Source organism: Eptatretus burgeri, chromosome 14 (genome assembly GCF_056783735.1).
Source record: "Eptatretus burgeri isolate ZD-2024b chromosome 14, Ebu_testis_v1, whole genome shotgun sequence".
NCBI lineage: Eukaryota > Metazoa > Chordata > Myxini > Myxiniformes > Myxinidae > Eptatretus > Eptatretus burgeri.
Genome location: NC_140974.1, coordinates 75,659,286 through 75,791,785, shown reverse-complemented (window position 1 = coordinate 75,791,785; position 132,500 = coordinate 75,659,286). Strand labels below are relative to the sequence as shown.

Sequence of the window (132,500 nt, the reverse complement as noted above, 5' to 3'; positions counted from 1 at the left end):
GTCTTTCAATCCAGACAAATCTCACACTCTCACTATGTCTCTTCGAAAGGACCGTTTACAAAACCCCCCCATCCACTTTCTCAACAATCCTCTGGAAGAAGTCTTTTCTTTCAAGCTTCTAGGTCTCACTATCTGCCATGACCTTTCCTGGGAAAGTCACATTTCCAACCTCGCCTCAAAAGCCAGTCGCCGACTGGGAATCCTCCGTCGTGCTAAGTCCTTCCTCGGCCCTCTTGAGCTCCTGACCACTTACAAAGCTTTTGTCCGTAGCCTGATGGAGTACTGCTCTCCCCTCTGGGCTGGTGCTCCTGCCTCCCACCTTTCTCGGCTTAACGCTGTCGAAACCAGGGCATTTAAGATCATCGGCATCTCCCGCAATGAAGCTGAGTCTTTGGGCCTCTCACTCAATCACCGCAGGTTGGTCGGTGGTCTTTCTGTCTTCTACCGACTCCTCTCCAGCCTTGCCCCCCCTGCTCTCTCTGCGATTTGTCCCCACCACATTTCCACAGGGCGCTCAAGGTCCGCCAACAACCCCCTTCTGGTAAAACTACCAAAATCACGAATCACTGCTCATCTTCACTCTTTCATTCCTCTTTTTTCCCGCCTTTGGAATAAACTTCCTCACTCTATTCTTTCCCATTCTTCCCTCCAGGCTTTCAAAACAGCTGTTCACCACCACCTCTTATCTTCCCCCATACAAATCCTCGATCTTTTCTACACCCGATAATCCACCCAAGCCCATTTCCTTCATTTCTCCTGCTTTCCTTCCTGAAAGTCCCTGAAATGTCCATCTTCTCTTCGCCATGTTCCCCGTCCCATCCCCATCCCTCTCCCTTCCACAGTTCACCTAATGTGTCTGTTCCCCACTGTTTTGTCCCTTCCACTCCCGCCCCTCTTGTCTCATGCCTCCTTGCTGTGAGTTGTGTGTTTGCTCTCATACGAGCCTCGACCAAGGTATACAAAAAAAAAAAAAAAAAAATACCTCAGGCAGATGCCTGGCACATCCCCATCTCTGTGAGATGCTGATCAACCTGCTGCAATAAGGCACATGGTCGGCCCATTGGCCTCCACCACTCACGAGGCTCCCTCGCTGAGAGAATCTGGTGAGCAGGATCAGTGCCAGGAAAACGACCCAAATGTCCATACAGCCGCAGCTGACGCTCACGGACTATGCAGGTAACAAATCTCATTTGAGTCTCTCTCAGGAACCGCTCGTTGGACACAAAGTCAGCCCAGTGACAGCCAAGGAGTCTCTGAAGACACGTGGTTCCAAAGGAATTAAGTCTCCATCTCAGATCCCTGGTCAGAGTCCAAGTCTCACATCCATAGAGCAAAACTGGAAGCACCAAGGACCTGAAGGCTCAGACTTTCGTCCTCCTGCACAGGTATCGGCAGCATCACACCCCATGATCCATTGAATCCATGACTCCCCAGGCCAGACCCAAATGTCTGTTGACCTCTGGCTCACAGCCAGCAGAGACATGAATATCACTGCCAAGTGAATCTCTCCGTGACCTCAACATCGTCACCACAAACAGGTACAGACAGGACAGCAGCATCCAAGATGTCAATGAAAGCCTGGATCTTAGTTTTGACCCAGGAAACCCGTAATCCCAGTGGCTCCAACTCCTCATTCAGCACCTCAAGGGCCCCCAAAAGGATATCCAGTCTCCATAAAGATGACTGCATAAAAGGTCAGAGATCTTGACATTCCCAAACGATGCACCGCAGCTTCATCTCTCCGACATCCTCCCCATAATCCAGTTAACACAAGTGCTGAAAAGTGTGGGGGCCAGTACACACCCCTGTCGAACTCCAGTAACAACTAGAAATAAGTCAGAGATTGTACCAACACATCTCACAGCACTCTCAGTACCAGAGTATAGTTCAGACATCAGATCGATCAGTTTTGGTGGCACCACACGAAGACCAAGAATCCTCCAGAGGGCATCCAGATTCACTGATTCAAACTCTTTACAGAGATCAACATAGGCTGCAAGCAGCCCCTGCCAAAACTCTCGTCTGCGTTCGGTGAGGACCCGAAGAGCAAGGTTACGGTCAATCATTGACCTCTTTGGTGTAAAGCCTGACTGCTCTAGACGCTGGTGCTCAAGCAGATGGTGGCGAACCCGATCAAGAATTATCCGAATAAAGACCTTGCCCAGCGCTGAGAGCAGCGTCACTCCTCGGGAGTTGTTGCAGTCTTGGCGATCACCCCTTCCTTTCCAGCGAGGGACAACAAGGCCCCTCTTCCAGTCAGTTGAGATGATGCCTGTGTTCCAGGCAGAGCACAGAAGGGGCATTCCATGTCATGTGTACACACCCTCCCGATACAACACTAATACCTCACTTTCTCCCCATATGTTGGTCATTTATTCACTTGGGTGAAAAAACTCAAAATACAAACTTTTAGACCTGTGGGCCCATTGGGGCTCATTTTTGGGGCCCCCCAAATTTGGGCGCCCCCAGCTGCCCCACAATCTTCCAGTGGCCATATCACAGGTTGTAGTGGTCCGATTTGGCTGATCTTGGTATCAAAATGCTCGTAAAAGCGAGCTCTTTCGAATCGCATAAAGTAAAATCACTCCGAAACAGTAATTCAAAAAGTTATAGTTTGGGGCGCCCTTTGACCTTGGGCCCCCGCTCCCAAGCCAAACCGATGGTCCGAATTTTTTCATGTGAGAATACCCCTTCATATACTCCAACACGTCAGCATAAATGAAAATGGGATCTCAATGGGTTCAAGTGTGATGATGGTTTTATTGTTCGGGGACTCCGGTGCTGGACACACAATACGCCACAATACATAGCACAATATTTGAACACAAGATTTCCAATGCACTATATCAGTATATTGTACATAAATTTTCCACATGCACATGCAGGAACTGGAAGCGATACTAGTACGAGTAAGAGTTTTTCCTTGCATATTATAGTCAAGATCTTTTGCCAACCAATGTTTTATTTGACAGCTGTTTTTCTTTTTTACTGATTGTATAGGTTCTACCTGTAGCAGTTTTTGGTTCGACGGAAAGAAGTATATCAGAAATGTCTGAAATGCAGTGATCTTCAATGTCAGGAAAAAAGAAACTATTTGCAGGCCCGTTTGGATGAAGAAAATTCACTTTCACTTCATGAGTGTCCTGAAAGGCTTCCATGATGCAGGCAAGCCACCATTTTCCATCACAGTGCACTGTGACATAACCTGAGAATTTCCCGTTAAAAGTTGGTGTGGATTTTGAAATAGCTGACTCGATACGGTGTTCCTCGCTAAGGCTAAATTCGTGTACTTGAAGAGCAGTTTCAGAAATAGGGATGAAAGCATGAAGTTTTTTAGTTCCAGCTATGGTTTTGGCCGTTTTTAACCTTTCTTCCAGATTTCGTTCTTCCTCGTCATACGCCTCTTGGATCCCGTAACCGAACTTCATTTCATTCAAACCATTTTCAGCAAAGGCGAAAAGATCTTTTGGAGAAATAATTTGACTGTCGTGAGGTTCTCACCTTTTTCGCAGTTCTCAAGGTTCTCACCGTCGTAAAGTTTGCAGGCCCTCACGTGTTGCTTCTCGTTTGACTGTACCTCCCACGCCATCTAAAGGGCCCTTGCCATGACTTGTGGCAAAAAAATGCCATTCTGCATCAATACCATACTCTGATTTGTGACGACAAAGGTTTATGAAGGCTTTGCAATTCGTATATTGGCCAGCACAACTGTCCGAGAAATAGTAAAGTTTCTTTACATTTCCAAAGCTACATTTCAAGTGTTCAATGAGCATTCGTTTGAAGAGGTGGACTGAGACAACGTCGTGAGTATTGCATTCTGACATAATCATGAACGAATCGTGGTTTAATTTGCCATCGTCCGAATTGAAATAGTAAACCCAGGGGTGAATTGTCGCTTGAGAGAAGTTTCAATGGAATCCTTGGGCCGCATCCTGTACGACAAACCAATAGTTCTCTGAGAAGTCTCCAATAATGACAAATTCTCCTTCACCGATTTCCTCTCTTATTTTTCAGAAACTGAGATGGGGCCTTGGCAATGAAGTCGTGTATCACTAATTTCACCGCGCGTTCACAGAATTGATTAATGAATTCTTCCAAAGGCAGGACCATGGAGCTCAGTTCAGATCTGTCGGTGGATGTCCACCGTTTAAAATGAATTTCATCAATATCCTCTAGTTCAAAAGCACTCAGTAACACGTTTTGAAGTCTTCAATTGATGGGCAACTTTCACAAGTTCTAAAATAGCATTCCAGTTGTGCTGGGTTACAAACTATGCATGCTATCACATGATGATAGCCAGGAAGTTCGGCCATTTGTGGCATTTTGGAACCAAATATCATGAGTTTCACATTTTGATGTATCGTACATACACTGTGTGTACCGCCTGAACCGGCCAGAACACACTCCGAGGGACGGAGCATGGCGAACTTCACGAATCCAACTTTCAAGCCAGGGTTCTTCTCTTTGAATTTCTGAAACAGTTCCTGGAGATTGTTTAGTACCAGGCACTTTTGAATTTTGCCTTTTCCATGTTCATTCCTGACCACCACACAGTCCTTTTTTCCCGGCATTATTCGGCTGACTTCATCACTTCGGTAAAATTCGGTTACGGCGGATTTCACTTCATCAGGCAATATTTTACCCTGTTTGGGATTTGGAGAAAGTAGCATAGCATTTTCTTTCTCTAAATTTTTGGCTTGCACAGCCATTTTTTGGGAGCAACTGAATTCACTCATCATCCCTCTGATGCTCATATTCCTTCCAAATATTGTCAGGATACGTATTTGCAATGAACGGCTCGAAACAACGTATTTTTCTTTCAGGCTTTTGATCACCTCTGGCATGCAGTTTTCATCACATTTTGACGCTGTATTTTGTGTTTTCTCCGCAGTGCTTGGTCCAGCAACTAGTTCTAATTTCTTTCGCACAGAATCTTCCACTTTACTTCGCTTTTCAGGAACGTACCCTGGGTTCCTTTCCGCCTTTCATTTGTTGAATGGGCTTTCGCCTATCATCGATAACGACTGGTTTAATAGGTCAACTTCTGCTTCTCACTCAAAAAACCTCCTTGTCCTCATCTGTCGAAATAGATTCTGCAATGCCTTCGATAGTACCTTCTGATGATAATTTCGAACTGGTCGAAGATGATTCTTCAATACGCTCTGGTGACAACTGAGAACATTTTTTTCTGCACGAAGTACAAAGTCTGTCATCTTTTTCACCGTTGAAGAAAATTTCATCAACATATCATTTGACACATTGCGAAGATCTTTTCGTTGATTCGTTTTATGGCAGCTGAACAGATCGCAACAGTATTTTCGGAACTCCTTTCGATCATCAGTCGCCATGCTTACTGCAAAATATGCAAAAATTGAGATTAGCCCATTTATAACTTAGTTTGATGATGGTTATACAAAAAAATGGTTATATAAAAAACAAAAAATGATGATCGACGCGTAGGCGAAACCACAACAATATATATATATATATATATATATATATATATATATATATATATATATATATATATATATATATATATATATATATATATATATATATATATATATTGTTGCGGATTGGGAAAGCTATCGCACTCAACATTCAGGTCCTTTAGCTCAGTTATATTACAGAGTACATGTTGCCAGTTAGGGTCCCGACCCTAGTATAATGGGTAATTAAATGTTCCTACGCTGTGAAGTTGTTTTAATAGTCAAGTTTTCTTTCCGTTATTTTTACACCACCGACTGCACCGCCCACGACGCTGCCGACCACACCGCATCGCTTCCTTCACCTCGCCCTGGCCGACGTCAGGGGTGGGCGGAGCCCTGCAGAGACATGTTGCTCAACTTCCTGTGCCAGGGGCGGGTCCAAGTGATGTCACCACGCCACCGTGGCCAATCGGCGGGGAGCCGGTGTCTTCCGCACTCAGCCTCCAACCCAGCAGCGTCTCCATTGGACACACGGTCTGAGGTGAAGCCGTAGGCGGAGCCACAAACGCCCCCTGCTGGAGACTCGGCCCAAGGGATGGAGTGCCCCGCCCACCGCGCGCCTGTCCAATTGGGAGTGGACGAAGAGTCACATGGTGCCTCCCGTCCAATGGGAGGGCGAGTGGGGAGGACAGAGCGTTCGTTGAGCGGGAGGGGGCCGGTATAAAGTGTGTTCTGAGGAGATTTCATCGTCGTTCGTTTCCTGCTGGTCTTCTCCCGCTTCTTCTCTGCCCAGCTCATCACCTTGGCTTCTGCAACGACCTCGTCCCGGCTCCAGAGCTTCGGGTCGTCGCCTTCCGCCTGGCTGGTACGGCGACACCAATCTCAAGACCAGGGGACGTCCAGCCGTACGCTCGTGGCCAGGTAGCCAGCTACCCTGACCCTCAGCCCGACTGTCCTCTGGGCTGGAGGTCCCATTAGAGACCCAGGGGGTCCATTAATGCATTGGCTGGGTGTGTAGTGCGTGCGGGAAAGTGAGCAGTCATTTTCGCTGTAACGGAGTAACAGGATAATCGGTCCGGCGGAATTTGGCCATTATAAAAACGCTTGGCATCGCACACGGAACGGGCTCGCTTCCGTACGAGTTCCGCTGAAGGTGAAGTACCTCAGTAGCTGGATCACGTGGGTAATGAGGTAAGTTGAAGTTGGCAATTAACCCCACCACACGTGATCTACCCATTTGCGTATTTCGGTCAATAACCAGGACCCGCCGACCTCGGACTTCTCCGGGCCGGCGATCTGTAATTCCGGGCAATCGAGCCGAGACGGCCCCCACTGCTCCATCGAGGGTCGTGCTCGTGTCGACGTGCAGGCGAAACCACAACAATATATACATATATATACATATATATACATATATATACATATATATACATATATATACATATATATACAGGGTGTCCCAAAAAAAAATACAACTTTTCATCTGCAAAGAGGATGGTCAGAACATATATTTTTTTAAAGATATATGGCTGGATAGAAAGCTGAAAGGTTGAAGTTTATTGCACCAATGTCAAAATTGCCACGAAAGTTTAAATTTTGGTATAGAATCATCGTTTTCTTTTCGACCACATGTTCGACATAGGCTCCACATTGTCCGATCACTGCCTGCAGACGCGTTGTCATGTTCTCCATCACTTTGGGAAACGTTTCCTGAGGAATGTTCTGGATTTCTCGGTGGATGTTTTCCTTCAACTGATCAAGAGTCTGAGGCCGAGGGTTTCCATAGATCCTGTCCTTGAGATACCTCCACAAGAACAAGTCTGGAGGAGTAAGGTCAGGGGAATACGGTGGCCACTCAACATCTTCGTAGATGGAGATAAAGCGGCCCTCAAAATGTTGGTTGAGAAATCGCCTTGTTTCCCTGGCTGTATGGGATAGTGACCCATCCTGCTGGAACCACTGGGTTCTCATCTGGATCAGGTTGTTTCTCCTACGGGCCTGAGTACGTAGCTCAGGCAGATAGAATTCCTGAATCATTTCGCGATAGTTCCTCTGGTTTACCGTGCAAGTGCGTCCCTGGTCATCTTCAAAGAAGTACGAACAAATTACCCCAGACCCTTGTGAAGTTCACAGATGGTTCCCACATTAGTAACCTTTGCAATGGTGCACTTTATTGTCCGAAAGTTTGGTGCATGGCACAAGTGGATACCGAAATGTCTCGAGTAAAGACGTTGCACCTGTATGACACTTTTCGTCTGGTGCCAAAGTTCAACAATTTTCGTCCGTTGTTGTACGGTCAGTCTTGGCATTTTTCTGGCGCTTGCTTGGTATCGAAATAAACATCAGGGTCTCTGCAACAAGGAATGAAACATTAGTGACAAAATTACTGCTTTTTTAGGATCAAACGAAGCATTTTAAAAGTTGTATATTTTTTTTGGGACACTATATGTATACATATCAGTAATCCCCCGCTATATCGCGGTTCACATACCGCGCACCCGGTTCATCGCGGGTTTTCCCTTGGAACCTAACTAATATGAACTAAATTCCGATGAACAAAGCCTCTCTCAACACGAACCAAGAACTCCGAGCCGAGCAACCAGCTCAACTCTCTTCCGATGAACAAAGCAGACTCTCTTCGACGAACCAAGCCAGAGCCAAAAACGCGAACCGAGCCAAGCATAACGCGAACGTCTGCTGAAAAGCCAAGCCGAAGCAAAAAGCTCTCCAAAAAGCCTCCAAAGCAGAAAGCTTAATAAAAGCCAACCCAAAGCAGAAAGCCTTCAAAAAGCCTTCAAAAAGCCTTCAAAAAGCCTCCTCCCTAACCCAAGCCAAGCCAAAGTAGAAGCCGAAGCTCAACTGAAAAGCCCGCCCGAACAAAGCAGAGTATCCCTTTTTTATTCCTATCCACCCCCTCCCCCGCTCCCGTCATGACTCATGCCCTCGTGCTCCACCTCCCGCTCACCACGGGTGGGAGGGAGTTGTTGACGTCATGAATCACGGGACGGGAGGGCTCTTCTTCCTCTTCGCAGAAGAGGGGGAGGGCGTCTCATTTGTGTTATGATCGCTCCCTAACTATTAAATTGAATCGCGCAGTGCACTTAATCGATTTCTGCCCATTAAACTATGTAGGGAACAAGCACTTATCAACATAACTGACTAAAGGAACCTGAATGTTGTGTGCAATTGAATTCCCAAATTCGTAATAATATAATGGTCCAGAGATGATGATTGTCAATTTCAGACATGAAGTCGCCTGCCAGCAGGTGACATCATTGGAACGATGACGGCAAACATCGCCCAATGTCAAATCAAGAATTAGTGATATGTGGACCCCGAACAATAAAACCATCATCACACTTGAACCCATTGAGATCCCATGTTCATTTATGCTGAGGTGTTGGAGTATATGAAGGGGTATTTTCACACGAAAAAATTGGGATCATCGGTTTGACTGGGGGGCGGGGGCCCAAGGTCAAAGGACGCCCCAAACTAAAACTTTTTGAATTACTGTTTCGGAGTGATTTTACTTTAAGCGATTCGAAAGATCTCACTTTTACGAGCATTTTAATACGAAGATCATCCAAATCGGGCCACAACATCCTGTGATATGGCCAGTGGAAGATTGTGGGTCAACCGGGGGCACACAAATTTGGGGGGGGGCTAAAATGGGCCCCGATGGGCCCCCAGGTCTGAAAATTGACACAATGTTTTAACGTGGATACAAACACTTGCACAACAAAAAAGTGAAATCTGAAACGATGTGTCAAAATTTCGCTGAAAATGTGTACACTTGACATGGATCGACAAGAACTGCATGCAACGACACGAGACAGCATTTCCACCAGCCTTGAAAAGTTCAGCATGGATGCCACAGATCCCTGGAGCTTTACACCATTTCAACCGATTCACCGCAGCCTGTGTTTCCACAAACGAAGGTGGACCACAGTTGATTGGAGGGTCAGCAATAGAGAAAAGAACACCCCTGACATCCAACTCGACAGCTGGTGGATCAGCCTGGTACAACCGCTCAAAGTAACCGGCCCAGCAGGCCTTCACTTCGGACTCCTCTGTCAAGAGCCCACCACCCTCTGCTCTAACTGCAGTACACCGAGGGATGGGCTTAGACGAACGCAATGCATGAATTCCTCTGTAAGCAGGATGAGAATCCCTTGACTAAAGGTGATGCTCTACCCCCTCACAGATTCCTCGCACAAAGACCTCCTTGTCCACACTTGGCGCATGTACAGTTTTATGCCTCAGCTCCCTGAACAGCTCAGCTCTGCCATTCAGCCTGGCACTATGATTCTGGTCAATGGTATCCAGTGTCCCTTGAGAGACAAAATTCTTCTTCGCCCTACGGTGAGTTCCAAGACATCAGGTCAGGTCAGGTATGGGAGCATGTGCCAGAACAGCGCGTCGCTGCGTCCACTTTCCGCCGGTACTTCAGGGGCCTCCGTCTGGCCAACCCCCAAGCAGATGCCAGGCCCATCCCCATCTCCTTGAGATGATGGTAAACCTGCTGCAACCATGAGGCACGTAGTCGGCCCACTGGCCTCCTCCACTCATGAGACTCCCTCGCTGAGAGAATCTGGTGAGCAGGATCAGCATCAGGAAAACGAGCCACATGTCCATACAGCCGCAACTGACGCTCACGGACCATGCAGGTAACAAATCTCATCCGAGTCTCTCTCAGCAACCGCTCGTTGGACACAAAATCCGACCAGCGATAGCCAAGGATTCACTGAAGAGACCTGGTACCAAAGGAATCAAGTCTCCGTCTCAGATCCTTGGTCAGAGTCCAAGTCTAACATCCATAGAGCAAGACTGGAAGTACCAAGGACCTGAAGACTCGGACTTTCGTCCTCCCGCACAGGTACCGACAGTGCCACACCCCATAATCCAGTGAATCCATGACTCCCCAGGCCCGACCCAGACGTCTATTGACCTCTGACTCACAGCCAGCAGAGACATGAATATCACTGCCAAGGTAAGTGAATCTCTCCACGACCTCAACATCCTCACCACAAACAGACACAGACAGGACAGCAGCATCCAAGATGTCACCGAAAGCCTGGATCTTTGTTTTGACCCAAGAAACCCGTAATCCCAGCGGCTCCGACTCCTCATTCAGCACCTCGAGGGCCCCCAAATGGATATCTAAAGTCTCCGCAAAGATGACTGCATCATCTGCAAAATCAAGGTCCGAGATCTTGACATTCCCAAACGATGCACCGCAGCTTGATCTCTCTGATATCCTCCCTAATATCCGGTCCATACAAAAGCTGAAAAGTGTGGGGGCCAGTACACACCCCTGAGGAACTTCAGTAACAACTGGAAATAAGTCAGAGATGGTACCACCACACTTCACAGCACTCTCAGTACCAGAGTAGAGTTCAGACATCAGATCGATCAGTTTTGGTGGCACCCCACGAAGACCAAGAATCCTCCAGAGGACATCCCGATTCACTGAATTGAACGCTTAACAGAGATCAACATAGGCTGCAAGAAGCCCATGCCGAAACCCTCGTCTGCGTTCGGTAAGGACACAAAGAGCAAGGATACAGTCAATCGTTGACCTCTTTGGTGTAAAGCCTGACTGCTCTGGACGCTGGTGCTCAAGCAGATGGTGGCGAACCCTATCAAGAATTAGCCGAGCAAAGACCTTGCCCGGCACTGAGAGCAGCGTCGGTAGTTGTTGCAGTCTTGGCGATCACCCTTCCCTTTCCAGAGAGGAACAACAAGGCCCCTCTTCCAATCAGTTGGGATGATGCCTGTGTTCCAGGCAGAGCACAAAACTGCATGCAACGACACGAGTGCAGCATTTCCACCAGCCTTGAGAAGTTCAGCATGGATGCCACAGATCCCTGGAGCTTTTCCCCGTTTCAACCGGTTCACCGCAGCCCGTGTTTCCACAAGCGAAGGTGGACCACAGTTGATTTGAGGGTCAGCAACAGGGATTGTAACACCCTTGATGTCCAACTCGACAGCTGGGGGATCAGCCCGGTATAACCGCTCAATGTAACCGGCCCAGCGGGCCGTCACTTCAGACTCCTCTGTCAAGAGCCTACCACTCTCTGCTCTAACTGCAGTGCTCCGAGGGATGGGCTGGGATGAACGCAATGCGCGAATTCCCCTGCAAGCGGGACGAGAATCACCTGTCCACAGGTGATGCTCTACCCCCTCACAGATTCCTCGCACATAGGCCTCCTTGTCCACCCTCAGTGCACGTACAGTTTTACGCCTCAGCTCCCTGAACAGCTCAGCTCTGCCATTCAGCCTGGCCCTGCGACTCTGGTCAATGGTATCCAGTGTCCCTTGAGAGACAAAATTCTTCTTTGCCCTGCGGTGAGTTCCAACACATCCACCGGCAACATCAAGGACGGTGGTCTTGAAGGCACTCCACAACTCTTCAGGACCCCCCAAAGCACCCAGACCCCCCAAGTGTCCACTCAGCCTGCTCGCAAACTCCTCAGCTACTCTCTCATCCCTGAGCTTGCCAACATCCAGCCTCGGCTGGGATGGTACCATTCTCCAGGATTTAAGGTGCAGCTTTAGAGTTGCTACAACAAGCCTGTCGTCAGTATTGAGGAACTGAGCACTCCGGTAGACCCTGCAGTTCTGGATCATCCTCCAGCGATCGTCAATGAGGACATGGTCAATCTCCTTTGCCGCACCACCAGCGTTGGAATACCAAGTCCAGCAATGAGCTTGTGGGCACTGAAACCATGAACCAGCCACCCTAAGTCCATGACTTCTTGTAAAGTCAAGGAACTTAATGCTATTCTGGTTCATAGTTCCTGACCCATGGGGACCAACACACATCTCATAACCATCCTTATCAGTTCCAGTCGATGCATTGAAATCCCCCAAGACTGGAAGTGTATCTCGTCTGGGGCACTGATCAACCACAGACTCGAGCGTGGCGTAGAATGCATCCTTCACGGTGAGATCACTCGGCTCAGTCGGAGCATAAACAGAGACCAGGGAAATGACACCCAAGTAGTGACGAATCCTTAGTCCCATAATACGCTCGTTGACTGGTGTTACCTCAATTATTATTGGGGTCAGCTTATTGGACACAGCGACAGCAACTCCTTGGGTATGGTAACCATCAGAGCGACCAGACCAATAGTAGGTGTAACCACCCACCATTATCTCGCCGCAATCCAATCTCTGAACCTCAGAGAGAGCTGCAATCCCGATGTCCAAACGCTTGTGCTCAGATGATAACAGAGACAGGTGATCATCCTCTCTTAGGGATAGGACATTCCAGGCACCCACCCGAAGGGACCGCCCAGGTTAACCCAAGGAGACCGCCGTCTGGTGGACGACACCTCAGCACCACTCCGACACACTCTCCCGCAATCTGACCCAGGGATGTTACCCCATGGTTTCACTCCTATCATCAAAGATTGGGGGTTCTGAAGGCTTTGCCCCAATCCCGTCATCCGGTGAGCTGCCCTGCGAAGGGAAGCTGCACAGGAGGTACTCCCATGGAGTGGGTTTTCAGATTTTTTTGCGTTTTTGTGTTTTGCGGAATGAAGGGATTTACGGTGGCCGGAGTGCAAATCCTGCCACCAACCTGCGAATAAAAAAGTAACCCAACTGCAGGAGGACGTCCGCAGACACAGTTGGGCACGAGATATGGATGGCTGTTGGCTCACAAGGAGCTCCTCCGCCCTTTGACAGGTTTTCTTTTTAATCCTGCTGGGTGTCCATATCCAAACACTCTCCTCACCAGAAAACCTGGTGGGGGGGACGGTTTAGTCGCCGACAACCCGACCATGGAACAGGTTAGTACAGGTTTACATGGTACCTGGAGCAGGTCACAGATCTAACCTGACCTGACTGATATCGACATCGACATCCAAGACATCGACCGACAACATCAAGGATGGTAATCTTGAAGGCACTCCACAACTCTTCAGGATATCCCAAAGCACCCAGACCCTCCAGATCTCCACTCAACCTGTTCACAAACTCCTCAGCTGCCATCTCATCTTTGAGCTTGCCAACATCCAGCCTAGGCTGGAATGGTACCATTCTCCTGGATTTAAGGTGCAACTTAAGAGTTGCTACAACAAGCCAGTGGTCAGTATTGAGCAACTGAGCACTCCGGTCGACCCTGCAGTTCTGGATCATCCTCCAGCGACCATCAACGAGGACATGGTCAATCTCTTTTGACACACCACCAGCGTTGGAATACCAAGTCCAGCGATGAGCTTGTGGGTGCTGAAACCATGAACCAGCCACCCTAATCCATGACTTCTTGCAAAGGCAAGGATCTTAATGCTATTCTGGTTCACAGTTCCAGACCCATGTGGACCAAGCACATGGTTGGTAAGAATTCCCCTGTAAGCAGGACGAGAATCGCGACCACACGGTGATGCTGTACCCCCTCGCAGATCCCTCGCACATAGGCCTCCTTGTCCACCCTAATTGCATGCACAGTTTTACGCCTCAACTCCCTGAACTGCTCAGCTCCGCCAGTAAGCCTGGCACTGCCACTCTGGTCAATGGTATCCAGTGTTCCTTGAGACAAAATTCTTCTTCGCCCTCTGGTGAGTTCCAAGACATCCACAGGCAAAATCAATGATGGTGGTCTTGAAGGTTCTCCACAACTCTTCAGATATTAATTAATACTATTAATAGTGACAAAAATCAGAATCGGAGTATCATATGGCAACTATAAGGGCACTCGGTAGAGCACAAACCTTTGCCAGGCTGATTAGTTTGTGTTTTGTATCCCACTGAGATCTGGATTCGGACCTGAACTAAAATTTTAAATCGGCTTGTTCTTGTCATCTAACCAACTCAGCCACCAATTTTCATCCAAATCCATCCATAACTTTTTGAAATATCGTGCTATACGTCAGTTCGCCCTGTTACTCAGTGGTGAAGAATCGCTGAAAAAATTCTTTGATCCAGATCCGGATTCGGATCTTCACCAAAATTAAATCAATTTTTCCTTGTTACACACCCAAGCTTTCCACAAAATTTCGTCCAAATCTGTCACCAACTTTTTGAGATATTTTGTTCTCAAACAATCAAACAAGAAAAAGACGTCGTGCAAATCACGACACTTGCAAAATCCAGCCCCTCTCCAAAGGTTGCCATGGATACATCAAATTGTCCATTTCATTAAGATTAAAATTGACAATCTTAATGAAAGCTCAGGTCAATGGGATGAAAATTATTTTTCAGAATGAAATTGATGATTTTCAAGGTTTGACCTTGAGTTGACATTTGACCTTTTGACCTCAAATAGTTGGTTTCCCAATTCAGTGATGCAATATGCAAATCTTCTTCCACTTTCAAGTAAATTGGATGAAAAATGATGATTTTAGAAACTTGAATTATAAAAATTCAACCTTTGACCTCAAAATCAAAAGGGTTCTCAGTTGAGACTACCTCAACAACTTGGTAAAGCTTCATGATGATTGGTTTGAAATTGTGACAATTGTGACGTGTAGGTGATTGACAAACAGAGACAGAATAACAAAATCGACTGACCAATCAATAAATTTGAAAAATTCTCAATATTCACACATCGCTAACAAAGCACAGACAGACAAACAGACAGATAGACAGACATGAAAACAAACCTCTGTGCACCTTCGGTGGCAGAGGTAATAATTATAACGAACATACAAGTCTGAAGACGACGATGGTTCACGAGCGGTATTTGACAATGTAGATTTTTTCAGAAGTCAAGGATGAGACAATGAGATAATGTTTGACCAAGTTATAAAAAATAATTAACATGATGTGGTACGAGTGACAGGTTATTAACTACAAAATGTCGAAAACCCGGTTTCGTTCAACAACTTGAAAAATTTGACCTTTGCATAACCTTTAAAGGTCACAAAACAATGTTTTGGACATTAAAATAAGGAAACAGGATACGTGCTATAGCTTACTGGAGTTAGTTCGTCGAAGAAGGTCGAAAACCCGGTCGATTCCCACAACTTTGAAAATTTCACCTTTGTGAATTTTAAAGGTCAAGGATTATGACCTTTGCTGCAAAACTTCCTCTGGAACATTCCAGGAACAATATAACGTCATATAGGCTATATAGCATTTCGCACTCCTCGGATTATCCATACTTTGATGAAATCAGCATAAAAACGAAATTGAAGGTGGCGCCACGGGCAAGGTGTTCGAGATAGAGCAAAATGGTTTCAAGACCTTAGGTGGGGAATGACCTCAAGATTATGCATAAAAAATATTGTCATCCTAGCTCTCAAAGTTTTGGCGGTCGTATGATTTTTGTCAAAATTCTAAATTTTCTAAGTTCATGACCTTGTGAACTTGACCTTGTGAACTTGACCTTGTGACGAAAATGAAAAATCAAGCTCTGTGGTGCTATGCAGGTGCCATTGGGCTAACCAAATACTGAAACCCCTGTCAGATTCGACAAACCCCCTAGGAGAAGATGCAAATTGAAATCGGCTACCCCCTAAAAACACGTGTTTTTTTGGGTGTAGCTTCACCCATAATGGGCGGACCACGCCCATTTTCAGGAAAACACAACGAGATCATGATATAAACCTCCCACCAAAATTTCATCAGGATCGGATCAAAACCCACGGAGCTATGCTCGGGACAGACAGACAGACAGACAGACATACACACAACAATAACGAATATAGTGGTCACATATTTTTCGTGAAAATATTTTCTCGTGAACCAATAATCCCCGCGGTGGCCCAAGCACATCTGGGCTTGGTGAAAGACAAGGTCATGCTCAAGTAGTACAGCAGGCAGGTATGCAACAAGGCTGTGAAGAAAATTCTAATTTGGTCCATTGGACCAACGCCCCCCCCCGCCCCCGTCTCAAAAATGAAGTCAAAAGATCCTGGAAGCTAAAGAACCCTGAAATAATACCAGTGATGATTATTGAAGCAACAGGAATGATAAAGAACCTCGCGGAGATCGTGATAACCATCCCCGGCAATATAGTTCCTGTCCCAAGCTTTATGCTCGGAACCTCGTCCCCCCCCCCCCACCATCTCCATGCACTTGGTAGAAGTGACCCCCTCCCTCTATCTCTATGTACTTGGTAGAAGTGACCCCCTCCCTCTCTATCTCTATGTACTTGGTGGAAGTGACCCCCCCCTCTCCCCCCTCTCTATCTCTATGTACTCGGTGGAGTGAATGAATGTAATGGTGATAAAAGGCATAATGAGGGTACAGATCGGGCCTTGTCATGTGCAGTTCCGTGTCCATGGATGAACCACAAAAGTGCCAAAAACAGCCCGTCGTTCCTTCACTATTGGAGTGTTCATGGAAATGGACATTTTACAACGTGCAGGGATTCTCCAAAACAAATTCATTACACAGGAAGCGGTCATTTCTGAAGCAGCATGAAATAAGAGGCAGGAACGATCAAAGAACCGTGAGCAGCAGAAATACGGTACACACCTGTGACTGTGCTTGTGAAGGAAATACGGTACACACCTGTGACTGTGCTTGTGAAGGAAATACGGTACACACCTGTGACTGTGCTTGTGAAGGAAATACGGTACACACCTGTGACTGTGCTTGTGAAGGAAATACGGTACACACCTGTGACTGTGCTTGTGAAGGAAATACGGTACACACCTGTGACTGTGCTTGTGAAGGAAATACGGTACACACCTGTGACTGTGCTTGTGAAGGAAATACGGTACACACCTGTGACTGTGCTTGTGAAGGAAATACGCTACACACCTGTGACTGTGCATGTGAAGGAAATACGGTACACACCTGTGACTGTGCTTGTGAAGGAAATACGGTACACACCTGTGACTGTGCTTGTGAAGGAAATACGGTACACACCTGTGACTGTGCTTGTGAAGGAAATACGGTACACACCTGTGACTGTGCTTGTGAAGGAAATACGGTACACACCTGTGACTGTGCTTGTGAAGGAAATACGGTACACACCTGTGACTGTGCTTGTGAAGGAAATACGCTACACAGCTGTGACTGTGCTTGTGAAGGAAATACGGTACACACCTGTGACTGTGCTTGTGAAGGAAATACGCTACACAGCTGTGGCTGCTTGTGAAGGAAATACGGTACACACCTGTGACTGTGCTTGTGAAGGAAATACGGTACACACCTGTGACTGTGCTTGTGAAGGAAATACGCTACACACCTGTGACTGTGCTTGTGAAGGAAATACGCTACACAGCTGTGGCTGCTTGTGAAGGAAATACGCTACACAGCTGTGACTGTGCTTGTGAAGGAAATACGGTACACACCTGTGACTGTGCATGTGAAGGAAATACGCGACACACCTGTGACTGTGCTTGTGAAGGAAATACGCGACACACCTGTGACTGTGCATGTGAAGGAAATACGCTACACACCTGTGACTGTGCTTGTGAAGGAAATACGCTACACAGCTGTGACTGCTTGTGAAGGAAATACGGTACACACCTGTGACTGTGCTTGTGAAGGAAATACGGTACACACCTGTGACTGTGCTTGTGAAGGAAATACGGTACACCTGTGACTGTGCTTGTGAAGGAAATACGGTACACCTGTGACTGTGCTTGTGAAGGAAATACGGTACACCTGTGACTGTGCTTGTGAAGGAAATACGGTACACAGCTGTGACTGTACTTGTGAAGGAAATACGGTACACAGCTGTGACTGTGCTTGTGAAGGAAATACAAACACATATGGATCCCCAATGTCGTTTTTCATATTGACCGTGCGTTATTAACGCATCATCGTCTCGTCCACACTCTCCACAACAATCGGATTCCTTCATCGCACTTTTTCTTTTCCCAATCATCCACTCACCTCCTCAAGCACAACAGCTCAAACTCCAAGTGCAAGTCTCCGTCGGGACGTGCTAGGCCACAACGCGCATGCGCACAGGCCGTTCATTCCCGCGGCCCCAAGTGGTCACATCATGCAAAACAAATCGCGGGACTCGTCACACAACGTCGTTAACATGTTGAGGATTTGTTTTCCCACAAGTATGATCACGTGTTTTTTGTTTTTTTTTGCATAATTAAAGATCAAAGCGGAAATGTAATCCGGATAAATGCAAAAAAAACCACCGACATCAACTATAAATCGCCTTGCTGCAAATAGGTGTCGGAAATGACGTCACTCGTAGTGCCGCGCGTGCTGGAAATGACGCAAACAGGATGACAACCAAATGCCAACATTTTGTATTATGCAGATTGGTCGAAATATTTTGGAGCATGTCACAAAGTAGAAGAATCTGGGGTGGTAATAGACGCGGGAAGGGGGGAGAGGTGATCTTTTTATTTATAACCACGAGATACTATAGCGCACTACTCCATCACGTCGTAGCAAAACCAAACAAAGCTCGCAACTCCCAACTACTCTTCGATGCAATCGATCAACGGACCAAATAAAACAATGAATTGCCTCCGCAATCGATGGTGGATGGAGGTTATGTTTTCAGCCCTGTCTATTTTCAACGTGAACCAGCGATGAAATCCCAGTATACGCCATAGATAGATGGCAAGTGACCTGGATTTCACGGGCTTGACCCATTTTAGGATCGTCGTCACCCGTATTGGATGGAAAGTTCGATCCATTTTAAAAACATTTCCCTTCAATTCCACTCGCAAGGATTGACACACAGACTGCTCGACCTGGGATGCGTTAAGTTACGAAGTTTCTTGTCGAGCGCTCACCAAGCGGCTTAAGCACTCAAGCAAGCATTCCACCATTCGACACTGTTGAGAAGGAACGGCTGGCTGGCTTGGCATGCGATGGCAAGCTTATTGATAATGGAACAAACCTGGGGTCTGCTCAGTTATCAAGCAGTCAGAGTTTTGTTGGGGTGCTTGCTTGATTGCTTAAGCCACTTGGTGAGCGCTCGACAAGCTGATTGGTAATGGAACACACACACACACACACACACACACACACACACACACACACACACACACACACACACACAAACACACAAACACACACACCCTGGAGCGACCTGCAGCCAATACGCAATGTATCCCTCGAGTCAATTGGCTCTGTGACGTCATGAGCTTTCTCACCCAAAAACACGTCACCATCCTCCAGGATTCCACACGTGGTATCACTTCTGATCACGTGTCATAAATAAATAACCCGTTTTTTGTCACCCTCAACTTGCCATGTCTGGTGTACGGTATAAAATGGAGGAATCATGTGCTGAAGGATTCGCACCAGCACTTACAATCTATACATCTATATATTAATACTGAAGGACCAATTTTGTGCTCCTCCTCGCGGTCGCGTCATGTTTTTCTCGGTACTGTGACCTGGACTGAAAGAAACTTCGTAACTGTAAGAGTGCATCGCACATAGTGGCAAGAGTCAACTTTCAACTCTGAAGCAGAATAAATACTTTTCGTTGAGACGGGGGCGAAGAGTGAAGAGGCGGTGCGGGGGATGAGGGGAGGGGGGGGGGAGTGAAGAGGGGGAGTGAAAAGGCGGGGGCGGGGCGGGGTAATTAAATTTTTGGGCGGGGGTAAGCAAATTGTAGGCGGAGGGAATGGGGCGGGGCGGGGATGAGTAGGCGGGGGCGAGGGGCGAAGAGGTGGGCGAGGAGTGAAGAGGCGGGGGCGAGGAGTGAAGAGGCGGTGGCAGGGGATGAAGAGACGGGGACAGGGAGTGAAGAGGCAGGGGCAAGGGAAGCAAATTTTTGGGCGGGGGTAAGCAAATTGAAAGTGGGACATGGGGAAATGGGGTGGGGGTGAGTGGGCGGGGGCTGGGGTGAATTAGGCGGGGTTGAGTGTGAGGGGGTGGACAGAGGGGCAGGGGCCCGGGGCGAGTGGGGTGGGGAATCAAGAGACGGGGGGGGGCGGGGCCGGGGTAATTAAATTTTTGGGTGGGGGTAAGCAAATTGTAGGCGGGGGGAATGGGGCAGGGGCGGGGGATGAGTAGGCGGGGGCAAGCACACCCTGCCCAGTCCATGTCCCTCGAGTGTGGGTGAGCTGGTAAGGGTGGTTCAATGAACGGAATCCGTCTGTGACGGGGTTTTGGCGAGTCAGGGAATATCAAGGAAGGGGAACTCCCAGCACATTGGTTAACTCGTAACATTGGACCTTGTCTTTAAAAACAGAAACCCGTCACTCCCTGCCAACTACACACAGATCTCACTCACATCAGTCTCCTGTTTAAAAAAAAACAAAACAAAAAACAACTTGAACAAATCCACATCCGATCCCATCATATGATTGGGGAATATGGCATGGCGGCCTTGTTGGGGAACATGGCATGGCGGCCTTGTTGGGGAACATGGCGGCCATGTTGGGGAACAAGGCGGCCTTGTTGGGGAACATGGCATGGCGGCCTTGTTGGGGAACATGGCGGCCTTGTTGGGGAACATGGCATGGCAGCCTTGTTGGGGAACATGGCGGCCTTGTTGGGGAACATGGCGGCCTTGTTGGGGAACATGGCGGCCTTGTTGGGGAACATGGTGGCCTTGTTGAGGAACATGGCATGGCGGCCTTGTTGGGGAACATGGCATGGCAGCCTTGTTGGGGAACATGGCGGCCTTGTTGGGGAACATGGCGGCCTTGTTGGGGAACATGGCGGCCTTGTTGGGGAACATGGTGGCCTTGTTGAGGAACATGGCATGGCGGCCTTGTTTGGGAACATGGCATGGTGGCCTTGTTGGGGAACATGGCGGCCATGTTGGGGAACAAGGCGGCCTTGTTGGGGAACATGGCATGGCGGCCTTGTTGGGGAACATGGCGGCCTTGTTGGGGAACATGGCATGGCAGCCTTGTTGGGGAACATGGCGGCCTTGTTGGGGAACATGGCGGCCTTGTTGGGGAACATGGCGGCCTTGTTGGGGAACATGGTGGCCTTGTTGAGGAACATGGCATGGCGGCCTTGTTGGGGAACATGGCATGGCAGCCTTGTTGGGGAACATGGCGGCCTTGTTGGGGAACATGGCGGCCTTGTTGGGGAACATGGCGGCCTTGTTGGGGAACATGGTGGCCTTGTTGAGGAACATGGCATGGCGGCCTTGTTTGGGAACATGGCATGGTGGCCTTGTTGGGGAACATGGCATTGGGGCCTTGTTGGGGAACATGGCATGGCGGCCTTGTTGGGGAACATGGCATGGCGGCCTTGTTGGGGAACATGGCATGGCGGCCTTGTTGGGGAACATGGCATGGCGGCCTTGTTGGGGAACATGGCATGGCGGCCTTGTTGGGGAACATGGCATGGCGGCCTTGTTGGGGAACATGGCATGGCGGCCTTGTTGGGGAACATGGCATGGCGGCCTTGTTGGGGAACATGGCATGGCGGCCTTGTTGGGGAACATGGCATGGCGGCCTTGTTGGGGAACATGGCATGGCGGCCTTGTTGGGGAACATGGCATGGTGGCCTTGTTGTAGGAACATGGCATGGCGGCCTTGTTGGGGAACATGGCATGGCGGCCTTGTTGGGGAACATGGCATGGCGGCCTTGTTGGGGAACATGGCATGGCGGCCTTGTTGGGTGTGGTGTCTGAGGCGCAGCGGAACATGGAGAGCGAGAGAGTAGCAGTAACTCCGCTTTATTGCCTGACCGGATGTACATCAACGCCACCCCTAGCGGGCGAGTCATGATACACGAAAACCCAATCACGTGATACAGCACACTCCTCCCCTCGTAAAATGACAATTCAAATGATGAAATGACAATTATAACATGACCAAACGAAACGAATCAACAGTCAAAATCCTCCAAGTACCGCGCCCGTCTCCTGACCCGCCTCGGGCGGGCAGCAACGCCAGACGGCCCAGGTTCAGACACCTCCCGGCTAGGTCGAGGTGACACCCTCGCCGGACTTGTCCCATCCGCAACAACAACCGCCTCCGGCCGACAAGCTTGCTCGTCGTCCTCGAGCAGGACTGAATCAGGTGAACACCCCGCGGGCGTCGAGACATCGGCCCTGGCGATACAACGTCTGGCCATGGCGACATCACAGGTGAGGGTCCCACATCGCTCGGAACAGGGGGGGGGTGACGCTGAACAGCGATCATGCATTTGGTCCACGTGCCGCTTCCACACCTCCCCACCATCAGTCCGCACCATTCAATTCGCCGGCCTCAGTACCACAGAGACCACAGCCGGCACCCATTTGGAATCGTGGAAATAATCGCGCACCATTACCCGCTGTCCCACATCAAAACCGCGCAGCAGCATTGGGTGCGACACTGCCCCACTCACCGACCCTCCAGATCGCAGCAAATCCAGTCTGGACCGCAATGCCCGTCCATAGAGACGAATGGCAGGCGAATCACCCGTGACAGGATGAATCGCGTTCCTGTAATGGAGCAAAAAGACATCGACCACCGTCTGCACGGGTGCAACACTCCCCCCCTGCGCAAAGCCCGTTTCAACATCTTAACAAATGACTCAGCCTGCCCATTCGTCTCAGGATGATACGGTGCGGACCTCAGATGTGGAATACCATTTTGACGCATAAACTCATCAAATACACCTGCGATGAACTGCGAACCGTTATCCGAGACCAGGATCTCAGGTATCCCTTTATTAGCAAAGATCGTCCGCAGTTTCTCTACTGTAATGTTTGCTGATGTATGCTGCAATACTACAACCTCCGTCCATTTAGAGAATGCATCGATCACAATCAAAAACATTTTGCCATTAACCGGCCCCACAAAATCTACATGGACCCTCTGCCAGGCTCTGTCTGGGGTAGGCCATAGTCCTGAAGCTCGACGCGGGTTATCAGCATCTGTCTGGCACTTGGCGCAACGCTTAACCAACTGCTCAATGTCTTTGTCCAACCCCGGCCACCACAAGAGGCTACGAGCAAGACTCTTGGTCTTCACGACGCCAAGGTGACTGACATGTAGTTCTTCCAAACAACGCTGCCTGAACTTCGGTGGAATCACCGTCCTCATTCCCCACATAACGCACTGTTGGACCAACGACAGCTCCGATGTGCGCGACGTGAAAGGTTGAAATGCCGGTGTCGAAGGCAGATCGCTCCAATTCCGCGTAGAAATCGCCTGGACGACACGGGCAAGCACCGGATCACGAGCCGATTCCACAACGACCTGTTTGGCCGTGATCGGCCCGCTTTGGACCTGGCCCAGCGCGAACACATCGACCTGGTAGGCCGACTTAGACGCAGCTGGACCCTCCGCGCAAGGCAAGTGCAAGAGCCCGTCGCAGTTTACATGCTTTTCGGTACTCTGGAACTGAATATCATAATCGTAAGCAGCAAGAAACAGACACCACCGCTGTATCCGCGCGGCCACGACCACCGGTACCCCGCGTTCGGGTTTCAGGATGAATTGAAGTGGTTTGTGATCCATCTGCAAAGTGAAATGCCGCCCCAGCAGGTATTGATGAAACCTCCGCACACCCCAGACGAGGCTGAGAGCCTCGCGCTCGATCTGGGCATATTCCCACTCTGCTGCGGACAGGGTCCGGGATGCAAAACAAACAGGCCGCTCGGAACCATCGTCCATCCTGTGGGAGAGCACTGCCCCGATGCCATATGCAGAGCTGTCGCATGCCAATAGGAGCGGACGCGCAGGCTCGTAGTGCACGAGGACAGTATCCTCTGTGAGCAGCCGCTTGACGCGATCGAACGTCACCTGGTGTGCATGCCCCCAGGCCCAGCGCTCGTCCTTCCTGAGCAACCGCGTTAACGGCGCAAGCTGTCAGCTGAGCCCTCGCACGAACCTTTGGTAATACTGGGCAATACCAATGAACGAGCGCAGCTGCGTCTTGTTGCGAGGCGGTGGCATGTGCTGAATCGCTTCCACCTTCCGAGGACCTTTCAACAGCCCCTCTGGCGTGATGATGTGCCCGAGGTATTCCAAGCGCTGCTTGAAGAACGCGCACTTGTCCCTGTTCAAGCGCAGGCCGCACGCTTCTAGCTTCGTCAGCACTTGGGCAATGTTCGCCAGATGCTCGTCCGCCGTTTTCCCCGCAATGAGCACATCGTCCAGGTAGGTTTGAGCAGGCAGGCCAATGCAAACCTGATCCATGGCTTTCTGCCACAAGGCGGGGGCCGAAGCAATCCCAAAACAGAGTCGGGTATATCGATAGAGCCCTTGACACGAGTTGATTGTCAAAAGGTCGCTACTCCCTGGATCCATCGGCAGGTGAAAATATGCATCACGCAGATCAAGCTTCGTGAAGTATTGACTCCCCGCCAATCGCGCATATATCTCATCGATTGACGGCAATGGATATTGCTCCACGCTGAGCCCTGGGTTAACCGTGGACTTGAAGTCCCCGCACAATCGGACGTCTCCACTCCGTTTCAGCACAGTGACGACCGGGGTGGCCCAATCTGAGTACGACACCCGTTCGATCACTCCACAGGCCTCCAGCCTATCCAGTTCACCCTTGACCTTGTCCCGCAGGGCATACGGCACCGGTCATGGCTTACAAAAACGAGGAACCACCCCCACCTTCAGGAAGAGCTTTGCCTCCACGCCCTTGAGTTTCCCAAGGTCGTCGCAAAACAAACCTTGATGTCTTTGAAGAATCTTCTCCAACTGATCCTCCCATCGGCTCGGCATGGGTTGCACAAGGTGAATGGCGGCCCAGTCTAGCCTGATGCGGGTCAGCCAGTCCCGGCCGAGGAGAGACGGACCCCTCCCCCGCATGACGTACAACGGAAGCACGGCGACCTGGCCTTGGTACCACACAGACACGTCTGCCATCCCGACTGGCGTTATCTTCTCGCAGGTGTACGTGAACAGTGTGAGGTTGGACCTGATAAGCTTCAGGTCGTTGAGTCTACGCGCGGTCTGTTCGCCGATGATCGACACCGCCGCTCCCTGAAACGTGATCGGCGTGTTGTTCACTTCGACTTCCACCGTCATCGGGCGCGCCGCCGCAGGACCAATTTAAAACAGGCCCATCAACCGGTGCCGGTTTCGGCCCGGTTCGCCGAGGTCGCCTCGCACATCGCCCTCCATGACCTTAACGGTGGCCAACGCACCTCGGCACACATGCTTCAGATGACCCACCTTGTGACAACATAAACACATGGTGCGTTTAAACGGGCACACACGGTGCAGGTGTCGACCTCCGCATCTCAAACACATCCGCGGGGTCACCTCGCCGCTCGTGCGGCCGCGCGGCGACGTCTGGCCCCGACCCGCACCAAAGGTCGTGCGTGCATCCCGGGGCGCTCACGACACCGCGTGGGCCCCTGGGCCATCCGGCATGCGGCGGCCGGTGATGGGCCGAACATCTTTGAGTCTGCTCGACAGCTGTAGCAGTGTCGACCACCGAGGTGAATGTAATGGCTTCACCCTTCAGCCGTAGAACCGCCAAAACCATTTTTCGCATCTCGCAAACCAGAAATAAAACGATCTCTGAGCCGAGCTGGACGCTCCTCTGCCGTGAACTTGCAGGCCACGGAAGAATGCTTCACTCGCACCACGAAATCAGCGACGCGCTCCCCTGTACCTTTTGCGAGGCGATCGAACTGGTACCGAGCCAGCTGTAATGACTTCTCTGGCGCCATGTGTGCTTTCATCTCCTGCACAATGTCCCGAAACGACAGCGTGTCCCCACTGGGCTTGTCTGGCGCCACCAAATCAATCAGCAGTCGATAATGTTCCGCCGATAGCGAGGCGAGCAAGATCGACTTCTGTTTGCTCTCGTCGACCACATCATTTGCGTGGCAATAGCACCCCAACTGTTCTGAAAACAATTTGAAGTCGTCTCCGAAGAAAACGGGCACCTGTCCGTGCGCCGTGACTCATCGATTATCCCATCCTCATCGCCAAATGTGGTGTCCGAGGCGCAGCGGAACATGGAGAGCGAGAGCGTAGCAGTAACTCCGCTTTATTGCCTGAGCGGATGTACATCAACGCCACCCCTTGCGGGCGAGTCATGAAACACGAAAACCCAATCACGTGATACAGCACACTCCTCCCCTCGTAAAATGACAATTCAAATGATGAAATGACAATTATAACATGACCAAACGAAACCAATCAACAGTCAAAATCCTCCAAGTACCGCGCCCGTCTCCTGACCCGCCTCGGCATGGCGGCCTTGTTGGGGAACATGGCGGCCTTCTTGGGGAACATGAACGTGGCATGGCGGCCTTGTTGGGGAACATGGCGGCCTTCTTGGGGAACATGGAATGGCGGCCTTCTTGGGGAACATGGCGGCCTTGTTGGGGAACATGGCATGGCAGCCTTGTTGGGGAACATGGTATGGCGGCCTTGTTGGGGAACATGGTATAGCGGCCTTGTTGGGGAACATGGCGGCCTTGTTGGGGAACATTGCGGCCTTGTTGGGGAACAGAAATCCTGAAAACCTATCAGCATGGCTTTTTGAATTGTAAGTCACAATTTGTGAACATTGTGGAAGTCATGACGTATTACCATGACGAATAACCCAGAACACAAATTGATATGCTGTGATTTAGCGTGGAAGGTAAAGATGTCCGGATGTATTCACAATCCGTGTCAATCCTGATTCACTCACGTGACCAACCAAAGCCCCACTCGTCCCTTCCTGTTCTACCAGTAGTCCAGGCAATCTAGCCCATTTTTTCACTCGATCGGGAACAAATTGCAACAGAATTTTTTTTTAGCGCAATGCATTTCTATGAGGTCCCCACAACACCATACTAAAAGTCGTAAGAAATCCCTGTTGCGGAAATGCGTCTAATTTGCATAAATCCAATATGGCGGCCAATTATCAATATTGTGCCATATCTTTGCTCACAGATGACATATTTGAGTGATTTCAACTTCTAGAATGGGTATTTTGTATCTAAGGATGCATTTAGCAAACTTTTAAACTTCCCTGGAACAAAATCCCATTTGTATAAATCCAATATGGCCGCCAAATATCAATATCTTGCCAAATCTTTGTTCTCAGACGATGTATTTTAGTGATTTAAATTTCTATAATGAGATCTTTGGATCTAAGGATGCATTTGTAAATACTTAAAAATTTCATTGGATGCATCTAGGACACACGCTATTTGCAAAGTCTGCATATGTACACCTGCAAATGATGCTTAATCTGCCAGAAAGTCATCCAGATGTCCATCAGCAATTTAAGAAAGGATACCATGTGGTGAGGCGCAGTGATCGGTACTGGGCAGGACTATCCACAGATCTCACAATTGAGCAAGTGCTGATGAGAAGTATAAAGACACATGGAGGCCTGACAAGAGGAAAAGGAATGACAGAAACTCAGCGTTTGGTGTGGGTCCTTTCCATGCCAGCATGTGCAAATATCAACGAGGCCATGCAGAAGCTCAGTGGCATCTCATTTAAAACCAGTGACCAGCACAAAGACCTGTCAAAAGCAAGACAAGCGAGCGATGTCAATGACACCCTTGATCTTATCAGCTATCTCAGGGAGAGAGATCCATTCGCACGGGATCCGTCCCTGTTTAACATTGCAAATGGCATGACAGCCCAGGAAGGAGTCAACGTTGAAAGATCAAGAACAGTTGGAGAAAAGATTCCAGCATCCATGGTTGGGAAATCTGTAGAAGAGTTCACCTTCCGGAAATGTGATCGAGCAGTGACACTTAATTCAAGATCAACTGTCAAGATCAAAGGAGAATCTGTGAAGGTAGATCCACAGTTGATCTTCCAGAGACTGGTAACCATTGGGGAGCGCTGTGAACATCTACAGTCACTCTTCAAATATGAACTGTGTAGTTACCCCCCAGCATGGTTTGAATCTTCCTTCCTTCCCCTGCAGGCCAATAAGGCTGTCCTTGCCGATGTTCTCTGGAAGACCATGCAAGGGGAGCAACGAGAACCAATTGGAAATGTCCAGTATATTCTCGATGGTGGTGCGCTACGTCATCATCTTCCATGGCCAAGAGGTTCCACATATGAGAGTGTCAGTCAGCTTTATGTCACATATGTTACACATAAATATGGGGCTGCTACCATTACCTTTGATGGATACCATGACGGTCCAACAACAAAAGATGAGAAGATGCCACGCACATGAGAAGGACAGGGGCTTGTTCAGGCATGACAGTAAACTTCACTGCTGGAATGGTTATACAGTCCAAGAAGGAGGAATTCTTGAAAAATGTGACAAACAAACAGCGATTTATTGTTTATCTTCGTGATAAACTAGAGCGGGCTGGGTGTAATATAGATCATGCAAAGCATGATGCTGATGTGCTCATTGTCCAAACAGCTATTGTATCTGCTAGAATCAAAGGCACTGTCCTGATAGGGGATGACACGGACTTGCTCATCCTCCTACTGCATCATGCTGAACTGGATGCACATGACTTGTTCCTGGCCCCAGAGCCCATACCAGGCAATCAGCCAAAAAGACCAGGATATGGTGCATAAAGCAGTCTAAGGAATTTCTTGGTCCTGCTGTTTGTGACCATGTGCTATTTATCCATGCAATCCTTGGCTGCGATACAACTTCTCACCTGTTTGGATTGGGAAAGAGTTTAGCAGTTAGGAAGATCAAGAGCGTTGCCCTGTTCCTTCAGCAAGCTAAGGTGTTCAGCCAAGAAGGACAAGTGGCAAAACAGGACATTATTGCAGCAGGAGAAAAAGCACTTATGTCATTATATGGTGGTGCCAAAGAACAAGGACTGGACACTTTACGATACAAGCGATTTTGTGAGAAGGTTTCCAAGAGCACATCTCATGTAGAACCTCAAACTCTACACCCAACCTCAGCAACTGCAAAGTATCACAGCCTCCGTGTATATTATCAGATGATGGAGTGGAAAGGAAGAAGCATCAATATGAAGCCGGAAGAGTGGGGATGGCACATGGTGGATGGACAATGTTTGCCAATACAAACTGACCAGCTTGCAGCCCCATCAAAACTACTGGTTGTCATCTGCTGTAACTGTAAAACAGACTGTAATACAAAGAGGTGCACATGCAGAAATCATAGTCTGCATTGCAGTGCTGTTTGTGGACAATGCCGTGGGACAAGTTGTGCCAACTCACAGTTACCAGATTTCACTGATGTCTATAATGATGACCTCGATGGGCATCTTCAGTAGGGTATCAATGTGCCTGCAATGAAACACTAGCCAAAAGAAGTGACTGTCATAAATTTGATCACAAAATATCCATATTTGGTGGCCATATTGGATTTATGCAAATGAGATTTTGTTCCAGGGAAGTTTAAAAGTATTCTAAATGCGTCCTTGTATACAAAATACGGATTCTAGAAGTTGAAATCACCCAAATATGTCATCTATGAGCAAAGATATGGCACAATATTGATAATTGGCCGCCATATTGGATTTATGCAAATGAGACGTATTTCCGCAACAGGGATTTCTTAGGACTTTTAGTATGGTGTTGTGGGGACCTCATAGAAATGCATTGTGATAAAAAAAAATTGTTGCATTTTGTTCCCGATCAAACCTTATTTTGCCTGGACTACAGGGTCTACAGGTACTGAACCCGAGATCAAGCGGATATTCACATAAACTGGCAGAGTACCCAACCTACGGGCGATCTTGTTCCAAGCATGCAACATGTTGTTCTGATGCACACCTTTATTTGGGCGGTGTATCGGCAAGTGATAGCTGTTTTCGCAAAATTTTATAACCCATGAAGTTACGTGCATGAAACAAAAACATACCTACTGCTTATAATTCAAAACACCTCGCTGCACTGGAAAACGTGGGGTTAAGAATGCTGCACTGTAAATGGTGGAGACCTGTAATACCCTCTCCTACCTCGAGGTGGCGCTACACGATACACATTTACATTTACATAGAAAATTTGCGGCGCCTCCCTCACCCCCCACCCCTCCCCCACCAGACAACGAGCAAAGATTTAAGGAGCAGGTTGCGGGTCACCAAACATGTTCTGAAAATTTATCAGTATGATTATATGTGCATTAAATAGTTCGATGCAAACTATTGTGGTTGCCTAACTATTGGGAAAATTAATGAAATTTAACTCCGAAGTTATTTCTCAAGGCTGTTGAAAAAAACAGCCACGTGCCCATATATGGATGGTGATGTCACGTTCTCCAAAACAAAGCGGATGCTCATTGAAGAAGTGTCCAGTTGAGCAGGCCGTTCTTTCGCTTTTTTGAGCTTGCAACTGTCTATATTATCCTTTTTTATTTTGAATTGTTGTAGAAGAAAGTTATTTGGATATTTGTACATCATGCCTCGTACGTGTGTCGTCATGTTTTGTGAAAATGGCTGGAAAACGGGTAATCGCTCGCACCGATTCCCTAAGGAATCAAACATTCGCCGGCAGTGGATAAGATTTGTGCAAACAAAACGGGCGAATTTTCCCCCAAAGAAAACGGGTAAAGAGGACCCTTTGGATAGACTTGTCATTTGTGGTGACCATTTCACAGCCGAGGATTACGAAGGCAACGCAATGAGTGAGCTCGGTTTCAAAACAAGCGTGACGCTGTGCCCACCATTCAGCCTTCTCCTCCTCAGCTGGCTCCTGCTTCATCTTCTCACACTGTGTCACCTCTCAAGGATTGGGGCATTGTGTTTATCTATAAATGCGCATAAGAAATTGAGAAATTATTAAAATAGAGTAAGTCATCACTATCCGGAAGTGCGTACGTTGTAACCCGTAATGGGGAACGCGGCCGAGGATCTCTTCCCCATCGGCCACGCCATCATCACTGTCGCTGGGGTCAAGCTCGGCTGTCAGAAAGACTTCAACACCAAGGGTCCATTATATTTGGGTCCATTGTTGATTCATTCTATTTCTGACTCTTGAGTGACTAGAGGGTTGGTGGTGGTCGTATGGCAGCTATCATTTCTTGAAGTGCAACTGTGTCGCTGATGCTGTGCCCCTCTACTAGCACACACACTGGAAGTGGTACTCATTTCGCCGACCTCGGAAGGATGACAGGTTGTGTCAACCCCCTGGTGTATTCATTCAGCGGCCGACGGGGCTTGAACTCAGGACCCTAGGATCCCAAGCCACCACCCTAACCACTGAGCCAACACCAGGCTACTAGAGGGTTAAAAAAATAAATTATTACATCAAGTCACAGACGAATCAAACTTTACATTATTTTATGCATTGAACAAGAAAATGAAAATCTACAACCCAATCAGCTGTCTGGTGGAGTCTGTCAGTGTGAACTGCCGAGCAGTCAGTCTTGCCACTTGTACACGAAATAGGCCGTTTTCTGGCACTTGCGAGTGGCTCAAATTTATATGGCTGAGGGCCAGAAACTCCATAGTATAAATTCCCATCATCCTCCGACTCGTCCTCGGCAATATCGGAATTAAAACACTCAATTTCATCGCCGCTGAAATCACTCTCTGATTCGCATCTCGCCATTGTTTACACGCTGTTTCCGAATGTTCACGAAGTTTTTGGAGAACGTGACGTCATAGCATCTTCGGTAACTTCCGGTCTGTTTTTCGATCACCGAGAAAAGTTTTGACTCAAAAGTTAATTTTAGCATATTTTGAGTTTCAAATGTAAGAAAATAAATACCCCACGTTTATTAATGTGCTTACAACCTTCGAATCACGCGATATCATCAGCGACCCAAAACCTGCTCTTTAAAAAATGAAAAAATACCCCGAAACATTAATTTGGGTCATCCTAAAACCTACGTAGCAAGTCTGAATGTAATCATTCCAGAACTGTAGAAGGAGGAGAAGCGTGACAAACACACAAATGAAAAATCAATCAGTGACACTTAGCGAAGCGGATGGTACTCAGTTGAGTGATACTCAACCCACCAGGCTGAACAGTTTACATTTTGTATCTCACCGATAGGTCGAATCTGAATCCGGACCTCAACCAAAATCAAATCGGCTTATTGTTACCTAACCAACTCATCCACCTCGTTGTGCACAAATCCATCCATCACCTTTTGAGATATTGTGCTAAAAATCGTTTTTGACCCTAACTCTCAATGGTGAAGAATCTTGAAAATTTTTCAGATCCGGATCCGGATTCGGCTCTTCACCAAATTTTAGCGTTGCTTTTCTTGGCCGGTCACCAACACACACAAAAAAATTCAGAATGATTGCTTGAAAACTGGCCAAAAGTCGTGACAAACAGACAGACAGACAGACAGATCAATATACTTGGGAAAAATTTTTTCACCAAGTAACAAAAAACACACACAAACACCGGTCTGTGAATTATAGTAAGGACAAGTCTGAAGACGACGATGGTTCACGAGCGGTATTTGACGATGTAGATTTTTTCAGAAGTCAAGAATGAGACAATGTGATAATGTTTGACCAAGTTATAAAAATGATTAACATGATGTGGTACTAGTGACAGTTTATGAGCTGCAATATGTCGAAAACCCGGTTTCGTTCAACAACTTTAAAAATTTGACCTTTGTATATCCTTTAAAGGTCACAAAACAATGTTGTGGACATTAAAATAAGGAAACAGGATAGGTGCTATGGTTTATTGGAGTTAGTTAGCCGAAGAAGGTCGAAAACCCGTTTCGATTCCCACAACTTTGAAAATTTGACCTCTGTGAACTTGAAAGGTCAAAGGTCAAGGATTATGACCTTTGGTGCAAAACTTCCTCTGGAACATTCCAGGATCAATATAACGTCATATAGGCTATATGGCATTTCGCACTCCTCGGATTATCCATACGTTGATGAAATCAGCGTAAAAACAAACTTGAAGGGGGCGCCACGGGCAAGGTGTTCGAGATAGAGCAAAATGGTTTCAAGATTTTAGGTGGGGAATGACCTCAAGATTATGCAGAAAAAATATTGTCATCCCAGCTCTCAAAGTTTGGGCGGTCGTATGATTTTTATGTCAAAATTCGAAATTTTCTAAGTTCGTGACCTTGTAACCTTGACCTTGTGACCTTGACCTTGGGACAAAAATGAAAAATCGAGCTCTGTGGGGCTAGGCAGGTGCCATTGGGCTAACCAAATACCGAAACCCTTGCCAGATTCGACAAACCCCCCTCGGAGAAGATGGATTTTTATGTCAAAATTCGCAATTTTCTAAGTTCGTGACCTTGTGACCTTGACCTTGGGATGAAAATGAAAAATCGAGCTCCGTGGGGCTATGCAGGTGCCATTGGGCTAACAAAATACCGAAAACCCCTGCCAGATTCGACAAACCCTCGAGGAGAAGATGCAAATTGAAATCGGCTCCCCCCTAAAAAACCAATTCGCAATTTTCTAAGTTCGTGACCTTGTGGCCTTGACCTTGGGAGGAAAATGAAAAATCGAGCTCTGTGGGGCTATGCAGGTGCCATTGGGCTAACCAAATACCGAAACCCCTGCCAGATTCGACAACCCCCTCGGAGAAGAAAAATTTTTATGTCAAAATTCGCAATTTTCTAAGTTCGTGACCTTGCGACCTTGACCCTGGGACGAAAATGAAAAATCGAGCTCCATGGGGCTATGCAGGTGCCATTGCGCTAACCAAATACCGAAACCCCTGTCAGATTCGACAAACCCCCTCGGAGAAGATGCAAATTGAAATCGGCTACCCCCTAAAAACACATGTTTTTTGGGCGTGGCTCTGCCCATAATGGGCGCACCACGCCCATTTTCTGGAAAACACAACTGGATCATGATATAAACCTCCCACCAAAATTTTATCAGGATCGAACCAAAACCCACGGAGCTATGCTCGGGACAGACAGACAGACAGACAAGCTGGTAGGCGGACATGGGTAGTTACCTACCCAATAGAACCTAACATGATGGGCCCGTTCGATGGGGAATGACCTGAGGATTAAGCACAAGAAAATTCATGATTCTAGCTTCAAGGGTTTTATGCTGCAGATTGTTTTTTTCGTTAAAATACCCCCACATTTAGAGGTTTTTCGGCCATTGCTGGGCAACGGAGGGGACCATAGCAACGGTTCTTTCTCACACGTAACTAGGACATACCATGAACCTACCATACCAGTTTCATGTATATCTGACTCATAGTCTCTGAGATATAACGAACTTCGTTTTTTTATTGTTTTCTACCAGGGTTCATTCAAAGTCTATCTGCTCCGACAGTTTTGATAGGATCCGGCTGGAAAAGTTTGACAATATGGCTGAATATACTACCCACAGTCGCTCGTGGCCCGATTTTTGATTTTCGAAAAAATAATTTTTTTAATGATTTTTCAAAAATTGCTTTCAATTTTCAAAAAAAAAAAAAGTCCCGTTGCTTGGCAATGCCTTGACTTGGAACAGGCGGCAACAGTTTCTTAAAGGATAGAGTGCTTAAATTCGTTTTTTTCACTTTCCTCACTCGTATCATCGAATACTGTCAGGTCAGGTTCGATCTGTGACCTGCTACAGGTACCATGTAAACCTGTACTAACCTGTTCCATGGTCGGGTTGTCGGCGACTAAACCGTCTCCCCCACCAGGTTTTCTGGTGAGGAGGGTGTTTGGAAATGGACACCCAGCAGGATTAAAAACAAAACCTGTCAAAGGGCGGAGGAGCTCCTTGTGAGCCAACGGCCATCCATATCTAGTGCCCAACTGTGTCTGCGGACGTCCTCCTGCAGTTGGGTCACTTCTTATTAGGAGGTTGGTGGCAGGATTTGCACTCCGGCCACCGTAAAACCCTTCATTCCGCAAAACGCAAAAACGCAAAAAAATCTGAAAACCCACTCCGTGGGAGTACCTCCTGTGCAGCTTCCCTTCGCAGGGCAGCTCACCGGATGACGGGATTGGGGCAAAGCCTTCGGGACCCCCAATCTTTGATAGGAGGGAAACCACGGGGTAACATCCCTGGGTCAGATTGCGGGAGAGTGTGTCGGAGTGGTGCTGAGGTGTCGTCCACCAGACGGCGGTCTCCTTGGGTTAACCTGAGGCGGTCCCTTCGGGTGGGTGCCTGGAATGTCCTATCCCTAAGAGAGGATGATCACCTGTCTCTGTCATCATCTGAGCTCAAGCGTTTGGACATCGGGATTGCAGCTCTCTCTGAGGTTCGGAGACCGGATTGCGGCGAGATAATGGTGGGTGGTTACACCTACTATTGGTCTGGTCGCTCTGATGGTTACCATACCCAAGGAGTTGCTGTAGCTGTGTCCAATAAGCTGACCCCAATGATAATTGAGGTAACACCGGTCAACGAGCGTATTATGAGATTAAGGATTCGTCACTCCTTAGGTGTCATTTCCCTGGTCTCTGTTTATGCTCCGACTGAGGCGAGTGATCTCACCGTGAAGGATGCATTCTATGCCACACTCGAGTCTGTGGTTGATCAGTGCCCCAGACAAGATACACTTCTAGTCTTGGGGGATTTCAATGCATCGACTGGAACTGATAGGCACGGTTATGAGGTGTGTGTTGGTCCCCATGGGTCAGGAACTATGAACCAGAATAGCACTAAGTTCCTTGACTTTGCAAGAAGTCATGGACTTAAGGTGGCTGGTTCATGGTTTCAGCGCCCACAAGCTCATCGCTGGACTTGGTATTCCAACGCTGGCGGTGTGGCAAAGGAGATTGACCATGTCCTCATTGACGGTCGTTGGAGGATGATCCAGAACTGCAGGGTCTACCGGAGTGCTCAGTTCCTCAATACTGACCACAGGCTTGTTGTAGCAACTCTAAAGCTGCACCTTAAATCCTGGAGAATGGTACCATCCCAGCCGAGGCTGGATGTTACCAAGCTCAGGGATGAGAGAGTAGCTGAGGAGTTTGCGAACAGGCTGAGTGGACACTTGGGGGGTCTGGGTGCTTTGGGGGGTCCTGAAGAGTTGTGGAACGCCTTCAAGACCACCGTCCTTGATGTTGCCGGTGGATGCCTTGGAGCTCACCGCAGGGCAAAGAAGAATTTTGTATCTCAAGGGACACTGGATACCATTGACCAGAGTCGCAGGGCCAGGCTGAATGGCAGAGCTGAGCTGTTCAGGGAGCTGAGGTGTAAAACTGTACGTGCACTGAGGGTGGACAAGGAGGCCTATGTGCGAGGAATCTGTGAGGGGGTAGAGCATCACCTGTGGACAGGTGATTCTCGTCCCGCTTACAGGGGAATTCGCGCATTACGTTCATCCAAGCCCATCCCTCGGAGCACTACAGTTCGAGCAGAGAGTGGTAGGCTCTTGACAGAGGAGTCTGAAGTGAAGGCCCGCTGGGCCGGTTACTTTGAGCGGTTGTACCAGGCTGATCCCCCAACTGTCGAGTTGGACGTCAAGGGTGTTACAATCCCTGTTGCTGACCCTCGAATCAACTGTGGTCCACCTACACTTGTGGAAACACGGGCTGCGGTGAACCAGTTGAAACGGGGCAAAGCTCCAGGGATCTGTGGCATCCATGCCGAACTTCTCAAGGCTGGTGGAAATGCTGCACTCGTGTCGTTGCATGCAGTTTTGTGCTCTGCCTGGAACACAGGCATCATCCCAACTGACTGGAAGAGGGGCCTTGTTGTCCCTCTCTGGAAAGGGAAGGGTGATCGCCAAGACTGCAACAACTACCGAGGGGTGACGCTGCTCTCAGTGCCGGGCAAGGTCTTTGCTCGGATAATTCTCGATAGGGTTCGCCACCATCTGCTTGAGCACCAGCGTCCAGAGCAGTCAGGCTTTACACCAAAGAGGTCAATGATTGACCGTATCCTTGCACTTCGTGTCCTCACCGAACGCAGACGAGAGTTTCGGCAGGGGCTGCTTGCAGCCTATGTTGATCTCTGTAAAGCGTTCGATTCAGTGAATCGGGATGTCCTCTGGAGGATTCTTGGTCTTCGTGGGGTGCCACCAAAACTGATCGATCTGATGTCTGAACTCTACTCTGGTACTGAGAGTGCTGTGAAGTGTGGTGGTACCATCTCTGACTTATTTCCAGTTGTTACAGGAGTTCGTCAGGGATGTGTACTTGCCCCCACACTTTTCAGCAGTTGTATGGACTGGATTCTAGGGAGGATGTCGGAGAGATCAAGTTGCGGTGCGTCATTTGGGAATGTCAAGATCTCGGACCTTGACTTTGCAGATGATGCAGTCATCTTTGCGGAGACTTTAGACATCCTCTTGGGGGCCCTCGAGGTGCTGAATGAGGAGTCGGAGCCGTTGGGATTACGGGTTTCTTGGGTCAAAACTAAGATCCAGGCTTTCGGTGACATCTTGGATGCTGCTGTCCTGTCTGTGTCTGTTTGTGGTGAGGATGTTGAGGTCGTGGAGAGATTCACTTACCTTGGCAGTGATATTCATGTCTCTGCTGGCTGCGAGTCAGAGGTCAATAGACGTCTGGGTCGGGCCTGGGGAGTCATGGATTCACTGGATCATGGGGTGTGGCGCTGCCGGTACCTGTGCGGGAGGACGAAAGTCCGAGTCTTCAGGTCCTTGGTACTTCCAGTCTTGCTCTATGGGTGCGAGACTTGGACTCTGACCAAGGATCTGAGACGGAGACTTAATTCCTTTGGTACCAGGTCTCTTCGGAGAATCCTTGGCTATCGCTGGTCGGATTTTGTGTCCAACGAGCGGTTGCTGAGAGAGACTCGGATGAGATTTGTTACCTGCATAGTCCGTGAGCATCAGTTGCGGCTGTATGGACATGTGGCTCGTTTTCCTGACTCTGATCCTGCTCACCAGATTCTCTCAGCGAGGGAGTCTCATGAGTGGAGGAGGCCAGTGGGTCGACCACGTGCCTCATGGTTGCAACAGGTTGACCATCATCTCAAGGAGATGGGGATGGGCCTGGCATCTGCCTGGGGGATGGCCAGACGGAGGCCCCTGGAGTACCGGCGGAAAGTGGACGCAGCGATGTGCTGTTCTGGCACATGCTCCCATACCTGACCTGACCTGATCATCGAATGCCTGATCTTCATAGCTGAATTTTCACTTCATGCCTTGTCAGTGCTCGTTTTCAAATGAGCAGTTTGGAGCGATTTCATGCATTTTATGATGTCATTTTCCACGATGAACTGTCACGGACTAATTCAAGTTCATGATAGAAATATGATTTCAGATTTGAGGATCAGATCTCGTGGTCTAAATAAGTGTCAATCTGAAAATGTAAGAAATCAACGATGTTTTGTTTTTTGCCAGCGTGTCCCATTACCAATCAGTTTGCTATCGCTTGCCAAGCCAGCCATTCCTGAGCAACCATTTCGTTGGAGTGCTTAAGCCACTTGACGAAAGCTCTGCAAGCTGCTTGGTTATTCGTTTACAAGCCATGATGATGCACAGCAAAAGTACCCCCACTGTCACTCTGCTAAACGCAACCAAAAATACATTGATCGACGTACAGTGTTCCGGCCCCAGCTGCTTACGTTGGGCTCCGCAGTGTCGTACAGTGCCTTTCGCAGCTTTTTTCCAAAGTTCCTGTTGTGCAAAAAAAAGTTGCACGAGATAAATTTTTTTCACTTTTTTGTGTAATTTGCTTTCATTATACAAAGCATCACTAAGACATAGATACGTATAAAAAAAATAACATTAGTTGACCGCACGCTCGGAGTTCCGTATACACGTACACGCACACAGAATTCAAGTTACGATGTTTTATTCCAGATAATAAATACAGAAATCTCATGAGGGAGAGAGTTGGGAACTACAGTAAGTTCCAAAATAAAAATCTCCACAGGTAATGGGTATCATAAAATGGGAATCACCAACACCAAGTTTGTAATGTATGGAAGAATGAAGAATTCAGGAATTTGACAGACATATCACAAACACGTCCTTGGCCAAGAAAATGGATGATCGTCAGAATTAATTTTTTGTGGATTCGTTAAAATCCTCAAAGAACATCACGAAATATCTGATCCACCCAAATTAACATGCATGATGAAACAAGCTTACATACATATATATATATATATATATATATATATATATATATATATATATATATATATATATATATATATATATATATATATGTATACACACACACGTCTGCACAGCTCTGTCGTCATGTCAAAGGTAACAACCACATGAATGAGCAGTTTTAGAGCTGCTCATTAGAGCCAGAACTGTAACAATAAGCACGGCTACAAAAAATAACAAAAACTAACTTTTGGCACAAAACCTTTGAACAAGAATGAAGAGTTATCAGCACTCGGAAACACCAAATCAGGCTAACAGGCATGGGTGAACACGAAGAAAGGCATTCAGAGGAGAGCTGTGCAGTCACAGAGTCAAAGTATCATGATACGATGGTTACTAATAACCAGAAGCACACACAGTTGTTTGAGGACATATTACAATGTTAGTTTGACAGCCTCGTGTGAAAAGGACAAAAAAATATTTTCAATCAAGACTGCAACAAAGAAATTATACTTTTTGAAGTAACCGCACATATATCAGAGGGGCTGGGGTGAGGAGGGAGCTAATGGGATTGGAGGGAAGATCTGGGAAGGGGGGTTGGTGGTGAGAAATTGGATGGGGTTCCAAAATGTGCAGCGTTTTAGTACGTATGAGGACACTACCTAAAGATATGTGTGCAAGGGCCAGTGAGGCCTTCAAGCTGTGAGACACGAAGGTTTCATTCTACGTCGACAGATCCTTTTGTGAACAAAGAGGTACATCAGGCAGAGGCAGACCACAGACAGAAGGTAGAGCACCATGCACAAGCTTAAGTCAAGACGAGAAAAGCCTATCCCAATGACAGCAATCCATCTTGAACCACCGACTTTGATGTCACTTTCGCCTGACATCTTCGCCACATTCAAATCCCGTTCTTGTCGCCGTCGTCGCCATAGCCTAAGGTGGGTAGCGGTATGCACATTCTCTCTGCCCACTCTCCGTTTGTGGCCGACTTCAGATTCTACCTCAGTGGGTAGAATGGGTAGGTATTGTGGAGATATGTTTTCCTCTCTGTAATGGTATTTCAGAAAATTGAGAACAGCAGAGATGTTCCACTGATGCTCACTGCCATGCTGGATATGGCATGCTTGGCAGATTTCTGGTGGTGGCCACTGGATCTTGGGAAATTGTGGATCCTCACTCACGGAACCTGAAACAAGCAAGACACACAATTTAAGTCAAAGAAGACCATTTGGAATGAGTGAATGTCATGGCATTCCCACCATGTCCTTATTCTCCCTTAACATTTCAAGCTGTTTTCTGGAGTTGCACTGAGCTATTACAAGCTCGCACTGTTATTATTGAGATCACCAAGAATTCATCACCGTATGTATTAAATAGCAGCAAATGCAAAACACTATCTACTGACTACCAACAAATGTCCTTATTCAAAGCTCCAATCCCTCAAAATTGTTACTCAGAAACCAAATGAAAACCCCTCCCAGCTTGCCTGCAATCCTCAAATTCACTTTGTTGTGACTGCGCCACAGCCAAAGCACTGCAGCATCCCAGGATCGCACAGCAAACAGGCTTTTTGCCATTTGCTTAAAGTGGACGGCACATTCATGACAACCGAAGAATTCCGACACGTAGGCACGCATTGCAACCAGCACGTCTCGCATATCCGAAAGGTCATCTGCAAGGAAGGCCGGGAAGGATACGGGGTGCTGGAAATGAGATCACGGTTCCAAAAGGGCTCATCACAGTGAGAGAGCGAAATGCAAACAAAGAGCAAAAAAAAAATTGCAGGCCGAGGGGAAGACAAACACGCCTCCTGTTTTGAACCCTCCCCCCCCCCCCCCCCAAAATAATTTCCTATTCTCAGTGTCGAGAAACTTTCCTACCTGTACCCTCAACCCCATAAATTCAATAATAACTAGACGTGCAGTTATATATAGACGGCCAGACAACACGCTGCTCTGGCACATGCTCCCATACCTGACCTGACCTGACTTATTTATATAAGTTGTATATAACGAGCAGTTATATACCAAAGCCACCCTAAATTGATCGGTGAAGCACTTTCAGAGAAAAAATTTAAAGCTTTTCGCTTTGATCCAATATGGCTGTCAGACCATGTGACATATTACTTTATCTCTATCCAACTAGTATATTTCCCATGAGTGGTTAGATCACATATTTAAAGTTTCGCATTGATCGGCTGGGGTTTATATTTCGATCCAATACGGCTGCCAGACCAAGTGACCAATCACAATATCAGCAAACCTTTTTCCCCATGGGTAGTCGATCAAATATTTGAACTTTTGCATCGATCTGCTAAGCGGTTCTGAAGTAGTAGATCTTTAATTGTTTTATCAATCCAATATGGCAGCCAGACTACGTCACCAATGACGTCATACATTTAAAACTGAACTCAAATTGGGTAGCTGATCATATATATGAAGTTTCAAATTTTTCAGATAAGGATTTTGATTCGTCCAATCATGGCTGTCACGCCACTTCACCGATGATGTCATCATTATTAAACGATTCCCCACGAGGAATTGATGACATACTGTATGTCAAGTTTCAGTTCAAATTGAAAAACAATGTGCATGTGGAGTCAGTCGCTCCTGTGTTGAAAGTTTTACATCGATCGGTAAAGCAGTTTCAGAGAAAACAAATTTTAAAATGAATATAAAAGTGCAAAAGGGGGGGAATAATAGTAATAATCTGAACAATAACAATTGCGTCGCAGCCAGTAAGGCTTAGACCCCTCACTATTTACAGGAGGGGGTGGGGAGTGGCAATGAAGAGGGGCATCTCATTTCTATTACATGAAGTTCACAGAGTTCAAAGTTTTCCTTACACCCCCCCACACCCCCCCCCCCCTCCGGCGATAGCTGCTGAGTTCATTGTTCACATGGCCATGGTGAGCACATAACAAATATTATTATGAGGTCCATGATGATCGGCTGACAGGCTGGCAGGCAGGTGTTGGCAGGTGTTAGGTGGGTGTTACCTCAGGCAGACAGCTGTTATAGGTGGTCACGTAGGCAGGTGTGGCAGGTTCAGCTTTTGGATGTGAGTGGCGCAACCATAGCAGGCAGACAGCCGGCTTCACCCTCAGCTAAACTAAACCGATCCTAAACCTGCCCCCACTAATCCCTCCAATCCTATCTCCTACTCCATCGACTATTATTACTCCCCTTCACAGGAGGAAGCCAGGCATGCGAAGTACTACAAGGCTGGAGTTGTGTGGCCTTACCTGGCTTGCTGACGGAGTGACTATGAGGGCGTGCCTTCCCCTAACTAATGATTTGGAGCTCAATGGGCTCTCACAAACTCCAATTCTTATGCTCCAGCTCTTCCAATGGACACAGATGTCGAATGACGTGAAACGGAAGTATCTATTGTACTCTAACCTAGTTCTTTCAAAACACCTTTTTTCCAATTTATTTTTCAACTCCCCTCCATTCTGGTTCTAATAACCAATTTGCCTGCCGCTCTTTCTTGTGGTTCTAATAACTTGTTATGTTTGTGGGGTAGATGGAGGAATTTCATAGGAAAGATAGGATAGTATAAAGTTGCTTGGCCCGTGGACGTGTAGGAGACATCTTGATGTAAATGAAGTAGGGAAACTATGAGCTTAATTGTTACTTGTCACCACATGGGGGCTGGTGCGCTGTTAATTAGAGAGGGATTGAGGACAATTTCCCCCAGTATGCAATCGCACCACTGTGACTTTTCCCTATGTTTTTGGATTGCAAACCAGCAATGATAAAATTACATTTTTGTAATGGCAACGGCCTTACAACTGAGCTGTATGACCAAGTAGGACGAAGCCCTGCATCCAAGGGTGACGGCGGACAGTCACACCCCCGAGGCTGATGATTGATGGGTGTGACGTGAGAGGTAGGAAGAGGAAGAAGAGCGAGGAGGCAGCAGATCAGATGGGACGGGGAAGGAGCTCGTAGCAAGAAGCGAACGCACAGGTGAGGTGAAAAGGGCAGAAGGGAGACACGGTTAGAGACTAAGGCTCGAAGCGGGACAGAAGCGAGAGAGGCAGGATAGGTGGTTGAAAGAGCAGGCATTACAGCTGGCTTTCCTTCGACGCACGAAGAAGACAGCACGATTGTCGTATTCATGCTGAGGTGAATTGGCTCGCGTGGTGAAGCAAGATACTAGCCATCGACTCTTGGCTGATCGTGAGAGACCGACCTCAAAGCCTCGTGTATATCACTGAAGAGAGCAGTTGCGTCAGCCAGCGCGATCGACGAGAAAGCCGTGTGGCGGTTCCTGAGCCCTGAGGTCGAGTGCAGTCTCCGAATTACCTCCTGTACGTCTTCCCACCGAGAGAGCGACTGGGCGCCATTTTGAGTGCATTTTTCCCGTGCAGTGACGGAGCGGTTCTAGTGACTTTCAAGCTTGAGGAGCCCATCCCTGGGCACACAGCTAAGTGCCGGGATAAAGGAAGGATTTTTATTTTATTATCCTGTTCCCTTGTCTGTATTTAAATATGTGCGGAGGCACCTTAATTAGATTGTTTACCTCATGTTTTACTTTCATTATTATAATCTGAAGTATTATCATATTACTGTCATTAAATGATCCATTTAATTCAATTTAATTTGCTTGTGTCCGTGTATCTGTTGTGGGTCGAGTACAACCCGTGTGCCACCGTCCTTTACCGACATTTCTTTCCCGCATGCGCATTAATCTCTGAGAGGCTCAGCTGTAAGCCTCCAAAGGAGAACTGTTTGGCCATCTGCCCAAGATGGCCGACTGGTGGCCATTTTGTTACTTAAATGTGTCCTCAACCATTTCTCAGACATGCATGGTCCGATTTTGCTCAAACTTGGCCCAAGCACAGTGCACGATGGCATACATATGCACCTCCCTTTATTTTGCAATCTGATCAAAGATGGCTGACTGGTAGACTGGTGGCCATTTTAGTTGTACATCAATATGGGCTAACCCATTAATTAACCTCGTGCAGCAAAATTACAAAAAATTGTGGCTATGATATTTAATGTCTATTTAGCTTATTCTAATTAACATGGGGATATGGAGGGAATAAACACAAGACAGCAGAGAGAGTGTGTTTGTGTGTGTGTGTGTGAGAGTGTGAGAGTGTGAGAGTGTGAGAGTGTGAGAGTGTGAGAGTGTGAGAGAGTGTGAGAGTGTGAGAGTGTGAGAGTGTGAGAGTGTGAGAGTGTGAGAGTGTGAGAGTGTGAGAGTGTGAGAGTGTGAGAGTGTGAGAGTGTGAGAGTGTGAGAGTGTGAGAGTGAGAGAGTGAGAGAGTGAGAGAGTGTGAGAGTGTGAGAGTGTGAGAGAGTGTGAGAGAGTGTGAGAGAGTGTGAGAGTGTGAGAGAGAGTGAGAGAGAGAGAGAGAGAGAGAGAGAGAGAGAGAGAGAGAGAGAGAGAGAGAGAGAGAGAGAGAGAGAGAAACATGCATGGGAGTTCCCCTGCATGATATGAAGGCCTCGTCAGAAGAGCCAATCTGCCTCCTTTTCCTTTAATCTGTGTGTGAGTCTGGCCATTGGGTGGACCTTGCTTGAGAGCAGTCTTTCTGGAGGGTAGACCTTCTTGGAGGGCAGACAATCACCGTTCGCATTGCATGACTCCCATCTGTGAATGTGTCAGTCAAAAGACGCGGACCTCTGCCGATCTTTCCCTTTTATCAAGTCATGCCTCACACTCATTGGCCCCACGATGTTCCCTTTTACCGACAGTGTTATGCCTCACGCTCATTAACCCTCAATGCCCAAAATTCAGACACTGTTTGATCTTCAGCAATGGTGAGGCCCATTGGCCTGGGGAAACCCACCTGCTCTCCCATGCCATGATCTTCCTGCTTGAAATCGCTGCTTGGGCCTACTGGCTGTGCCGAAACCAGGTACTCTTTCTAAAGCAGTGAAATTACACGATGGGAGAGATAGGGGAGGCCAGAGGGATTTTCCTTCTAACACACGACCTCTAATTCTAATTTATTTGTTTGTTTGTTTGTATATCACGTTGAGGCTCGTGTAAGAGCTAACACACAACATAAAACAAGGCAGGAGACAAGAGGAGTGGGAGAGGGAAGAAGCACACAATAGTGGAGAACAGAGACAATAGGAGATCTGTGGAAGGGAGAAGGATGGGATTTGAGAGACAATTACCATGTACACGGGGTAAACACGATGGATACTACAAGGACTTTCAGGAAGGAAAGCAGGGAATTTGAAGGAGGTGGGTTTGGGGTGGATTAACGGGGGTAGAAAAGATCATGGTTTTGGATGGGGGACGATAAGAGATGGTGGTGATTGAATTGGGGGATTACAATACAACTAAATGGACACGTAATTCTAAGTCCAACAACGAGCTAGCTCTCATTAATCTCTTTAATCCGCTACAGGGCACTAATGCAACAGTTTGGACACTGAGATTTATTGTTTTGGATGCAAGTGGAATTGCACACAACTATTATTTTATCAAAATCTTGCACAGTTTGTCCCCTTTAATAGTGCCATCAGACAATGATACTCACACCAGGGTGGGCAACTCGAGTTTTCTTTTTCCCTTTCTCCCTAGAGCAATGAAGGCCTTACAAAGAGGCTATGGAGTCAAAATTTCCTTTGTGAATCATATTTAATTGATGGATATTTTTGGGCGATGTGAACCAGATTTGCCAACGTCAGAATACATACAACTCCTTGGCCAAGGCCAAGGACATATACAACTCATCTTTGTAATTGCTTTTGCAGAGTGACTCAGACTCATGAAAGAAAACATGAAAGACATGGAACATCAGGACAGAACGCTGAATAAGGTGTCAAAACCTGAGTTTTTTAAACCACTCAACACCTTGAGGATAACTCGCATATGCGTTTTATTTACATTTGACATTTTCAATGCTTGGAAATGTTTTTAAAAGTTCTTTGCAATGGAAAAGTGATACACGGAAAACACTGCGACATGCACGAGATGAAGGCCCGGAGTAAAGTGGAGACCCTCACCTTCTCCAAGAGCGACAAGGGCATCGTGGCGAGAAGCCGCATGCACCGTAAGGGTGTGAAACAAGATCCACAATGAACATGGGTATCCTCTTAGGTTGGGCTTTGAGCCCTGACATCCCACAAACTTTACTTCTGTTGGGAAGTAGGTATTTGGTATCTGTGGGTAGGACCAGAGACACAAGAACGAGATCAACAGGTGACCACAAGTCTTTACAAATCCTACTATCTGCTTTAGGTTGCAAATTCAAGCTTGTGACTGATACCTTTAATGGTATTTCATACTATATATATATATATATATATATATATATATATATATATATATATATATATATATATATATATATATATATATATATATATATATATATATATATATATATGTATATATATATATATATGTATATATATATATATATATATATATATATATATGTATGTATAAATATATATATATATATATATATGAGGCCCCACCGGGCGTAGTGGCGTGCGCCTGTAATCCGGCTACTTGGAGGCTTGGGTTGAAGGATCGCTTGAGGACGGGAGCTCTGCGCTGGGCCGCGCTATGAGAGGTTGTAGGGCAGCCCAGTCATGGAGAAACCCAATCCTTATCCCTGTGTTGTAAGAGGCGACTAGGGTTGCGTCAGGAAGGGCATCCGGCGTAAAACCTGTGCCAAATCAGTAAGTGGATCATAACAGATGATCCATTGTGGCGACCCCTAACGGGAGCAGCCGAAAGAAGAAGAAGAATATATATGAGGCCCCGCGAGGAGGAGTGATGTAAGCGACATTTTAAATGATATGATGATGATAGGCTCGGATGATAGGGTAAGGGTTAAAATAGTGCTATCTGGCATTAACTCCAAAATGACCGATGTGTCCCTTACATCACTCCTCCTCGCGGCACCTGATTTACATATATAATTTGAGAAATGACTGAGTGTTTGTTTGTTTGTGAGTTTATAGGTGTGGTTGTGAGGTGTTTTTTTTTACCCCACACATGTGAAGTGAAAAGTGGGGTTTACCAATTGGTTCATGTCTGTCCGTCCATGTGTATGTCTCATCAGTTTATGATAGAGGAAGAGCTCATTTAAATCAAATGTTATATTTTGAACATGAATAGGAAGACAACTTTGTCATTTTACTGTATATTGGCTCGGAATTTGTCCCGATCGCATGCGCAGGAAGGAGTGCGATAATAATTATAATGTGTCTAATTTCATTTTTAATTTAACTCCTGGCAATTAAACAAAATTGAAAATCATTCCAAACAGGACACTTACTGTTTTTAAGGCCATTATAAAGGACACATACAACAGGCACGAATCACTAATGTAACGTGTTAAATAGGGTGGTGTAATTTCCGCTGGAGAAAACGGCGTTAAAACCCGGAATTGATTTATTTTTATGCTTTTAAACCTCTAAATCTTTATTTAAATTAAATTGTACACTTGAAGACTGTGGAACACAAATCGCCTTCATATTTCCAAGAACTATGCAATATATCGACACACACTACATGGCCAAAAGTATGTGGACATCTCTTCTAATTAGTGGATTCGGCTATTTCAGCCACACCCATTGCTGACATAAAATCAAGCACACAGCCATGCAATTTCCATAGACAAACATTGGCAGTGGAAGAGGCCGTATTGAAGAGCGCAGTGACTTTCAACGTGGCACCGTCATAGGATGCCACATTTCCAACAAGTCAATTCATCAAATTTCTGCCCTGCTGGAGCTGCCCTGGTCAACTGCAAGTGCTGTTATTGTGAAGTGGAAACGTCTCGGAGCAACAACAGCTCAGCCATAAGGTGATAGGCCACACAAGCTCACAGAACTGGACGCTGAGTGCTGAAGCGTGTAGCGTGGAAAAAGTGTCTGTCGTCGGTTGCAACACACACTACCGAGTTCCAAACTGACTGGAAGCAACGTCACCACAAACACTGTTCGTTGAGAGCTTCATGAAATGGATTTCCATGGCCGAGCAGCCGCACACAAGCCGAATATCACCATGTGCAATGCCAAGCATCAGCTGGAGTGGTGTGAAGCTCACCGTCATTGGATTCTGGAGCAGTGGAAATGCGTTCTCTGGAGTGATGAATAATGCTTCACCATCTGGCAGTCCGACGGACGAATCTGGGTTTGGCGGATGTCAGGAGAACACGACCTGCCCGAATGCATAGTGCCAACTGTAAAGTTTGGTGGAGGAGGAATAATGGTCTGGGGCTGTTTTTCATGGTTTGGACTGGGCCCCTTAGTTCCAGTGAAGGGAAATCTTAACGCCACAGCAAACCATGACAGTCTCGATGATTCTGTACTTCCAATTTTGTGGCGAACAATTTGGAGAAGGCCCTTTCCTGTTTCAGCATGGCAATGCCCCCGTGCACAAAGCGAGGTCCATACAGAAATGGTTTGTTGATATCGGCATGGAAGAACTTGACTGGCCTGCACAGAGCCCTGACCTCAACACCATTGAAGACCTTTGGAATGAATTGGAACGCTTACTGTGAGCCAGACCTAATCACCCGACCTCACTAATGCTTTTGTGGCTGAATGGGAGCAAATCCCCGCAGCAATGTTCCAAGATCACATGGAAAGCCTTCCCAGAAGAGTGGAGGCTGTTATCGCAGCAAAGGGAAGACCAACTCCATATTAATGCCCATGATTTTGGAATGAGATGTTGAACGAGCAGGTGTCCACATACTTTTGACCATGTAGTGCATATTGTTGCTGTTTCATAAAACTGGCACTCCTCTGAGGCAATGGCACACAACATAAAGCAATCCCAAGGCAGTTATTTCATTCGTATGCGTTTAGTTCATCCTTTCCATACGTCTCGTGGGTAAATGGGAAATATGCGTTGCGTTGGGCATTTTGTGAGGTCTTCAATCTCTTCTTTCTTTTATTTAACCCCTTTACTTTGCTTTACTCTATCTCTTACACAAGCCACATAAGTACACATGCAGAACAGTAACGGTTCCAGGAATGTGAAGCACAGCAAGGTTCCGTTGCAAACGTGTGCCAATTTCCATTCAAACTGCGCACCAAAATCCAACTACCGCCTCACCTCAGACCTTCATTATGCTCACCACAATGTTACAATGCTCACCATAACCACTCCACACGTCTCCTAAAAAACCCCAAAACAACCACACCTTCAGCACAAAAGCCACGGTTATGAACACTTCCTCCAATCACTTCGCCGTAACGCCATATTTACAACCACTTCTCCCAATCTCTTCCCACAAACGCCACAAGGTTTCTCTCACCTCTCTATAACCGCCAAAAATGCCATCAGCCCCTTGGACAATTACCACAGTCCCGGAAGATGCCAAAGAAGCAAGGATTATAAGAATCGGGGTGTTTCGGCATGGAACTCAAAGCGCAATCATGCGCTGGGATTCGTTTGAAGACGTGCGGAGAGCGCCGAGGAATCCCTAAATGGCCACGCTTGAATGGAGTCCAGCACACGTTCAGGGCCAGAGAGTGCTCCCAATAACTCTCGCCCCAGGTTCATCTCGGAGCTCCGATGCATGGCAAGGTCCAAGAGCGAATGGGGCCATTTTCAATTCCGAAGCCTGGCGGGGCGTGGCTACGGCGTGGGGTGACTGCTGTGCACCAATAGGGGAGCTCGGAAATGCCTACAGCGTCATTTGATCCAATTTTTAGCTCCTCCCTTGCACAAGGCCCATAAAAGGAGCAATTTGGCTTACAATCAGCAGATATCGGGGGACTGTGGCAGACTTCACTTCTCTTCACTTCTCGAGACGGCCATATGAGAGCTCTCCAGCATCTGAGTGAATCTCACCACAAGGAGAGGGTGGAACAGCTGAATGAGGAAATTGTGGTGGAGCAAGCGATTACCAGAACGGGACGGGACCACCCCGGGGTCATCGACGCTCAGTGTTCGGCTGCACCCAACATTTACAGAATCTTACACAACTCCGTTAAGGCCTTTCTCTTACACATCTTCTCCCCCATCTATCTCTTGTCCACTGTGGATGCACAAGAACAATCGGCGAGGGGAAGTCCCAAACAACCGTTTTTTTTTCAGTGATCCAACTGACTCACACCCCTCTAAAACTTTCCCTTACACCACACCGTACTACACTCGCACCTCTCACTTCCACACCGAAGACACCTTCAGTTTTACTCCCTTCTTTCCCCTTCATAAGCATTTGGGTTTGCTGGTCCACCGACTGTGCCAGGTACCATGAGGTCGCTAGTCCTCAACTGCCTCTTATCTCTGGGGGGGGGTGAGAGAAAGAGCGAAGAGAGCGAAAGAGCGAGAGAGAGGTTTGAGAGAGAGAGGTTTGAGAGAGAGAGAGAGAGAGAGAGAGAGAGAGAGAGAGAGAGAGAGAGAGAGAGAGAGAGAGAGAGAGAGAGAGAGAGAGAGAGAGAGAGTTTGAGAGAGAGAGAGGTTTGAGAGAGAGAGAGGTTTGAGAGAGAGAGGTTTGAGAGAGAGGTTTGAGAGAGAGAGAGAGAGAGAGAGAGAGAGAGAGAGAGAGAGAGAGAGAGAGAGAGAGAGAGAGAGAGAGAGAGAGAGAGAGAGAGAGAGAGAGAGAGAGAGAGAGAGAGAGAGAGAGAGAGAGAGAGAGAGAGAGAGAGAGAGAGAGAGAGAGAGAGAGAGAGAGAGAGAGAGAGAGAGAGAGAGAGAGAGGTTTGAGAGAGAGAGGTTTGAGAGAGAGAGGTTTGAGAGAGAGTGGTTTGAGAGAGAGTGGTTTGAGAGAGAGAGAGAGAGAGAGAGAGAGAGAGAGAGAGAGAGAGAGAGAGAGAGAGAGAGAGAGAGAGAGAGAGAGAGAGAGAGAGAGACAGAGACAGAGACAGAGACAGAGACAGAGACAGAGACAGAGACAGAGAGAGGGGGGGTTTGAGAGAGAGAGAGAGAGAGAGAGAGAGAGAGAGAGAGAGAGAGAGAGAGAGAGAGAGAGAGAGAGAGAGAGAGAGAGAGAGAGAGAGAGAGAGAGGTTTGAGAGAGAGAGAGAGGTTTGAGAGAGAGAGAGAGAGAGGTTTGAGAGAGAGAGAGGTTTGAGAGAGAGAGAGAGGTTTGAGAGAGAGAGAGAGAGAGAGAGAGAGAGAGAGAGAGAGAGAGAGAGAGAGAGAGAGAGAGAGAGAGAGAGAGAGATGGTGTCCTGATCTCTTCTGTGTCAATAAATTCCATGAGCTGAGGCCATGTACATATATAACAAAAACAATTTGACAGGAGAACACTGAAAAATAAAAGAAAACTTCAGTGATATCCAGTTTGGAAAAGCTTTTCACAGAAATGTGTCTGAGAGAGTCTTTCTGAAAGCGACAGCAGATGCAGCGAATGAGCATGTTGCAGAACAGGACAACATTAAAGCAATTTTCAAGATGGCCAGAATTTTGGGATCAGTGACAGCAACTAAATGTTGGAAGGGATGGAACTTTTGAGGATCCCTTTTAGAAACAGATGACCACGTACCTACTAAGTTGTGTTCCTTTTTTAAGATGGCTCTTGGTAGGACCAAAGACTTGTATTGATAACAAGGACCAAAATGATCGGATTCACAAAGACGTGGTCACCATTTCTGATGTGATCATGAATACTTTCAAATCTAATAGAGAAGTAAGACACACCCCCAAGACATGCCACACAACTTTACACTCTCACAGAGAATGGCCCCTGAAGCTTGGTATGGGCATTACAGTTTACCAGTCCACTCAAAGCAGACTTGTTGATAATCTACACTCTTTTGGGCTAAGTGTCGACTACTCCATAGTCCTGTGCCTGGAAACACAACTTGCTGAAACAATAGTTGCCAAAACCACCGATGAAGGATTGTACATCCCACCAGGACGACAAAAAGGCCACTTCATATATTTGCTACAGACAATTCGGATTCAATGAGGACAGGCCAAATGGAAAGGACACAACCCATGCAATAGCTACTGCAGTGTTCCACCAGGAGTTTGATGGTGACAACACCAGCTGTCATTGCATCACAAACTTCAAGAAAGTACTTTCACGTCCCAACAAATCAACCACTTTTTTATTAAAATACATTGTCGAGGCTCGTACAAGAGCTAACACACAGAACATACAAGAAGGGGAGCAGGAGACAAGAGGGGCAGGAGAGAGAATCTCAAAACAGTGGGGAACAGAGACACAAGGAGATCTGTGGAATGGAGAGAGATGGGGTGGGGCACATGGGGTAAACAAGATGAATACCACAAGCACTTTCAGGAAGGAAAACAGGGAATTTGAAGGAGGTGCGTTTTGGGTGGATTAACGGGGGTAAAAAATATCGTGATTTTGGATGGGAGAAGATAAGACATGGTGGTGAACAGCTGTTTTGAAGACTTGGATGGAAGAGTCGGATTGAAGAAACTGTGGAGTTTGTTCCAGAGGCAGGAAAAAAAAAGAGGAATGAAAGAATGAAGGTGAGTAGTGATTGTTGATTTTAGTAATTTCACAAGAAAGAGGTTTTTGGCAGACCTTCAGCACCCTGCAGAAATATAGAGGGGGAGGTGGGGGGGGGCAAGGATGGAGAGCAGATGGCAGAAGACTAAAAGATCACCGACCTGCCTGTGGTGAGAGAGTGAGAGACCCAAAGACTGAGCTTCATCGTGGGAGATACCAATAATCCTAAATGCCTTGGTTTCCAGTGTGAAGTCGAGCGAGATGTGAGGCAGCAGCACAAGCTCAGAGGGGAGAGCAGTACTCCATCTGGCTGCAGACCAAAGCTTTGTATGTGGTCAGGAGCTCAGGTGGGCCGAGGAAGGACTTGGCAACTGGCTTTTTTTCTTTTTTTTTTTGTATACCTTGTCGAAGCTCGTGTGAGAGCTAACACACAACGCACATCAAGGGGGACATGAGACAAGAGGGGAGGGAGTGGGAAGGACAAAACAGTGGGGAACAGAGACATTAGAAGATCTGTGGAAGGGAGAGGGATGGGACGGGGAACATGGGGAATAGAAGATGGACATTACAGGGACTTTCAGGAATGAAAGCAGGGAATTTGAAGGAGATGGGCTTGGATGGATTATCGGGGTAGAAAAGATCGAGGATTTGGATGGGGGATGATAAGAGGTGGTGGTGAACAGCTGTTTTGCAGGCCTGGAGGGAAGAATGGGAATGAATGGAGTGAGGGAGTTTATTCCAAAGGTGGGAAAAAAGAGGAATGAAAGAGTGAAGATGAGCAGTGATTCGTGATTTTGGTAGTTTTACCAGAAGGGGGTTGTTGGCGGACCTTGAGCGCCCTGCGGAAATATAGTGGGGACAAATCACAGAGAGAGCAGGGGGTGGGGGGGGGCGAGGCTGGAGAGGAGACGGTAGAAGACAGAAAGACCACCGACCAACCTGCGGGGAATGAGTGAGAGGCCCAAAGACTCAGCCTCATTGCGGGAGATCCCAATGATCCGAGATGCCTTGGTTTCCACAGCGTGAAGCCGAGAAAGGTGGGAGGCAGGAGCACCAGCCCAGAGGGGAGATCAGTACTCCATCAGGCTGCAGACAAAAGCTTTGTAAGTGGTCAGGCGCTCAGGTGGGCCGAGGAAGGACTTTGCACAACGGAGGATTCCCAGTCAGCGACTGGCTTTGGAGGCGAGGTTTGAAATGTGGCTTTCCCAGGAAAGGTCATGGCAGATAGTGAGACCCAGAAGCTTTAAAGAAAGGACTTCTTCCAGAGGATTGTTGAGAAAGTGGATGGGTTTTCTAAATGGTCCTTTCGAAGAGACATAGTGAGAGTGAGAGATTTGTCCGGATTGAAAGACATGTTCCACATGTTGGACCAGTTTGTGAGTTTATCCAGATCTGCAGTTAGCGAAGAAGCTGATGCTTGCCGGTCTGAGGGATGACCGATGGTACGGCAGAGGGTGGAGTCGTCAGCAAAGAGATATAGAGGATTTTCCAGAGAGTCGGAGAGATCATTGATAAAAACCAAAAAAAGAACAGGGCCCAGAACGCTACCTTGAGGAACTCCAGCCTGGACGGGAAGAGAGGATGAAAGAACTCCATTTCGGGCCACACGGTGACTGTGACAGGAGAGGTAGTCTGCGAGCTATGAGTGGAGATGGCCTTGGATACCATAGGAAGAGAGTTTGGTGAGCAGGGCAGGGTGCCAGACTGTCAAAAGCACGTGATATGTCCAGGGATAAGGCTCGGATTTCCTGTCGAGCATTGAGGACTTCCATCCATTGTTGGGAGAGCAGAAGCAGCATATCCAGGGTAGAGTGACCTGGTCTGAAACCAAATTGATGATCAGAAATCAATCCATTGGAGAAGAGGAAGGATTTGATGTCTGAAGCGATGATGGATTCCATAACCTTGCTGATGATTGGGAGAAGGCTGATTGGTCTGTCGTTGCAGGGATCTGTTTTTGCACCTTTTTGTGCAGGGCAGTGATGTTTGCTGATTTCCAAGCAGATGGCAGATAACATTGAGCAAATGAGAGGGTGAATAGAACAGAGAGCGGGTGAGCAAGAGCAGAAGAGCAGGCTTTGAGGACACATGGGCTGATGCCGTCTGGACCGGTTTCAGAATCTTGAGTCGAGGTTTGACAGCAAGCTCTCCACCTTGTCAGGAGAAAAGGACACAGAGTCCAGGGACAGTTGGGTGTGACTGGGTAAGGTGGGTAGAGAAAGTGATGGGTTTTGGACAAAAGATGCAGCTGCAAACACCGAGTTTAAGCATTCAGCTTTTTCACGTGCGGTATCAGCAGTGCGGCCTTTTGAGGTAAGGGAGGGGAACATACACCAGAAACAGATTTGATTAGACGCCACCAGGATTTTGAAGAGGGAGGGAGGTTTGAGAGTTCAGACTTGAGATGAGAAAGATGTTTTCTAGCTCCCCTGAGGTTAGATACACTCTTGTTCCGAGCTTTATGGAAGAAACTGAGATTGCCCTCAGTTGGGTTTGCTTTCCATGAGGCAAAGGCAAGTTGTTTCAGGACAACTGCCTCACCACAAGCTTCAGTGAACCAAAGGCGGGAGGAAGGGTAGGACAACTGAAGACGAGAGGGGATAAATCTGTACATGAGGGAGAGCAAGTTTCTTTGAAAAAATTCCCAGGATGAGTTGATGTTGGAGAAAGTAGTGATAGGAAACTAGTCTATAAGTTTGAGGGCTGCTTGGAGACCCTGCCAGTCGGCTTGAGTGAAATGCCAGACTCGACGGCGGTGAGGTGGTTCTCTGATAATAGCCGGAGAGATGTCCACTTTGACAAGGACGTGGTCAGAAGAACCGATTGGAGCGGAGAAAGAGCAGCGGATATTGTTCGGGAAGTTTGTCACAATCAGATCTAGAAGAGATGGAGTATCAGAAGGATCCAGAAGAGAGTATTGGTTGAGATCCATGTAAGGAAGTTGACCGATTGAGTCAGTCCCAATGAGTCGCAGAAAGCTTTTGCTGAGGTGCCATGACAGGTGAGAGAGGTACCCACACCTAGCCAACTGGCATGATGACAATTGAAGTCGCCACATATGAGGAAGAGAGAGTTTGGATGAGAAGATAGAAGTTGGTCCATGTTTTCAGATAGTGAGGTGTATATGGAGTCATCACTGTAAGGTGGACGGTACAGTACACATATAAACATGAGGTTGGAGTGGAGGGGAAGCCGTAGCCAGAGGTATTCCTGGGGGTGTGGGGGAGTGAGGGCAGTGCATGGAGAGTGAGGAATAGAGTCTTTGATGAAGAGAGCAACTCCTCCACCAGGACGAGGCTCAGGTCTGTCATACCGGAGGAGGGAGTAACCACGGAGAGATATTTGGGGGAGGAAAGTTTCTGTTCGGCAGATTATGTCTGGTTTGTCAGTGGCAATCTGAATGGAAAGATCTTAAAGGTTTGAGCGAAGGCCCCGGATATTTGAGGTCCACACTTTTAATGAAGAGGGAGGGGATGAGGCTTTGGGTGCAGGGGGTGGAGGGGGGGAGGGGGAGGGTAGGACAAGGGATGAGGGGTAGGTAAGGAGGGTTGTTGAAAGAGTGTGGGGGATTGCAGAATAGCTAGTGGAGGGCGCCGGATGAGGAGGAGAAAAGCCTCTCTGGTACTGGGGGACATGGGGGACAAGAGAGGGGGAAGAAGGCTGTTGAGGATTTGAGGAGGTGGAGTGAAGAGAAGGAGGTGAGAGGGCAGTGGAAGGAGGCAGCTTTGTGGAAGAGAGGAGGGGGGCAACTTTGAGAAGGATGAGTGAGGGGGATGAATGGTGGGAGAAAGTTGAGGGGGGAGTTTTTGAGAGAGGTGAGAAGGAGGCTTGGAGGGAGAAGAGTAGGATGGTTGCTTTGAGAGTGAGGGGTGAGAGGGCTGAGTTGGCACTGAAGTTGGAAAAAAAAGAATGGTTGATGGAAAGTGAACATTCATAGCAAACTGGGGTTTTTAAAACTTAGGTCAGAGATGCGATTTAACACAATTCTTGATGGATGCAATAAAAGCAAATTCAGAGAATGGAGAGAAGAAGCGCTGTAACAGTTGGATTTTTTTAAGCAAGGTTATGAAGGAAAGGTCGAATTGAGAGCAGTCTGTTTCAATCGTAGAAGAGTAGTGCATTATGATATAGTGAAGAGTACCACACGTGTGAAAGAGGAAGATGAAGCATGATAAGATATCGTTTTTATTATTATTATTATTATTATTATTATTATTATTATTCATGTTTGAGAGAGTTTTCAACAGATTAGGTCATGGAAGTGTTGTAGAAAAAAAAAATCGAGGAAGAAGAAGAAGAAGAAGAAGAAGAAGAAGAAGAAGAAGAAGAAAAATCGAGAGCCGTGAGTGAGGAAGGAGAAAGATTGCGGTTTTTTTTTTTTGTGCGTTTTTGTTTTTGATTTAAGGTAAGAAATGGAGTGATTAATTGGGAGGGATGGGGGACGTTAAGAAAGTGGGGAAGATAGAAATTGAAGGTAATGGGGGGAAAAAAACAAAACACGATCGTACCGTTAGGCCTCAAGCCTCAAGGGTAGGCCTCAAGGGTCCGGCATGACAAAGTCGACAAAATCTCACAAAATAACACGATTTTTGAAACAAAACCGAACTAGGAACATACAGTAACATGTAAGTGAGAGAATAAACAGTTAAAACGGGACAGATAACGACCGGAAACTTAACTTTGAGATCGTCAGCAGAGAGCCCTGAAGGAGGCCTGTTGACGTTCCAAACCCGGAACCGGAAGTCTTGTGGCCGTCGGCTTTGGGGACTAACTTGGAAATGTGGCCTTCCAAGGAAAGATCATTGCAGAAAGCAAGACCCAGAAGCTTGAATGAACGGACTTCTTCCAGAGGATTGTTAAGAAAGTAGATGGGGGGAGGGATTTTCCAGACGGTCCTTTTGGAGAGACATAGTGAGAATGAGATTTGTCAGGGTTGAAAGACATGTTCCAAGTGTTGGACAAACTTGTGATTTTATCCAGATCTGCAAAGAGTGAAGAAGCTGCTGCTTGCTGATCTGAAGGAAGAAATATGGTACGGCAGAGGGTGGAGTCATCAGCAAAGAGATAAAGAGGATTTTTCCTCCAGATTAAAACCAGAAAAAGAACAGGGCCCAGAACACTGCTTTGAAGAACTCCAGCCTGGACAGGAAGAGGAGATGAGAGCGAGCCATTAAGAGCCATGCGTTGACTGCGACAGGAGAGGAAGTCTGCAAGTCATGAGTGGAGATTGCCTTGGACACCATGAGACGAGAGTTTGGTGAGCAGGGCAGGGTGCAAGACCGTATCGAAGGCACGTGGTATGTCTCGGGAGATCGCTCTGATCTCATGTCTGGCATTGAGGACCTCCATCCATTGTTGGAAAGCAGAAGCAGCATATCCAGGGTAGAGTGACCTGGTCAAAATCCAAATTGATGATCGGAAATCAAGCCATTGGAGAAGAGGAAGGATTTAATGTCTGAAGCGATGATAGATTCTGTTAAGCTTGCTGATGATTGGGAGAAGGCTGATTGGTCTGTAGTTGCAGGGATCTGTTTTTGCACCTTTTTTATGCAAAGTGGTAAAATTTGCTGATTTCGAAGCAGATGACCTTGAGTAAATGAGAGCGTGAATAGAACACAGAGAGGGTGAGCAAGAGCAGAGGAGTAGGTTTTTAGCACACATGGGCTGATGCTGTCCGGACCAGTTGTAGAATCTGAGTCGAGGTTTGATAGCAAGCTCTCCACGCTGTCAGGAGAAAAGGACACAGAGTCCAGGAAAAGGACACAGGGTGTGACTGGGTAAGGTGGGTACAGAAAGTGATGGGTCTTGGACACAAGATTTAGTAGCAAACACGGAGTTTAGGCAGTCAGCCTTTTCGCGTGCAGTGTCAGCTGTGAGGCCATTTGAGGTAAGGGAAGGGATGGAGGGGGAACATACACCAGAAACAGACTTAACCTGATGCCAACAGGATTTGGAGGAGGGAGACAGGTTTGAGAGTTCAGACTTGAGATTAGAAAGATGTTGTTTCATGCCTCTCCTGAGGGTAGACACACACTTGTTCATGCTGGCACTCATTTTGCTGACCTCGGAAGGATGACAGGCCGAGTTAACCCCACCTGGTATTAATTCAACAGCTGAGCGGGATTTGAACTCAGGACCCGAGGATCCCAAGCCCACCACTCCAACCATTAAGCCAACACCAGGCATACACACAAGGCCCTGGACGAATATGCCTAATGTGGATAACTAAATAGAGCGAAAGTTCAAAACCATCCTTTTAAATGAAGCTTATACACGTCTGATCGAAAACCCACTCATAATGAAATAATATTCAAAAAAAGAAAAACAGGAAAACATTTTTCGATGAAGGAAAGCGTTTTATAGTCCAGGTTTGAAAAAAACAAGAAGGGGTTGGGGAGAACAGGTGTTTGGAGAATAGGTGTGCGAGTGCGCATGTGTTATACAAGGATCAGGAACAGTGGAGTTCGACACAAACTTACTTCAAGAGAGTTGCTCAGCACATCATGAATGGCCTCGTATGGGACCTCCCTGAGAGGGTTTTTTTGGAACCAGTCAGACAGCATTTGGAGTGTCCTTCGAACAGGAAGTCTTCCGGGAAAGAGCTGCGACATAGGGATCAATATAAATAAATGTGCAACTAACCAATTCACTCATTTCTCTTCATGATTTGATCACAATCCGTGGGTCTTACCTTCACTAGGATAGTCACATAACGTTTAAGGGCTCTGAGGAAGTTGCCGCTGAGGACCGAATGCCTCGCTACCTCTACACTCAGAGAGTAATACAGAGCGGACTCCAGGTCTGACATGTACACGACGGAGCTGCAACACACACAGAAGCACCTGTTAGGTGGACACACAATGAGGACACAAAAATAAGTTTACAAAGGAACCATTAAACTTCACAAGAAGTTCAGAATTATTGCTTGATCCAAATTTCAGTTTTATGTTAACAACTACCCACTGAGAAAAAAAAAAAACTCGTTGAGGATCCAATGTGCTACTAATATCCTTTGTGGCATTCTGTGCAGCCAAACCACTGAACACTTCACGTTTTTTAGTTCAAGGCCAAATGCAAATATAAATCACCCAAAGTATCAGCACCTGTCAAAGTCCAACCAGGGAGGTGATGTGGCATTTGAGAGCACAGGGGTTGTGACGTTAAAAGGAACTTTTCTTTGAACACCGTACACCCGCCGCAGAGCGTAAGTGTACATCACACGGTTTTTCATATGTCTGTGGGATAAGATATGTGGTTCAAACAACAAAACTCCAGATTTAACCAGGAGATTGAGGACAGACACAGACACACACAAACATCTTTGTTTGCATCACAACTTACTAATCCCCATTACCACCCCCTCCCATTCATGTCAAAAATTAAATAAGACCGACATTCATAGTTAGCAAGGTGACAGATTAACATGCACATGTGGGTGTCAACTTCAGGTTCAAGGGAACCATTTTGAGTCCATCAATGCAAACTTTCAATGTTCAGGTCATTATAAAACATAGCAAAGTGTTGTGGGGCCGGGTCTCGGCGGCGAGCACCACGGCTCGAGGGAGCAGTGGAGTCGGCTCCACCGAACACCCGGTATTTAGGTCGTACTTTTCAGATAAATCCGAAAGGTCATGGGTCCCGTATCGGACCGAAGATCGCCAATAGGTCGACCACGTGGGATAGGGTCAATTGCCAATTTCAATATACCGAAATATCCACGTCGTTCAAACTACCGGGGAAATTTACCCTTGGCAGGATCTGCACGATCCGGGCAGTTACCGAGCCAGATCCGAGTCGTACCCCGAGCGGAGGGTACCAGATTCCTCCCGGGCCGATTGCTCGATTACGGCAGCAATGAGGCCTCCTAATTCCCGTTCGCAGCGCGGCAAACCAATGATAGAAAGGAAAAGGACGAGCTGGGACATTCAACAAAAGGGGAATATTTATTTACAACAATAATTGGGGAACGAGGGGAGAACGTAAGGGCAGAGTTATCCGACTAAGCAAGGCAAATAATGTACAACAAAAGCACTTAACAATTCCACTTATAGACGGGGCGCACAGACACACACACGCACACACAGATACCCAGAAAAAATGATGGCCACGACCGTTATTGATACCCCCAGCTCAGAGGGAATGTGAGCAGGAGGTAAGGATAACGTGCTGGCTACCTGGCCGCTTCGCGCGGCTCGATGTCCACACCTTCCCAGAGCTCCAATCGCCCAAAAGCACTGACTAGGGCAGCCGAACACAGAGGAGCCGAGATGAGGTGATCTCCCTTGAAGAGACAGTCGACCGCTCGCTGTAATGAGCCAGACGAGACACCTCCGATGCATGGGATGCAGTCCACTGCAGACCAGACAGAAGCACGCGATGCAGTCAGCGCAGACCAGACAGAAGCGCTTCGAGCCGACGGGACGCAATTATTCGTTCCTTCTTCTGTCCTTCCGGCCGCGGTCCTCTCGTCCGTGGCCTGCTCCCATTGGGTGGACGGCGTGTCGCGGCTCCGCCTTCTTGCCAATGACCGCCCCGGCTATGATCTGCTCGTCGCCCATTTGGCGGAAAATGACGCATACCCTTATTTGGCGCGCAGCCAAAGCGAAAGGCTTCGTGACCATATTTGGAATGGAATTCCATTCCAAAGGAATTCCGCACATGCCCGCATACCAGTCAGCGCGCGGAGAATGCCGAGAGCAGAGTGTTGTTGTTGTTGTTAAAACAAAGATGGGCGTAGTCGTCGTTGTTGTAAGTGATGTAAAAATCCTAACTATAAAATAACTCCACAGCGCACGTACAATTAATTCCCATTAGACTAGGGACGGGACCCGAACTAGAAACACGTACTTACCGATATAACTGATCTATAGGGCCTGGCTGTTGTGTGCAGTAAGCTTCCAAATTCGTAACAATAGGACTATGAAGTAGCACTGCAAGGCCAAACAATGAATCACAACAAACTTACTCACTATTCATGAACACACATCAATAAGTTAAACAAGGTGTTCAGAATAAAGAAAGAGTACTAAATTAAAAATAAAAATCGCAGATTTTCAGAACAGATTATTATTTATGGATTTACATTCTACCTCTACTCCCACCAACCCCAAAATAAAAACTACATAAAAACCCACAATGCTGCTAGTACAAAAACAAAAGAAAATCCACAAAAGAGAGCACACACATGTCATCAACATATAGGTGTTCAATCAAAACACCAGACCCTTAGCAAAGCATCGGTTAGATCTTGGTGGAGCCCCAGGGTCGATTGTGTTGGGCATCTTCCCCACCCTCCCCAAATTGACGAAGTGATATACAAGTACACACAAAGAAAGCAAATGGAGAAAAAGGAAATTCTGCCCATCGAACCCACGTCACGTCTCCATACAAATAGTTCCTGACACGTCTCTGCCCCATAAAGACAGTACGTGATGTGTACACACACACACACGACTTGATTGGCTGCACAACTTCACTCAGCAACTGCCATCACCCTCCTCCCCTACACCCCAACAGGCATAATTTTACATACCTACCCCATCCCCTCCACCCCCACTGCATATACACCCCCCCTCCGGGCGGGCATAATTATACCTATCTACCCCCACCCTGTCCCTGTGGAACACACAACTACCACCCAACAACAAAAAAAACTTTTATCCATCTATTTTGAAAACTGTTTAATATACATTTAATTTTATTGAAGTGGAAATTTAATTATCCCAATCCAACAGATAATTTTCATCGAAACCAGAAATACAAATCAAAACTTTCAACCACATTGCTTTCCTATTGTATGAGGAATAAAAACAAGTAATATTACAAGCCCCTTCCATTAAGCTCACTCCTGGAAATAAAATAAAATAAAATAAATCCTTTCAAGCCATGAGCCCGACCCGGTAATTTTTGGCCATCGGTACCATCAGAGGGGAATAATGCTCATCATAATTTTTGGCAGGGTATGCATCTCTACAGTCAGAAACTATGTGATAGCATTGCATTGGTGATAGCCTTTTGTGTGTTATTAGCTGTTAAGTAACCCCATACCAAAATAAACGTTTCTGAAACCGGCACAAGACAGAAGAAGACATTCTATTTAAAACTAATGGTTCTCTCTTATTATAGGATATATCTTCTTGAAAATTGTTAGGTACGTAAGCTCATGTTATTTACTTTTCAAAACAGTTGTTAAAACTAGCCGAGCATTTAGTGTTTGCAATTACAGACACTGATAGTCCAGTGCTGATACATTGCAGAACATGTGATTTTGTTTTCATAAAAAGTGGTACGGAAGTTTTTTGCCCATACCCTAATTTATGGATACCATGTTGAAATACGTGAATTTGAAGAGATTTAATCATAAACTAAAATAACAAAAGATATTTTAAGTTAGATGTACATTATAAATGTTATTGCTATTATTGTTACCCCACCCCCCCCCCCCCAAAAAGGAAAAATACCGCAAATCAAGGAAAATTTGTTACTTTTAGTTTATTTTTTGAAGGCGTATGAGATCGGTGAGCAAACCTACGCAACCTTTAAGGATGAGAGACTAGAGAGAGACCCACCAGCAAAGAAATTCCATGACCCAATGAAAACTAAGAAGCTGAAGACATTCAGCAATATGTGTAAGAAGAAAGAAGTGAAATCAAGTGGGGAGGTGACGATATTGAAGGCAGACAGATCTTTGTTTGGTCGCATCATAGTGATGGCACAAGGATGCAATCTCCAGATGGAGGATATCCTCTCTGATCCCGTTGGACCATTGCCCTGGCCCCTGTCCACACCAGATGGATTGCTGCGAAAGACCAACAAAGCTACTTTCGCCACAACTTTGCAGAAGAATGTGACAGTGGCAGAGCAACTCCCAGGTAACTCTGCTTCAGTGGTCGATGGGATAAACTTAGTCCAAAGAGTAAAGGGTGATCAAGTTACTTTTGGAGATGTTGCGACTACAGTTTTGTCTATGGCACTGAGTGAAGGAGCTGATAGTGATAGAATAGATGTTGGGTTTGACACATACAGGGAGAACTCTATCAAGAACAGTGAGAGATCACTATGAGGTGGAGAGGCTGGCCATTAGCTGCAAAGCATCACAGGCACATATATTGTGAGGCAGTGGAGGAAGTTCCTGAGCACAGTTAATAACAAGACCAGTCTCATTACCTTCTTAGTCGGTGAATGGAGGAAACCAGAATACAGAGAAAAGCTATAGGGGAAGGTTCTACATGCAACTGCGAATGACAAATGTTACAGAATCACATCTCAGGAGAGTGAGGAGGTGCCAGCTCTTCAGTGCCACCAGGAAGAAGCATATGGGTACCTACTTCTCCATGCTGCTTATGCAGCAAGAGAGGGCTATCAGACTGAAGTGATCTGCTCAGAGGACGCAGATGTCTTCATAATGTCCTTGGCTTTTCATGGCAAGATTTGAGTCCCACTGTTCCAGAAATGTGGAACTAGAGCACGGACGAGGCTCGTTGACATCATGAAGGTTGCTGCCACTGTTGGCATAGATGTCTGTATGGCTCTCATTGGGATGCATGCATATACAGGATGTGACACTGTCAGTGCGTTTGCAGGCAAAGGGAAGACAAGCACCTTGAAACTCTTGACCAGCAACAGGGAAACCCAGAACACATTCCTAGAGTTGGGTCATATATGGAACCTCTCCCGAGAATTGATGGACAAACGAGAGGGATTCACTTTCCTCCTCTATGCACCAAAGGCATCATCCACTCAGGTCAATTATCTCAAGTACGACCTATTATGTGCTCAGAAAGGTGAGATGGAGAGCCACCAGCTTCCACCATGCAGGGATTGCTTAGTGAAACATGCACAAAGAGCCAACTACCAGGCTGCAATATGGAGACGATGTCTTGAACAGGACCCGAAAGTACCAAGTCCTGTTGGCCGAGGATGGAAGATGGAGAAGGAAGGAGTTGAACAGTTGGTGGTGCACTGGATGGATGGTCAGCCAGCACCTGAGGTGGTCCTTGGTTTATTGGCCTGCAATTGTAAAAGGTAGTGTTCACTACCAAAATGTGTGTGTTTGTCAAACGGACTGAAATGCACTGATATGTGCAGACTGCCAGACTGTGAGAACCAGGCATCCATCTTTGAGTCAGACGATGGGGAAAGTTTAGATGAGGATATTGAACTACTCGATAATGATTATGATTTTTAAGTTCATCTTGAACATTTTATATCATTTACAATCAGTGCATATGATCAGAGATGTCTTAGAAACTATAAATGACCCGTCTTTGGTTCATAAGACAATATGTTTATCAGCAACACATTGGGCCTAGGTAATGGCCTTGTTAGTGTGGAACACCACATTTGTGTTTCTATTCTGTAGTTTTATGCCTCACAACAGAAAATTGTGTTTCATTTTCACCTTTGACTCATTCATCAGATTGCACATGATTAACCATCTTGCTAATGTCTTATCTTGCTAATGTAATCTTATCTTGCTAATGTCTTATTGGTTTATATTGTGTAATATGGGTGTTCGATACCTTCATATGTGCATTACTGAGTATCTAAATCCCTGAAATTTTGGATTTTTTGAGAAATTACAGGGAAGAAAACATTAATCTTGTTCATGAACATGCATTCATTTACCGTTTGATTCTTGGAAAGTAACCTTCAATAACAGGGAAAATATCATGACATTGACCAAACTACATAAATCCGTCCAAATGAGGTATTTTTTTCATTTGGGGGGTGGAGTAACATTGTCTGCAATACTGATCTTAATATACAACATACAAAAAATAAATTTAGATTTTTGGATTGCTTAATAAATTTGCTAAACACCCATGTAATTATATTGTTCCAGAACTTATATTTACTTTCCACAATAAATGATAGACAAATACTTTTCTAAAGGCCGTATGATTTATCACACAGGAAATAGACACTGATATATAAGTGTCACCAATGGCATACCTTTCAACCTAGGCATGCTTAGTACTTTTTGTTGAGAAGCAAATGATCCTTGCAAAAGGTGAGACAAATTTCAATATTAATGTTTGACTGATAAAAAAAAAATGTTGTTAAGTTGAAGTAGTACGTCTTACCTTGTACTGGCCATTTTGCACAAAGGCTTATTTAAGGGTTGGCATATAAATAGGGTGATAACACACAAAAAGCTACCACCAATGCAATGCTATCACATATTTTCTAACTCTCGGGTTGCATACCTTGCCAAAAATCACTGAGAATTATTCCTCCAAGATGGTACCGACCAACCCGATTGGCTCATGGACTATTCCACGAACCTCACAACTGTAAATAAAATATAACAAAATAAAATAAACCCCTTCCACGATCCTCGCGACTGTAAATAAAATAAAATAAACCCCTTCCATGATCTTCATTACAGGACATAAAACAAAATAAAATAAAATAAACCCCTTCCATGATCCTTATTACTGGAAATAAATTAAAATACAATAAAATGAACCCCTTCCATGATCCTAACGACTGTAAATAAAATAAAATTAAATAAACCCCTTCCATGATCCTTACGACTGTAAATAAAATATAGTAAAATAAACCCCTTCCACGATCCTAATGACTGTAAATAAAATAAAATAAAATAAACCCCTTCCATGATCCTCACGACTGTAAATAGAATAAAATACAATAAAATAAACCCCTTACACGGTCCTCACTACTGTAAATAAAATATAATAAAATAAACCCCTTCCATGATCTTCACTACTGGAAATAAAATCAAATAAATAAACCTCTTCCATGATCCTCACGCCTGTAAATAAAATAAAATATAATAAAATAAACGCCATTGGTTTATCAGCCACATAATTGGTGATAAGCACATCATGATGAAGCAGTTTTTAATCAACAACGGCCTTGGCCTCTCCTCCCACCCCTCCGATCCCCACCCTCCACTTTGTCCTTCCATCGATTAGGCTAAAGAGCAAAAAGTCAAGTGCCAGCATCAAATGAAGTGCAAGGGAAGGGGTAAGAGATCCAAAGAGCATGACCCTAAACAGAACCTGAACCCGAATGACCCCAAAGATGATGAATTACAATATTAATTTAACAGGTTCAGTTTGCCAATGCTCGAATAGATTCATTAAGGTGCCCAATGGCATGCCCTACTTGAGAGAAAAACGGAGTCAAGAATATAATTTAAAATAGCCTGACATGAACCCTTAACATATTAACAAAATAACTCGTTCTAATTTGAAAGACATGTTAAACATTATGATTCAAATAAGAATTATTTTTAAACAATTCTTCATATCAATGCACGCTATGTTTTGTTATTGAGAGGAAAAGAAGATGATGTCGGTTGTTGTGCTCACTTATATATTATTGATCAAAATTAAAACACAACATTTCAGGAGGTGAATGGCAGATTTCAAAAAAAATGGCCGGCCGGTTTAAAGCATACGGTTGTATTTGGAAACTTGAACCATTGCGATCGAGCACGACCACAGTCGGTAATGAGACGACGTTGAAGCGACGGGTCAGGGCAGTGTTGTTGCCGAGAGAACGACGCACGGTGATACCCTTGTAATGCATCAAGTCCAGCATAACCTGCATCACGAGTAGGGGCTCACAGTCAGTAATGCTCGATTCGGACATTTGATGCACTTTACTCATTGTTATCTTTTGGCATCAATTTTGATAATCAAAAATATTTACACCGCCGAGATCTGGAAATGCTTGATTATTGCAATCAAACAATGCTAAGAAAATTCCAATACAGGTGATGAAGGTCATAAATGAGTTAAGATTTACAGAGTGTTTAATGTATATACCATAATTTATCTTACTATTCTATGGTATCATTCTCTCAAACCTTATTTTGTCTTTCAAACAGACACAGTGGGATCTTGAGTCCCCATCAAATTAAGCTGAAGTAGAAATAAGAACAAGCCTGATGGAGTCGTGGTGGTGTCGGTGTATTCATTTGTTGCCCTGCTCGATTTTGGCTTCACGTGTGCAGTTCATTTCAAGAAGCGGAATAAAACATTAAGTATTAATAGTCAGGAGGCCCAATGCAGAATAGTGTACGACCCTGCTGATTCCATGTTAGAATAGTGCAACAGGTGTAAATTGACTGTCCAGACACACAGAAACGTGAATCAACTTGTTGCCAACTCTGGATATGGATAGTATGGCCGCCATGACAGTTTACAAAATGGTCGCCATTAAATACACTTTTCGTCATATTTCAGCCGCAAATTGACATGAAATTACAAAATTAGGGTCGATTTCCATGTTTTTGAGCATGCCTGAGCTGATGGGAGTATAGAAAAAAACATTACTCCATCCATTTTCTAAAAATAATATGACTTGTTTTTCACTATATTATTTTTAAAGAAATGTTCAGGCTCGAATTAGAATGTCTGATTATACAAACCACAATCAATGAATTTTACAACTTTGCTATAAAATGAACCTAAACTACATAACTGTGTGTTTTTCTGTTACCCAGGACTAACTGAAAAATGAAAGCCGCAAGATTTCTCACAGGGGGTTCAAGGGATCGAGAAGAAGAAGAGCATGTAGACTGGAATAAATGCTTTATTTGCCAGACAGTTCAAAAACTAGCAAGTCAACGCCACTTCGAAAGACTACAATCGTTGGTGTGAAAACTGTAGCTGAATGTTGCAAAGAAAGAGAGAAATATAATGACGCTAAATATGTTGACTCATTCTCAAGAATCAGAAAATATTCTGTACCGGAGCACGTCGAAAAGATTCAATGGCACAAATTCTGCTATAGTGACTTTACTCACGCACAAAAAATAGACAGACTGAAGACGAGGATTCAGCCACAATCTGTGACTTACACAGAAGAGATACCCACAACATCAGGTTCCTCAGAGAAATACCATGTCCCAAAGTCACTAAGATCCGCGCACAGCGCTATGGATTGGTGAAAATGCGCTTTCTGCCAGACTGACATTCCTGGAAAAGCTGGTGTCCTGACAAATGTTGAATTTGATCACACATAATCCAGGATGCTTAGTTTGGCCCAATTTGACCCCACCATGCGTCACAGGTTTGCAGGTGTTTCAGACTTGATGGCAGCTGAAGGTAAATATCACCTCAAGTGTTATGTTTCTTTTCGCAGAAAGTATAAAAAGGAGAGTGGAGAGAAAAACCAGTCTCCTGAAAGCATCTGTTTCAGAAATGTGATGAACCAGCTTGAGAAAGAGCTGCAGAAGGGACATGTGTTTACCCTGAAAAACATCTGGGAACACTACAGCATGCTGTTATTGAATGATTTTGGAATTGAGGCTGGAGCCTACAAAAGCTACAATTTCAAGCAGAAAGTGGAGGTTCACTTTGGTAGTGACAAGGTGACATTCGTGCAGCCATTGGATGTCACAAAACCCCTCATAGTTGCGTCCTCAACTGTGACAGTTTGCCATGAGAACCGCCGTGAATGATTTATCTGAAGAAGGTGAAAGTTCTGAAGAAGATGAATTGGCCCAGTGCAGTCTGCCTCATCATGAGAACGAAATCCTTAGCTGGATCTTCAGAGTGGGCATAAAGATTTACAGTGACGTAAAACACTCTCCAGGGCATAGCATTATCGGTGGATTGAACACAGAAAATGCAGAGCGAATTGTACCTGAAACCCTGTACATGCTTGTAAAGCTTCTTTGTGGTGGTGACAGCACTGACAAGATGGACAATGAAGAAGCGGATGAGACAGATACCAAGAACAAAGTTCTGAGCATCTGCCAAGACATTATTCATGTGGCTTCAGGAGGCAAAAAACTGACCCCCAAACACCTGGGCCTTGGCCTTGCTCTTCACCAGGCAACACGCTCAAAAGAACCACATCTACCTGCACCTGAGAACTGTGGGTGGGAACAGGTCGTCAAAGATGGCAACGAGACATTTCAGCCGCGACTCATGACTGCACAGCCTATTACTGCTTACTGTGTAGAACTGACGACATGCAAATGCCGTGGGTCATGCTCAACTCGACGGTGCAAATGTACACGGAATGGACTGCCTTGCACGAAAGCATGTGGATGCAAAGCCCTTTGTAGGAACCCGTTCAGTGTACAAGCCGATCAATAGCTCTGAAAATTGTACTTGGGTGTTCTCACAACACTTTTCTCTTCTGCAAAGCAACGTAATTTTGTGTTAGAAAGAATCTGACAGCTGTTGAAATAACCTTTGACTGACTGTAAACCCATCTCCATCAATAGTGCTAAACATTTTCTTTTTCACATTTGTTGCTCGTATGTGCATTTTCAATTTCGTCTTTAAGTTGTCAATTATGTGAAAAGTTGTGATCCAGTACAAAAATAAAGCACAAAATAGTGTTCCTCGTGTCAGATTACATGGTATTTCACAATCATGACAAATTTCTGGCTAGTACAATTTGCAGTAAGAAAAAGACTAAATCTGATGGCGGCCATTTTGATTACTGTCATGGCGGCCATAATATTCAGATGCAGACTTGGCAACAAGTGGAACTAGACTTGGTCATGCCTAGACTCTTCAAAAACACCAGTTGCACCATTCTAATATGAAATCAGCAGCGAACCTATTTTCTAGGCTAGCTACAGATTTTGGCTTCTAGACTATAACTTGCAGAAGCCCGTGGTAAAAATACGACGACAGAAAGGCCTGAATGTATTGTTGCGGTTCTGTGAAACCGTCGCTCCACAACATATAGCGGTCCCCAGGAAGCTATTACTTACGCCACCAAAGGTGAGGAGGTTGTGTTTTCACCTCTCTGTGTCTGTTTGTCTGTTTTGTTACTTGCAAAATCGAAGATTTTTCAAGTATATTGGTTAGTCGATTTTGTTATTCTGTCTGTCTGTCTGTCTATTTGTTTGTCTGTTTATCACCTACAGGTCATAAATTTTATCCGATCTTCACGAAACTTCATCACCTCGTAGAGTTTGTCATAAGGAAGAAGCATGTTGTTTTTGAGGTCAAAAGGTCAAAAGGTCAACATAGACCGAAGGTCAACAATTTACATGAGATTTCTAAAATCCTCAATTTTGATCCGGTTGACTTGAAAATTGAAGAGGATTTATATTTCAGGTTAATGAATTCAACCAGTGAATCATTTTTGAGGTCAACATAGACCAAAAGGTCAACATAGACCGAATTTCTAAAATTGTCAATTTTCATCAAATTCATTTGAAATTTAAAGAGGAGTTGCATATTTGATTATTTAATTCAACCTCCAATTATTTTTGAGGTCAAATTTGTTTTCCGGATTTTGCAAGTATCATGCTCTGCACATCTTCTTGTTTGTCTGTTTGTGTGTTTGTATCTCAAAAAGTTGTGGACGCATTCGGATGAAACTTGGTGGACAGGTTTGGTGTGAGGCAAGGAAGAATTGGTGCAATTTTGGTGAAGATCCGAATCCGGATCTGGACACGAGAATTGATTCATTTTTCAAGTGATTCTTCACCATTGATAGGACGATATTATCATGAAAAACGATATTATCATGATATTTGAAAAAGTGATCGGGCCTGATGTGTTTTACTGGATCAGGCATTGCGTGGTGGTGGTATGTGCCCTACCGAGTGCCCTTCTAGTTTTTGCTCATCGGGGCAAACCCCAAAAAGTTGGACATAGAAAAATTTCAACTCTGGTCGCAAAATAGTCAAACACGAGGGCTCATAACTTATGAACTGTTGGATGAAAGTTAGTGAAATTTTGAAGAGAAAAATGGGACGCTTGTTGAAACTTCAAAGTTACCTGGAGCTACATAATTAGGGCCATTATAAAAGTGGACCTCCGAAAAAAATATCGATTTTCAAGTGCTCTAATTTCTCGAAGAAAACTGGCTGAAACATGGACTACCATATGTAATACAAAGAAACCGTTCCACATATTGCAATATAATCCAAGTTTTCTCTGGGTCTCATGCCGGTGCTCTCACCAGGATACTGTACTCTTGACCATCAAGTGGCTGGCTTTGCACGATGGTGCTTTAATCTTATGATCTTTTCAAAGCATGACCTGGCATTTGTTCCATTGGCAAGCCGCTTGCTATCCCTTGCCAAGCAGCTTGCTTGATTTCAAGCGCTCAAGTCAGCACGCCAACAGAATGGAGTGCTCGGCATCACTTAACAACATGGCGGTCTCCAATGTAAACAATGCTCTCATGGTACTCCAACGAATGCTGACCGGGTCGTCGTTTTCAGTTTTATTCGATCCTCTTGTAACAACTTCCGCAAACGAATTTACTGTGTTAACAGTGGCTACAGAGTAAGAGGAAAAGGGAAAGAAAGATAAATAAATGGCCACCTCACGGCCCACATAGGACCCAGCCGCCTCAAAAACCAGCGCCAAATAATGCTCTGGATGATGCGCAAAGAAATCCTCGATATCCAGCTCACTAGACCGCATACAAACACAATGTGGAAGGTTGTGTTAAAAGAAAGAAAGATATCAATAAAAATGTAATCATTATGCTTTATGAAGCAACAACTCGAGTCCACAATCAAGGCAATGATGTAACACAATGATAATCTTTTTTTTTTTCAAATCATCAAGACTGAAGCAGTTTGTCCAAACCAGGTTGAAAAAAATATGTGGCATACCTTAGCAACAAGAATGAAGGCCTCCTTACATGAAAGTAACCCCAAGATTGGCACATGCACAGTGCATGAACATCTGCTCTTCTTCTCTCAGAGACTTTGGGGTATCATTTGTTGTTGTCCTTGATATCAAGAAAGCTTTTGACAACATGTGATACCAGGATCTGACCTCCAGGTTTCCTTCTTTCAGCTTTACTCCTTTACTCCACTCTCTCATAGCTGGCTTTCTGTCAGGCCATTCTATCTCAATCATTGTTGATGGTTCAACCTCCCTCATTTCCGACCAATAGCTGTGTCGCTTAGGGTTCTGTCCTCGTCTCCTACACTCTACCTTCTTTTTATCAATGATCTTTTGTTCTGCAAATAACCAAATGCATTTGTATGTTGACAACTCAACATGACATTCCACTACATGTTTACCTGCGACGTGTCACACATCTACAAGAGCTTTGTGTGGTTGTTGTTGTGGTTTTTGCTGGGAGTCAATTTTTGAAAAGTGCACCTATTGGTCGGACAGCTGTCGGACCCAACCCACATTTGTCGCTTCACTTCACCCACCATGGCACCCAGCCAAAAGAATATGGCCGTCATCTTGGTTTTCTGGTGTGCCGAAGACATCAGGCCTGCAGGCCTCTGCTGATTATACACTGGTAGGGTTTGTTGTGTCAGATTTCCATTGGCTTTGTTTGGGTCGAGTGTTACTCATGAAGAGCGATCCCGAAAAATCTAATCAATGCCGAATAAAGATTGTTCGTAAAGTTTAGTCAAGCCCATCAGCATGTACAGTACCCGCCCCCCTAAAAAAAAACAGCGTTCCGTAATTTTTTGAACGGCCCCATATTGAGGTAAAACAATCTGTGACCGTGTGACAAATCAGCTTGTTCTGATATAACCGGAGGCTGACATGGATGAGAGGTGTCGAGTTAATTTTTTAATAGCACATTAAATGTGTTTCCCAACCACACTGTTCATCTTTTCTTTACCTTCTCATGTCTTTCCTAACTAGAGGGGGAGGGAGCACTCGGTAGAGTGCAAAACCTCCGCCGCCAATACTGCTGGGTCACTCAAGTGAACCTGATATCCTATTCATTCAATTTGACGTCAACAGTGCTCACAGAGTTATAGTTTGCAACTTTCCCTTTTACATACTTAATTCATTCGTCATAACCAGATTCCTTGAGACAGAAATTGATTTTACGTGGGTATATCCACCTGAAGTTCCAAAATCAGCCGCAATTATAATTTTGGCATGTTTTTTTTTGTTGGAAATCACTTATAACATGTAGAAATGCAAAAAAAAATCAAAAAAAAAAATCGCAATTTTGTTTAAAAAAAGATTTCCAACATTTTTTTTTCTCTAACAATTTTTTTTTTGGGGGAGGGGGGGTTGGAAATCACTTAAAACATGTAGAAATGCAAAAAAAAAAAAAATTCAAATTTTTTTCAAATTGGCCACCATAGCAGCCATATTGGATTTTGGACCAAGTCCAAAATCTAATGGCATGATCCTTGGACCATACCTAACCCCCCCCCCCCCACCAAGTTTCATCGAAATCCGTCGAGGAGTTTTTCCGTAATACTGTTCACAAACAAATAAACAAACAGAAAGGGGTGAAAACAGTAACCTCCATCCATCTTCGATGGCGGAGGTTAATAATTATAACCTTGCCCTTTTCAAAAGGCAGGTTTTCCAGTTCCTCAAAAACTGTTGCATTATCTTTCCTTCTCTTCACTCACATATTTATTCAGTTCTGTTTTTTTTAGTTTCATTTAAAGCCTAGTCTCAATAAGGATGATACAGTCCGTGACTGGAGCCTTTAATGTTGAAAATAATAACAATAATAATTTAATAATACTAATAACAATAATACTAACAATAATGAAATAGTAATTTAGGAGGAAAAATAATCCTTAAAATTAAATATAAATTCGGCAAGTAAAATAAAAAGACAAAATTCACTGAAGGTGGAAACCAGTGTGTGTATGTTACGCAAAAGATGGGAGAGCTCTTCACCTGCTCTGGGCCTACCACAGGTAGCTTCACATCAGATATACTGCCTTCTGATAGTCATTACCAAACTTCTTGGATATGCCACAAAAATGAAAGGGTGATGGAGAGTTGAAAATGAAAGAGCCATCATTCTGTCCTCTCCCGGTTAACATTTGAAGTGCAGAGAGAGAGCGTGGATGTGGTGAGCATTTTGAAATGCAGTGATGTATGTAAATATTTCATGGAATGAAATCAGAGCGTAATGTGGTGAGCGAGAGTGTTACATCAATGGTTCAAAAGCCTGCAAAACAGGGAATGCTTCATCGTCGAAGTCATTGGTGATGTGGTCCACAATGGTGTGCCGAAAACCAACACGGCTTCTTGAGGTACCTGATTGAGAGGGATCAGGCATTGAAAATAAATTTATCTCATATTTGCAGTTACAAAGCCATATTCAAACAATGAAATGAACAGTGAAATCATGCACATGTTCCCAACAAGATATTTATGTCATTACCCACGCAATCAAAATATGTAGTCGGCAGTCATCAGTTAACAAAAAGGGAAGGGGAGGGGGGCGGTGGAGATAAAATAAATAAATAAATAAAGTAGAGAATTCATAGAACACCTTACTCTGTGCAATCTTGAGAAGAAGGACGAGGCAAAATTGTGAGAGAAGAAGAAGAAGAAGAAGAAGAAGAAGAAGAAGAAGAAGAAGAAGAAGAAGAAGAAGAAGAAGAAGAACAAGAAGAAGAACAAGAAGAAGAACAAGAAGAAGAACAAGAAGAAGAACAAGAAGAAGAAGAAGAAGAAGAAGAAGAACAAGAAGAAGAACAAGAAGAAGAACAAGAACAAGAAGAAGAACAAGAAGAAGAACAAGAAGAAGAACAAGAAGAAGAACAAGAAGAAGAAGAAGAACAAGAAGAAGAACAAGAAGAAGAACAAGAAGAAGAACAAGAACAAGAACAAGAACAAGAACAAGAACAAGAACAAGAACAAGAAGAAGAACAAGAAGAAGAACAAGAAGAAGAACAAGAACAAGAAGAAGAACAAGAAGAAGAACAAGAAGAAGAACAAGAAGAAGAAGAAGAAGAAGAAGAAGAAGAAGAACAAGAAGAACAAGAAGAAGAAGAACAAGAAGAAGAAGAAGAACAAGAAAAAGAACAAGAAGAAGAACAAGAAGAACAACAAGAAGAAGAACAAGAAGAAGAACAAGAAGAAGAACAAGAAGAAGAACAAGAAGAAGAACAAGAAGAAGAACAAGAAGAAGAACAAGAAGAAGAACAAGAACAAGAAGAAGAACAAGAAGAAGAACAAGAAGAAGAACAAGAACAAGAAGAAGAACAAGAAAAAGAACAAGAACAAGAACAAGAAGAAGAACAAGAAGAAGAACAAGAAGAAGAAGAAGAAGAAGAAGAAGAACAAGAAGAAGAACAAGAACAAGAACAAGAACAAGAACAAGAAGAAGAACAAGAAGAAGAAGAACAAGAAGAAGAACAAGAAGAAGAACAAGAAGAAGAACAAGAACAAGAAGAAGAACAAGAAGAACAAGAAGAAGAAGAAGAAGAAGAAGAACAAGAAGAAGAACAAGAAGAAGAACAAGAAGAAGAACAAGAAGAAGAACAAGAAGAAGAACAAGAAGAAGAACAAGAAGAAGAAGAACAAGAAGAAGAACAAGAAGAAGAACAAGAAGAAGAACAAAAAAAAGAAGAAGAACAAGAAGAAGAAGAAGAACAAGAACAAGAACAAGAAGAAGAACAAGAAGAATAACAAGAAGAACAAGAAGAAGAACAAGAAGAAGAACAAGAACAAGAACAAGAAGAAGAACAAGAAGAAGAACAAGAAGAAGAACAAGAAGAAGAACAAGAAGAAGAACAAGAAGAAGAACAAGAAGAAGAACAAGAAGAAGAACAAGAACAAGAAGAAGAACAAGAAGAAGAACAAGAAGAAGAACAAGAAGAAGAACAAGAAGAAGAACAAGAAGAACAAGAAGAAGAACAAGAAGAAGAACAAGAAGAAGAACAAGAAGAACAAGAAGAAGAACAAGAAGAAGAACAAGAAGAAGAACAAGAAGAAGAACAAGAAGAAGAACAAGAAGAAGAACAAGAAGAAGAACAAGAAGAAGAACAAGAACAAGAACAAGAACAAGAACAAGAACAAGAACAAGAACAAGAACAAGAACAAGAACAAGAACAAGAACAAGAACAAGAAGAATCTCAGTTCCCCCACCCTGAGAAGTTTATCACTGTTGATGCACCTTCTGTCTAATACACCACTTTATTGAACACCTTACGTTCGTTCTTTGTGCCTGTTGTTTGTGTCCTTTATGACGTCCATAAAAACAGTACGTTTCCTATTTGGAATGACTTTCAATTTTGTTTGACTGCCTGACAGACAGAGAGAGTTAAAAACAAAATTCCCTTACTCCTCCGTGCACATGTGCGACCGGGACGAGATTCCGTACAATTTGCCAAATTCAGAGCAAAAGTACTGCTAAACTGCAGTTCGTGTTCCGATCGATGGTCTACAATTTTCAAAATATATAATTCAATTGAAATTAAGTAGTTCCTCAATCGTAGACCGACAGAGAGACAGAGTGAACCAATTGCCGAAGCCCATTTTGCGCTACGCACGTGCGATAATAAAGAGGCTTAAATTATTACCACATTCAGGATTCTCTCAAAAAACGAAAATCCAACGCGAACAATTTTTTCACCACTAAAAAGGTCCATGTAGTTATTGCGGATGTAAACATGGTGGAATTTTTTTACCTCCCTCTGTGCACATGTATAAAATCAAGTGGAAAATAAAGTACAACATAGAATTTGATGCGAATGGATGAATGGATGGATAATGGATATGCCGCCACATCCATTAGATGTCTACCCACTGTTACGTTTGATCTCAGTGATATGAGATAGGTCGAGGGAGAGACGGAGAGAGGGAGAGAGGGAGTGAGAGGATAAACAACATCAGATGCTTCTAACTTGAGTTGTGGTCTGCAAGGAGATTTTAACAGCTTGGCTGCAGGGCAGCTATCATTTTGTTGGGGCACGACTATGCCGCTGATGCTGTGTCCCTATACCAGAACACTGGTACTCATTTTGCCGACCTCGGAAGGATGACAGTCTGAGTCAACCCCATCTGGTGTTAAACGGAGCTCAAACTCAGGACCCTAAGATCATCAATTTTCATCCGATTGACTTGAAATTTGAAGAGCATTTGCACATCAGTTCACTGAATTCAACGAACATGTATTTTTTTATGGTCAAGTTTGTTTTCGGGATTTCTCAAGTATCATGCTCTGCACAATGACCATCTTGTTTCATTATTGGCTGTTCATTCTCCAAGCATTGCCTAACCTTAGTGATGTATACCTCTGAATCTATTGGCCTGCTTCTGTAAAATGTCAGAGTACATGTCATATTCAGATGGGAATTGTCAAAAACACACGATTGAAAAGATGGTGTGGCAATCCAGTTTTGACATTATTTCGCAAAATAATTAATCAATTAGTTAAACGACAGCTAATTGTTCCACAGACTAAGCGTATCAGAAGCATATCGTTGTCTAAGCATCACGGCCCAACTACGAGATGCGTACGACACAATAAAACATGCACATAACAACAAACCACCACTTACCTGCGTATTCCTCCCCATTTGATGACATATTTGACATGGGCTTAAAATACTGCAAGGAAAGAAGGAAAGGGGCGGGGGGGGGGGACCCAAGAAATGTTAACATAACTAAGGGCTGTCGATTATTTGTCCACATTTTCAATAGATAAACTCCTTTACAACCATCCTCAATTTAAAAATCAGCACTCTAGTTGCTTAAGTGAAAGTACGACATCCAGCAGGCCATCGACTAGTTATTTATGCACAACTACTACAGGTAGGCACAATGTTACAGGCAAAGGTTATGTTTTCACCCCTTTTCTGTGTGATTGTCTGTACGTTTGTCTGTTTGTGTACAGGATATCTCAAAAAGTTGTGCACGGATTTGGACGAAACGTAGTGGATATGTTGGGTGTATGGACAAGGAAGAAATGATTCAATTTTGGTGAAGATCCGGATACGGATCTGATAATTTTTTAAGTGATTTTTCACTATGTTCTCATGGATCAAGCATTACGTGGCGTAGGTATGCGCTCTACCGAGTGTCCTTCTAATTATCTCTTTGCTGATGACGCCACACTCTGCCTTGACATCCCTCATCCTTCTGATAGACAGGCAGCAGCCTCTCCCCTTTCTTCAGACCTTGACAAAAATCACAAAGTGGTCAAAAACTTAGAATATGTCTCTGCTTCCTTTCTGGTCTTGCACCCTCTGACCTCTCCATGCTTTGTCCCACCCCCCCTCCCCCTCTCAGGTATCTGCAGGTCGCATGTGCTCCACCAGCAACCCCCTCCTGGTGAAACTGCCTAAATGCAGAAACTGCTCACTTCTCATTTATTCCTCTTTTTCTCTGCCTGTGGAACCAACTTCCACACTCTCTTCAATCCCACTCTTCCCTCCAGGTTTTTAAGACAGCTGTTCACCACCATTTCAAAAATCATCCCCCCATTCAAAACCATGATCTTTTCTACACCCATTAAACCACTCCCTCCCCTCCCCCACCCTCTCAAAAATTTTGCTTCAGTATCAATCTTGTTCACCCCATGCGTTCTCCCCTACCCAGAGGTCGTGGTAGTGCTATGGAACCCATGCAATTGAATGGGGCCCAGAGATAACGAGGGGCCCCCACACGACTGATCGTTGTTCACAATTTTTTGAGGGGCACCTCTGAGGGTGGGGTCTCAGTTTGCTGACAAAACATATCAACAATCAACACAGCACAAAGGGAATGCTCCACCTCAAGGAAAGAAAGCACAGTCATATAATGATGGATTAATAACGTTTTTCCCTGATGTTTAATCCATCCATCCATCCATTGGGACCATCCTCTGTGCAGAGCATTGGTGCTACCTAAGCAGTCTCCTTGGCTATTGGACACAATCCTGGAAGGGTCGCCACTCCAACACAGGATACCAGCAAGCTGGCACTCATTTTGCCGACATCGGAAGGATGACAGGCAGTGTCAACTCCACCTGGTATTAATTCAACAGCCACGGGGGATTTGAACTCAGGATCCTAGGATCCCAAGCCCTCCACCCTAACCATGACGCAAATACCAGGCATTGATGTTTAATGAGACAGTAATATTACAAAATTCAGGGGTGACGTTAGTTGAGAAAGCAAGTGAAATCATAAATACGTCTAATGTATAGAAATGCAAAAATAATCACAATAAAATTTGTGTAATTCCTAATGTTTTTTTTTTTTTTTGTATACCTTATCGAGGCTCGTGTGAGAGCTAACACACAATGCACAGCAAGGGGGGCATGAGACAACAGGGGTGTGAGTGGGAAGGACAAAACAGTGGGGAACAGAGACATTAGGAGATCTGTGGAAGGGAAAGCGATGGGGTGGGGAACATGGGGAATGCAAGATGGATATTACAGGGACTTTCAGGAAGGAAAGCAGGGAATTTGAAGGAGGTGGGCTTGGGTGGATTAACGGGGGTAGAAAAGATCGAGGATTTGGATGTGGGATGATAAGAGGTGGTGGTGAACAGCTGTTTTGAAGGCCTGGAGGGAAGAATGGGATTGAATAGAGTGAGGGAGTTTATTCCAAAGGCGGGAAAAAGAGGAATGAAAGAGTGAAGGTGAGCAGTTATTCGTGATTTTGGTAATTTTACTAGAAGGGGGTTGTTGGCAGACCTTGAGCGCCCTGCGGAAATATGGTGGGGACAAATCGCAGAGAGAGGAGGGGGGGAGGCTGGGAGGAGACGGTAGCAGACAAAGACCACCGACCAGCCTGCGGTGAGAGAGTGAGACGCCCAAAGACTCAGCCTCATTGCGGGAGATGCCAATGATCTGAAATGCCTTGGTTTCCACAGCGTGAAACCGAGAAAGGTGGGAGGCAGGAGCACCAGCCCAGAGTGGAGAGCAGTACTCCAGGCTGCGGACACAAGCTTTGTAAGTGGTCACGAGCTCAGGTGGGCCAAGGAAGGACTTTGCACGATGGAGGATTCCCAGTCGGCGACTGGCTTTGGAGGCGAGGTTTGAGATGTGGCTTTCCCAGGAAAGGTCATGGCAGATAGTGAGACCCATAAGCTTGATACATACATATCGATGTTAATACATATTGATGAGTTTAAGCAAATCCACACCACAATTTATCGTACGATCACAAAACAACCCCTTACTAGTAAATGGACAAACCCATGTGCACGGCAGAACGTTGCGGTTTTTTGAAATCAGAAGTGTGTCAGAGCACCTGTCCCAAGGATGAAACAAAACTACCCCAGTGGTGCTGAAAAGTGAAAAAAAATAGCTTAACATAAGAGACTGAGAGAAGCACACATATTGCCCTTGTATAGCTAGCTCACGTTAAAGTATTGTTTTTGTTATTGTTCCATTTGTTGGGGATGTTTCTTTCCCCTCTCTCCCAGAAAAAAAAAATGAGAGACAGTTGCTTGATGCATAATTCTTTGAAAAATTTGGTAGTTTTGAAACATAATTTGCAATTGTACATTTCATAGTATTCGTATTTATTTTCATCGTTTCTTCTGCAATTTATGTTGAAGATGTATAAAGTGACAAGATACACACTCATTGTGTGTTTGTGAATTTATCTTTACAACTGGTGGTGAGATCGAGGAGCATAAAACGAGTTGAAATTTATCCGACAAGAAACAACCACTCCCTTCGGGCGACAGGAGCGAAGAGGGGTGACTTCTTATCGCCAATTATTGCACTGTTATTATTGTTCTTCATGTTATTATTAATATTATTATTAATAGTATCAGAGTACCTGCCCTACATGGAAGCGTGGAACTTTTTCCAAGCATGGAACGCGTTCTTCTGACACATACCTTAATTTGGGCATGTATAGGCAAGTGACAGCTCTGTGTAAGCAAAAAAATAAAAATATTCACCCTGGTTACGTGCATGAAGCAAAAACACACCTACTGCTAATAATTCAAAACACCGCACTGTGCTGTAAAGCGTGGGGACAGCAACAGTGGACTGTAAATGGTGGAGACTTGTAATACCCTCCCCTACCTGGAGGTGATGCTACATGATACACATTTACATCAAGAATTTGTATCCACCCCCCCCCCTTACCCTCCCAAGACCACCAGGAATTTTTTGTTTTTTTAAACACCCCTATACATTAATTGGGGTCATGCTGATCCTATGTAGCAAGTCTGGATGTCAATGGACCAGAAATGTAGAAGAAATGCGACAAACAAACCCACAAACAAATAAAATACACAAACACCTGTTAGTGAATTATAGTAAGGATACCCTCTCCGACCACCACCACCACCAGAAGTGGCAGTGTACGGTATATAATTACAAAGATAATTTCCATTGCCCCACCTTCGGAACTCCTGGTGAAGGGGGCAAATTAAGTTGCTGCAACCTTCGTCTTGTGACCCACAGTCATCTTGCCAAGTTTAGTTGGTTGAAATTGCATAAGCAGTGACCGAGTCAAGAAAAAACAGACAGAGACAGACAGACAGACAGACAGGCAGGCAGACAGACAAAGACAGACGCCGAATTGGGTATTTTAGTGTGATGACAGATTGACAGAGCGAGCAGGAGCTGCACTGGGCCACTACTGGTATTGCATGTAGCATGGGGCCCCCAAATGATGAATGCCACCAATGCCCTTAATCCTCATCGTTACCTGCATCCCTTGCTTGTGTATCTCCATCTATTTTTCCTCTTTTCCTCTCTATCGATGTTCTCCCTCGGCCCTGCTGTTTGCGTTTCCTCTTCTCTTTCTGCTGTTCGTTTTGTTATGTTGCGCACCCTGATCTGTTCTGTATTCTCGCTCTTCCATGAGCCTTGACTATGAGTACAAAAAAAAACAACAAGAAAATCTCAGTTTCGGTAGTAAACCCATAAACGCCTTTGTTCAACACCTTTCATAGGTGCCCTATCTCAGTCCCGTTTTATAACTTTACTACCCGGTTCAAAACTAAAGAGCAACGTCGAGCGACGCTGCGGAATGGTGAATCTGGGGGTGACTGTTGGCCTGCTGACTAAATTACATCACCCTGAATTTCAATAACAAAGAAGCCGTTTGAGAAATGAGTACATTTGGAAACACAAAGCAATTGTTACATTCCGCAATCCTACTCTTCTGCTTTCATTATTGGATAAACCGAGCCGGTGCTAGTTCAAATCAAGGAGCGAAATAACAGCGACAGCATCAGCCAAGACATCCATCACCGTTGAACGTTGTTTTGGTGGAGGGGAAGACAGAGCATACCCGAAGGCTGGGGTATTGCCTGACATTATAGTCCCGGCAGATTTGTCGGTTGGCCTTGTCAGCACAATCCATCGCTGCGAGATTCACCAATGGCCTCCAATCTGAAAAAAAACGCACAAAGATGCACATTAACACGCTCTTTGCACATGCTCCATCGAGCCTCCAAAGAAAACACCCGTTCGCTCCACCAAGGGCACGCATCGCCGGCATCATGTACTCGTACCTTCTCTTCATGCACAATAGTATTTGGATACAAAGGTCTCTACATGCTAACACAGCAGTTTATTGTGTGAGAAAAATGTCGGGAGGTTTGCCTATTCCTCCCTCCTCCAAATCCATGTCGAAAATATACTATTTAGCCATGGAACAAGCTCACAGTTGTCTACAGTCTTCAAAAAGTAATGTGGGACCTTCAAGCTCCCAAGTGGGTGACAGGATATTAACAAGCTGGCATGTATGCTTTCTGAAAGGACAGTGTACAAGTTATGCACCATCATCTGCAAAGCGCTAGAATGACAGTTTGCAGGCGAATGTTATTCAGTTAGCAATCAACCCAAACCAAGCTCGCAGAAGAGTACACCAATGAGCTATTATAGCGGTACAGTATTTGGATAGGATATATAAAGGAAAAATAAAAATGATACAATTTACACTGATGAAAAACATTTCACTTAAACATTCACGATTGCTTGAAATTCTTAAAATTCTCACCTGGTATATACAACCAGCGATACCTTTAACTGCTGCACTGCGTCAGGGATGGTAAACTTTTCCTACCGCCCAGCAATGTCACTGATAAATGGAAAAAGGGCCTAACATACATCGATGTGCCAAACAAGCCCTCTCCCCCCTCCCCCTGCTCCTACCCACCCAAAAAAATCCATACCTTCAAAAATATTTTATCATGAAAAAGGTCGGATTGCAAGTGAACATTTTGAATGTGAATCTCATTCCAATCAGCCAAAATGTTGATACATTTAACACCATAATATATCCTACAAGCACAGACACAAAACTGAACTAGTCAGTCCAATTCGTATTTTGTAATTTCCTTTCAATTATCATTGAGTACGATAGTAGGGATGGAACGGGGGGGGGGGGGGGAGATGGACGATCATTCAAACGTGTACAAGATGATACGCTTAAAAACTACGCTGGAGTGAAGCCACAAGCATATTTTAAAAATATATTTTATTCTCAAGAGTTTTCATAACTAATAGGGAATGAAAAGGATGCAGGAATGCATCGCTAAAATACGAGATCGAGAGATCACAAGATCACCAATTTGTTAATCCTCAGAATTGTTGATTAATGTCATCATACCGAGCACAATAACGGCTGAAGCAATTAAAATGATCCCTCCGGATGGAAGCGACATTCTCACTTGGGGATTGCACCCAAAGCACAACTGTTTTTATTAGCTTTTTAATATCGGATTAAAAAAAACAAAAAGCACCACAAGTCACCACTGATGTATCACAATGCTGCATCTGCACTTCCGTGAACAATACATTTGCCATGATCAGTCGGCGCATGTGCACAATAAAGTAGTTTTGGTAATGGTGGCATTTCTGGTGTACGTGCAAGTCTTCCTGTTATTTGTGACACACCAAGGACTAGGACTTTCGCCCTCCTTCATAGGTACTGATGGCGCCACACCCCATGATCCAGTGAAATCGATGACTACCCAGGCCCAACCCAGATATCTATTGACCTCTGGCTCACAACATGCGGACAACTGCCAAGGGAAGCGAATCTCTCCGTGACCTCAACATCAACACCACAAACAGATACACACAAGATAGCACCATCCAAGATGCATTGGAAAACCTGGATCTTAGTTTTGACACAGGAAACCCATAATGCCAGTGGCTCCGACTCCTCATTCGGTGCCTCAAGGCCCCCAAAAGGATATCTATAGTCTTTGCAAAGATGACTGCATCATCTGCGAAATCAAGGTCAGAGATCTTGACATTCACAAACAAAGCACCGCTGCTTGATCTCTCTGACATCCTCCCCATAATCCAGTCCAAACAAGTGCTAAAAAGTGTGGGAGCCAGTACACACCCCTGACAAACTCCAGTAACAACTGGAAATAAGTCAGGGATGGAGCCACCACACCTCACAGCACTCTCAGTACCAGAGTAGAGTTCAGACATCAGATTAATCAGTTTTGGTAGCACCCCACGAAGACCAGGAATCCTCCAGAGGGCATCCCCATTCACCGAATCGAACGCTTTACAAAGATCAACATAGGCTGCAAGCAGCCCCTGCCGAAACTCTCATCTGCGTTCGGTGAGGACCCAAAGAGCAAGGATACGGTCAATCGTTCACCTCTTTGGTGTAAAGCCTGACTGCTCTGGGTGATGGTGCTCAAGTAGATGGTGGCGAACCCTATCAAGAATTATCCGAACAAAGATCTTGACCGGAACCGAGAGCAGTGTCACCACTCGGTAGCTGGAGCAGTCATGGCGATCACCCTTCCCTTTCCAGAGAGGGACAACAAGGCCCCTCTTCCAGTTAGTTGGAATGATGCTTGTGTTACAGACAGAGCACATAACTGCATACAATGACACGAGTACAGCATTTCCACCAGCCTTGAGAAGTTCCGCATGGATGCCACAGATCCCAGGAGATTCATGCCATTTCAACTGGTTCACCACAGCCTGTTTCCACAAATGAAGGTGGATCACAGTTCATTGGAGGATCGGCAACAGGGATAGCAACACTCCTGACAGCTGGTGGGTCAGCCTGGTACAGCTGCTCAAAGTAACTGGCCTAATGGGCCTTCACTTCAGACTCCTCTGTCAAGAGCCCTCCACCCTCCGCTCTAACTGCAGTACACCGAGGGATGGGCTTGGAGGAACCCAATGCGCGAATTCCCTTGCAAGCGGGACGAGAATCACTTGACCACAGGTGATGCTCTACCCCCTCACAGATTCCTCGTACATAGGCCGCATTGCCTGCCCTCAGCGCACGTACAGTTTTATGCCTCAGCTCCCTGAACAGCTCAGCTCTGCCATTCAGCCTGGCCATGCGACTCTGGTCAATGGTATCCAGTGTCCCTTGAGAGACAAAGTTCTTCTTTGCCCTCCAGCAACATCAAGGACGGTGGTCTTGAAGGCACTCCACAACTCTTCAGGACCTCCCAAAGCACCCAGACTCCTCAAATCTCGACTCAGCATGTTTACAAACTCCTCAGCTACCCTCTCATCCTTGAGCTTGCCAACATCCAGCCTATGCTGGGATGGTACCATTCTCCTGGATTTAAGGTGCAACTTGAGAGTTGCTGCTACAAGCCTGTGGTCGGTATTTAGGAACTGAGCACTCCGGCAGATCCTGCAGTTCTGGACCGTGGTCAGTCTCCTTTGCCACACCGCCAGCGTTGGAATACCAAGTGCAGTGATGAGCTTGTGGGCGCTGAAACCATGAACCAGCCACCCTAAGTCCACGACTTCTTGGAAAGTCAAGGAACTTAGTGCTATTCTGGTTCTCAGTTGCAGACCCGTGGGGACCAACACACGTCTCATAACCATCCCTATCAGTTGCAGTCGATGCAATGAAATCCCCCAAGACTCGAAGAGTTTCTCGCCTGGGGCACTGATCAACCAGACTTGAACGTGGCATAAAATTTGTCCTTCACGGTGAGGTCACTCGCCTCAGTCGGAGCATATACAGAAACCAGAGGATTGACACTCAAGGAGTGACAAATCCGGTCTCATAATACGCTCGTTGACCGGTGTTACCTCAATTATCATTGGAATCACCTTATTGGACACAGCTACAGCAACTCCTTGGGCATGGTAACCATCAGAGCGACCAGACCAATAGTAGGTGTAACCACCCGCCATGATCTCGCCAATATCCGGTGTCTGAACCTCAGAGAGTGCTGCAATACTGATGTTTAAACGCTTCAGCTCAAATGATAGCAGACATAGGTGATCATCCTCTCTAAGGGATAGGACATTCCAGGCACCCACCAGAAGGGACCACCTCAGGTTAACCCGAGGAGACTACGGTCTCCTGGACAACACTTCAGCATCACCATGGCACACACCAATGCAATCTAACACAGGAAGGTTACCCCGTGCTTTTCCTCCTGTCATAAAAGAATGGGGGTTCCAAAGGCTTTTCCCCAATCCCATCATCCGGTGAGCTGCCCTGTGAAGAGCAGCTGCACAGGAGGTACTCCCACCGAGTGGGTTTTTAGTTTTCCTCGCGTTTTCTTTTTTTGTGTACTTTGCGGAATGAAGGGTTTTACTGTGGCCGGAGTGCAAATCCTGCCACCAACTTCCTAGAGAGAGGTACCCGACTGCAGGAGGATGTCCACAGACACAGTTGGACACCAGCTACGGATGGCCGTTGGCTCACAAGGAGTTCTCCACCCTTTGATCCCCTTTATCCCTCTGAACCCCTCATAACCAAACAGTCTTACATGTATGTTGCAGTCAGTCTCTCTCACCCCCTCTCTCGTTTGTTCATTCATTAATCCTCTGCTTATCGTATCTGTTGCTCCATTGGCAGTTGAACCCTCTGTCGCCTTTTTTTTTTTTTACAAAGAAAAAAAAATATTATCATGAAATAAACATTTTGCAGGATATTTTGCAACAAAAATATATCCCAAATAATACCTGCTTCCTTTGGGTTTTACGGTATATCGTGATGCGACAACTCGTCCAATTCAAGAGGAACCACCACCAGGTTCATCACACAGCACAATACTTCTGGATCATGTTCCAGTATATGTCACCCTGTTAAAGGTAAATAAAACACGTTTCTTCATATGAAATCGGTGCGTCACCTGAACGAGCTACCAATGCTTTTAAAGGAGTAGTCGTAAACAACGGCGACAACAAATAAAATCACATTGTCGCTTTGAAACCGCACACAATACCATGGAGCGGCTCGTGGAATCACCGGATGTGCTGAGAAACACGTGGAGGGGGTTCATCTTTGTACAGTTCGAAAATGAAATCAGAAATCAGATTGCTGAGCAAACTTTCTCGAGACGCAAGTACAGACACGAGGGCAAACTCGTGGTGGTGGTAAACAGAGCAGGCAGCCAGTAGTGGGAACGGTGCTTGTTCATGACAATCAATGTTTTGGTTCTGTCACTGATTCACAGCACAATCGATACAACCAAGCTCGGTTTGCGTACCCTGTGTTACAAACATGAGACTTGCCCAACAGTTATACTCTCACATTTTCATCCCTTTTTAAAATCTCATCGATACAACATAAGAGAAGCTAAATCCAAAGGGCTAATTCAATACTTCCAAACATTCTCTTCAAGAGGACTGGGAAAAATGCTACAATTACAAATGTGGGAATGACATTTTCAAACAAAAAGCAATCTCAGCACCAGCTGGCAGCATTGTGTGTCCACAAAAGTTCTGTTCAGCCAAGTGAACAATGGGAACACATGCGGCGTGCCTTAACTGACATCCACAACCACATGGAGATCTCAGACAAATCCACAACCGCATGGATCCCCGGCCTTTAACTGACACATCCACATCCACATGGATCCCCCAAACACAATCACAACCGCATGGATCCCTGGCCTTTAACCGACACATCCACAACCACATGAATGCCCCAAACACATCCACATCCACATGGATCCCCCAAACACAATCACAACCGCATGGATCCCTGGCCTTTAACCGACACATCCACAACCACATGAATGCCCCAAACACATCCACAACCGCATGGATCCCCGGCCTTTAACTGACACATCCACATCCACATGGATCCCCCAAACACAATCACAACCGCATGGATCCCCGGCCTTTAACTGACACATCCACATCCACATGGATCCCCCAAACACAATCACAACCGCATGGATCCCCGGCCTTTAACTGACACATCCACATCCACATGGATCCCCCAAACACAATCACAACCGCATGGATCCCTGGCCTTTAACCGACACATCCACAACCACATGAATGCCCCAAACACATCCACAACCGCATGGATCCCTGGCCTTTAACTGAGACATCCACAACCACATGGATCCCCCAAACACATCCACAACCGCATGGATCCCTGGCCTTTAACCGACACATCCACAACCACATGGATCCCCAGCCTTTAACCGATACATCCACAACCACATGGATCCCCGGCCTTAAACTGACACATCCACAACCACATTGATCCCCCAAACACATCCACAACCACATGGATCCCCAAACACATCCACAACCGCATGGATCCCCAGCCTTTAACCGATACATCCACAACCACATGGATCCCCGGCCTTAAACTGACACATCCACAACCACATTGATCCCCCAAACACATCCACAACCACATGGTTCCCCCAAACACATCCACAACCGCATGGATCCCCAGCCTTTAACCGATACATCCACAACCACATGGATCCCCGGCCTTAAACTGACACATCCACAACCACATAGATCCCCCAAACACATCCACAACCACACGGATCCCCCAAACACATCCACAACCACATGGATCCCCCAAACACATCCACAACCACATGGTTCCCCGGCCTTTAACTGACATATCCACAACCACATGGATACCCGGCCTTTAACTGACACATCCACAACCACATGGATCCCCCAAACACAATCACAACCGCATGGATCCCTGGCCTTTAACCGACACATCCACAACCACATGAATGCCCCAAACACATCCACAACCGCATGGATCCCTGGCCTTTAACTGAGACATCCACAACCACATGGATCCCCCAAACACATCCACAACCGCATGGATCCCTGGCCTTTAACCGACACATCCACAACCACATGGATCCCCAGCCTTTAACCGATACATCCACAACCACATGGATCCCCGGCCTTAAACTGACACATCCACAACCACATTGATCCCCCAAACACATCCACAACCACATGGATCCCCCAAACACATCCACAACCGCATGGATCCCCAGCCTTTAACCGATACATCCACAACCACATGGATCCCCGGCCTTAAACTGACACATCCACAACCACATTGATCCCCCAAACACATCCACAACCACATGGATCCCCCAAACACATCCACAACCGCATGGATCCCCAGCCTTTAACCGATACATCCACAACCACATGGATCCCCGGCCTTAAACTGACACATCCACAACCACATAGATCCCCCAAACACATCCACAACCACACGGATACCCCAAACACATCCACAACCACATGGATCCCCCAAACACATCCACAACCACATGGTTCCCCGGCCTTTAACTGACATATCCACAACCACATGGATACCCGGCCTTTAACTGACACATCCACAACCACATGGATCCCCGCCCTTAAACTGACACATCCACAACCACATAGATCCCCCAAACACATCCACAACCACATGGATCCCCCAAACACATCCACAACCACATGGTTCCCCGGCCTTTAACTGACATATCCACAACCACATGGATACCCGGCCTTTAACTGACACATCCACAACCACATGGATCCCCCAAACACATCCACAACCACATGGATCCCCGGCCTTTAACTGACACTACACAACCACATGGATCCCCGGCCTTTAACCGACATCCACAACCGCATGGATCCCCGGCCTTTAACCAACACATCCACAACCACGTGGATCCCCAGCCTTTAACTGACAAACCCACAACCACATGGATCCCCGGCCTTTAACCGACATCCACAACCACATGGAGCCCTCAGACACATCCACAACCACATGGATCCCCGGCCTTTAACCGACACATCCACAACCACATGGATCGCCGGCCTTTAACCAACGAAAACACAACCGCATGGATACTAATCACAGTGAATACCTTTGTGGTTATTCCTCAATGGTCTTTCCAGACCACTACCTCCATAACTACACCATCAGTATGGAAATAAATAAATAGTAATGAAAACAAAAATCAATGCATCCATCCCTCGTTAACCATATATCTCAGTACAACTATCACCAACCCAACTACCTACCACCACCACACATTTGATGACCGACTATGCAGCAATGTTGGACCAACATCAGGCTTAGGATGAGCATTCACACATTGACATCGTTGGCTGTTCATCCATCAATGACGGATCAACATTTGACTGATGATCAAATTGACATTGGCCCAACAGAATGGTCACCAGGAACCACCACCAAACATTTGTCAATCTACCTACCACCACAAACCACATACCAACCACCACCAACCCTCCTACCAATCTATCTATCAACCACCACCAATCCCCTTCCTTTCGATATACTGTATATATATATATATGTATATATGTATATATATATATATATATATATATATATATATATATATATATATATATATATATATATATATATATATATATATATATATATATCAATCAACCACGACCACCACCACCCACCCCCTCGCTACCCATCTAAACCGACCACGAGCACGAACACCCGCACTCCCTCGCTACCCATCTAAACCGACCACCACCACCACCCCCACCCCCTCGCTACCCATCTAAACCGACAACCACCACCACCACCACCAATCCAACTATGTCAAATGATTACCGCCCACCCTCGCACGGCCCACCACGATCATTCACTGCACACAAAGCACACCACCACTCCCCACATGGAAACATGGAGTGCAGCTGCAACGGAAGGTTTTTTTGGGTGTATTTACTGAAATACAGTAAGTTAGCCCAAACCGCATTGGCTCCATCTTCAACTTGACCACAAACTTCGGAGAGGAAGTAGTGCCGCGTCCCCACCACAGCATCACCATGACACCCACAAATGATAATGTTTCACATTGATAAAATCAGGACGAAAGTCTGACCACAACGAACTTCATTCGCACAATCAACACAACAACATGTGAACCATGTCGGAACGAAAACAACAACCTTTGACGTCCAGGGCCAGAGCCTTCCATGTCACAGCGAAGTCGATGCAATGTCCACACCAGGAAGCATAGAACACAACCATCCACATTCCTTGGGAGTGATTGAGCTTTTCGGAGATGGACGAGGGCTCGAGGATGACGATCATGTCGTCAGCATGGTAAAGACTTGCACCACAGGGAAGAGGAAAGGACGAAACGGACAAGGCAGTAACGATCGCCGTGAGGAGCGCGATGCGGGACTTGGGAACCGATAATGAAGGTGACGGAGCCATGATCGCTTGGTCGAGAAGCGAGAAGGGTTTCAGACAATCCTATCAACACGACCCCGTCCTTGTTCACCATCCAGGACAATCTTCCTCTCTGCTAATGTATGAACAAGCATTCCCTCAACTCCACCTTGAAATAATTTACTCCGCCCACTCAATCCTCAACTCCACCTTGAAATAATTTACTCCGCCCACTCAATCCTCAACTCCACCTTGAAATCATTGACTCCGCCCACTCAACCCTCAACTCCACCGTGAAATCATTGACTCCGCCCACTCAACCCTCAACTCCACCGTGAAATCATTTACTCTACCCACTCAATCCTCAACTCCACCTCGAAATCATTTACTCTACCCACTCAATCCTCAACTCCACCTCGAAATCATTTACTCCAGCCACTCAATCCTCAACTCCACCTTGAAATCATTTACTCCACCCACTCAACCCTCAACTCCACCTTGAAATCATTGACTCCGCCCACTCAACCCTCAACTCCACCTCGAAATCATTTACTCTACCCACTCAATCCTCAACTCCACCTCGAAATCATTTACTCTACCCACTCAATCCTCAACTCCACCTCGAAATCATTTACTCCAGCCACTCAATCCTCAACTCCACCTTGAAATCATTTACTCCGCCCACTCAACCCTCAACTCCACCGTGAAATCATTTACTCCACCCACTCAACCCTCAACTCCACCTTGAAATCATTGACTCCGCCCACTCAACCCTCAACTCCACCGTGAAATCATTTACTCCACCCACTCAACCCTCAACTGCACCTTGAAATCATTGACTCCGCCCACTCAACCCTCAACTCCACCGTGAAATCATTTACTCCACCCACTCAATCCTCAACTCCACCTCGAAATCATTTACTCCGCCCACTCAACCCTCAACTCCACCGTGAAATCATTTACTCCAGCCACTCAATCCTCAACTCCACCTTGAAATCATTTACTCCAGCCACTCAATCCTCAACTCCACCTTGAAATCATTTACTCCAGCCACTCAATCCTCAACTCCACCTTGAAATCATTTACTCCAGCCACTCAATCCTCAATTCCACCTTGAAATCATTTACTCCAGCCACTCAATCCTCAACTCCACCTTGAAATCATTTACTCCAGCCACTCAATCCTCAACCCCACTGTGAAATCATTTACTCCACGCACTCAACCCTCAACTCCACCGTGAAATCATTTACTCCAGCCACTCAATCCTCAACTCCACCGTGAAATCATTTACTCCACCCAATCAATCCTCAACTCCACCTCGAAATCATTTACTCCAGCCACTCAATCCTCAACTCCACCTTGAAATCATTTACTCCAGCCACTCAATCCTCAACTCCACTGTGAAATCATTTACTCCACCCACTCAACCCTCAACTCCACCGTGAAATCATTTACTCCACCCACTCAACCCTCAACTCCACCGTGAAATCATTTACTCCACCCACTCAACCCTCAACTCCACTGTGAAATCATTTACTCCACCCACTCAACCCTCAACTCCACCGTGAAATCATTTACTCCACCCACTCAACCCTCAACTCCACCGTGAAATCATTTACTCCGCCCACTCAATCCTCAACTCCACCGTGAAATCATTTACTCCACCCACTCAACCCTCAACTCCACCTTGAAATCATTGACTCCGCCCACTCAACCCTCAACTCCACCTTGAAATAATTTACTCCGCCCACTCAACCCTCAACTCCACCGTGAAATCATTTACTCCACCCACTCAATCCTCAACTCCACCTCGAAATCATTTACTCCGCCCACTCAACCCTCAACTCCACCGTGAAATCATTTACTCCACCCACTCAATCCTCAACTCCACCTCGAAATCATTTACTCTACCCACTCAATCCTCAACTCCACCTCGAAATCATTTACTCCAGCCACTCAATCCTCAACTCCACCTTGAAATCATTTACTCCAGCCACTCAATCCTCAACTCCACTGTGAAATCATTTACTCCACCCACTCAACCCTCAACTCCACCGTGAAATCATTTACTCCACCCACTCAACCCTCAACTCCACCGTGAAATCATTTACTCCACCCACTCAACCCTCAACTCCACCTTGAAATAATTTACTCCGCCCACTCAACCCTCAACTCCACCGTGAAATCATTTACTCCACCCACTCAATCCTCAACTCCACCTCGAAATCATTTACTCCGCCCACTCAACCCTCAACTCCACCTCGAAATCATTTACTCCGCCCACTCAACCCTCAACTCCACCGTGAAATCATTTACTCCAGCCACTCAATCCTCAACTCCACCTTGAAATCATTTACTCCACCCACTCAACCCTCAACTCCAACTTGAAATCATTTACTCCATCCACTCAAACCTCAGATTCATTTTGAAATAATTTACTCCACCCACTCAAACCTCAGCATCACCTTGAAATAATTTACTCCACCAACTCAATCCTATGATTCACCTTTAAATAATTTACTTCAACCACTCAACCCTAAGCTCCACCTTGAAATCATTTGCTCCACCCACTCAACCCTCAGCTCCACCTTGCAATTATTTACTCCACCCACTCAATCCTCAGATTCATGATGAAATTATTTCCTCCACCCACTCAATCCTCAGCTCCACCATGATACACTTACTCCATCCACTCAACCCTCAGATTCACGTTGAAATAATTTACTCCACCCACTCAAACCTCAGCTCCACCTAGAAATAATTTACTCCACCCAATCAATCCTCAGCTCCACCTTGAAATCATTTACTCCACCAACTCAACCCTCAACTCCACCTTGAAACCATTGACTCCATCCACTCAACCCTCAGATTCACGATGAAATTATTTCCTCGACCCACTCAATCCTCAGCTCCACCTTGAAATCATTCACTCCACGTCCTCTACCCACTCAATCCTCAGATTCAAGATGAAATTATTTCCTCTACCCACTCAATCCTCAGCTCCACCTTGAAATAATTTACTCCATCCACTCAACCCTCAGATTCACCTTGAAATAATTTGCTCCACCCAGTCAAACCTCAGCTCCACCTAGAAATAATTTACTCCACCCAATCAATCCTCAGCTCCACCTTGAAATCATTTAGTCCACCCACTCAACCCTCAGATTCACGACGAAATTTTCCCTCCACCCACTCAATCCTCAGCTCCATCTTGAAATCATTTATTCCACCCACTCAACCCTCAACGCCACCTTGAAATAATTTACTCCATCCACTCAACCCTCAACTCCACCTTGAAATCATTGACTCCGCCCACTCAAACCTCAACTCCATCTTGAAATCATTGACTCCGTCCACTCAACCCTCAACTCGACCTTGAAATCATTTACTCCGCCCACTCAACCCTCAACTCCACCTTGAAATAATTTATTCCACCCACTCAACCCTCAACTCCACCTTGAAATCATTTACTCCACCCACTCAACCCTCAACTCCACCTTGAAATCATTTACTCCATCCACTCAACCCTCAGATTCACCTTGAAATAATTTACTCCACCGACTCAAACCTCAGCAACACCTTGAAATAATTTACTCCACCTACTCAATCCTATGATTCACCTTTAAATAATTTACTTCAACCACTCAACCCTCAGCTCCACCTTGAAATCATTGACTCCATCCACTCAACCCTCAACTCCACCTTGAAATCATTTACTCCACCCACTCAACCCTCAACTCCACCTTGAAATAATTTATTCCACCCACTCAACCCTCAACTCCACCTTGAAATCATTTACTCCACCCACTCAACCCTCAGATTCACCTTGAAATAATTTACTCCACCGACTCAAACCTCAGCAACACCTTGAAATAATTTACTCCACCCACTCAATCCTCAGATTCACGATAAAATAATTTCCTTCATCCACTCAATCCTCAGCTCCACCATGATACACTTACTCCATCCAATCAACCGTCAGATTCACCTTGAAATAATTTACTCCACCCATTCAATCCTCAGCTCCACCTTGAAATCATTTACTCCACCAACTCAACCCTCAACTCCACCTTGAAATCATTGACTCCATCCACTCAACCCTCAGATTCACGATGAAATTATTTCCTCGACCCACTCAATCCTCAGCTCCACCTTGAAATCATTGACTCCACCAACTCAAACCTCAGCTCCACCCACTCAATCCTCAGCTCCACCTTGAAATCATTCACTCCACGTCCTCCACCCATTCAATCCTCAGATTCACGATGAAATTATTTCCACCACCCACTCAATCCTCAGATTCAAGATGAAATTATTTCCTCTACCCACTCAATCCTCAGATTCAAGATGAAATTATTTCCTCTACCCACTCAATCCTCAGCTCCACCTTGAAATAATTTACTCCATCCATTCAACCCTCAGATTCACCTTGAAATAATTTACTCCACCCACTCAAACCTCAGCTCCACCTTGAAATAATTTACTCCACCGAATCAATCCTCAGCTCCACCTTGAAATCATAAACTCGACCCACTCAACCCTCAACTCCACCTTGAAATCATTTAGTCCACCCACTCAACCCTCAGATTCAAGACGAAATTTTCCCTCCACCCACTCAATCCTCAGCTCCACCTTGAAATCATTTACTCCACCCACTCAACCCTCAACTCCACCTTGAAATAATTTACTCCATCCACTCAACACTCAACTCCACCGTGAAATCATTCACTCCGCCCACTCAAACCTCAACTCCATCTTGAAATCATTGACTCTCTCCACTCAACCCTCAACTCGACCTTGAAATCATTTACTCCGCCCACTCAACCCTCAACTCCACCTTGAAATAATTTATTCCACCCACTCAACCCTCAACCCCACCTTGAAATCATTTACTCCACCCACTCAACACTCAACTCCACCTTGAAATCATTTACTTCACCGACTCAAACCTCAGCAACACCTTGAAATAATTTACTCCACCGACTCAATCCTCTGATTCACCTTTAAATAATTTACTTCAACCACTCAACCCTCAGCTCCATCTTGCAATTATTTCCTCCACCCACTCAATCCTCAGCTCCACCATGATACACTTACTCCATCCACTCAACCCTCAGATTCACCTTGAAATAATTTACTCCACCGACTCAAACCTCAGCAACACCTTGAAATAATTTACTCCACCTACTCAATCCTATGATTCACCTTTAAATAATTTACTTCAACCACTCAACCCTCAGCTCCACCTTGAAATCATTGACTCCATCCACTCAACCCTCAACTCCACCTTGAAATCATTTACTCCGCCCACTCAACCCTCAACTCCACCTTGAAATAATTTATTCCACCCACTCAACCCTCAACTCCACCTTGAAATCATTTACTCCACCCACTCAACCCTCAGATTCACCTTGAAATAATTTACTCCACCGACTCAAACCTCAGCAACACCTTGAAATAATTTACTCCACCCACTCAATCCTCAGATTCACGATAAAATAATTTCCTTCATCCACTCAATCCTCAGCTCCACCATGATACACTTACTCCATACAATCAACCGTCAGATTCACCTTGAAATAATTTACTCCACCCATTCAATCCTCAGCTCCACCTTGAAATCATTTACTCCACCAACTCAACCTTCAGATTCACGATGAAATTATTTCCTCGACCCACTCAATCCTCAGCTCCACCTTGAAATCATTGACTCCACCAACTCAAACCTCAGCTCCACCCACTCAATCCTCAGCTCCACCTTGAAATCATTCACTCCACGTCCTCCACCCATTCAATCCTCAGATTCAAGATGAAATTATTTCCTCCACCCACTCAATCCTCAGCTCCACCTTGAAATAATTTACTCCATCCACTCAACCCTCAGATTCACCTTGAAATAATTTACTTCACCCACTCAAACCTCAGCTCCACCTTGAAATAATTTACTCCACCGAATCAATCCTCAGCTCCACCTTGAAATCATAAACTCGACCCACTCAACCCTCAACTCCACCTTGAAATCATTTAGTCCACCCACTCAACCCTCAGATTCAAGACGAAATTTTCCTTCCACCCACTCAATCCTCAGCTCCACCTTGAAATCATTTACTCCACCCACTCAACCCTCAACTCCACCATGAAATAATTTACTCCATCCACTCAACACTCAACTCCACCGTGAAATCATTCACTCCGCCCACTCAAACCTCAACTCCATCTTGAAATCATTGACTCTCTCCACTCAACCCTCAACTCGACCTTGAAATCATTTACTCCGCCCACTCAAGCCTCAACTCCATCTTGAAATAATTTATTCCACCCACTCTACCCTCAACCCCACCTTGAAATCAGTTACTCCACCCACTCAACCCTCAACTCCACCTTGAAATCATTTACTTCACCGACTCAAACCTCAGCAACACCTTGAAATAATTTACTCCACCGACTCAATCCTCTGATTCACCTTTAAATAATTTACTTCAACCACTCAACCCTCAGCTCCATCTTGCAATTATTTCCTCCACCCACTCAATCCTCAGCTCCACCTTGAAATCATTTACTCTATCCACTCAACCCTCAGCTCCACCTTGATATCATTTACTCCATCCACTCAACCCTTAGCTCCACCTTGAAATCATTCACTCCACCCACTCAAACTTCAGGTCCACCTTGAAATAATTTACTCCACTCACTCAATCCTCAGATTCACCTTGAAATCATTCACTCCACCCACTCAATCCTCAGCTCCACCTTGAAATCATTCACTCCACCCACTCAAACTTCAGGTCCACCTTGAAATAATTTACTCCACCTACTCAACCTTAAGGTCCACCTTGAAATCATTTACTCCACCCACTCAATCCTCAGCTCCACCTTGAAATCATTCACTCCACCCACTCAATCCTCAGCTCCACCTTGAAATCATTCACTCCACCAACTCAACCCTCAGGTCCACCTTGAAATAATTTACTCCACCCACTCATTCCTCAGCTCCTCCTTGAAATCATTTACTCCACCCACTCAACCCTCAGCTTCACCTTGAAATCATTTACTCCACCAACTCAACCCTCAGCTTCACCTTGAAATAATTTACTCCACCCACTCAACCCTCAGCTCCACCTTGAAATCATTCACTCCACCCACTCAATCCTCAGCTCCACCTTGAAATCATTTACTCCACTCACTCAACCCTCAACTCCACCTTGAAATCATTCACTCCACCCACTCAATCCTCAGCTCCACGTTGAAATCATTTACTCCACCCACTCAATCCTCAGATTCACCTTGAAATCATTGACTCCACCCACTCAATCCTCAGCTCCACCTTGAAATCATTCACTCCACGTCCTCCACCCACTCAATCCTCAGATTCACGATGAAATTATTTCCACCATCCACTCAATCCTCAGATTCATGATGAAATTATTTCCTCCACACACTCAATCCTCAGCTCCACCTTGATATCATTTACTCCATCCACTCAACCCTCAGCTCCACCTTGAAGTCATTTACTCCACTCACTCAATCCTCAGATTCACGATGAAATTATTTCCTCCACCCACTCAATATTCAACTCCACCTTGAAATCATTGACTTCACCAACTCAACGCTCAGCTCCACCTTGAAATCATTTACTCCATCCACTCAACCCTCAGCTCCACCTTGAAATCATTTACTCCACCCACTCAAACCTCAACTCCACCTTGAAATAATTTACTCCACCCAATCAATCCTCAGCTCCACCTTGAAATCATTGACTCCACCAACTCAACCCTCAACTCCACCTTGAAATCATTTAATCCATCCACTCAACCCTCCGATTCACGATGAAATTATTTCCTCCACCCACTCAATCCTCAGCTGCACCTTGAAATCATTGACTCCACCCACTCAATCCTCAGCTCCACCTTGAAATCTTTCACTCCATGTCCTCCACCCACTCAATCCTCAGATTCACGATGAAATTATTTCCTCCACCCACTCAATCCTCAGCTCCACCTTCATATCATTTACTCCATCGACTCAACCATCAGCTCCACCTTGAAATCATTGACTCCACCAACTCAACCCTCAGCTCCACCTTGAAATCATTTACTCTATCCACTCAACCCTCAGCTCCACCTTGATATCATTTACTCCATCCACTCAATCCTCAGCTCCACCTTGAAATCATTTACTCCACCCACTCAACCCTCAACTCCACCTTGAAATCATTGACTCCGCCCACTCAAACCTCAACTCCATCTTGAAATCATTGACTCCGTCCACTCAACCCTCAACTCCACCTTGAAATCATTTACTCCGCCCACTCAACCCTCAACTCCACCTTGAAATAATTTATTCCACCCACTCAACCCTCAACTCCACCTTGAAATCATTTACTCCACCTTGAAATCATTTACTCCACCCACTCAACCCTCAACTCCACCTTGAAATCATTTAATCCATCCACTCAACCCTCAGATTCACCTTGAAATAATTTACTCCACCGACTCAAACCTCAGCAACACCTTGAAATAATTTACTCCATCGACTCAATCCTCTGATTCACCTTTAAATAATTTACTTCAACCACTCAACCCTCAGCTCCACCTTGAAATCATTTACTCCAACCACTCAACCCTCAGCTCCACCTTGCAATTATTTCCTCCACCCACTCAATCCTCAGCTCCACCATGATACACTTATCTCATCCACTCAACCCTCAGATTCACCTTGAAATAATTTACTCCACCCATTCAATCCTCGGCTCCACCTTGAAATCATTTACTCCACCAACTCAACCCTCAACTCCACCTTGAAATCATTGACTCCATCCACTCAACCCTCAGATTCACCATGAAATTATTTCCTCGACCCACTCAATCCTCAGCTCCACCTTGAAATCATTGACTCCACCAACTCAACCCTCAGCTCCACCCACTCAATCCTCAGCTCCACCTTGAAATCATTCACTCCACGTCCTCCACCCATTCAATCCTCAGATTCACGATGAAATTATTTCCACCACCCACTCAATCCTCAGTTCCACCTTGATATCATTTACTCCATCCACTCAATCTTCAGCTCCACCTTGAAATCATTTACTCCACCCACTCAATCCTCAACTCTACCTTGATATCATTTACTCCATCCACTCAACCCTCAAATTCACCTTGAAATAATTTACTCTACCCACTCAAACCTCAACACCTTGAAATAATTTCCTCCACCAACTGAATCCTATGATTCACCTTTAAATAATTTACTTCAACCACTCAACCCTCAGCTCCATCTTGCAATTATTTCCTCCACCCACTCAATCCTCAGCTCCACCTTGAAATCATTTACTCTATCCACTCAACCCTCAGCTCCACCTTGATATCATTTACTCCATCCACTCAACCCTCAGCTCCACCTTGAAATCATTCACTCCACCCACTCAAACTTCAGGTCCACCTTGAAATAATTTACTCCACTCACTCAATCCTCAGATTCACCTTGAAATCATTCACTCCACCCACTCAATCCTCAGCTCCACCTTGAAATCATTCACTCCACCCACTCAAACTTCAGGTCCACCTTGAAATAATTTACTCCACCTACTCAACCTTAAGGTCCACCTTGAAATCATTTACTCCACCCACTCAATCCTCAGCTCCACCTTGAAATCATTCACTCCACCCACTCAATCCTCAGCTCCACCTTGAAATCATTCACTCCACCAACTCAACCCTCAGGTCCACCTTGAAATAATTTACTCCACCCACTCATTCCTCAGCTCCTCCTTGAAATCATTTACTCCACCCACTCAACCCTCAGCTTCACCTTGAAATCATTTACTCCACCAACTCAACCCTCAGCTTCACCTTGAAATAATTTACTCCACCCACTCAACCCTCAGCTCCACCTTGAAATCATTCACTCCACCCACTCAATCCTCAGCTCCACCTTGAAATCATTTACTCCACTCACTCAACCCTCAACTCCACCTTGAAATCATTCACTCCACCCACTCAATCCTCAGCTCCACGTTGAAATCATTTACTCCACCCACTCAATCCTCAGATTCACCTTGAAATCATTGACTCCACCCACTCAATCCTCAGCTCCACCTTGAAATCATTCACTCCACGTCCTCCACCCACTCAATCCTCAGATTCACGATGAAATTATTTCCACCATCCACTCAATCCTCAGATTCATGATGAAATTATTTCCTCCACACACTCAATCCTCAGCTCCACCTTGATATCATTTACTCCATCCACTCAACCCTCAGCTCCACCTTGAAGTCATTTACTCCACTCACTCAATCCTCAGATTCACGATGAAATTATTTCCTCCACCCACTCAATATTCAACTCCACCTTGAAATCATTGACTTCACCAACTCAACGCTCAGCTCCACCTTGAAATCATTTACTCCATCCACTCAACCCTCAGCTCCACCTTGAAATCATTTACTCCACCCACTCAAACCTCAACTCCACCTTGAAATAATTTACTCCACCCAATCAATCCTCAGCTCCACCTTGAAATCATTGACTCCACCAACTCAACCCTCAACTCCACCTTGAAATCATTTAATCCATCCACTCAACCCTCCGATTCACGATGAAATTATTTCCTCCACCCACTCAATCCTCAGCTGCACCTTGAAATCATTGACTCCACCCACTCAATCCTCAGCTCCACCTTGAAATCTTTCACTCCATGTCCTCCACCCACTCAATCCTCAGATTCACGATGAAATTATTTCCTCCACCCACTCAATCCTCAGCTCCACCTTCATATCATTTGCTCCATCGACTCAACCATCAGCTCCACCTTGAAATCATTGACTCCACCAACTCAACCCTCAGCTCCACCTTGAAATCATTTACTCTATCCACTCAACCCTCAGCTCCACCTTGATATCATTTACTCCATCCACTCAATCCTCAGCTCCACCTTGAAATCATTTACTCCACCCACTCAACCCTCAACTCCACCTTGAAATCATTGACTCCGCCCACTCAAACCTCAACTCCATCTTGAAATCATTGACTCCGTCCACTCAACCCTCAACTCCACCTTGAAATCATTTACTCCGCCCACTCAACCCGCAACTCCACCTTGAAATAATTTATTCCACCCACTCAACCCTCAACTCCACCTTGAAATCATTTACTCCACCTTGAAATCATTTACTCCACCCACTCAACCCTCAACTCCACCTTGAAATCATTTAATCCATCCACTCAACCCTCAGATTCACCTTGAAATAATTTACTCCACCGACTCAAACCTCAGCAACACCTTGAAATAATTTACTCCATCGACTCAATCCTCTGATTCACCTTTAAATAATTTACTTCAACCACTCAACCCTCAGCTCCACCTTGAAATCATTTACTCCAACCACTCAACCCTCAGCTCCACCTTGCAATTATTTACTCCACCCACTCAATCCTCAGATTCATGATGAAATTATTTCCTCCACCCACTCAATCCTCAGCTCCACCATGATACACTTACTCCATCCACTCAACCCTCAGATTCACGTTGAAATAATTTACTCCACCCACTCAAACCTCAGCTCCACCTAGAAATAATTTACTCCACCCAATCAATCCTCAGCTCCACCTTGAAATCATTTACTCCACCAACTCAACCCTCAACTCCACCTTGAAACCATTGACTCCATCCACTCAACCCTCAGATTCACGATGAAATTATTTCCTCGACCCACTCAATCCTCAGCTCCACCTTGAAATCATTCACTCCACGTCCTCTACCCACTCAATCCTCAGATTCAAGATGAAATTATTTCCTCTACCCACTCAATCCTCAGCTCCACCTTGAAATAATTTACTCCATCCACTCAACCCTCAGATTCACCTTGAAATAATTTGCTCCACCCAGTCAAACCTCAGCTCCACCTAGAAATAATTTACTCCACCCAATCAATCCTCAGCTCCACCTTGAAATCATTTAGTCCACCCACTCAACCCTCAGATTCACGACGAAATTTTCCCTCCACCCACTCAATCCTCAGCTCCATCTTGAAATCATTTATTCCACCCACTCAACCCTCAACGCCACCTTGAAATAATTTACTCCATCCACTCAACCCTCAACTCCACCTTGAAATCATTGACTCCGCCCACTCAAACCTCAACTCCATCTTGAAATCATTGACTCCGTCCACTCAACCCTCAACTCGACCTTGAAATCATTTACTCCGCCCACTCAACCCTCAACTCCACCTTGAAATAATTTATTCCAGCCACTCAACCCTCAACTCCACCTTGAAATCATTTACTCCACCCACTCAACCCTCAACTCCACCTTGAAATCATTTACTCCATCCACTCAACCCTCAGATTCACCTTGAAATAATTTACTCCACCGACTCAAACCTCAGCAACACCTTGAAATAATTTACTCCACCTACTCAATCCTATGATTCACCTTTAAATAATTTACTTCAACCACTCAACCCTCAGCTCCACCTTGAAATCATTGACTCCATCCACTCAACCCTCAACTCCACCTTGAAATCATTTACTCCACCCACTCAACCCTCAACTCCACCTTGAAATAATTTATTCCACCCACTCAACCCTCAACTCCACCTTGAAATCATTTACTCCACCCACTCAACCCTCAGATTCACCTTGAAATAATTTACTCCACCGACTCAAACCTCAGCAACACCTTGAAATACTTTACTCCACCCACTCAATCCTCAGATTCACGATAAAATAATTTCCTTCATCCACTCAATCCTCAGCTCCACCATGATACACTTACTCCATCCAATCAACCGTCAGATTCACCTTGAAATAATTTACTCCACCCATTCAATCCTCAGCTCCACCTTGAAATCATTTACTCCACCAACTCAACCCTCAACTCCACCTTGAAATCATTGACTCCATCCACTCAACCCTCAGATTCACGATGAAATTATTTCCTCGACCCACTCAATCCTCAGCTCCACCTTGAAATCATTGACTCCACCAACTCAAACCTCAGCTCCACCCACTCAATCCTCAGCTCCACCTTGAAATCATTCACTCCACGTCCTCCACCCATTCAATCCTCAGATTCACGATGAAATTATTTCCACCACCCACTCAATCCTCAGATTCAAGATGAAATTATTTCCTCTACCCACTCAATCCTCAGATTCAAGATGAAATTATTTCCTCTACCCACTCAATCCTCAGCTCCACCTTGAAATAATTTACTCCATCCATTCAACCCTCAGATTCACCTTGAAATAATTTACTCCACCCACTCAAACCTCAGCTCCACCTTGAAATAATTTACTCCACCGAATCAATCCTCAGCTCCACCTTGAAATCATAAACTCGACCCACTCAACCCTCAACTCCACCTTGAAATCATTTAGTCCACCCACTCAACCCTCAGATTCAAGACGAAATTTTCCCTCCACCCACTCAATCCTCAGCTCCACCTTGAAATCATTTACTCCACCCACTCAACCCTCAACTCCACCTTGAAATAATTTACTCCATCCACTCAACACTCAACTCCACCGTGAAATCATTCACTCCGCCCACTCAAACCTCAACTCCATCTTGAAATCATTGACTCTCTCCACTCAACCCTCAACTCGACCTTGAAATCATTTACTCCGCCCACTCAACCCTCAACTCCACCTTGAAATAATTTATTCCACCCACTCAACCCTCAACCCCACCTTGAAATCATTTACTCCACCCACTCAACACTCAACTCCACCTTGAAATCATTTACTTCACCGACTCAAACCTCAGCAACACCTTGAAATAATTTACTCCACCGACTCAATCCTCTGATTCACCTTTAAATAATTTACTTCAACCACTCAACCCTCAGCTCCATCTTGCAATTATTTCCTCCACCCACTCAATCCTCAGCTCCACCATGATACACTTACTCCATCCACTCAACCCTCAGATTCACCTTGAAATAATTTACTCCACCGACTCAAACCTCAGCAACACCTTGAAATAATTTACTCCACCTACTCAATCCTATGATTCACCTTTAAATAATTTACTTCAACCACTCAACCCTCAGCTCCACCTTGAAATCATTGACTCCATCCACTCAACCCTCAACTCCACCTTGAAATCATTTACTCCGCCCACTCAACCCTCAACTCCACCTTGAAATAATTTATTCCACCCACTCAACCCTCAACTCCACCTTGAAATCATTTACTCCACCCACTCAACCCTCAGATTCACCTTGAAATAATTTACTCCACCGACTCAAACCTCAGCAACACCTTGAAATAATTTACTCCACCCACTCAATCCTCAGATTCACGATAAAATAATTTCCTTCATCCACTCAATCCTCAGCTCCACCATGATACACTTACTCCATACAATCAACCGTCAGATTCACCTTGAAATAATTTACTCCACCCATTCAATCCTCAGCTCCACCTTGAAATCATTTACTCCACCAACTCAACCTTCAGATTCACGATGAAATTATTTCCTCGACCCACTCAATCCTCAGCTCCACCTTGAAATCATTGACTCCACCAACTCAAACCTCAGCTCCACCCACTCAATCCTCAGCTCCACCTTGAAATCATTCACTCCACGTCCTCCACCCATTCAATCCTCAGATTCAAGATGAAATTATTTCCTCCACCCACTCAATCCTCAGCTCCACCTTGAAATAATTTACTCCATCCACTCAACCCTCAGATTCACCTTGAAATAATTTACTTCACCCACTCAAACCTCAGCTCCACCTTGAAATAATTTACTCCACCGAATCAATCCTCAGCTCCACCTTGAAATCATAAACTCGACCCACTCAACCCTCAACTCCACCTTGAAATCATTTAGTCCACCCACTCAACCCTCAGATTCAAGACGAAATTTTCCTTCCACCCACTCAATCCTCAGCTCCACCTTGAAATCATTTACTCCACCCACTCAACCCTCAACTCCACCTTGAAATAATTTACTCCATCCACTCAACACTCAACTCCACCGTGAAATCATTCACTCCGCCCACTCAAACCTCAACTCCATCTTGAAATCATTGACTCTCTCCACTCAACCCTCAACTCGACCTTGAAATCATTTACTCCGCCCACTCAACCCTCAACTCCACCTTGAAATAATTTATTCCACCCACTCAACCCTCAACCCCACCTTGAAATCATTTACTCCACCCACTCAACCCTCAACTCCACCTTGAAATCATTTACTTCACCGACTCAAACCTCAGCAACACCTTGAAATAATTTACTCCACCGACTCAATCCTCTGATTCACCTTTAAATAATTTACTTCAACCACTCAACCCTCAGCTCCATCTTGCAATTATTTCCTCCACCCACTCAATCCTCAGCTCCACCTTGAAATCATTTACTCTATCCACTCAACCCTCAGCTCCACCTTGATATCATTTACTCCATCCACTCAACCCTTAGCTCCACCTTGAAATCATTCACTCCACCCACTCAAACTTCAGGTCCACCTTGAAATAATTTACTCCACTCACTCAATCCTCAGATTCACCTTGAAATCATTCACTCCACCCACTCAATCCTCAGCTCCACCTTGAAATCATTCACTCCACCCACTCAAACTTCAGGTCCACCTTGAAATAATTTACTCCACCTACTCAACCTTAAGGTCCACCTTGAAATCATTTACTCCACCCACTCAATCCTCAGCTCCACCTTGAAATCATTCACTCCACCCACTCAATCCTCAGCTCCACCTTGAAATCATTCACTCCACCAACTCAACCCTCAGGTCCACCTTGAAATAATTTACTCCACCCACTCATTCCTCAGCTCCTCCTTGAAATCATTTACTCCACCCACTCAACCCTCAGCTTCACCTTGAAATCATTTACTCCACCAACTCAACCCTCAGCTTCACCTTGAAATAATTTACTCCACCCACTCAACCCTCAGCTCCACCTTGAAATCATTCACTCCACCCACTCAATCCTCAGCTCCACCTTGAAATCATTTACTCCACTCACTCAACCCTCAACTCCACCTTGAAATCATTCACTCCACCCACTCAATCCTCAGCTCCACGTTGAAATCATTTACTCCACCCACTCAATCCTCAGATTCACCTTGAAATCATTGACTCCACCCACTCAATCCTCAGCTCCACCTTGAAATCATTCACTCCACGTCCTCCACCCACTCAATCCTCAGATTCACGATGAAATTATTTCCACCATCCACTCAATCCTCAGATTCATGATGAAATTATTTCCTCCACACACTCAATCCTCAGCTCCACCTTGATATCATTTACTCCATCCACTCAACCCTCAGCTCCACCTTGAAGTCATTTACTCCACTCACTCAATCCTCAGATTCACGATGAAATTATTTCCTCCACCCACTCAATATTCAACTCCACCTTGAAATCATTGACTTCACCAACTCAACGCTCAGCTCCACCTTGAAATCATTTACTCCATCCACTCAACCCTCAGCTCCACCTTGAAATCATTTACTCCACCCACTCAAACCTCAACTCCACCTTGAAATAATTTACTCCACCCAATCAATCCTCAGCTCCACCTTGAAATCATTGACTCCACCAACTCAACCCTCAACTCCACCTTGAAATCATTTAATCCATCCACTCAACCCTCCGATTCACGATGAAATTATTTCCTCCACCCACTCAATCCTCAGCTGCACCTTGAAATCATTGACTCCACCCACTCAATCCTCAGCTCCACCTTGAAATCTTTCACTCCATGTCCTCCACCCACTCAATCCTCAGATTCACGATGAAATTATTTCCTCCACCCACTCAATCCTCAGCTCCACCTTCATATCATTTACTCCATCGACTCAACCATCAGCTCCACCTTGAAATCATTGACTCCACCAACTCAACCCTCAGCTCCACCTTGAAATCATTTACTCTATCCACTCAACCCTCAGCTCCACCTTGATATCATTTACTCCATCCACTCAATCCTCAGCTCCACCTTGAAATCATTTACTCCACCCACTCAACCCTCAACTCCACCTTGAAATCATTGACTCCGCCCACTCAAACCTCAACTCCATCTTGAAATCATTGACTCCGTCCACTCAACCCTCAACTCCACCTTGAAATCATTTACTCCGCCCACTCAACCCTCAACTCCACCTTGAAATAATTTATTCCACCCACTCAACCCTCAACTCCACCTTGAAATCATTTACTCCACCTTGAAATCATTTACTCCACCCACTCAACCCTCAACTCCACCTTGAAATCATTTAATCCATCCACTCAACCCTCAGATTCACCTTGAAATAATTTACTCCACCGACTCAAACCTCAGCAACACCTTGAAATAATTTACTCCATCGACTCAATCCTCTGATTCACCTTTAAATAATTTACTTCAACCACTCAACCCTCAGCTCCACCTTGAAATCATTTACTCCAACCACTCAACCCTCAGCTCCACCTTGCAATTATTTCCTCCACCCACTCAATCCTCAGCTCCACCATGATACACTTATCTCATCCACTCAACCCTCAGATTCACCTTGAAATAATTTACTCCACCCATTCAATCCTCGGCTCCACCTTGAAATCATTTACTCCACCAACTCAACCCTCAACTCCACCTTGAAATCATTGACTCCATCCACTCAACCCTCAGATTCACCATGAAATTATTTCCTCGACCCACTCAATCCTCAGCTCCACCTTGAAATCATTGACTCCACCAACTCAACCCTCAGCTCCACCCACTCAATCCTCAGCTCCACCTTGAAATCATTCACTCCACGTCCTCCACCCATTCAATCCTCAGATTCACGATGAAATTATTTCCACCACCCACTCAATCCTCAGTTCCACCTTGATATCATTTACTCCATCCACTCAATCTTCAGCTCCACCTTGAAATCATTTACTCCACCCACTCAATCCTCAACTCTACCTTGATATCATTTACTCCATCCACTCAACCCTCAAATTCACCTTGAAATAATTTACTCTACCCACTCAAACCTCAACACCTTGAAATAATTTCCTCCACCAACTGAATCCTATGATTCACCTTTAAATAATTTACTTCAACCACTCAACCCTCAGCTCCATCTTGCAATTATTTCCTCCACCCACTCAATCCTCAGCTCCACCTTGAAATCATTTACTCTATCCACTCAACCCTCAGCTCCACCTTGATATCATTTACTCCATCCACTCAACCCTCAGCTCCACCTTGAAATCATTCACTCCACCCACTCAAACTTCAGGTCCACCTTGAAATAATTTACTCCACTCACTCAATCCTCAGATTCACCTTGAAATCATTCACTCCACCCACTCAATCCTCAGCTCCACCTTGAAATCATTCACTCCACCCACTCAAACTTCAGGTCCACCTTGAAATAATTTACTCCACCTACTCAACCTTAAGGTCCACCTTGAAATCATTTACTCCACCCACTCAATCCTCAGCTCCACCTTGAAATCATTCACTCCACCCACTCAATCCTCAGCTCCACCTTGAAATCATTCACTCCACCAACTCAACCCTCAGGTCCACCTTGAAATAATTTACTCCACCCACTCATTCCTCAGCTCCTCCTTGAAATCATTTACTCCACCCACTCAACCCTCAGCTTCACCTTGAAATCATTTACTCCACCAACTCAACCCTCAGCTTCACCTTGAAATAATTTACTCCACCCACTCAACCCTCAGCTCCACCTTGAAATCATTCACTCCACCCACTCAATCCTCAGCTCCACCTTGAAATCATTTACTCCACTCACTCAACCCTCAACTCCACCTTGAAATCATTCACTCCACCCACTCAATCCTCAGCTCCACGTTGAAATCATTTACTCCACCCACTCAATCCTCAGATTCACCTTGAAATCATTGACTCCACCCACTCAATCCTCAGCTCCACCTTGAAATCATTCACTCCACGTCCTCCACCCACTCAATCCTCAGATTCACGATGAAATTATTTCCACCATCCACTCAATCCTCAGATTCATGATGAAATTATTTCCTCCACACACTCAATCCTCAGCTCCACCTTGATATCATTTACTCCATCCACTCAACCCTCAGCTCCACCTTGAAGTCATTTACTCCACTCACTCAATCCTCAGATTCACGATGAAATTATTTCCTCCACCCACTCAATATTCAACTCCACCTTGAAATCATTGACTTCACCAACTCAACGCTCAGCTCCACCTTGAAATCATTTACTCCATCCACTCAACCCTCAGCTCCACCTTGAAATCATTTACTCCACCCACTCAAACCTCAACTCCACCTTGAAATAATTTACTCCACCCAATCAATCCTGAGCTCCACCTTGAAATCATTGACTCCACCAACTCAACCCTCAACTCCACCTTGAAATCATTTAATCCATCCACTCAACCCTCCGATTCACGATGAAATTATTTCCTCCACCCACTCAATCCTCAGCTGCACCTTGAAATCATTGACTCCACCCACTCAATCCTCAGCTCCACCTTGAAATCTTTCACTCCATGTCCTCCACCCACTCAATCCTCAGATTCACGATGAAATTATTTCCTCCACCCACTCAATCCTCAGCTCCACCTTCATATCATTTGCTCCATCGACTCAACCATCAGCTCCACCTTGAAATCATTGACTCCACCAACTCAACCCTCAGCTCCACCTTGAAATCATTTACTCTATCCACTCAACCCTCAGCTCCACCTTGATATCATTTACTCCATCCACTCAATCCTCAGCTCCACCTTGAAATCATTTACTCCACCCACTCAACCCTCAACTCCACCTTGAAATCATTGACTCCGCCCACTCAAACCTCAACTCCATCTTGAAATCATTGTCTCCGTCCACTCAACCCTCAACTCCACCTTGAAATCATTTACTCCGCCCACTCAACCCGCAACTCCACCTTGAAATAATGTATTCCACCCTCTCGACCCTCAACTCCACCTTGAGATCATTTACTCCACCTTGAAATCATTTACTCCACCCACTCAACCCTCAACTCCACCTTGAAATCATTTAATCCATCCACTCAACCCTCAGATTCACCTTGAAATAATTTACTCCACCGACTCAAACCTCAGCAACACCTTGAAATAATTTACTCCATCGACTCAATCCTCTGATTCACCTTTAAATAATTTACTTCAACCACTCAACCCTCAGCTCCACCTTGAAATCATTTACTCCAACCACTCAACCCTCAGCTCCACCTTGCAATTATTTCCTCCACCCACTCAATCCTCAGCTCCACCATGATACACTTATCTCATCCACTCAACCCTCAGATTCACCTTGAAATAATTTACTCCACCCATTCAATCCTCGGCTCCACCTTGAAATCATTTACTCCACCAACTCAACCCTCAACTCCACCTTGAAATCATTGACTCCATCCACTCAACCCTCAGATTCACCATGAAATTATTTCCTCGACCCACTCAATCCTCAGCTCCACCTTGAAATCATTGACTCCACCAACTCAACCCTCAGCTCCACCCACTCAATCCTCAGCTCCACCTTGAAATCATTCACTCCACGTCCTCCACCCATTCAATCCTCAGATTCACGATGAAATTATTTCCACCACCCACTCAATCCTCAGCTCCACCTTGATATCATTTACTCCATCCACTCAATCCTCAGCTCCACCTTGATATCATTTACTCCATCCACTCAATCTTCAGCTCCACCTTGAAATCATTTACTCCACCCACTCAATCCTCAACTCTACCTTGATATCATTTACTCCATCCACTCAACCCTCAAATTCACCTTGAAATAATTTACTCTACCCACTCAAACCTCAACACCTTGAAATAATTTCCTCCACCAACTGAATCCTATGATTCACCTTGAAATAATTTATTCCAACCACTCAACCCTCAGCTCCACCTTGTAATCATTTACTCCACCCAATCAACCCTCAGCTCCACCTTGAAATCATTCACTCCACCCACTCAATCCTCAGCTCCACCTTGAAATCATTTACTCCACCCACTCAACCCTCAACTCCACCTTGAAATCATTTACTCCACCCCTCAACCCTCAGCTCCACCTTGAAATCATTCACTCCACCCACTCAATCCTCAGCTCCACCTTGAAATCATTTACTCCACCCACTCAACCCTCAACTCCACCTTGAAATCATTCACTCCACCCACTCAATCCTCAGCTCCACCTTGAAATCATTTACTCCACCCACTCAACCCTCAGATTCACCTTGAAATCATTGACTCCACCAACTCAACCCTCAGCTCCACCCACTCAATCCTCAGCTCCACCTTGAAATCATTGACTCCACGTCCTCCACCCACTCAATCCTCAGATTCACGATGAAATTATTTCCACCATCCACTCAATCCTCAGATTCATGATGAAATTATTTCCTCCACCCACTCAATCCTCAGCTCCACCTTGATATCATTTACTCCATCCACTCAACCCTCAGCTCCACCTTGAAGTCATTTACTCCACCCACTCAATCCTCAGATTCACGATGAAATTATTTCCTCCACCCACTCAATCCTCAGCTCCACCTTGAAATCATTGACTTCACCAACTCAACCCTCAGCTCCACCTTGAAATCATTTACTCCATCCACTCAACCCTCCGCTCCACATTGATATCATTTACTCCATCCACTCAACCATCAGCTCCACCTTGAAATCATTTACTCTACCCACTCAATCCTCAACTCCACCTTGATATCATTTACTCCATCCACTCAACCCTCAGATTCACCTTGAAATAATTTACTCCACCCACTCAAACCTCAACTCCACCTTGAAATAATTTACTCCACCGAATCAATCCTCAACTCCACCTTGAAATCATTTAATCCATCCACTCAACCCTCCGATTCACGATGAAATTATTTCCTCCACCCACTCAATCCTCAGCTGCACCTTGAAATCATTGACTTCACCAACTCAACCCTCAGCTCCACTTTGAAATCATTTACTCCACCCACTCAATCCTCAGCTCCACCTTGAAATCTTTCACTCCATGTCCTCCACCCACTCAATCCTCAGATTCACGATGAAATTATTTCCTCCACCCACTCAATCCTCAGCTCCACCTTCATATCATTTACGCCATCGACTCAACCATCAGCTCCACCTTGAAATCATTTACTGCACCCACTCAATCCTCAGATTCACGATGAAATTATTTCCTCCACCCACTCAATCCTCAGCTCCACATTGAAATCATTGACTCCACCAACTCAACCCTCAGCTCCACCTTGAAATCATTTACTCTATCCACTCAACCCTCAGCTCCACCTTGAAATCATTTACTCCACCCACTCAATCCTCAGCTCCACATTGAAATCATTGACTCCACCAACTCAACCCTCAACTCCACCTTGATATCATTTACTCCACCCAATCAATCCTCAGCTCCACCTTGAAATCATTTACTCCACCCACTCAATCCTCAGATTCACCTTGAAATCATTGACTCCACCCACTCAATCCTCAGCTCCACCTTGAAATCATTCACTCCACGTCCTCCACCCACTCAATCCTCAGATTCACGATGAAATTATTTCCACCATCCACTCAATCCTCAGATTCATGATGAAATTATTTCCTCCACCCACTCAATCCTCAGCTCCACCTTGATATCATTTACTCCATCCACTCAACCCTCAGCTCCACCTTGAAGTCATTTACTCCACCCACTCAATCCTCAGATTCACGATGAAATTATTTCCTCCACCCACTCAATCCTCAGCTCCACCTTGAAATCGTTGACTTCACCAACTCAACCCTCAGCTCCACCTTGAAATCATTTACTCCATCCACTCAACCCTCAGCTCCACATTGATATCATTTACTCCATCCACTCAACCCTCAGCTCCACCTTGAAATCATTTACTCCACCCACTCAAACCTCAACTACACCTTGAAATAATTTACTCCACCCAATCAATCCTCAGCTCCACCTTGAAATCATTGACTCCACCAACTCAACCCTCAACTCCACCTTGAAATCATTTAATACATCCACTCAACCCTCCGATTCACGATGAAATTATTTCCTCCACCCACTCAATCCTCAGCTGCACCTTGAAATCATTGACTCCACCAACTCAACCCTCAGCTCCACTTTGAAATCATTTACTCCACCCACTCAATCCTCAGCTCCACCTTGAAATCTTTCACTCCATGTCCTCCACCCACTCAATCCTCAGATTCACGATGAAATTATTTCCTCCACCCACTCAATCCTCAGCTCCACCTTCATATCATTTACTCCATCGACTCAACCATCAGCTCCACCTTGAAATCATTTACTGCACCCACTCAATCCTCAGATTCACGATGAAATTATTTCCTCCACCCACTCAAACCTCAGCTCCACCTTGAAATCATTGACTCCACCAACTCAACCCTCAGCTCCACCTTGAAATCATTTACTCTATCCACTCAACCCTCAGCTCCACCTTGATATCATTTACTCCATCCACTCAATCCTCAGCTCCACCTTGAAATCATTTACTCCACCCACTCAACCCTCAACTCCACCTTGAAATCATTGACTCCGCCCACTCAAACCTCAACTCCATCTTGAAATCATTGACTCCGTCCACTCAACCCTCAACTCCACCTTGAAATCATTTACTCCGCCCACTCAACCCTCAACTCCACCTTGAAATAATTTATTCCACCCACTCAACCCTCAACTCCACCTTGAAATCATTTACTCCACCCACTCAACCCTCAACTCCACCTTGAAATCATTTAATCCATCCACTCAACCCTCAGATTCACCTTGAAATAATTTACTCCACCGACTCAAACCTCAGCAACACCTTGAAATAATTTACTCCATCGACTCAATCCTCTGATTCACCTTTAAATAATTTACTTCAACCACTCAACCCTCAGCTCCACCTTTAAATCATTTACTCCAACCACTCAACCCTCAGCTCCACCTTGCAATTATTTCCTCCACCCACTCAATCCTCAGCTCCACATTGAAATCATTGACTCCACCAACTCAACCCTCAGCTCCACCTTGAAATAATTTACTCCACCCAGTCAAACCTCAGCTCCACCTGGAAATAATTTACTCCACCCATTCAATCCTCGGCTCCACCTTGAAATCATTTACTCCACCAACTCAACCCTCAACTCCACCTTGAAATCATTGACTCCATCCACTCAACCCTCAGATTCATGATGAAATTATTCCTCGACCCACTCAGTCCTCAGCTCCACCTTGAAATCATTGACTCCACCAACTCAACCCTCAGCTCCACCCACTCAATCCTCAGCTCCACCTTGAAATCATTCACTCCACGTCCTCCACCCATTCAATCCTCAGATTCACGATGAAATTATTTCCACCACCCACTCAATCCTCAGATTCAAGATGAAATTATTTCCTCCACCCACTCAATCCTCAGCTCCACCTTGATATCATTTACTCCATCCACTCAATCTTCAGCTCCACCTTGAAATCATTTACTCCACCCACTCAATCCTCAACTCTCCCTTGATATCATTTACTCCATCCACTCAACCCTCAAATTCACCTTGAAATAATTTACTCTACCCACTCAAACCTCAACACCTTGAAATAATTTCCTCCACCAACTGAATCCTATGATTCACCTTGAAATAATTTACTCCAACCACTCAACCCTCAGCCCCACCTTGAGTTCATTTACTCCACCCACTCAATCCTCAGCTCCACCTTGTAATCATTTACTCCACCCACTCAACCCTCAGCTCCACCTTGAAATCATTCACTCCACCCACTCAATCCTCAGCTCCACCTTGAAATCATTTACTCCACCCACTCAACCCTCAACTCCACCTTGATATCATTTACTCCACCCACTCAACCCTCAGCTCCACCTTGAAATCATTCACTCCACCCACTCAATCCTCAGCTCCACCTTGAAATCATTTACTCCACCCACTCAACCCTCAACTCCACCTTGAAATCATTCACTCCACCCACTCAATCCTCAGCTCCACCTTGAAATCATTTACTCCACCCACTCAACCCTCAGATTCACCTTGAAATCATTGACTCCACCAACTCAACCCTCAGCTCCACCCACTCAATCCTCAGCTCCACCTTGAAATCATTCACTCCTTGTCCTCCACCCACTCAATCCTCAGATTCACGATGAAATTATTTCCTCCACCCACTCAATCCTCAGCTCCACCTTCATATCATTTACTCCATCGACTCAACCATCAGCTCCACCTTGAAATCATTTACTGCACCCACTCAATCCTCAGATTCACGATGAAATTATTTCCTCCACCCACTCAATCCACAGCTCCACATTGAAATCATTGACTCCACCAACTCAACCCTCAGCTCCACCTTGAAATCATTTACTCTATCCACTCAACCCTCAGCTCCACCTTGATATCATTTACTCCATCCACTCAACCCTCAGCTCCACCTTGAAATCATTTACTCCACCAACTCAATCCTCAGCTCCACATTGAAATCATTGACTCCACCAACTCAATCCTCAACTCCACCTTGATATCATTTACTCCACCCACTCAACCCTCAACTCCACCTTGAAATCATTCACTCCACCCACTCAATCCTCAGCTCCACCTTGAAATCATTTACTCCACCCACTCAATCCTCAGATTCACCTTGAAATCATTGACTCCACCCACTCAATCCTCAGCTCCACCTTGAAATCATTCACTCCACGTCCTCCACCCACTCAATCCTCAGATTCACGATGAAATTATTTCCACCATCCACTCAATCCTCAGATTCATGATGAAATTATTTCCTCCACCCACTCAATCCTCAGCTCCACCTTGATATCATTTACTCCATCCACTCAACCCTCAGCTCCACCTTGAAGTCATTTACTCCACCCACTCAATCCTCAGATTCACGATGAAATTATTTCCTCCACCCACTCAATCCTCAGCTCCACCTTGAAATCATTGACTTCACCAACTCAACCCTCAGCTCCACCTTGAAATCATTTACTCCATCCACTCAATCCTCAGCTCCACCTTGATATCATTTACTCCATCCACTCAACCCTCAGCTCCACCTTGAAATCATTTACTCCACCAACTCAATCCTCAGCTCCACCTTGATATCATTTACTCCATCCACTCAATCCTCAGATTCACCTTGAAATCATTGACTCCACCCACTCAATCCTCAGCTCCACCTTGAAATCATTTACTCCAACCACTCAACCCTCAGCTCCACCTTGCAATTATTTCCTCCACCCACTCAATCCTCAGCTCCACCATGATACACTTATCTCATCCACTCAACCCTCAGATTCACCTTGAAATAATTTACTCCACCCATTCAATCCTCGGCTCCACCTTGAAATCATTTACTCCACCAACTCAACCCTCAACTCCACCTTGAAATCATTGACTCCATCCACTCAACCCTCAGATTCACCATGAAATTATTTCCTCGACCCACTCAATCCTCAGCTCCACCTTGAAATCATTGACTCCACCAACTCAACCCTCAGCTCCACCCACTCAATCCTCAGCTCCACCTTGAAATCATTCACTCCACGTCCTCCACCCATTCAATCCTCAGATTCACGATGAAATTATTTCCACCACCAACTCAATCCTCAGCTCCACCTTGATATCATTTACTCCATCCACTCAATCCTCAGCTCCACCTTGATATCATTTACTCCATCCACTCAATCTTCAGCTCCACCTTGAAATCATTTACTCCACCCACTCAATCCTCAACTCTACCTTGATATCATTTACTCCATCCACTCAACCCTCAAATTCACCTTGAAATAATTTACTCTACCCACTCAAACCTCAACACCTTGAAATAATTTCCTCCACCAACTGAATCCTATGATTCACCTTGAAATAATTTATTCCAACCACTCAACCCTCAGCTCCACCTTGTAATCATTTACTCCACCCAATCAACCCTCAGCTCCACCTTGAAATCATTCACTCCACCCACTCAATCCTCAGCTCCACCTTGAAATCATTTACTCCACCCACTCAACCCTCAACTCCACCTTGAAATCATTTACTCCACCCCTCAACCCTCAGCTCCACCTTGAAATCATTCACTCCACCCACTCAATCCTCAGCTCCACCTTGAAATCATTTACTCCACCCACTCAACCCTCAACTCCACCTTGAAATCATTCACTCCACCCACTCAATCCTCAGCTCCACCTTGAAATCATTTACTCCACCCACTCAACCCTCAGATTCACCTTGAAATCATTGACTCCACCAACTCAACCCTCAGCTCCACCCACTCAATCCTCAGCTCCACCTTGAAATCATTGACTCCACGTCCTCCACCCACTCAATCCTCAGATTCACGATGAAATTATTTCCACCATCCACTCAATCCTCAGATTCATGATGAAATTATTTCCTCCACCCACTCAATCCTCAGCTCCACCTTGATATCATTTACTCCATCCACTCAACCCTCAGCTCCACCTTGAAGTCATTTACTCCACCCACTCAATCCTCAGATTCACGATGAAATTATTTCCTCCACCCACTCAATCCTCAGCTCCACCTTGAAATCATTGACTTCACCAACTCAACCCTCAGCTCCACCTTGAAATCATTTACTCCATCCACTCAACCCTCCGCTCCACATTGATATCATTTACTCCATCCACTCAACCATCAGCTCCACCTTGAAATCATTTACTCTACCCACTCAATCCTCAACTCCACCTTGATATCATTTACTCCATCCACTCAACCCTCAGATTCACCTTGAAATAATTTACTCCACCCACTCAAACCTCAACTCCACCTTGAAATAATTTACTCCACCGAATCAATCCTCAACTCCACCTTGAAATCATTTAATCCATCCACTCAACCCTCCGATTCACGATGAAATTATTTCCTCCACCCACTCAATCCTCAGCTGCACCTTGAAATCATTGACTTCACCAACTCAACCCTCAGCTCCACTTTGAAATCATTTACTCCACCCACTCAATCCTCAGCTCCACCTTGAAATCTTTCACTCCATGTCCTCCACCCACTCAATCCTCAGATTCACGATGAAATTATTTCCTCCACCCACTCAATCCTCAGCTCCACCTTCATATCATTTACGCCATCGACTCAACCATCAGCTCCACCTTGAAATCATTTACTGCACCCACTCAATCCTCAGATTCACGATGAAATTATTTCCTCCACCCACTCAATCCTCAGCTCCACATTGAAATCATTGACTCCACCAACTCAACCCTCAGCTCCACCTTGAAATCATTTACTCTATCCACTCAACCCTCAGCTCCACCTTGAAATCATTTACTCCACCCACTCAATCCTCAGCTCCACATTGAAATCATTGACTCCACCAACTCAACCCTCAACTCCACCTTGATATCATTTACTCCACCCAATCAATCCTCAGCTCCACCTTGAAATCATTTACTCCACCCACTCAATCCTCAGATTCACCTTGAAATCATTGACTCCACCCACTCAATCCTCAGCTCCACCTTGAAATCATTCACTCCACGTCCTCCACCCACTCAATCCTCAGATTCACGATGAAATTATTTCCACCATCCACTCAATCCTCAGATTCATGATGAAATTATTTCCTCCACCCACTCAATCCTCAGCTCCACCTTGATATCATTTACTCCATCCACTCAACCCTCAGCTCCACCTTGAAGTCATTTACTCCACCCACTCAATCCTCAGATTCACGATGAAATTATTTCCTCCACCCACTCAATCCTCAGCTCCACCTTGAAATCATTGACTTCACCAACTCAACCCTCAGCTCCACCTTGAAATCATTTACTCCATCCACTCAACCCTCAGCTCCACCTTGAAATCATTTACTCCACCCACTCAAACCTCAACTACACCTTGAAATAATTTACTCCACCCAATCAATCCTCAGCTCCACCTTGAAATCATTGACTCCACCAACTCAACCCTCAACTCCACCTTGAAATCATTTAATACATCCACTCAACCCTCCGATTCACGATGAAATTATTTCCTCCACCCACTCAATCCTCAGCTGCACCTTGAAATCATTGACTCCACCAACTCAACCCTCAGCTCCACTTTGAAATCATTTACTCCACCCACTCAATCCTCAGCTCCACCTTGAAATCTTTCACTCCATGTCCTCCACCCACTCAATCCTCAGATTCACGATGAAATTATTTCCTCCACTCACTCAATCCTCAGCTCCACCTTCATATCATTTACTCCATCGACTCAACCATCAGCTCCACCTTGAAATCATTTACTGCACCCACTCAATCCTCAGATTCACGATGAAATTATTTCCTCCACCCACTCAAACCTCAGCTCCACCTTGAAATCATTGACTCCACCAACTCAACCCTCAGCTCCACCTTGAAATCATTTACTCTATCCACTCAACCCTCAGCTCCACCTTGATATCATTTACTCCATCCACTCAATCCTCAGCTCCACCTTGAAATCATTTACTCCACCCACTCAACCCTCAACTCCACCTTGAAATCATTGACTCCGCCCACTCAAACCTCAACTCCATCTTGAAATCATTGACTCCGTCCACTCAACCCTCAACTCCACCTTGAAATCATTTACTCCGCCCACTCAACCCTCAACTCCACCTTGAAATAATTTATTCCACCCACTCAACCCTCAACTCCACCTTGAAATCATTTACTCCACCCACTCAACCCTCAACTCCACCTTGAAATCATTTAATCCATCCACTCAACCCTCAGATTCACCTTGAAATAATTTACTCCACCGACTCAAACCTCAGCAACACCTTGAAATAATTTACTCCATCGACTCAATCCTCTGATTCACCTTTAAATAATTTACTTCAACCACTCAACCCTCAGCTCCACCTTTAAATCATTTACTCCAACCACTCAACCCTCAGCTCCACCTTGCAATTATTTCCTCCACCCACTCAATCCTCAGCTCCACATTGAAATCATTGACTCCACCAACTCAACCCTCAGCTCCACCTTGAAATAATTTACTCCACCCAGTCAAACCTCAGCTCCACCTGGAAATAATTTACTCCACCCATTCAATCCTCGGCTCCACCTTGAAATCATTTACTCCACCAACTCAACCCTCAACTCCACCTTGAAATCATTGACTCCATCCACTCAACCCTCAGATTCATGATGAAATTATTCCTCGACCCACTCAGTCCTCAGCTCCACCTTGAAATCATTGACTCCACCAACTCAACCCTCAGCTCCACCCACTCAATCCTCAGCTCCACCTTGAAATCATTCACTCCACGTCCTCCACCCATTCAATCCTCAGATTCACGATGAAATTATTTCCACCACCCACTCAATCCTCAGATTCAAGATGAAATTATTTCCTCCACCCACTCAATCCTCAGCTCCACCTTGATATCATTTACTCCATCCACTCAATCTTCAGCTCCACCTTGAAATCATTTACTCCACCCACTCAATCCTCAACTCTCCCTTGATATCATTTACTCCATCCACTCAACCCTCAAATTCACCTTGAAATAATTTACTCTACCCACTCAAACCTCAACACCTTGAAATAATTTCCTCCACCAACTGAATCCTATGATTCACCTTGAAATAATTTACTCCAACCACTCAACCCTCAGCCCCACCTTGAGTTCATTTACTCCACCCACTCAATCCTCAGCTCCACCTTGTAATCATTTACTCCACCCACTCAACCCTCAGCTCCACCTTGAAATCATTCACTCCACCCACTCAATCCTCAGCTCCACCTTGAAATCATTTACTCCACCCACTCAACCCTCAACTCCACCTTGATATCATTTACTCCACCCACTCAACCCTCAGCTCCACCTTGAAATCATTCACTCCACCCACTCAATCCTCAGCTCCACCTTGAAATCATTTACTCCACCCACTCAACCCTCAACTCCACCTTGAAATCATTCACTCCACCCACTCAATCCTCAGCTCCACCTTGAAATCATTTACTCCACCCACTCAACCCTCAGATTCACCTTGAAATCATTGACTCCACCAACTCAACCCTCAGCTCCACCCACTCAATCCTCAGCTCCACCTTGAAATCATTCACTCCATGTCCTCCACCCACTCAATCCTCAGATTCACGATGAAATTATTTCCTCCACCCACTCAATCCTCAGCTCCACCTTCATATCATTTACTCCATCGACTCAACCATCAGCTCCACCTTGAAATCATTTACTGCACCCACTCAATCCTCAGATTCACGATGAAATTATTTCCTCCACCCACTCAATCCACAGCTCCACATTGAAATCATTGACTCCACCAACTCAACCCTCAGCTCCACCTTGAAATCATTTACTCTATCCACTCAACCCTCAGCTCCACCTTGATATCATTTACTCCATCCACTCAACCCTCAGCTCCACCTTGAAATCATTTACTCCACCAACTCAATCCTCAGCTCCACATTGAAATCATTGACTCCACCAACTCAATCCTCAACTCCACCTTGATATCATTTACTCCACCCACTCAACCCTCAACTCCACCTTGAAATCATTCACTCCACCCACTCAATCCTCAGCTCCACCTTGAAATCATTTACTCCACCCACTCAATCCTCAGATTCACCTTGAAATCATTGACTCCACCCACTCAATCCTCAGCTCCACCTTGAAATCATTCACTCCACGTCCTCCACCCACTCAATCCTCAGATTCACGATGAAATTATTTCCACCATCCACTCAATCCTCAGATTCATGATGAAATTATTTCCTCCACCCACTCAATCCTCAGCTCCACCTTGATATCATTTACTCCATCCACTCAACCCTCAGCTCCACCTTGAAGTCATTTACTCCACCCACTCAATCCTCAGATTCACCTTGAAATCATTGACTCCACCCACTCAATCCTCAGCTCCACCTTGAAATCATTGACTTCACCAACTCAACCCTCAGCTCCACCTTGAAATCATTTACTCCATCCACTCAATCCTCAGCTCCACCTTGATATCATTTACTCCATCCACTCAACCCTCAGCTCCACCTTGAAATCATTTACTCCACCAACTCAATCCTCAGCTCCACCTTGATATCATTTACTCCATCCACTCAATCCTCAGATTCACCTTGAAATCATTGACTCCACCCACTCAATCCTCAGCTCCACCTTGAAATCATTCACTCCACGTCCTCCACCCACTCAATCCTCAGATTCACGATGAAATTATTTCCACCATCCACTCAATCCTCAGATTCACGATGAAATTATTTCCACCATCCACTCAATCCTCAGATTCATGATGAAATTATTTCCTCCACCCACTCAATCCTCAGCTCCACCTTGATATCATTTACTCCATCCACTCAACCCTCAGCTCCACCTTGAAGTCATTTACTCCACCCACTCAATCCTCAGATTCACGATGAAATTATTTCCTCCACCCACTCAATCCTCAGCTCCACCTTGAAATCATTGACTTCACCAACTCAACCCTCAGCTCCACCTTGAAATCATTTACTCCATCCACTCAATCCTCAGCTCCACCTTGATATCATTTACTCCATCCACTCAACCCTCAGCTCCACCTTGAAATCATTTACTCCACCAACTCAATCCTCAGCTCCACCTTGATATCATTTACTCCATCCACTCAATCCTCAGATTCACCTTGAAATCATTGACTCCACCCACTCAATCCTCAGCTCCACCTTGAAATCATTCACTCCACGTCCTCCACCCACTCAATCCTCAGATTCACGATGAAATTATTTCCACCATCCACTCAATCCTCAGATTCACGATGAAATTATTTCCACCATCCACTCAATCCTCAGATTCATGATGAAATTATTTCCTCCACCCACTCAATCCTCAGCTCCACCTTGATATCATTTACTCCATCCACTCAACCCTCAGCTCCACCTTGAAGTCATTTACTCCACCCACTCAATCCTCAGATTCACGATGAAATTATTTCCTCCACCCACTCAATCCTCAGCTCCACCTTGAAATCATTGACTTCACCAACTCAACCCTCAGCTCCACCTTGAAATCATTTACTCCATCCACTCAACCCTCAGCTCCACATTGATATCATTTACTCCATCCACTCAACCATCAGCTCCACCTTGAAATCATTTACTCCACCCACTCAATCTTCAACGCCACCTTGATATCATTTACTCCATCCACTCAACCCTCAGATTCACCTTGAAATAATTTACTCCACCCACTCAAACCTCAACTCCACCTTGAAATAATTTACTCCACCCAATCAATCCTCAACTCCACCTTGAAATCATTTAATCCATCCACTCAACCCTCCGATTGACGATGAAATTATTTCCTCCACCCACTCAATCCTCAGCTCCACTTTGAAATCATTTACTCCACCCACTCAATCCTCAGCTCCACCTTGAAATCTTTCACTCCATGTCCTCCACCCACTCAATCCTCAGATTCACGATGAAATTATTTCCTCCACCCACTCAATCCTCAGCTCCACCTTCATATCATTTACTCCATCGACTCAACCATCAGCTCCACCTTGAAATCATTGACTGCACCCACTCAATCCTCAGATTCACGATGAAATTATTTCCTCCACCCACTCAATCCTCAGCTCCACATTGAAATCATTGACTCCACCAACTCAACCCTCAGCTCCACCTTGAAATCATTTACTCTATCCACTCAACCCTCAGCTCCACCTTGATATCATTTACTCCATCCACTCAACCCTCAGCTCCACCTTGAAATCATTCACTCCACCCACTCAAACTTCAGGTCCACCTTGAAATAATTTACTCCACTCACTCAATCCTCAGATTCACCTTGAAATCATTCACTCCACCCACTCAATCCTCAGCTCCACGTTGAAATCATTCACTCCACCCACTCAAACTTCAGGTCCACCTTGAAATAATTTACTCCACCTACTCAACCTTAAGGTCCACCTTGAAATCATTTACTCCACCCACTCAATCCTCAGCTCCACCTTGAAATCATTCACTCCACCCACTCAATCCTCAGCTCCACCTTGAAATCATTCACTCCACCAACTCAACCCTCAGGTCCACCTTGAAATAATTTACTCCACCCACTCATTCCTCAGCTCCTCCTTGAAATCATTTACTCCACCCACTCAACCCTCAGCTTCACCTTGAAATCATTTACTCCACCCACTCAACCCTCAGCTTCACCTTGAAATCATTTACTCCACCCACTCAATCCTCAGCTCCACCTTGAAATCATTGACTCCGCCCACTCAACCCTCAACTCCACCTTAAAATCATTCACTCCGCCCACTCAACCCTCAACTCCACCTTGAAATCATTGACTCCACCCACTCAACCTTCAGATTCACCATGAAATAATTTACTCCCCCCACTAACAGCTTGGTTACCCCTTGAAATTTCCGAAAAAAATAAAATAAGGACAGCCCTACCCTTATGTGTGCAAAGATGGTTTCGGATCCCGATGGAAGGGGATGTTGCCTCCGGGGTCCCCCCTTGTGCCCACGATGGGCTTCCATGTTTGTCCCACCGATTGTAAAACGGACTGGTGATATCTCTTGGAGAATTGTACATATGATTTTACCTAAGAATGTTTTATTACATCATTTTAATTTTAAAAATTCTGTTTTGTGCCCCTTTTGCATGGCTTCTGAAGATTTATATCATGCCAATGTTGATTTTGCAAGACTGACCCCACTTTTTACTTTTTTTCACAATTATGCTGTCATATGAAAATTGTATTTTCTTTGCGTACTTATATTTTTGGATTTTCGTTAAATTCCAAAAATCATGTTGAATCTGCTCTTGCCAATTTTATAATAGGTGAAGGGAAATTAGCAATTTATAAAACAAGGAAAGCTAAACTTCTTGCAACCCCTGATGCTGATTTCAATGTTTTAACGGTTTTTAAGGCCCTTGCCGTGACCAGATTACGTGCAGAATTTTATTTTTATTTCACCAAAATTTTAACAATATTGAACTGTTTAAGCAGAAATGGTGTCACAGGAATGCTTTGTGTAAAGTAGACCACAATGATGTTATCATTTCATTTTAGCTGTGTACTTGACCTTTTCATTATGTCTTGTTTTGTATGTTTATGTGTAACTGTATTTTTGTAAGCTTGTATAAATAAAGGTATACAAAAGTAATATATCTCTCTCTCTCTCTCTCTCTCTCTCTCTCTCTCTCTCTCTCTCTCTCTCTCTCTCTCTCTCTCTCTCTCTCTCTCTCTCTCTCTCTCTCTCTCTCTCTCTCTCTCTCTCTCTCTCTCTCTCTCTCTCTCTCTCTCTCTCTCTCTCTCTCTCTCTCTCTCTCTCTCTCTCTCTCTCTCTCTCTCTCTCTCTCTCTCTCTCTCTCTCTCTCTCTCTCTCTCTCTCTCTCTCTCTCTCTCTCTCTCTCTCTCTCTCTCTCTCTCTCTCTCTCTCTCTCTCTCTCTCTCTCTCTCTCTCTCTCTCTCTCTCTCTCTCTCTCTCTCTCTCTCTCTCTCTCTCTCTCTCTCTCTCTCTCTCTCTCTCTCTCTCTCTCTCTCTCTCTCTCTCTCTCTCTCTCTCTCTCTCTCTCTCTCTCTCTCTCTCTCTCTCTCTCTCTCTCTCTCTCTCTCTCTCTCTCTCTCTCTCTCTCTCTCTCTCTCTCTCTGTCTCTGTCTCTGTCTCTGTCTCTGTCTCTGTCTCTGTCTCTGTCTCTGTCTCTGTCTCTGTCTCTCTCTCTGTCTCTGTCTCTCTCTGTCTCTCTCTCTGTCTCTCTCTGTCTCTCTCTCTGTCTGTCTCTCTCTGTCTCTCTCTGTCTCTCTCTGTCTCTCTCTGTCTCTCTCTCTCTCTCTCTCTCTCTCTCTCTCTCTCTCTCTCTCTCTCTCTCTCTCTCTCTCTCTCTCTCTCTCTCTCTCTCTCTCTCTCTCTCTCTCTCTCTCTCTCTCTCTCTCTCTCTCTCTCTCTCTCTCTCTCTCTCTCTCTCTCTCTCTCTGTCTCTGTCTCTGTCTCTGTCTCTGTCTCTGTCTCTGGCTCTGTCTCTCTCTCTGTCTCTCTCTCTGTCTCTCTCTCTGTCTCTCTCTCTGTCTGTCTCTCTCTCTGTCTGTCTCTCTCTCTGTCTGTCTCTCTCTCTGTCTCTCTCTCTGTCTGTCTCTCTCTCTGTCTGTCTCTCTCTCTGTCTGTCTCTCTCTCTCTCTCTCTCTCTGTCTCTCTGTCTGTCTCTCTCTCTCCTCTCTCTCTCTCTCCTCTCTCTCTCTCTCTCTCTCTCTCTCTCTCTCTCTCTCTCTCTCTCTCTCTCTCTCTCTCTCTCTCTCTCTCTCGCCCCCTGCTGGTCGTTGGTGAGTCGTGCATGGGTGTGGCGTCATGGCGGCTCTGTGTGTGCAGCTGTGAGTACTGTGCTGTGTTAGTGTTGTTCCTGTCCCTATTTCGTTTCCCTCTGGGTCCCCGTACGTGTTTGTGGAGTTTTTTCCCTGTTTCCCTTCCTGCTGAGACGAGAGAGAGAGGGAGAGCGCGCACTGTAGGTGCTTTGTGGGTTTTCCTTGAAACCTTCGGGTTTCTGGGCCTACTTTTTCATCTGCCTTGTTTTCATAGGCCTGCCGTTTATCGGTGGTTTAGCTTCTTCCTTATACTCTTCCTTTCCCTTATACTTCATTTGACCCCACTTGCTGGTTGCTTGTGACGGTTTTCCTTTGTTAAACTTAAACTTCTCTTCTTTTGCTTTAAGCTATGGCAAACGGACGTTTGCACAATAGTGTGTACGAGTCACTCACTCGGAAAAATGGAGTGACAATTACTCCACCTGATGGAGTTAGTGTTGAGAACGTGGTGATGGCTCTGGGAGAGCTCGTAGGAATCGAGAATGTTCTCGCCGCTTCGAAAATGAGCCAACGTGTCGTGGTTTTCTTGTCGGAGGAGCGACACGTGGCTCAGGCGGTCGAAACCGGTTTATCCGTTCCGCCAGACGTCTTCGTTAACGTTAGTTATCTTGATACGATGGCGGTAAAATTAACACTGTCCAACATCCCGCCCTTCTTCTCGAGTGAGGAGATTGTAGCTGCATTAAGCGTTTTTGGCACAGTTGTATCACGAATCTCCATGATTCCACTTCGTCTGCGCTCTGACGCTTCGGTTCGCCACATCATGTCGTTCCGACGTCATTGCTATATCATTCTAAAAAACAACGCTCAATCGCTCAATGCAGTTATGACTTTAAAAAATAAAAACCGCAATTACCAGATTTATATTGCAACGGAGACCACAACTTGTTTTATCTGTGGTGAATCGGGACATTTAAAAAGCGATTGCCCCAAGAATATATTAAGTGGAATATCTAGTGTGGTCGAACCCATTGAGACGAATAGTGGTATATCTAGAGTTGGGCACGTTGGTGACGCTTCAAACTCGAACAATCTGCCTGGGCCGTCGAGAGTGGAGGTAAATCCTCCCCTGGCAGATGACGAAAGCTTCACCGTTGTTCCTTCAAAAAGGAAACATAAATTGAAGCATCTAAATGATAACAATAGTCAAGATGTGACGGCGAGCTGTGCAAAAAAGATGGCGCCGGCTGCCGAGAATAATGACTCGTGTTTGGAAGCAACAATAGATGCTCTTTTTAAAACGAAAAATCGATTTGATGTAATTGCTCCAGAGGATGATGACTTTTTTGTCGGTGGGGTTGGTGAACATGAGGAGGAGATTGGTTTTGTGCAGCAGGGAGCACACGTGACCACTCCCATAGTCACAGGCACCTTGGATATTAACACCGAATCCACTGTAACCCCCCTCCCTGTAAAGACCAACAGTGAAATGTGTACCGTTTCTAAGTCACCAATTACTCCAAACCTGGTTGAATCAGGGTGTAAAGCTTCAACTAGTGAAACACCAGGTTCATCTCAAGCGGAATATAACGTTCCTTCCATTAGTATTCTTCCTCCTCCCCGTTTTCTTCACCCTCCCACTCCTCCTCCTCCCCCTCCCACTTCTAATCTTCTTCCTCTTCCCACCCCTCCACCTCCCCCTACTCCACCTCCCCCACTCCACCTCCCCCTACTCCACCTCCCCCACTCCACCTCCCCCTACTCCACCTCCCTCCACTCCACCTCCCCCCACTCCACCTCCCCCACTCCACCTCCCCTACTCCACCTCCCTCCACTCCTCCTCCCCCTACTCCACCTCCCTCCTCCTCCTCCCCCCACTCCTCCTCCCCCCACTCCTCCTCCCCCCACTCCTCCTCCCTCCACTCTTCCTTCCCCGACTCCTTCTCCCCCTTTGGAAGCGGAATGTGAGGCCTCCCTTATTAAACCATCAGCTCCATCTTTGGAGCATAACGATAATGTAATGGACACCAATCAGTACTCGGAATATGATTCGGACGGGGACTCATCACTTGCTTCTTGTGGCAGTGCTGAAGCATGGAATGATCCAGTTTCCCAAGATTCGGAGAGTGTTACCAGTATTCCACCTGCTGATATCATAAAGTTTCTTCATGACACCTTTCGCAAGAAACATGTTAAAATTAAAAACTTTTTCCCTGACTTATCCGGCTTTATAATCTCTGCGAAGCTTTTGCTCCTCAAAGCCGGACAGCTTGGTGTGACGGAATCACAAGTGTATCGACTCCGGAAATGCATCCTCAAAGCAAAGAATGAGCTGCAGACACAGAGAGACTAAGTTTTTGACACACCCTAACTCTATGTTAGCCTATGGCCTTCTCTATAGCGAGTTTAAATATTAATGGGGGACGCTCCTCCATCCGTAAAGCAGAAGTTAAACAGTTTGTTGAGACAAATCACATTGATGTTTTGCTTTTGCAAGAAACAAGATGCAGCTCCTCTTGTGCAAGTGAATGGCAAAGGATAATGAGGGGAAAATGGTTTTTTAGTAGTCTGGAACACCCAAGGGCTGGGGTGGCTGTTTATATACAACCTTCCTTTTGTAGTCCCAGTGTTGTTTTTAATGAGATTATCAAAGGGTATTTGATTTCACTCACCTTCACACTCAATGGCTTTAAACACACCGTACTGAATGTCTACGCACCTAGCGATAGCACGGAGAGACTCACCTTTTACACACACTTAGAAACGTCTCTTGTACACATTGATTTTGATGGACTTGTCTGCTTGGGTGGAGATTTTAACTGCACGATGGACCCCACCATTGATCGTAATGGAGAGGAGCCGCACCCAGCAAGCGCAGCGCCTTTGTTGAGAGCCTTGTCCAAGTTTTCCCTGGTTGATGTGTGGAGAATCCGCAATCTTTCTCTCCGCCAATACACGTGGAGTCGGTGTTCAAAAGGCCACGTATCACTTGCAAGATTGGACCGTTTCTACATCAACAGTACCTTTTTAAATGTTGTGAGAAATCTGAACATTATTCCGAGCGGCTTCTCAGACCATCACATGGTCGCACTTCGTATTCACCAACCAGTTCGGAATCGTGGTGCTGCCTACTGGACCTTCAACACAAGCCTCTTGGATGACCAACTGTTTGTCGATGCCTTTGGTGTGTTCTGGAGAGCCTTGCTCCAACGTAAAACTTCCTTCCCCTGCCTTGGAAAATGGTGGGACAACGTCAAAGTGCAAATAAGATCCTTTTGCCAACAATATGGAGCCTACCACACCAAATATGACTCTGCCCTTCAATCCTTGCTTGCCAAAGAAATATTATATTTGCAGACCAACCTCTTGGCCTCAAATCATGAAAGAACCAACCTCTTGCTGGCGAAGAAAAGAGCTCTTCTTGCTGGACTTTGTGCAAAGCAAGCCAGAGGAGCGCTGATTCGTCTCCGACTGGAGAATTTGTGCAACCTGGACACCTCCTCTAAGTTCTTTTTTGGACTGGAAGATCAAACAAAGAGAAGTCAGCAGATAACTTCAGTAAGGACAAAGGAAGGAAGGATAACACACAATCAAAAAGATGTCAGAACCTCACTCAGACACTACTTTACTGAACTTTATCGTGCTCCGAAAATTGACAACAAAATGGTAACAGTGCTGACTTCTTCCTTACCTACCTTGTCAAAATCTGCAGTTCTACAAATGGACAAGGAAGTAACTTTGGAGGAACTCCAAGCTGCTCTTCAAACTCTACCCTCGGGTAAAGCCTCCGGCCTGGATGGAATTCCTGCGGAATTTTATAAAACCTTTTGGGACCTCCTCGGACCAGAACTACTTGAGGTTATAATCGACGGTCGACGATCAGGCTCACTGCCATTAAGCTGCCGGAGGGCTGTCCTCACCCTTATCCCCAAAAAAGGAGACCTTCAGCAACCACACAACTGGCGTCCCATCTCATTACTCTGTGCAGACTACAAAATATTTTCCAAGGCCCTTGCCAACCGCCTTAAAGCCATAATCGAGGAGATCGTACACCCAGATCAGTCTTACTGTGTCCCGAAGAGGACAATTCATGACAGTATCTTTATTGTGCGTGATATAATTGACATCTGTTCTCTTGAGCAAAGGAATGTCGGGTTGGTGTTCTTAGATCAAGAAAAGGCCTTTGATACCATTGATCATTTTTATCTTTTCTCTGTTTTACGGGGGTTTGGTTTTGGGGAAAATTTTATCTCTCATGTGCAGTTACTGTATAACAACACTTTTAGTCTCTTAAAGGTTAACAACATTTTATGTCCCCCTTTCCCGGTTAATAGAGGCATTCGTCAAGGGTGCCCTCTTTCTGGCCTCCTGTACTCTCTTGCGATTGAGCCTTTGCTCGTTCGGTTGCGTGCACGTCTTCTTGGTTTCCTTCCTCAACCAATGGCGAACCCGTTTAAAGTGATTGTTTATGCAGATGATCTTTGTGCAATCGTTCGCTCGAATGAGGACGTCTCAGCCTTGGTCCGTTGCATTCATGAATTTGGTTTGGCAAGTTCCACAAAAGTGAACTGGGGAAAAAGCAGAGCTCTCCATCTTGGTCCACAAAATGGCGCCATTCCTCCGACTCTTCCCGAGAAACTTAAATGGGAAAGGGATGGAATTCTTTACCTAGGCGTCTTTCTTGGAACTGAGAACTTCATTTTAAAAAACTGGGAATCTCTAATTTTTAAAACTGAGAGACGTTTACGAAAGTGGAAGGGCTTACTTTGTCAACTCT

General features: G+C 45.5%; 2 protein-coding genes across 9 annotated transcripts in view; both read right to left on the bottom strand.

The window, feature by feature from the left end:
* LOC147013648 (roquin-1-like) overlaps window positions 1–18,530 on the bottom strand; it is a 176,870-nt gene extending 158,340 nt beyond the window's left edge. For 2 of the 6 annotated variants that reach the window (XR_015051404.1, XM_085855722.1), the window contains exon 1: window positions 18,231–18,530. The gene's annotated coding sequence lies outside the window, so the exon portion shown is untranslated. The remainder of the gene's footprint in view (window positions 1–18,230) is intronic. The other 4 variants (XM_085855720.1, XM_085855723.1, XM_085855724.1 and 1 more) reach the window with 4 other exon arrangements.
* A 20,248-nt stretch (window positions 18,531–38,778) lies between these two features.
* Window positions 38,779–91,644, bottom strand: LOC147013647 (sulfhydryl oxidase 1-like). Of its 3 annotated transcripts, none has more exons than XM_085855717.1 (12): window positions 91,211–91,644; window positions 82,326–82,426; window positions 77,640–77,688; window positions 74,280–74,385; window positions 71,713–71,803; window positions 66,861–67,006; window positions 59,536–59,667; window positions 59,124–59,274; window positions 58,912–59,034; window positions 46,042–46,198; window positions 40,551–40,736; window positions 38,779–40,250 (listed from the first exon to the last, which is right to left on the bottom strand). In XM_085855717.1, the coding sequence occupies exons 1-12, from the start codon at window positions 91,479–91,481 to the stop codon at window positions 39,757–39,759; spliced, it is 2,007 nt and encodes a 668-aa protein (XP_085711843.1). In that variant the 5' UTR covers window positions 91,482–91,644; the 3' UTR covers window positions 38,779–39,756. The 3 variants fall into 3 exon arrangements, with proteins under 3 accessions (XP_085711843.1, XP_085711844.1, XP_085711845.1); XM_085855718.1 differs by having other exon boundaries at window positions 59,124–59,253; window positions 91,211–91,643; XM_085855719.1 differs by lacking the exon at window positions 91,211–91,644 and adding an exon at window positions 86,957–86,976.
* Between the last annotated feature and the right edge of the window lie 40,856 nt (window positions 91,645–132,500).

Bases quoted from the DNA above. Each gene is read 5' to 3' on its own strand.
- LOC147013647 (XM_085855717.1), bottom strand. From the start codon at position 91,481: ATGGCTCCGTCACCTTCATTATCGGTTCCCAAGTCCCGCATCGCGCTC. The intron at 82,427-91,210 runs GTTGTTGTTTTC...GTTTTTTTTCAG, and splicing joins TCTGGCCCTGGACGTCAAAG to ATTGGAGGCCATTGGTGAAT. The intron at 59,275-59,535 runs GTGCTGATACTT...TCCACCTAACAG, and splicing joins CCCTGGTTGGACTTTGACAG to GTGCTTCTGTGTGTGTTGCA.